This window comes from Mesoplodon mirus (genome assembly GCF_964341445.2).
Source record: "Mesoplodon mirus genome assembly, chromosome: 1".
In the NCBI taxonomy this organism is placed as follows: Eukaryota; Metazoa; Chordata; class Mammalia; order Artiodactyla; family Ziphiidae; genus Mesoplodon; species Mesoplodon mirus.
Genome location: NC_138976.1, coordinates 6,536,306 through 6,674,813, shown reverse-complemented (window position 1 = coordinate 6,674,813; position 138,508 = coordinate 6,536,306). Strand labels below are relative to the sequence as shown.

Here is a 138,508-nt window from a genome sequence, read left to right as displayed (position 1 = left end):
CCCTGGGTGCCCCTCTGTGCCTCGGCTGGACTAACAACAGCCACGTCAAGGGTCTGGCTCCCAGCATCATGTTCAGTCCCTCAGTTCCCCTAAGGCCAGATGAGGGATCGGAGACCAGGACCCACCCAGGGTCCCACGGCCAGGAGGCTGTGCCTGACCCAGAGCCCTGTCCGCCTGTCCTGAGTCTGGGAGGAATGATTGCCTATCAGGAAGGATTTGAGGATCCCAGGCAAAAACCAGGCTACAGCGTTCAGAGTCCCCTTGTCCTGTCCCTCAACTGGTGGCTTTGGCTGCCAGTCATCTCAGAAAGGGCCTGTGTGGGTCAGCCTAGCAGCTGCCCCTTTGCCCACACCCAATGGTGGCTGATGCCCTGGGAGGCCATCCAGGGCAACTTCAGCCTCCACAGTGAGACCAAACCTCACTTTTCAGAGAGATGTATATTCAGTGTGTCCCATCTCTCAGAACACCATGACAGATGACATCCAAGGCCTTACAGAATTCTTGATCTGGAGACATGGGATCCTGTCCCCCTGGGCCTTGGACCAAGGGCCCTACTTTATGGCAAAGAAAGAGCACAGTGGGTGTGCAAGCACAGTAGCCACTGGTCTGACCCTGGAGCAATGGGCCTGACGGAACGCTGGGGCAGCCAGCTCGTGTGACACCCTGTGTCCAGAACCCACAGCTAATCAGTGGTGCTGTGACCCCCAAAACTAGGACACACGGTCCAGGAACAAGCTGTGAAAATAGGATTGTGCCCGCCTCCATCACTCCAGTGCCTCACTTGTAGATTTGTACTTCTCCTCTCTGCAGCCTGAGATTTTGTCAGAGAAGAGGTACCGGTTCCCTGGGACTGGGTGGGGGTGAGGGGGGAGAGCTGGAGGGAGGGAACAGGAAGTGGAGCAAGGGAACAGGAAGTGGAGGGAGGGAACAGGAAGTAGAGGGAGGGAACAGGAGGTGGAGGGAGGGAACAGGAAGTGGAGGGAGGGCTCCACCGGGCACAGAATGGATCCCACTGAACTCAAAGCTGTGACTGCCATCTGACCACTTTGGAGGCCCCATGCCAGGGACCAGCAGGCCGAGAAAGGAGTTACTGTTCAGGGGTGGGTCATCTACCCCAGATCCAGCTGCGGGGGCAATAGTTTGCTTCAGTAACAGGCTTGTGTCAAGTCTTTGCAGGGACTGTAGATGGCCAGCTCCTTTAAGGGGACTCTAATGGGCCGGGGCCCAGTGCAGGGCAGGGGCGGAGCTGAGTCCTGCAATGGGTGGACTGTACTGAATACCTTTCCTGCGCTACTTCCAGCGTCTTGGCTTTGCCTCTTAATCCAGGCCCAGTGGCGGTGAATAAACAGCCCCTGCAGGGTCTGGCCAGGCAACTGCAGGCCAACAGTGCCTCACCCTGAGTTGCATCTCTCTTCCTGCCCTGGGAGTTCACTGATGCCCCATATGGGATGTCCATCTCCCCATCAGGAACCCACTCAGAGATCAGCTGTAACACCATTCAGGCCAGCCCTTGATCCAAGGGAGACGGAGCTATGGGGTGCCTCCCCTTTCTTCCCCCAGGCAGATCGTCCCAAGATGCATTTCATAAGGAATCTCGGACAATCCTGGGGGCCTGGGCACCCAGGTTGCCTTAATGGTGAACTCAGGAATGCACATTTGTATTGGTTCTCCTTCCTCTCCTGTTTCCCTCTCCCCTCTCCCCGTCCCTCACTCTTGCCCCTGCAACTGTACTCCCCCAAAAACTACGTGTATCTTAGCCTTTATTTTAGCCTGCTTTCAGGGAGCCCAGACCAAACAGGTGTTATGGGCAGAATTATGTCCCTAACCCCTCCCCGCCAAATTAGTAGGTTGAAGTCCTAACCCCCAGTACCTTAGATGTGAATATATTTGGACACAGGGTCTTTCAAGAGGTGATTAAGTTAAAATGAGGTCATCAGGATGGGCCCTAATCCAATATGACTGGTGTCCTTCTAAGAAGAGGAGATTGGGACACAGACACGCACAGAGGAAGGATCACATGAAGACACAGCAAGAAGATGGCCGTCTACAAGCCAAGGAGGGAGGCCTCAGGAGAAACCAACTCTGCCTATACCTTGATCATGGGTTTCCAGTCTCCAGGCTGGAAGAAACTAAATTTCTGTTGTTTAAGCCATCCGGTCTGTGGCACTTTGTTAGGTCAGCCCTGGGAAACCAATACACAGGTATATTCTATTATCGTCCCATTTTACAACCAAAGAAACAGAGGCTTTGAGAGGCAAAGGACTCGCCCAGGGTCACACAGCTAGTTAGTAGCAGAGTCCAAATGCAAACAGGGGTCTTTGGGCGGCAGAGTGCAAGCCCTCCACACTAGGGTTACTAGGAACCCAGTAAGTCTTCAAATCGCCCCCCGCCCCCCGCCCCCGCCCAGTCTCCCCTCCCACGTCTGGGAAGCCCCTCCCTCTATCCAGGCCCACCCCTCCTTCTCCAGCCTTGACTGCACTGGCCTTGGGAAGCTCCCTCCAGCTGCCCGCCTCTGGGCCTCTGGCTCTGCTGTTGCTGCAGCGCTAAGCTTTGCCAGCTCATTCCCTCCCGCCTTTCCTCTGAAGTCTGTTCTCCAGCAGTGTTACACACACACACACACACACACACACACACTCACACTCACACTCTCCTGCGCGCTCTGCGCTCACCTCAGCACTCAGGCTCTTTCTACCACCTTCCCTAATGCCTGCTGCAGACCAGCCACAGAGTGGGTTTGGGGGTGCCCCCTGAAGACCACACCTCCCTTGCTCCCTGTGTCCCAGTTCCCCAGTGAGGACCCTCCTGTCCCAGCTGGGCACTGTGCACAGAGCACCTCACTAACTCCTACCCCCTGCAGCAGGGACTAGTATTGTCTCCATTTTCTATATGAGGAACTGGGGCCCAGAGAGGGATAGGGCTCTGCCTAAGGATGCACAGCAATGACAGGTGGGGCTGGGATTCATCCCAAGTGTCAGGACCGAGCTCTCTCCAGCAGAGGCCAAACTCAAAGAATGGGATTAATTCCAAAATGTTGTGGCTATGACACGGGACTTTCCCTGCGAGCAGGTTAGGATGCAGGGCAGAGGGCAGGGACTGGGCACGTGCACCCGGAGGTCATGCCCCTCCCTGCCACTGCCCTGATCCTACCCCTGTGGGTGTTCCACTCCCCCAAGGACAAGCATGAACCTCCACCCTGCTCACACTCATTATCATGTGGCCGCCTGACGCTCGGCCATGAGGGTGCTATGCAGAGACCCTCAGAGACTCCCACTTGGGGGGTGGAAGGGGATGCTGGCGGTGGCCAACTGTTATCAAGCACCTCCTGTGTGCCAGGCTCTTTGCTGTGTTGTAGCAATGGAAGGGAGAGGCAGACCAGGGCTGACCTCCAAGAGCACGTGGTCTAGTGGGGGAAACACACACAATGAACTTTCTGATCACAACAGATGCTGGGAGAGAAAGGCAGTCAGGAATGGGGTGGTTTGACCCAGTCTCAGGAGAGGTTAGGGAGGGCTTCCCAGAGGGCGGGGCCCTGGAGTGGAGATCTGAAGACTGAGTGGCAGTCACCTAGCTAAAGAGGGAGGGAACGGCATGGCAGCTTGAGGGAACAGCATGTGTTGTTCAAAGGGCCTGTGCAGGGAGGGCCGCAGGGAGGGCCACGGGGAGAAGGGGCAGAGAGAAGGCCTGTGGAGTGGAGCTGGTGGAGGCTTCAGATGAGGCTGGAAAGACTCCCAAGGGCTAGGACATGGGGGGCCCTGTGAGCACGTTAGACTCTTGTTTTTCTCTGGAAGACATTTGTGTTTTGAGACCCCTGCACCAGTTCTCCATGATGGAGAATGGGGTCAAGGCAGGTCGGCAGTGTGTCCAGGGCAGAGGGCCTGGCTGGGGATGTGTTAGCTGGCACGAATATTAAAAAAAAAAAAAAAAAAGACGCAAAACTCAGCACAGCAGCGACAATAATACCCAGTCCTCACCTGAAACTGACACAACATTGTAAATGAACTATACCCCAATAAAAATTAAAAAAAAAATCCAGTCCTGATTTCAAACTGGAAGGGACCCCAGAGATTCTTAGTTTGTGGACACACAGTTTTACACACGAGGATACTGAGGCCTGGAGAGAGGAAGTGCTTTAAATCCACATGAGTCTGCTGGTTCATTCATTTAACATACATTTTTTTGAGCAACTGCTAGGTGCCAGACACTGTGCAAGAGGCTGGGGACATAAAGAAGAGCAAGACAGAGCTGTCTTACTGTCCCAGGGTGCGCTGAGGCCAAACCTGCGTGGTTCTCAGGGCAGGATGGCTACTGGGGGGGAGGGAGGGGGATAACGATATTGACAAAATTATACTCACAGCATTGTCCATCCCCAGACACTGTGTCAAACCTTCTGTAAACATGATCTCATTAATTGCTACAACACTGCAAGGGAGTGCTGTGGTGCCATTTTACAGATGACAGGATTAAAAGTCAGAGAGGTGGCATGACCTGCCTCACCCACGGATGAGGGAGGGACCAGGCAGGCTGTCTGGGCTAAGGGGCCACCCCTCACCCGGCCACCGCACCCCAGCTTGCCCTCCTCCTGGCCTGATCAGGTCCTCCGCAGGACCCAGGACCCCGGCCAGAGCTGGGGGGATGCGGGGGCGGGGCGGGGGGATGCGGGGGCGGGGGGCTGCCTGGAGAAGTAGTGCCTGAGGTACTGGGAGGTCTCTGCTCCTTCCCCCATTCAGCGGAGGAGCCCAGGCTGGGGGCTGGAGGTCATGGGGAGGTCAGGGAGGAAGCAAGGAGCGGAATGTGTCAGCGCTGAAGGCTGCAGGCAGCCTCCTTCCTTCTCCCACTCTCTCCTCCCCCTCCAACAGTAAAGCAGCCTCCCTGAGTCTACGGTCTGTGCAGGGGCGAGGGGACCAGAGTGGGGAGTGGAGCGCTCTGGCCTCCCCCTGCTCCAGCCGCCCTCCGGGGCACAGTCTTGGCTCCACCACTGTCCCCCATCACTACCTGCAGGAACATACGGGCTGCACACCCCTCCTGCATCGAGCAAGCAGGCATGTGCACACGCGTGTGATCGCAGCCTCCTCGCTCATGTATCCACACCTGTGCATTCACTCGTTCATTCATTCATTCCACAAAGTTCTGAGCACCTGCTCTGGGCTAGACCTCATGCTGGGTGCTGGTGACAGGGGAGAACAAGGCAGTCTAGGTTTCTCTCTCAGAACAGGACCTCAGAAGGAAGAAGGATGCTCACAAGCGATTATCCTACCCTGTGGTTAGTGCTGAGACCAGGGGATCACATGGGAGGGAGTTGCTGTGAGGTCAAAGGGTAATCATCCCAGTGGGGGTAGCAGTCAGGGAAGGCTACCTGGAGGAGGTAACCTTTCCAAGACCTAAAGACTGAGTAGGAGTTAGTCAGTGAGGAGGAGAAGGGAAAAGTGTTCCAGACAGAGGGAACAGCATGGGCGAAGGCCTGGACTCCCACGGGAACGTGACCTACCCAAGGAACGGAGTGGAAGCAGGCAGGCCTGGATCTTAGGGTGCAAGCTGGGGAGCTGGGGAGGTGGAGAGGCTGCAGGTGCTAGACGGTGCTGGGTCCTGGAGGCCATGGTGAAGTGGTGAACTTCTCCCTGGGCCAACAGGCGGCTGTGAGCCGGGGAGTGACAGGTCAAAGGTGAATTTCAGAATGCTCATGTACCTGCACACAGGTCCTGGCCCACGCAGACCTGCACATGCACACCTGTTCACAAGTACCTGTACACACATGCTTCCCACCCGGACACACGCAGGGATACACCTGTGTGCCTGGTCCTGTGCTGAGCTCTTCACACACATGGCATCCAGTTGGGCCCTACAGCTAAGTCCTACCAATTCTCTGCATTTTACCGAAGAGAAAACTGAGGCTCAGAGAGGTGGGGGGACCTGTCCAGAGACTGATGTGACAGCTCAGCACAGCGGAGAAGCAGCGCCCGGGCTCCGGTCTCCAGGCTAAGCTTGTGACCCCTGGGCTCTGAGACCTCCTGGTGAAGAGAGGCAGCGGCGGACAGCAGCCCAGAGGGGCGCCACAGCTCTGCTTTGGAAGCACATTCTCCTGTTTCTCCTGCTCACCTCTCAGGCCCACCCCCCAGCAACCCCAGGCTCTGAAGTCAAACGGGCTAGTTTTGTTTCCTGGAGAAAATACAGATGGAAAGTCCCAGACAAGGACTCCTCTGTGACCCCATGACCTCAGAAAGCTCCCACCTCTGCCTCTTAATCCTTTGCAAAGCAGCATCACTGCATATTACTTCTTTCCTTTCTGGAACAGCAGGGCTGGCTAAGACCTGGGAGAAGAGCTGGTGCAACACCCCCGTATGGGTTTGCTGTAGCTGCTGCAACAAATAACCACAAATTTAGTGGCTTAACCCAAATGTATTCTCTTATGGTCTGGGGGTCAGAAGCCCAAAGTCCAGGTGTCAGCAGGGCTCTGTTCCTTCTGTGGGTCTAGGGGAGAATCTTGCTTCTTCCAGCTTCTAGACGCTGCCCACTTTCCTTGGCTGTGGCCCCACCCTCCTTCAAAGCCAGCAGCACAGCACCTTCCAATCTCTCTTTCTGATTCTGAGCTTCTTGCCTCTCTTGTGATTACAATGGGCCCACCCCCCTAGCCTGACTGTAAGCCCCTGGAGGGCTCAGCAGTGCTTCTCCCACCTCCCCCAGCCTTTACACACTGCCCAGGATAGGCATGGGGTCCACCACTGCTGCCTAGAAGACAGGGAACCCCATCCAGGCTTCCTGGGAAGGAGTCAAGATGCTCCTGAGGTCTTCGGCTCTCTGGCTCCAAACTTGAGACCTGCCTCTCCCTTGCCAGAGGTAAGAGCTGGCCAAGGAGGAGTTGAAGTTTGAGCTGGTGGGGACCCGTAAGTCCTGCATGAATTCCCCTAGGCCTGATTGGTATCTCCCACTTTGGGGGAACAATGCCAGCAGCCAGTTAGCTGGGCCCCACCAGGCTCTGGACCTCTCCTGGGGGCAAAGGGGAGGGGGAGCTCCAGGACCTGGAACCAAGGGCACTCCAGGGAGCTTGGGGCAGGGAGTCCCTACTCTGCCATGTCCCTGCTGGGCCACCCATGGGGAGTCTCACCCCCTCTCTGAGCCCCAGGGGCCCATTGGGAAGATGGAGATAATCGTGGAGCCCTCTTCCTGGGTTGTGTGGGGATTCAGGGCAACTGGTTGAGCACGTACTGTGTAGTAAGAACAGTTCAAACCTGCGAAACAGGCAGACATGGGCCTTCGTGGGGCCCTGGCTTACCATGAAAACAGCTATGTTTCCACCTGGATCCTGGAGAGAAGGTGACACACAGCGGAGCTGCCGCCCTCCTGCGCTCAGCTGACCTCTGCTGTGAGCAAGTAAGAGCTTTGCGGAATCTGGCAGGGGGTCCAGCAGATGGGTGACTGGTATCCCGGTGGGACTGGGTGGAGAGAGAATGGGGCCCTCTGGTCGTCTGGGCCTCTCTCCCTGAGGGATGGAGTCTCAAGGCTGGAGACTGGCCTTTCCAGGCCTCCTCTCTCTGCACCACACCCAGATGAATTAAGTAGGAAGATGTCCCCAGGAAGAGCTCCTTGGCAAGACACCCCATGGGGAGGCAGCCACCACCCAGGGGAGACGTTGGAGAAACGCTGGTGAGACAACATCCCTGGGCTCCTACCCACCCCCAGGCTCACCTGCGTGCTCCCCCAGGATCAGGACACCCCAGGAGCCAGAAGCTGGGGCAGGGCCACCCCAGCTTCCACACTGCCCTGGAAAGATCTTTTCACACTGATTCAGTCCCAGTTTTTGAAGGAGGCCAGAGGTTGCCTCCACGTCGCCCCTCCCCCTTGGTTCTCTGGAACCCTCCATCACAGCTGCCCTGCCCCTCCGTCCCCTCCAAGTGGTAAACCCCCCTGCCCTGTCCAGGAGCTGGCCTCACTGAGTCCCCTTGCATCAGGCCAGGCTCAGTCCTGGAGGCCACAGCCCAGACTCTGAGCCAGCCCAAGGGGGGAACCCACACTGAGGGGGTGCCCAGTGCATTTATGGGGCACATGGAGATGAGCAAATTCAGTCAGGTCAGTAGTTCATTGTGCAGCAATTTATCAGGCACTGCAGAGAAGTAGAGACATATCAGCTCTAGAGCTAGAAGGCCCTAGGTTCACATCCCAGCTCCACCACTTACCAGCCAGGTGGCCTTGGACAGGTGATTTGACTGATATTGTTTCTCAGTTTCCCTACCTTGAGAGTTATTGTGAGGATTAAATGAACGACTGCAAAGTAACGTAATAAATACACGTCAGCTATTATTATTATTATCATTATTATTATTGTTATAAGCCAGGAGATGAGAACTGTTGACACAGGCTGCTAGATCTCTTTTCAACCATAAGAATAACACCCCCGGGCTTCCCTGGTGGCGCAGTAGTTAAGAATCCGCCTGCCAATGCAGGGGACACGGGTTCGAGCCCTGGTCTGGGAAGATCCCACATGCCGCGGAGCAACTAAGCCCGTGCGCCACAACTACTGAGCCTACGCTCTAGAGCCGCAAGCCACAACTACTGAGCCTGCGTGCCACAACTACTGAAGCCCGGGCCCCTAGAGCCCATGCTCCGCAACAAGAGAAGCCACTGCAATGAGGAGCCCGCGCACTGCGACAAAGGGTAGCTCCTGCTCGCGGCAACTAGAGAAAGCTCGTGCGCAACAACGAAGACCCAACGCAGCCAAAAATAAAATAAATTAAAAAAACGAACAAACAAACAAAAACGAATAGCACCCCCCATTCTTAGCTAGGCATAGAACTGCCTGGCCTAGAGACTACATTTCCCACCTTCCCTTGCAGCTAGATGTGGCCATGTGACCAAGTTCTGACCAATGGGATGTTGGCAGAAGTGCTGGGGTTCACTCCCTGAGAGTCTCCTTAAAGGACAGGGAGGACACCTTCTCCCTTTTTTCCCCTTTCTGGGATTAGAATGTGAGCATGGAGGCTGGAGCTGGAGCAGCCATTGTGCACTGCGAGGTTGCAGCTGTGTGTCGAGGACGGCAGGGCAACAAGACAGTAGGAGCCCGGGTCCCCAATGGCCATGGACTCTCATACCAGCCCTGACTGCCTGTATTTATTTCAGCAAAGAATAGAAACTTTTCTTGCTTAAACCACTAATATTTGAAGTCTGCCCTGTGTGAAACACAACCAAATCCTTTTTAACACAGAGATGCAGGCAGTTCCCTGCCTCGTGGGGACTTCAGTTGACTTGAGAGTTGTGGAGGATCCATAACCATGTAAACAAAGAAGGAAATAATTGCAGTTGTGAAAAGAGTTATGAAGGAAATAAAACGAGGGAATGGAGAACAATATGGGAGGTGGAAGAGGCATTGACTGACTCTGGGAGGACAGTCCACGGAGGGCCTCGGGAGGAGGGAACAGCCGAGCTGAGATCTGAGGTGGGAGGAGAGGAGAGGTAAAGGAAGGAAGAGGGACCCCACCCTTCCAGGAGCACAAGCCTGGGGTGGAGCCTGGTGGTCCTGGGCCCCTAGCCTGGTCCTGCCTCTTCCCAGCTGTGGCACCCAGGCGAGCTATTTCTCTCTCTGAGTCAAAGCGTTCAGCAAGTACCTGACACATAGTAGGGGTCCAATGAAAGATGGCTGTTTTAGAACACACGGGTGAACCGTGCATGAAATCATAGAGAGGACAGAGGCAGAGGGTGGAGCTGTGTTCTGGAAGTCTTCACGGTAGAGGGAACATTTAGATTGGGTCCTGAGGGGGACTGCCCTGGTGGTCCAGTGGTAAAGAATCCGCCTTCCAATGCAGGGGACTCGGAGTCGATCCTTGGTTGGGGGACTAAGACCCCATGTGCCGCGGGGCAACTAAGCCCGCATGCCACAACTACTGAGCTTGTGCGCCACAGCTGCTGAGCTTGCGCCCGTCAACCAGACAGCCCGCAGGCCTCAACCAGAGAGCCTGCAGGCAGCAAACTAAAGAGCCGGCAGGCCGCAGACTAAAGAGCCCACACGCCACACCACGAAGAGCCCACGTGCCTAGGGGAAGAAAAGGTCTTCTAGGAGCGTGGATCACACCCCCTTTCTACTTGCCATGCACTTTGGAGCCAGCCCCACCCATCATACCTCCTCGGACCCTAGCTTCTGGTTTCTCCATTGGCCAGTCCATTCTAGGTGGGGTCTGACATACAGGCTGGGATTGTCTTCTAACCCCAATTTAATCCCTCCTGCTTCTTTTGGTCACACCCATTGCGTTCCCTCAACCACCGGGCAGTGGGGGACCTTCTGGGCTGGATTCTGTGGGTTCCCAGGTCTAGCAAGGCCCTGCTGAACCAGGACCCTGCCCAGACCCCTTGCTGTCCCCTGGCCTCTGCCACACCACCCTGCTCTTCCCTCCTGCCGTGAGTCCCCTCTCTCACACTCACAAAATCCAGCCCACCCACTGTGCGCTCGGCCATTGCCACCACTTACTCTCACCTGCCCTGGCCTTTGCTTTCAATTCATCCATGCCACTTCCTGCAGGAAGCCTTCCTGATGTCTGGAGTAAAGCCTTTTCTCTGAACTGTCTGTAGTCCCACCATCATGGCCTGTATTTATGGATCTATTTGATTCGTGTCTGTCCCCCTCCCCCACTAAATGATGAATCAATCCTGTCCACAGAGGCATCCACAGCACTTAGCACAGGGCTGGCACAGAGTAAGTGCTCAGCAAACACTTATTAAAGGGAGGAAGTAGGAGAATTAGTCCAAACTTCCAGGAAAGATGAGAAAACAGGCTGAGAGGCTTGGCCCAGGCGGGAGTCAGGTCTCCTGCCCCCGGAGTGAGCCCTCCATTCTCTCTCCCTTCTCCCCTCTGCCAGCTTAACCCAGGAGAGAGCAGACCGTGGGGCGGGGGTGGGAGCAGCAGGAGGGGTGGGAAGGAGCTGCAGACAGAACACCCAGTCCCCTGGGGAGGCAGCAAGCTGGAGCTGGAGGGGAGGCTGAAGCTCGCATCTGGTTTGGCCCACCTAGGCCTCACATCCACCTCTGCACCCCGCCTAACCACGCCCCACCCTCCCCCTCCTGAGGAAGCACCGGAGGGCCCTTTCAGAGCTGCCCTTGGATTTGTGTGCACATACAGCCAGTTATATGGTGCCGTGCATGCATCTAAACATCAGTTCCTGACACAGAACACTGAAACCTGTCTTGAGGCTTGCGGCCAATTTGTTCCTGTATTTAGTATATGAAAGCCCCACCCCCCCTCCACAAAAGGATGGTGCCTGGACCCAGGAGGCCTTGGTTGAATGGAGTCCTAGGTTTGAATCTAGACTGAGGGGCTCCCTCTCCTTCCTGAGGCCTAGCACTGCCAGTCCTGTTCCCCGAGCTCTGGGACCTGACCCTTTTGCGAGCCTTAGGGTCCCCATCTGCAACTTGGAACTAGAACTCTGTCCCCAGCCTGCCACTCTGGGGTGCTGGGACAGGCGCGGGAAGTCAGCTGGGCGGGCAGAGGAGAGGGTTCAAGGAGGCATCATGGGACACTGGGGCAGGGAGTCAGGAGGCTGGGGCTTTCTGGAAGCTGTCCGTGGTTGAGCCCCTCTGCGGTGAGGGCAAGGCCCGGGCTGGAGGTGGGGAGAGAGGCCACCCAGCTTTGTAATTGGAGGAATCAGTGTACCGGGAACCTGGAATTCTCTCAGCGCCCTCCACCTCCCCCCACCCGACTGGCTGCCCCTAAGGCTTATTATTATGGCTGCTGTTATCGAAAGATTCCTTTTCCCTGTTTCCCAAGCGCGAACCCACAGCTGATCAGGATGCAGTCGTGGAGTCCTCACAGCCAGAGGCCTGTGTGTTGGGGGGGGGGGGGGTTAGCAGAGCGTGGGCTGCCACAGGGGGCGCTGCGGCAGCGGACCAGGAGGAGGGCACCTGGCAGGGGTGGGGAGCGGTTCCGAGGAAGGCCCACAAGAAGAGATAAAGCTCCAACCCAAGAGCTGACCGTGAGGCCTGGAAGGAAAAGATGGGAAGGGCTTTTCAGGCAGGAGGAACAGCATATGCTAGGGCCCGAGATAGGGCAATACTGGGAACCACAGTTGTCGTCTGGCCCAGGGGCTGAGTGGGGGCATCACGACCGGTGCTGCTGGCATGGTGCCCGCCGGCGGGGCCTTGAACGCCGAGGACAACCCTCTTCTTAGCTCCATGGGCAGGGCTTGGACGTTCCACACCCCCTCCCCCGCCTCCTCCCCTCCTCCGGGAGGTCCGGGAAGGCTGGACCCGCCGCTGCCCTTTCAAGTCGGCCTCCCGGAGGCTCCGAGCTGGCCGGGCGCAGGGGCCGCTGCTACTCCGCCGACATCAAAGCCCGCCGCCCCGGCCTGATCCGGGTGCGGGAGTGGCGGGCGAGCCGGGAGGGAGGCAGGTTTGGGCGGATTCCCCTTTCATCCCGCGGCTCGGCCGGCGCGCCCTCCGGGAGGCCCAGCACGTCCCTGCAGGGCATGTCCCTACAGGGCCTGGCAGTCGGGGAAGGTAGGGGCTGCGGGGACCGCGAGGCTGCGCTGCTGGGCCCAGCGGGGACAGAGCCTCCATCCTGGTCGGGCTGTGTGACCTCGGGCCTGTCGCTGCCTTCTCTGTGCTTCGGCTTCCACAGCTACCCTCCTCCCTGCCCAGGAAGCCCTAGCACCGGGAAGATTCTGGGCAGATTCCCTAATGTCTGGATTACTGAGCTCCGAGCAGGGAGCTAGGGCTCCCCTTGGTCGGCAGCCACCCTAAGAGGCAGCTATACTTATCACCCCCATTTTACAGATGGGAAAACCTTGGCATTAGGAGGTCACACACCTGGCTAAGTAGCAGAGCTGGGTATTGACCTGGGTTTGTTTGTTTGTTTGTTGTGTGGTTTTGTTTTTTTCTCCAGAGACTTGAAGCTTAGCTGCCGCCTCCGGGATGAGAAGGGCAGGACTCCCCAGAGCCCAGGCGGGGAACCATCTCAGTCAACACCAGAACCCCAGTTGGAGCTACTGTTATTATGCCCATTGTACAGCTAAGGGACTGAGGCACAGAGGAGTGAAGGGTGGGCCTCAGTCTCACGGGAAATGACCAAGTCAAAATTTGAACCCACACTGAGCCGCGGTGCCTGGTTTGATAGCTTTGGCCCCAGAGAGCAGTGGTGTCCCCGCCACCATCCCCCACCTTACGGGCCAAACACACACAGTTACAGAGCCTGGAAGTGCTTCTCTGTGCAGGGCCTTATCTGCCAAGAGAGGGCGGTTTTAATGGGCCTCCCCAGGATGTCAGGTGCACTCAGTCTGGGGGGATGGATGGGTGCCCGGGTATCAGGCAGATGCCATCCCAACCCAGGGATTTAGAATTCCTCCCTGGAAAATCAGATAATCAAGGAAGTCACATACCGTGAAATGAGTATGATCCTTGCCAGAAACCCACAGGGAGCACCAGAGAATCATCACACGGCACCTTACAGGCAGGGAAACTGAGGCGCAGAACACAGCAGGGAGCCCCCTCGCCCAGCATTTACTGAGGGCCTCCTGTGTGGTAGGGTCTGGGCTGGGGACCTGTTCAGTCCCTGTGCTCCCGGAACTCAGGGTCTGCTGAGAGTGGTCCTCTGTGCACCAGTCATGTAACCATTGTTCAGTTCTGATCCAGGAGGGCTTCCCTGAGGAGGAGATATCTAAGCTGAGACCTGATGTTTAACAGAAGTCAGTGAAGCCAGTGGGAAGAGCATGTCAGGCAGGGGGGAAAGCAGGTGCAAAGGCCCTGGGGGCGTGAAGGAGTCTGGCCTGCTGCAGAAGAGGGGAGAAGCCAAGGAGAAAGCAGAGGGGCAGGACCTCGGGGCTTGGAAAAGCCTGCGTGGGCCAGGTCAGTGCCTGGTGGCAGGAGAAGAGGCAAGGTGGGGGGAGGGGAGAGTGAAGCCTGGCAACCACGTCGGTGACACCCCGGGACTTCAGGTCTCCTTGGGAGATCCCCGGCTGGGAGCAGGATTGAGGTGGGAGCTGTCTCCAGCCCTGTTCTAAACCCAACTCTGTTGAGCTACTAAAGGAAGAAGGAAGGAGATCAAAAGGGAAAATTCGCAAGTTAGATTTACCCGCAATTCTATTAAACCACCAAAAGCTGTTGGAAAATAGTATTAGGGTCTTAACTCCACAAACGCTGAAAATCCCAGCCTGGAAGGCCCATGGAGGCCCGGCGCTGTCCACCCTGCACTGGGGCAGGAGGGAGGGCCGACTGGATTGAGCAGCCTGGCCTGGTCTGAGGGCTCAGCCAACATGCAAACCGGGTAGATCTGGTGGCTCCCCAAGACGGGGTCTGGGCTTCTCAGAAGTGTGCTGTGTACAGGGTAGAGCTGTTTCCACCCTGGTCTTTGCCTTGTTTGTGGAGCGGGGAGGGGGTCTATGGGAGAGGGAGGGAGAGGAGGAGACTGCCTTGTGCTGGATGGCAGTCTTCGAGGGGTGTCTGCCCTGTGGGATACCCACTCTGGTTCCTTCCCTCAAAATAATGTCAGCTCCCGGGATGGTGGAGCCCAGACGCTGGCCCTGAGTCTGGGGGATCTCCAGGTGGGTCTCATCTGATCCTCACAAGGACTGGACCCCAGTCATGAAGCTTGGCCAGACTCCCAAGCCTGGGTGCTTGACCTGGGGCTCCCCACGCAGACTCTCCCTGGGGCTAACCCACAGGTATACTGAGGCACTGTGTGTGTGTATGTGTGTGTGTCTGTACCCTCACGCACACGTGTATGTACCTGCGCGCACATGTGTATATGTTAAGGGTAGGTTAAGAGTACAGACTGGCTGGACTGGCTGGGCTTAGATCCTGGCTTAGCCCCTTACCAGCTGTGTGACCTTGGGTGAGTGACCCTCAATCATGGGGCATATGTGAGTTAATCTGAGGAACCCTGCGGTACAACCCTTGAAACAGAGTAACTGCTCAGTTTTGGCTATTATGATTATTATTCCTTATTATTCCAAAAAGGCTGACTGTGGGATTCCTTTAGGAACACGTTCTAAGGAGGGAGGGGGTCTGTGGATGGGCCTCAGGAAGTCCTAGAAGCTCCTGGAATTGACTGCAAAGCTTTGTGTGTGGGTACATTTTTCTGGACAGATAAGGTCCTTAGCTTTCGTCAAAAGGTTTCATGACCCGCCCCCCAAAGTGGCACCTTCCTTTGCCAGCGTTGATGGCACCCCCAATGCTTGGAGGGCCCAACTTCTGGGGCTGCCTGTTGCCTGGGGTGGCTCGGCAGGGCAGGTGGATGCTGGGCTGTCCTGCTGACGCACCACTGGCACCCACACTTGGGGAGCCATGTGTGCCCAGGGATAATGAGACCCCGACTCACGGGGAATTACGTTTTAAGGTTGAGACAACGCGGCGCGTTGTATCTAAACCAGCTCCCTTCTCCGGGATGGGGGAGGCTCGAAACCAGATTTCAAAGGCGAGCTTTGAATAAACAAAACACAATAAAAATAACCCTTAGAACCCAAATGCTGAACGGCAGCTCCAGGCATATTCAACCAGCTGATGCCAGCCCTCTCGACAGGCACAGCCCACCAAGGGGCGCCTGCCAGGAGCCTCCACGCATCTGGGGCCTAGGGGACAGGCACCGACACCTGCCCCCCTCCCCCAGCAGGCCACCTGGCTCAGCCCCACCCTTCAGGCCTTGCTGGGACTCCTGCCAGCTCCATCCTGGTGGCTCTGTCAGGCTGGAAGGGTTCTTGCCCAATTTTCACCTGCTGAAGTCAGGGGCCTCCCCATCTGGCATCAGGGAAGTTGTGAGTATATGGCAAGGGGCAGTGCCCCCCCCCAGTCCCCCAGGGAAATGTGAAGCTGCTCCTGGGAGGTAGTGCAGCTTTGCAGGTTCCAACCTTGGTTCAGCTGTGTGACCCCAAGACGGTGGCCACACCTCTCTGAGCCTCATGTAGAAATGCAGATCATCACAGTACCTCCTTCACGGGATGGAGCTTTGGCTCCCTCCACGGTAGTCCTTGAAATTAGGACAGGAGAGAGGCTGTCAGGGAGACCTGGGCATATATGAGCACGTGGAAGGACCAGGAGATCAGTATGCCAAGGCCAGGAGCCACGCCTGGGCCACCAGAACACCCACACTTGCTGTGACACTCTGGGTCTCAGTTTCTCCATCTCTACAATTAAATGACCTTGAAAGAGCCTTCTCCGATTTCCCAGTTAGACTGACAAGTGGGAACACTATGGGCAGAAAGTGTGTGCAATACAGAATGTATATAAAATCGACACCGCACCAAAAAAAAAAAAATCAGTATCACAATACAAAAATACACGAGTGTAAGCATTTCCTTATATGATGCAGAATAACTCGGGAAGGTGCCCAGGAAACGTTGCTACCTAGTGGGAGGGACCAGGACCTCGTGGGGGACGGCTGAGCAGGGCTTTCTTCTCTCTGGTTTCTGGCCTCTGCCTACCGATGCTGGGCATGCGTTATTTAGTCGATACAGACATGCAGGGGTATTTTTAAAGTCCCTTTGGAGCTTTGCTGGTCCTGACCTCCTGCCTGATGCTGACCCAGCTCCCAGGGAGCTGCCCTGAGGGAACTGGGGACCCGTGAAAGGATTTGGGGTCAGGACAAAGCCCACTCCTAAGCCGATCTGTTACTGCCCCTCCAACAAACCTCGTGGACCCTCCTGCCAGCCCTCCCTGTAGCCCCAGCCCAGCATTCACCACAGTGTAATGTCTGTGTCCAGGACCAGCTATACAATTTGCAAGGGCCCAAGGCAAAGTGAAAATGTAGGGCTCCTTGTTCAAAATTGATTAAGCATCTCAAGATGACGGCTTTAAACTCAGTGGAGGGCCCTTTTAGGCAAGCCCCTGTGTGGCTGACGGCAGGGGTCACACACTGCGTGACCAGCCCCGTCTGTATCTGCCTGGCCACCACGATGTGGGCTCCCTGAGGCAGGAGTGTGTCTGTCTTGTTCACAGAGCCTTGTACACAGTAGATACCCAATAAATGTGTTCTGTGAATGAATACGGGAGAAGGAACAGAACTGAAGTGTGGGCAGAGTTTACCATTGATAGGCAGCCTGTGTATGCTGGCTACAGTCCTGCCCTCCTGGGCCTTTCCCTCTGGGCCAGAGGAAATCTGGGGCTAGTTTTTCTGGAGGAGGAAACCCTCACCTCAGAGGAGGCAGCTGCCCTGTGCTCTCCTGCACACCTGCCTGTACATCCCTCATCACAGCACTTCTCACTGACTTCTTATCTGGAGCTCAGCTGTGTGACCCTGGGAAAATGACTTAACCTCTCTGTGACCCGGTTTTTTCATCTGTAATATGGAGCTAAGGGTGTGCCTACTTCACAGAGCTGCGCCCTCCTTCATGGATCAGTAAGCTCTGAAGCATGGCAGTCTTTGGACCAATGTCTGTACAAGGACCTGCTCGATAGCCTTTGTCGCTGTGCCTCTGTGATCTCCGGCGAACTCTGAGCTCCATGAGGGCAGGGCCCAGGTCTGTCTTGCTCACGTGGATTCTTGGTTAACATTATGGAATGGCTGTGGGCTGTATGAAGTTACTCAGAAGCCATCCTGGGGAGGCATCGTCCCCTGGAGAATGCACACTGGGGATCTGGGCTGCCTGGGCCAGCAGGTTCCTGGAAGAAGATTCTTTGGGGTTTGCTGTGCCCTGCAGCTGGGGGAGCTGGAAGCCAGCCCAGAGCCCAGATGGGGGCTCCCTGCGAGCTTGCGGGTGTCACCGCAATCCCCAGGGCTGCCAGGTGCAGACAATAAATCCGGAAACCCTGGCGGGTGAGTCATTAAGGGTCCCCAAGGCCTCATGATGGGAGATGGCAGATGAGCTGCCCCCGGCTCTTTGGGTCCAAGTGCCACCATTCAAGAGGGTTCCAGAACCCAGTGATGGGTCCAGTCTCTGCTGCTGGCTCGGACTCCACCCAGCATCCGAAGCTGGCTCCGATGGGCCCAAACGGCACAGTGAGCATCACCAGTGTCACCCCCTTTCCTGAGGCTGTTTACAGGGGAATGTTGAGGCTGGTGGAGGTGGCAGCATGCATTGTCTCCATGGAGGGGTTTGATGGCCCTCAGCAGGAGCCCCTGGAAGCTGCAGACCATCTGTCACTTAGGGCATATTTGGGAGGGAAGGACAACAGGACCCCAAAAGGCAGAAATGTCAGGGAAAGGGAGGACATGGCAGGGCGGGGCGTCGGGGGGAGTTAGGATGAATGGCACAGACAAAGGCAGTAGGAATGAGCAGTGCGCAGCCCCACGTGGCCGGTGCAGTGGGGGGTGTGTACGTGTGCCTGTCTTGGCTAGGGGAACTCCAGCCCTTCCTCCTGCCTCATCAACAGCCCTCCTGGGCCCCTTGCCCTACCCTGACCCGTGCTAAGAATCGTGGCACCAGCCTCGCTGCAGGGCCTGTAGCAATCACCTCCCTTCCCATGCTCTTGGTCTGCTGTCTGGGTCTGACCATGCCTCCATCTCACTGTCATCAAAAGGCCCAGGTGTCCACCCCGTGCCCCAAACTGTGGGTTTGGTCCCCCCTCTGTGCCCCCAAAGCCCGGGCCTCCCCTCATGGCACTTGTCACTGTGTCCTGCAATCGCCCATTTGAGTCCATGTCCCCCACCAGACTGTAGCGTCCTGAGGGCAGGGCTGTGCCTTACGGTGCTCCCAGGGCCCAGCGTGTGTGTGGCACACAGTAGGTGCTCACCGAACTGCCGGCAGAATGAAAGTGAATGAGCCCCTGGGGCAGCTCATGTCCCCAGAGCCCACCGTGGGACCGGCTCTCTCGGGTTCCATGTCTCCCGTGGCACCTCATTGCTATCCGAGCTCGGGGTTGGTGGTGGGGCTCTCTGACCACGCCCCTGTCTGGAGGCAGCGCTGCCCTCCCACCTCCCCGCGGGTCCAGCCCCACCCTCTGGGCAATTCTTGAGGCTTGCGGCTCACAGGACCCTTTGCTCCTGTCCTTTCGCTTGCCAGTCTCCACAGCCTCCGCAAACACCACCTCCAAACACGACTCTCTCCCTCCCTGACCTTGCCCCGGTTCTCCCTGCCCCCAAGATGCCCTTCATGCAGGAGGAGGGACCCGGGGCAGGAAGGATCCTCCAGACCACCCTGCTTGCCCTGGGGCGAGGGAGCCCCAGGATTGTACATCGTCCGCATCTCTTCCTGCTGAATCTGAATCCTGACTCCAACCCTTCAAAACGAAGTGACCTTGAGAAAGAGATGAACCTTTCTGGGTCTCGGTTTCCCAGCGACAAATGGTTGTGAGAGGACACGGGTGTGGGTGGCTGAAGGCTGGGCACTGGCATAGGACACGCGTGGACCTGGTCCCAGCTCCGGCTCCTGCGCTTGGCATGGCCTGGGCAAACCCCCTAACTTCTCTGGGCCTTGGTTTCCTTATCTGCAAAGGAGCTAAGGAGATGCCCTTGCAGCCGGTGGAGAGGCCCCGTGAGGTGGGGACCGCTGGGAGAAAGGAGCAGAGATTTTCCTGCTTCTCCCATCACTTCCTTCTGCCCTGGGTTGGGAGTCATTCCTCCCTCCCCGTCACCCCCAAAACTAGACCAGCTCCCACTGCCCCCCAGCCTGGGTTGGCCCCAGTCTGCCCATGGTCCAGGGCCGGGGTGTGGGTGGCAGATGGAATGGGGTGCAGGCTGCTATTGCTCAGAGTGATAAGGGCAGACAGGAACTGGAAGAGACCAGTGGGGGGTACGCCTGCCTTGCCCACCCCCAGAGATTCAGGGGGGCTCTGAGCTTGTAGGCAGCAAGAGCTGGGGCACCAGCTCCAGCCACAGCCACTTCCCCAGCCTTCCTGCCGCACTGTTCCCAGGAGCCCAGGCAGGACTGGCCATCTGCCAGCCCTGAGTGGAAATGTACCAGCGAAAAGGACCCTGCTGGGGACCCTGGGGAGGGGTCCATCCCCTCCCTGCAGCACTCCCTCCCCTCCACTCCCCCTTCTTGGGCACCCCACATTCAAGTTCAAGCTCTGCCTGCAGAGGGGCAGGGGCATGTTGGAAAGGTCTACGCAGAGCTGGGGTGGAGGTTGCATCTGCGGCCTCCAAGGCAACAAGTGGACTCTGGAATGTCGGGGTGCAGTCGCTGGGAGACCCTAGCTGGGGAGGACGTGCACGTGTCCTCTGTGAGTATGTGGGGTTTCTAAGTGTCGTGGTGTGAGTCTTTGCATGGGTGTGGGTGTGGGTGTGGAGGTTTGTGGTGCCTATCTGTGTGCATGTGTGACGTGTGTGTGCGACGAGTGTGTGGTGTGCGCGTGGGGCGCGTCTCCGGGGGCCCGTCTGCGGCTGTCCCTGCGTGTCCCTGCGTTTCTGCTGGCAGTGGCGGGAGGGGAGGCTCGGGGCTGCCGCTGAAGGTCCTCTTGACACAGAATCCATGTTTGTCGAGGAGGGAAAGAGAGCGCGGAGGGAGGAGCGGGGAGGAGAACGGAGAGAGGGAAGGAAGAAATGGAGGGCTGGGGCGGGGGCGAGGCGGGCGGGCGGGGGAGGGGCGGGGAGCGGAGGGGTCCCCGAGAAACCGGGCTGCGGGACCCCGCGTGGCCGCCCGCCGGGTTCCCATCCCCAGCCCACCGGGCAGGTCCCCGCCGGGAGGCCGCTGTCCGGCCGCCCCGCTTTGGGAGCCCCGACGCCGCAGGGCCGCCCCCCGCCCCCGGCCCCTGTGCGCTGCACGCGGGACTCAATCTTCAGTGCTCGCGGCTGACGGCGCTGTTGCAAGCTTAGCAGTATTTTGGTTGAACAACGAAAAGCGAGAAAGAGAAGTTGGGGGTTGGGGAGCCTCCCCTCCCCGCCTCGCGGTCCGGCAGCGAACTCGGGCAGGTGGAAGGAGGCGGCGCGGCGCAGGGCCGGAGACGCGAGCGCCGCGCGAGGGGAAAAGTTTCCGACCCTTTAGCAAGAGGCTGAGAAGTTTCGGCCGCGCCGGGCGGTGCCAAAGCCAGGCCAACACTGCCCCCGCGTGGGCGCGGCGCGGCGCTGCAGCCGGTGGCCGGTTTGGGGTCCGCGGAAACTGAGGCTCGGAGAGGGCGAGGTGGGCTGTGCAAGGCCACGAGGAAAAGGTGCAGTAGAATCAGGCCCCCTCCGGGACCCGCAGGCTCTCCAGGAAATAGAAGTACTGGGGGGGGGCGTGGGGGAGGGGTGAAAGTCCAGAAAGGGGGGATGGAGGGGATAGGTCATCCCAGGAATCGAAATCCCACTACACTCCCCAGTGAAGGGGAATGGTAGCACTGCTCCATCCCATCCCCACAGGGTTGGTAGATCCGTGGCCTTTTCTGGAGCCAGGGCCCTCCTTCGAAACAGTTCTCCCCCATCCACAACCCGTCCTGGCCCTAAAATCCCCACGGCCGGTCCACCCCAAATCCCAGCCTTTGCTATTCAGCACTGCGTCTGGGTGTGGATTCCGTGGCTGTTTCTTCACTGGCCAGGAGGTGGCGATAAAGACCTCGATCCCGGCTTTGGCGAGGGGTTGGAGCCAAAGCGCTGCTTCTAGGAGACAGGGGAGGGGGCCAAACTTTGCCCAGCAGTGGGAACGCAGGTGTGTGGCAGGGCCAAACCTGGCAGACAGGCAAATGGGGGTGGCACTGCTGGGTCAGTGCAGCGGTCAGAAAAGCTCCAGGCAGTTCCTTGCGCCACCTTGTCTTGCGCCACCTCCTGTGTGACTCTGAACACTGCCCCCCTAAGTGGGAGAGAAACATCTGACCCCTGCCCACCCAGATGCTTGCCCTCCAGGGACCAGATGAGACCCTGGCCTGGGGAACACAGAAGACAAATGTTTGTCCCTTTGGCCACAGTCTGGATGCCCTCACCCCACAGGGGAGGTCCGCAAGCAGCCTTTGGTTCCCGTCAAAGATGGAGGCTGGGCTGGGGGAGGTTGGGGCAGGTGCCTGTTTCAGGTGTGGGCTGATCTAGGTTGACAGAGGCTTGGTCCCAGGTTTGAGGTGTGTGGCAGGGTCTCCCACCTCCCAGAAGAGGGGCTCACTTGGAACAAGCCTGACCCCTGAAGATGCCTTGCCCCCCATCTTCATCCCAGCTGTGACTCCACCCCAGCCCTCCCCCTGGCCCAGGACCCCCAAAGACCAGCAACCAGGAGAGGTTTGTAGGGTGAGCCCTGACAGCAGATACCAGCCACCGGGGATGTGCGTTTATTTGTGGGTCAGGGAAGGCCTCTCCTCACTGCTCACCCGTGTCCACACCTGGGCTTGGGCACCAGCAGCCATTCACCTCTGAGCGCGATGTGATGTTGACGGCAGGAGAAGCTGGTGCCCCTTAGGGCGGCCTTGTTTCAGGACTGTGTGTGCAACACCAAGCTGGGCAGGAAGGACTCCTAGAGCGAGAAGGAGGACCAGCTGGGCGTTTTGGGGGCCTCTGGGCAGGAGATGGGGTTCCCTGGGCCCAGGGGGATTCTACACCACAGCCCGAGGGGGCAGGCACTGTGGTCAGCCCCATTTTACAGATGCGGAAACTGACACGAAAAAGACCCCACCGATCGAAAGTTAGGAGCTTGCGATCTGAACCCAGGCAGCCTGGCCTGAGAGCCCACCCCTTAGCTGAGCACATACGGGGGTTTTACCCAGAGCCCTGGCCACCCCACTGGGCACCAACCCCCACCAGGCAGGGGGGCTCCAGGTGGCTGGCTGCCAGCAGTTGCTCACTAGCTTCTGGCTCCAGGAACAGGGCGATTTGCCCACCTGCTCCAGAAAGGTTTTGAGGTCCCCCCGCTGCCTCTGGGTGGTGGGCCTGGGGATGATGGGCAGGCTGCTGTTCATAGAGGTGTCCTCAGAGAGGTGGCCCTTCGGCTCCAGCGTGGACCTAAGGGGGACAGGAGCCCATGAACTGTGTGGACCCTGAGTCCCAGGTCTACCCATGGCTGGCAGAGCCCTCAAGGGCCCAGACCACAGCTGGACAGGGAGGTGTACAGGATGAGGAGATGCATGAATCCCATCCCCTTCCACAAAGCCTCACAGGCCAGGGAAGTCCCAGCCGATGAGTTGGCCGTGGTGTCCTCCTTGGCCCTGGGATACAGGGCTTTGGGCAAACTCTCCAGCCATCTCCCGACACACCTGTACACCTGCTCCGATGTTGCTGACCCGCTGGCTGTCCTGTTCTCGAGGATGCCCTGCTGGACTGGAGGAGAGAGAGCACGGGTGAGATCTCCACCCAGGCGGGGCACCTATACCCCCCTCTCTCCTCCTCCCTCTGGCAGGCAAGATCTGGCAGAGTCCTGTCTCCATGGCAACCCAAGGCTCCCAGTGCCTTCTGGCTGCCTCCAGGGAAGGCTCTGGTTTTAAAACTATCCTGCATGACTGTTTCTGCCTCTATTACCGAAGCTGTGCCCCCTACCCCCTCCCCACACCCCCACTCCTGCTTCAGCCCAAAATGGGCCCCATTTCCCACAGTGGGAAGGCCAGTCGTCCCATCATGTAAATCCAAGAGACGATGCTGAGAATCCTATGGGGATGGAGAGTGTTTCCTGTCCAACAGCTGCCCCTCCGGCTGGTCAGGAACCCCGAATTCCTCAGGATGGAAAGGGCTGGGAAGCAGCCGCTGAGCTCCACTCTGGTGTTCTGGGGTATGACTACAGCCCAGTGGCTGACAAGGAAGCGTCTCCCATGCCAGCCAACTGCCATTCCCAAGAAACTTTCTCCAGGTGCTCCCTTTCCTTGGATTCCCAGGGGTGGCCAGGGGGCACTCTGGCTTCTCTTTTCAGCTGCTGTGTCATCTGCCCTCAGGGCCTTGGCTGCCCGATCAAACAACCAGAAGTTGGGCAGAATTGCAGATTCCACCTCCAACTTCCTGTGACCCTGAGGGGGATGGGTCGGGTTCCTTCTGAATCAGCCAAGGTCCTGGATTTTGAGGGCTTTGCCCCCAGCGAGGCTTTGGGGCAGCCGTTCCCTGAAAGCGCACACAGTGGGTGCTTAATAAATAGATGAGGCTGTTGGACTGCTGGATCCTGAGAAGAGAAGGGGCTGGGCAGATGGGGAAAGCAGGCCTTAGGAAGGATCATACCAGAGCAAAGACGTGTATTCTTCCCGCCTCTTGACACCCACTTCAGAAAACACTGGAAACTGTGCCAACATGAACAAAGCTCTGCCTAGGAACCTGGGCCTGGTGGTTGGTTCCTAGCTTCTTTGCTGGACCAGGCAGTGCCAGCCTTCTGTGGAGGTGTGACCTTCTAGAACTTTCTGGGCACCCCCCAAGCCAGGCCTCCGAGGTCTGCCTTCAGGGATATGGGAAAAAGATGCTTCAGGTGCCTTTGTTCCTACCTTCTCCAGCCCCTGGAGGCCACGTGTGAGGTCTGCAGGCTGAGGTTGTGGGTTCCAAGGTGGGCAGATACAGCATGTGGGAACCCTTGGCAGTGAGAAATCCTTCCGTGGTAGCCAGGCCTGGACAGCCACTGTTTCCTGGGCCACAGCTGCAGCCTTGGGACACCTCTGCTGGGCCTCAGACCCTCTACTTGGTCCTTGAAGTTCACCCCAACAGCCTCCAGAGAGGCCCATTCAAGGGCCTCCTCCACCGGATCAATGGCCTCTTGGACTTTTTGGCTGGCCCCTAATTCCCAGGACCCAGGGCCACAGCCTCTGCTCTTCAGGTTTCAGGCTGGAACTTTCTGGAGTCCTGGAGCTCCTCTTCCTGTCTGCTCACCTGCACAGCTGCGTTCCCAGTAGCGGAGCGCTGTGTCCCGTAGCATCTCATCCGCAAACCGCACGCGGAAAGGGCAACACCACCTGCGGTGCCCTGAGCCTTCCCCTGAGGAGTTGTGGGTGAGCACGGCCTTGAGCCTGGGGGCCTGTGTAGCGTGGGGCCTGGTGAGAGAGATGAGAAGGGCCTGAGCCCCCAGCCCCCCATGCCACCCTGACAACACACATCCACCAGGCCGGAGCTCCCTGTGGGATCCTGACAATCACAGCTGGCCTCTCCTGAGCACTTCCTGCCCTTCAAGCAATGGCTTGTAACAGGCATCAGCCCACCAAACCCACACAACTCTGTGAAACACGATCATTATTCCCATTTTACAGATGAGGAAACTGAGGCACAGAGGGTTTTTGTTTTTCGTTTTTTGCAACTTGCCCAAGACCGCACAGCTGGTTAGGGGTGGAGCCGAGATCTGAATTCTGGTTCCAGAGCCGGCTCTTATATCAAGCAATTCAGCAGAGACAATAAGGATATGAACTCCGGAGTCAGGCAGTCCTGGGTTTCAATTCTGACTCTGTTGAGCCTGAGTTTCTTTGTCTGTAAAATGGGGATCATTGTGCCCACCATACAGGGTTGTGAAGAGATGATAAGCACCGTCCCCTGCACCACCACCCAGGCCAGGGTCTGCAGGGCCAAGGGTAAGCATCTCTAACTGAGAACTGTTCTTTTTTTTTTTTAGGCTCCGGACACACAGGCTCCGCGGCCATGGCTCGCGGGCCCAGCCGCTCCGCGGCATGTGGGATCTTCCGGGATCGGGGCACGAACCCGTGTCCCCTGCATCGGCAGGCGGACTCTCAACCACTGCGCCACCAGGGAAGCCCGAGAACTGTTCTTATAATCGTCAATTATGCCCCTTCCCAGTCTTGCGACATGGGGCAGACTGCCCTCAAGTCTCCATTTTACAGTTTTCCCTTTTAAATTATGTACTATGTATTGTAGGCACGATAATAATATCCTTATAAGAGTCTGGTGAGTATCAGATAACTTACGTGAGGCATCTGGTACAGGACCTGGCAAGGAAGGGGCCTGTGCTCAATAAAGGGGATCTGTTATGGTTACATTTATTAATTTCAGCCTCCAGAGCAAGGCTGCAGGAGGGCTTGCTTGATTCTTCCACAGCTCTGTTATTCAGAAATGCCACATTTGACCTTACGTACAATGCTTATTGATATATCTGACTCCATTTATCTGACCACATCTTTATGTCTGTTTGGACACAGAGGGGACGCTTTTCATAAGCCCATTGAAGAGCCAGGCATCCAGGAGATGGCCAAGACAGTGTTGGCTACAGGCATTGGGACCTAGTTATGCAACAGCTGTTTGCTTATCCATGCCTGCTTGGTGCTGGCCTCAGGACCAGCCAAAGGCTTGCCCCAGCTGTGCCCACTGGTCTGAAATCTCAGCTTCTCCTCTCAAATGCTGCTGGAGCATGTTCTAATGCACCCAGCTGTCCTCAGCAGGGCCTACTAGGGAACCCCACACACCTTAAGGTGCTCAAGAATTAGCTCCTGAATGTGAAACACTGTGAAGATATCCATCCTTGTTGTTGCTTACATTCAAGATAATGAGTTCCATACTCTTATTTATTATATCTTATGAGAAGTAGTGTGTTTATTTGGTCTGATTGATTTAAAGTTCCTGGGTTGGCAAATGTGTTTCATTTCTGGCACCTACACTGATCCACTGGTGGTGTCTGCCTGGAGCACTGTGTCAGGAAGGGTTCTGAGGCTCAGTGGGCGAAAAGTGCTGTGATCAGTTAGTACTGTCTGCCATGGGTCCAGGAGGAGAAGGAATGGCATGTCTAGTGTATTTCCTCTCCCTGGTCTTTAAACTCATGGGCAATGCTCTTCACCTTTCATCCATGTTTAAGCCTGTTTAAGCAGGAGGAATTATTTCTGCATTCTTTTCCCCCTCCATTAGAGCTACAGTATCTAGGTCCAGTTAAGCTCTAATGCCCAGGCTCTTCCTACCCCCACCCCTTATTTTACTTCCCCCGATATTTGACATATAGTAAAAGCTAATAAAGGTTAGAGGAAGAAATGGATGAATGAATGGTGGGGTTGTGTGAAAGGATGGAAGACTGGGTAGCTGAGTAGGTGGGTGGACAGATAGATGAATTAATGAAAAGGTCTTTTTTTTTTTTTTTGACCACACCGCATGGCTTGCAGGATCTTAGTTCCTGGACCAGGGATTGAACCTGGGCCACAGCAGTGAAAGCACCGAGTCCTAACCACTGGACCGCCAGGGAATTCCTGAAAAGGTCTTAATACAAGGATTGGATCTTAGGAGGATGGGCACATGTATGGATGCATAGGTGGGTGAATGATTATGTAGATGAGTGTGTAGACTTGTACATGGCTTCAAGACTAAAAATGGATAGCATCCTGGATTTACAAGTGGATGGAAGGATTGGTAGATGATCAATCCCTGGATTCATGGGTAGATGGATAGAATTGTGGGAATTTGGGAATAGCTGGATGACTGGCTGGCTGGCTGGCTGGATACGTGGATTAATGGATCAACAGGAGACCTGATTCATGGGTGGATGGATGGATGGAGAGATTCATGAATAGGTTTTTAAAAGACCTGGTTCACAGATAAGGTGTATTCACGGGTGAATGGGTGAATGGGAGAATGAATATATGAATGGATTCATCGATGAATTATGAAGGTGTTGGTAGAAGACCTGATTAATGGGTGGATGAATTCATAGATGTTGATGGATGATCCTTGAACAGGTTGGGAGAAGACCTGATTCATGGATGGACACACAGATGGATGAATAGGTGGACAGATGGATACATTCATGGGTGAAAGGCAGAGGAAAGAAAGGAAGGAAAGAAACGCTCTTTCTCCCCACTCCCCTACCCCATCCTCCCATAACGCACTGATTGGTCTTCTCGACCGTGGTGAATTGTGAGTGATCTCTCCTGAAGGGCCCCAGGGCAGGTATCTGATGGAGCAAAATCTTCTTAAGACTATTCTTGAAGTACAATGACTGGCCCCTTGAAGACAAATAGGCCACACCTGCCATGAGTGATCAGGGTCCCCCACAGTCAGAGCATTGATGACAACCCTGTCCCCACCAGCTGGTCACTGACACTTACCCCAGGTCTGGGAGGAAGGAGTAGCGGGGACACTGAGGAGGACTTCCAGAGTGTTCTGACACACCCCTTTGATGTTGTGATGCTGAGTTTGCTGGGAGCCAGGAGGAGGTGGAAATAGTTCTGAGTCTTCTCTTGGGGACAATCCTTACCAGGCTCTTCCTGGTTGCATGGCCTTGGGCCTCAGTTTACTCATCTGTACAATAGGGGCAGTGGTAGACCCGCCCTCAAGGGGTGGTTGCCATCGCCAGGACTCTGCCAGGCATACTCTGCTAACACTGCCATTATTCTATGCCAGGTGGTGGGACCCCCACCGGAAATGACTCAGCTCCCCCGTGGGGGCCGTAGGGGCCTCCCTCCGTGGTTGCGGCTGCTTCGCAGACTCAGCCCTGAGCTGGCATCGGAACTGCCAGGACCGTCCGGGGAGGAACTCTCCTAGGAGGTCGCCCAAAGAGTCGGGGTTCTCCCTGGCCGAGCCCGTGCGGGGGTCCTCGCACTGTCCAGGCCCGGGTCCCGGGTCCCGGGTCTCGCCGGCCAAGAGCATGGGCGGCAGCAGCAGCGACCTCAGCCCTGTCCGGTTCCGGGCCGCCCGCTGGGCCACGGTGGGCAGGACGGGCAGGCGCGACCGGGGGCGCCTGACGCCCACCCCGGGATCCGAGGGCGAGGACTCACACGCGGGGGCCTCCCACCACTCGGCACCGCCCTCCGAAGCCCTGGAGCCCCCGGAGGCCCACGCGCCAGAGGCTGCTCGGAGCTCGGGCAGCAGCAGCCTCGGCAGCAGCGGGTCTCTCCGTCTACGATCGCCACCGCCGGGGAGCCCCTCGGGCGCCACCTGCTGGGCACAGGAGCTGGGCCGACGCCGGGGCATGTCTGGCCCTGCGCTCAGCTCAGGGCATCCTCAAGCCAGTGGGGGCGGTGCCGTGTGAAGTGGAGAGGAGGGCGTAGACCAGCCTCCAGGCCGTAGCGCCCGGAGCGGGGCAGCGTGGTTCGGGGCTACTACCACTGGCTCGCCAGACAGTAAGTGGCTTCAGGCTAGAGCGTCCGATCCTGTTTCCTCACCTGAAAAACGGTGACGGTGAGAGTACCCACTTTTTTTTTTTTAGTATCACAAATGAGGTCTTTTATTTGTCACCATTAAAAGTTTGATTTTTAAACAGATTCCTGGACTGGTGGTTCATATCCATCAGCTCGTTCAACTTTAGCACCTGTCTCGTCCCCAGTAGCTTTTCCAGAACTACCACCTTCACCATGTAGCTCCATGAGTTTTCCCAATTCAAACTTGGGCTTCTTCAGCATTTTTACTTTTCTAACAGAGACATCATGGAGTGGATAAATAGACTGGCAGGCCTTTTCTATGTGTTTTCCAATGCTGTCTGGAATCAATTTATTGACCACCTCTTTCAAGTCATTTGTCTGCACCTCTCGGGTCATGACTTCCATCATCTTCTTACGGATCTGGCGGACCTGCTGGTGCCGGGCATAAGAGGTCTTCCGAATCTGATTGTTGCGTTTTTTAGTAAAACCCACACAGAAGAGACGAAGCAAATAACCATCGGTAGTCTTGACATCAACGTGAGCTTCAATCATGGTCTGCCATTTTTTGACCGTGGAGCACATTTTGTCACGGGTAAGATCCATGCCATGGAAGTTAGTCAGGCTTTGCCCTGAACATCCTCAGTAATAAGCTTGAATTTTCTAAATGCAACTTCATCATTCAGCAGATCAGCAAGGCTCACTTCAAACACACGACCCTTGAGGCCATCAGATGCAATTTTGGTTCCTTGAGTTCTCGTGACTAGTGTTTTCCCAATATTTCTTATATTGAACATAGCTGGTGCTTTCACATCATACCAATCTTTCTTAGAAAATGGGTCAACCACTTTCTTCTTGGCTCCCTTTTTACCGCCTTTCGTAAGGCGCTTGTTCTTTCCGACCGCCATGGTGCTGCTCTGAGAGCCAAAAGGCAGTACCCACTTTCTGAGTTACTGTGACTTTAAATGAGCGAGCACATGTAAATGGCTTAGAATAATGACAGGCACGTTGTACGTGCTCAACGAAGCCTAGCTGCTGTTGTTATTATATTTTAAAATTATTATTTAGGATTTAGTCTCAGTTCCACTACTTATTAGCTGTACCCTTGGGCAAGCCAATTAATGAACTGATCTCAGTGCCCTCATCTGCAGAATGGGGATAACCCAGCGCCTGCTCCTTTGTGAGAATGAAACAGCACCACATGGTAGAGAGCACTTAGCACCTGGAGTGTTCAAGGTGCTGTTACTGTTGTTGACACTGAGGTGGGCATTGGGAAACCTGGAACCAGCTTGAAAGGGTGACCTGCCCTGCAGCTGCCCATTCCTTCTGGAGCCCCAGAGTCCCTTGGGTGGGAGCTTAGTGAAAATACAGAGGCCCCAGATTCCGATTCGGAGGTCTGGGGTGGGGCAAGACGTTTTTTTTTTTTTTTTTTTTTTTTCTTCTTTTTGCGGTATGCGGGCCTCTCACTGCTGTGGCCTCCCCCGTTGCGGAGCACAGGCTCCGGACGCGCAGGCCCAGCGGCCATGGCTCACGGGCCCAGCCGCTCCGCGGCATATGGGATCCTCCCAGACCGGGGCACGAACCCGTATCCCCTGCATCGGCAGGCGGACTCTCAACCACTGCGCCACCAGGGAGGCCCTAGGGCAAGACGTTTTTAACAAACTCCCCCTTTGGGAGACGGAGCCCCAGCCCCGCCCCCCCATTTCTGACACTGGCGTCTCAGAGCCTGCTTCCTCCCTGCCACACCCCACTCCCAGATTGTTGTCAGCTCTGAGCTGGTTTCTAGTGTCACACTCATCCTAGTGGGGCTTTGGGGCGGGGCCGGAGACGGTCCCCTGAAGTTAGAGGCCCCTACCAGGTGGGCTGCTCCTTGGAAGAGCCCGTCTTCCCGGCTTGGTCCTTCTGCTGGCCCCTCCCTTCTGCCTCCATGGCCTCTTCAGGGTCATTATGATCCACCCCTCACCCAAGGTGAAGTGGGCACTGAGGCTGGGGGGCAGAGGGCAGGGCTGTTGTGCTCAGGATGCCAAGCCTGCAGTCACAATGGAGCGTGGGACTCCTGGCCAGGACAGCCAGGCCCAAGCCAGGGATGGAGGGCCCTGGGTTCAGCTACCCTCTCTGGATCTGGGAGGCTCAGGTGGGTCATGTTTGGGCTGGGTGGCTTTGGAGGTGGAACTTCCACTAGAAGTCTGGGTAGTAAGAATGTGGTGGGCCTGGAAACTACGAGGAACCAGTTGTGAGTCCATGCTGTGTTCCTGCTTGCTGTGTGGTGCTGGATAAATCTCTCCTTTCTCAGGGCTCCGTGGTAAAATGGACTGTTGGGCTCCACCTGTGACTCTTGGCTGGGAGGGGGCAGGGAAAAAGCTTGTATTGTAAAACTTGAGTGGGGGATGAGTGTAGTTTGGACCAGTAATTTCACTGGCCTGGTAGGATTTTACAATTTGAAAATGAAAAAAATGACTTTGGAATTCAAATGACAAGATGTCTGCCTGGAGGAGGCATCCCAGACAATGTAATATATTTCTGAAAATACTCCTCAGCCAGGGATGGAAGGGCATACCTCCTTGGGAAGACAGAATATTGAGTGGGGAAGGTGAGGAATTTTTATATTTATTCTAAGGATATGTGAGTTTTTAAAAAATGGATGAGGAACACCAGACTACCTAGATGATTTCTAAGGAGGCCTCCAGCCCTTACATGCTGCAAACATTTATTGAGCATCTACTGTGTGCGAGGCTTGGGAATTCAGAGATGCAAGAGGCTTTGAGGTTAGTGGACTGGCCAGACCTGGAAAGGCCTTGGAGTCCAGGTGTAGGGAAGGGAGTTTGTCTTCCATTGACAGGAAAAAAAAGGTAGGGGTGGATTTTTAGGCACCCCTAAAAAAGCTAGGCTCAGAGCTGCCCCCCAAAGATTATAGAAACCTCCAGATTGAGATTGCCCAAGATTTATCCCCTTGCCATAGGGACATGGAAAATGAAGCTTGGGAGAGGAGCCCAGGCCAGGGGAACCAAGTCTGACCTGCGGTGCCCTAGCGAGGATGCCACATAATATGGACAGATTTGGGGGACTCAAAAGCAGGTGGGGCTTTTCAGGGCAGCCCCCCCCCATAGCTTTCACTTCATTAGAGCAAACACACTTTAAGCCCCTCCTTTGTGCAACGCCCAGAGGAAGGCACTGTAAATTTAAGCCAGGATGTCAGTTTAGGAAAAAAGAACTTATGATGGGCTGAAATCTTGACGCATAATATCCCACAAATTCAATCCTCAGAGCATTCCATCTCTCTGGCAGAAGTGGAGACTGAGGCTTGGAAAGGTTCACAAGGTCTACCTACAGCAAACTCTCATTTCCATCAAGGCTGCTTCAGGGACCGCTCAGAAATTCTGTGTATGGCAGGAGCCTAGGGGAGGGCAACCTTTTGGGAACAGAAATTTCATGGATTTGCTCTGCTTATTTGGAGTGGCAACCCCTTGGCACTGTCAAGGGTATTTTTCTTCCTTTTTTTTTTTTCTTTTTGATCTGTATAGTTTAAGATGTTAATTGTTATGGGTGGGATTAAGGCTTGCATAAGACTCCCCCTCCCCTTTTTACCCAGTGGAAATTCCACAGAACGCTCGTTTTTAAAAGTCCAGCCTTGCCGCCTCCAAATGAGCTGCAAGCTGGAGGCGGGACAGGGTCGGCGCTGCGGCTTTTTAGAGCTGGGAAGCTCTTCCCGGGACAGTACTCGAGTTAGGTCCGGAGCCCACGGGGCGGATCCCGATGCGGCTCCGCCCCCGGGAGCCCGGAAGTGACGTAAGCGGGCAAAGGCAGCGCGCGCCGCGAGGTGTCGCGTCTGGTAGAGGTTAGGCGGAGCTGCTTGGGGGCTGGTGGGGGTCTTCGCCGCCGCCGCCGCCGCCGCCGCCGCCGCCGCCGCCGCCGCCTCCGCCCTCCCTTCCATTTTCCCGTCCTCTTCTCCCGGGTCCTAGGAGCCCCCGCGTGGGGTGAGTAGCGCGAGGCGGAGCGGGGGACGGCGGCCGCCGGGAAAGGGGAGGCCCCGGCCCCCAGCTGCCTCGGCGCCCTGAGGCCCCAGCTCCTCACGTGACCCGGGCGCGAGCCGGCAGGGCCCCACGTGCGCGCTCCGGGGAGGTTCGCCGTTAGGCCGGCCGGCCGGCCCTGGGCCCCGGGCCCCAGGTGGGGTGGGAGGAGGAAGGCCGAGGCCCCCCAAGCCTGATCAGGGCACTCCCCCACGCCGGCTCCCGCCGCAGCAAGTTCCTTTCCCTCTCTGAACCTCAGTTTCCCCTGTGAGATACGGGTAAGGAGAGCACCCACTAGGAGGGTGGGTGTGAGGATTCAGTAAAATGGTCAGATCAGAGTCGGGCACAGGGTAGTGCCCGCTTACATAGGCGTTGCTATCATATTTCACCTTGGACCCGACCCCAGTTAGGGGTCAACATAGGTGCCGCTCAAAAGACAGCCCGCCGCGAGGAGCCCTTGGAGCCAAGGTCAGCCTGTTGGCAGAGAGGCTGCCATATCAGAAGGCCCAGGCTTTGCTGCCCATCAACTGTGTGATCTCACTCTGGACCGTGGTTTCTCTGTACAATAAGGGATAGAACCAGCTGGTGTCAGAGGCCTTGCGGGTGGGGCTGGGCAGTATTGCACATGGTCTGGATGTATGGAATCTGCCCAGTGAGATGGGATGAACCCCTGGGAGAACTAGGGCCTTGACCCAGTAAGAAGTCTGGATTCCGTCCTTATTCTCTTCCTGGTTTTCTGTGTGTGTGCATCACTCCATGAGTGGAATGGTTTTTCTCTCTGTGAACTAGGGACTGTGGCAGGGTTGAAGTACATGTGGAATGCTTTGGTGGAGACTAGAAGCCGTAGAATCACAAAGATAGAGTCACCAAAACCAGCAGGGTTTCCATGCTTCCATGGATGGGAAGCTCACTCCCCTCTGCGGATCGGCAGAGCTGAGTCACTGGAATGACCACCCAGCAGTAACAGTAATAATCCCTTAGGTGTAGCCAACACTCTGGTTTATAGGGCCTTTCAGCACATTTTCTCATTAGAGCTTCACACTTGGCAGAGAGAATTGATGAGAATCTCATCTGACAGAGATTTTTGAGATTAATGCATGCCCAGCAGTGTATGGATCACTTTATGCTTTTATATCCACGTTTAATCATCACAGCCTTCCTATAAAGTCAGTGTTGCTGTTCCCATTTTATAGATAAAGACACTTAACTGAGGTTGTGTCTTATCTGAGCTTACACAGCCAGTGAGAAGCGGAGCCAGGATTCAGACGTGGTTCATTCAACTCCATCAGAGCCTTTGTTTTTAAATCCCCCCCCCTTTTCTTTTGGTCTTCTTTACTCCCTCCCTCCCTTGCTTTTTCATAGAACACCCTGCCTTTCTCAGAAGTCCAACGGCCGTCCACACAGAGCCAGGGAGAACAGGCCCTGTCCGCGAGGCTGTGGGAAGGAAGAGGTGACATCAGGCAGGCTCTTGCCTCCCGAGGCTTCCAGGCTTTTCCTTAGAGGCTGGTAAATGAGGAGGATGAGCTGAGCCTGCAGAGCCTGATGGTGGCAGTTCCAACGCCATTCTCTTCCATGGATCCTGGGAGGAGAGTAGTAGCTGGGGCGGCTGGCCGGGGTGGCCCTAAACACCTTGGAGGGGGCGTGGGTAGGTGGCCAGGTGATCATGAAGGATTCCCAGACACATTTCACTTGCTGAGGAGCAGAGATCCCTGTGAGCAAAGGGTCCCACTTCCCCTCCGAGGGCACGAAGCCAGACCGCCCAGGCCCCTCCCCTGTCCCTGCGGCCACGTGGCTCCTTCCTCGCTGTGATCCGGGCAGAGTGCAGGAGGACTTCCTGCGGGTTGACTGACAGCCCGCCGTTCCCTTTGACTCCTAAGGACCTCCTGCCCTCCTCAATCTGGACGCTGGGAGGCAGAGTGTAGACAGGGCCCCAGAAGTCGCGTTTACTAATGAATCTAAAGCTGTTAGAACAAATGTCAGGGTTACACTTGCCATTTCCCGGCCTAGACGTGCCTCCCCTGGCTTGTTCCTAGAATCTACCCGTAAGTGGAGTTCTGGTAAATTGGGTTATTCGGGGGACCTTGACATTTAAAGGAATCATGTTGTAAGGCTTTTGGTAAAGCAAAAAATCGTATCGTCAGTAAAGGGCTTCCGTGATAATCAGGTTTGAATGATGCAATTTTTGTCTGTAGGATTTTCTTCAAAGTGCAGAAGGACTAGCCGCACAAAGGTCCTTCTAGGATTCATTCAGCAACCAGTTAGGAAACGCCCACCTCGTAGCAGGTGTTAGGCTAATGGTGTATGACGTAGCGTCCCTGGGCCTCGGAAGCTTGCCTCCTGGGAGGGAAGGCAGACAGATAGGCAGAGAGAGTACAGCCAGGGAAGCGTCTGGCCCCGGATTTATTCTGTTCATTTGATGGGAAGGGAACTTTGTTGAATACCTATGAGCTACATGAGACGCAAGAGAAATACAGCGATGCATCTCAGGGTGTCGCCACTGCTTTGTAAGGAGTTCCCAGTCCAGTGGGGAGATAGACACAACTACAAAACCAGAAGTTTGTGTGAGGCGGACAGGGCCGAACGCGCCGAGCTCGTCCGAGCGGGAGCACTGCTGTGTGGCCGGCTGTGGTGCTGTCCTTCCTGGGTGACGGCGGAGGGGCTGGGAAGGAGTTGCTGTGCTGCCTGTCGGCAGGGGCTGGGGAGCCCACCTGGCCTTTCAGACCGCATCCACACAAGCAGCCCCCAAGCCCAGCAAAGTGAACGGGAACGTTCAGGCTGGCGGCTCCCTTTCCTGTCAGTTCTCAGGGAGCTCCGGTGACACTTACTCTGCCACAGCTAACATTCTTGGGGACTGGCAGCTCTCCACGTGCTTTTGCTTGTCACGTTCTTCGAGGCTGGAACAAGAGTTCAGTCTCACAAGCAGCGTGCCACTTCCTCCTCGTGGGCTGGGGGTAGCTTCGGGGGCTGAGACACGGGTGCGGGACACTGCCGTGAGCCAGGGGTGGGCGGCAGCCTTTAGAACTGAGGCCCCCCCCAGCCTGTTACCCCAAAGGGCTCTTGGGTTGGTGCCGTAACTGGAACCGTCCTCATTGGAGTCCCAAGCCCTGTACCTGAACGGGGAAGGGAGGGGATCCGCCTGAGAGCTGATTCAGGAACCTGAAGAGGGGGTGCAGCCAGGGGTCTCTGGGGGCACAGTGGAGGGGGTCTACGGAGGGCGGAAACCCAGGTCTAAGGGCGACCCTGCTGGGGCATGTGGATGCTGTCGGCTCCCCCCTGTTGCTCAGAAGGCCCGCGTGTGACCCCTGTTCCTGGGGAACGCCCGGGTCCACAGAAGGAGCCGGGGCCGGGGACGAGGGGGAGGCCGCCTTCCCATCTGTTCCCAGCAGCCAGGCCAGGCCCTCCCCTGGTGCCCCCACTGGCTGGCTGGCATCTCCAGAAAGGGCTGGCCGTGGCAGAAGTGGAATTGCATCAGGGAGCAGCATTTCTGAGTTGCTTGGCTGGGGTGGGCCTGCTGCTTCTGGAAGGTTCCTTGTCTTCCAGCACAAGTTCAGAGTGCAGGTGTATGTTGGAGGCTAACTACAGACGTGGCAGTGAAGATCTTCAGCGTTTCTCATGTTTTGTTCCCCTTCGCTTCTTCTAGTCTCTAAGTTACGTGTCGAAGGCCCGTGCTTGTCCTCAGGGCACACTTCTGTTACGTCTCTTGAAGCTCTTAAAGCACTTCTCGGTCTTACGGGGTTTTCAGCTGGTTTTGAGGACCGTACCGGGAGGTCAGTGACTTAACTACAGCCCCGTGGAGCACTGTAAAGGGGGCGGAGTGAGCCCCCAGGAGCACAGACGTGCACAGCTTTCCTGGGGGACTGGGGGGCTTTCACTCCCTCACTGAGGGACTCCTGTGGCTCGGTGCCGGGACGCAGTGGTGAAAAGGCAAGGTCCTACCATTCTAGTGGAGGCCAGACGGTCAGTAAACAGTGTCATTTCAGGTAGAAAAACGCACTCTGAAGGCAGCAACCACGGAGATTGGGTAAGCGTGTTGGAGGAAGGCACCTTAGACTGGTCAGGGAAGGCCTCTTTGAGGTGACACTTAAGTGAAACGCTGTGTTGAAAATCAGCTGCCCACGTGGGAAGGCCCAGGGCTCGGCAAACGCACGGGCCCCTTGACCTTGGGTAGGATGCCACCGTGGGCATCGCCTCCCTCTACACGGGGCTCGTGGGGTGCCTGGGTCGCGGTGAGTCGTGAGGGTCCAGTGGCCAGCGAAGAGTGCTCAACACGTGTGGGCAGAGGAGGGGTGGCTGCTAACCCCCGTTCTGTCTTCTGGCACGGCCCTGCCGTTCCTGCACCGTCGCCACGCAGCCCCCGCAGGCTGGGTCCCCGCACACCCCTGCCCTTCAGAAACTCAGCTGATCAGTTTCCCATTGTTGACAGACGGGACCCGTGGCCCCAGGCTGCACTCCGGGCGCTGTACTCCAGGCCCCGTCCGCCAGGCCGGGCTCACCTCCCACACTCTTTTCTCTGTCCACACTGCAGCCAGCCCGGCCGTCCCCCGCCCTCTGTGTGGCACGCGTACCATGCCACCTCTGCTCTGTCGCTGTCCCCTTCCAGAGCACTCCTTGTCCTCCGGGCCCGGCCTTCTCCTGGCTGCCGCCCTGCCTGCCATTCGGAAGGGACTCCTCTATCCCTCGAGTCTCCAGAGCGCTTCTTGGCTCAACGAGAGTCCTCGTTTCTGCCCCGTGTTCTCGTTGGTTCCATTTCTTCCCTGTCTCCCCTGCTGTAAGCCTCTGGGTGTCGCACTTTATCTGGACGAGCCTCACAGCGGCTGGAGCAGCCCTGCGCACAGTGAGCATCTGTGGATGAGCACGGTGCCTCGGGAGAGGTGTGACCCTCCACCCCCTATGTGGTGTGGCCCAGCTGGCTGAATGTGGCGCTCGCGGTGGGCCTCCGCTCTGCCATCAGGGCCCGGCCGTCTGCTTTCACTCTCCCCTGTAGCCCACGCGGCTGCCAACACAGCCTTCCAGAAGCACACACGTCAGGCCACTCCCTGCTTAACCTAGAGTAGTTCCAGCTCGCTGCTCTTTGGTGTGAAGTCTGAACTAGTAAATATGACCCTTAGGACCCGAGTTTCCCGTTGGAAGGGCAACGCACGCTCCTATGTTCCTGGAACAGTCTTCTTGGTAGCTGAGCGAACGCTTCCTCATCCTTGATGTTAGCTGGTGTGTCGCTTCTCCTGACACCTGTGCTCTGCCAGCACCTTGTACCTCTCCGCAGCCCTCACACACGCGTGATCGTGTGTATCCGCCTGTCTCCCTGTTCACAGACAGCACCTGGCACAGAGTCAGACTCACGGGTAACCGTGGACTGGACCCCGCAGTGAGCTTGTTTCTGTGCTCGCGACAGAGGAAGGGAGGCGTGGGGCTCCTTGGGCCCTGCTGGGATCAGCCGGAATGTCCGCTGTAGGAGGCTTGGGTTCCTTGCTTTGTTTTCCTTTCTCTTAAGTGTAGATCGGGGTTCTCTGTACCCTGGGTTCAGAAGCCACTGAGTCAGGTGTCATGTAGGGTAAGGAAAGAACTAGAAGCCAGGACTCTGGGTGTCCTGCTCTGACATGAAGATAGCTTTGCAAAATGACTTGAATGCAAGAGACGGGAGGCAATGCCCTCTAATGGGTAGAAGCAGGTTGGGGGACACTGGCCACTCCTCTGCATCAGGCAGGATCGTGTGACCAGCAGAAGCATGCGGGGGGCCCAGGGCCCTCAACCTGGCTGCTTCCCTCCTTTTTTTATTCAGGGACACGGCTGCTGAGTCTGGTGCCTGAGCCAAGACGTGGCTGGTGACAGCATGACGAGCGAGGTGATAGAGGACGAGAAACAATTCTATTCCAAGGCCAAGACGTACTGGAAGGAGGTCCCGGCCACCGTGGACGGCATGCTCGGGGGGTATGGCCACATCTCCAGCATCGACATCAGCAGCTCCCGGAAGTTCCTGCAGAGGTTTCTGAGGGTAGGCAGGGCTGCTGTGCTCTCCAGGAGGAGAGGCTGTAGCGCTGGTGGCACGCCTGCCCTGCGTGGGGCGCCACCTCCCCGCTCGCCGCCACAGGGTCACCCCGTCGTGTCCACGGCCCAGGCCTTGAAGAGCGGGTGGGGCGGGGAGATTCACAGGCTCTGCCCCGAGGTCACCCGACAGGCGGCGGCTGTTACGCTGGGGCCTCTGGGTGCCGGAGCGGAGCCGTCTTCTCACAGACTGTTCCGTTTTTCCAGAGGCAAACCCTTTGCTCTCCTGCCGTGTTTGCAAGCATCTGGGCTGTGGGTGTTGGCCGTCCGGCCAGCACAGGCTTCTAGTTCCTTGCCCCGCCACCCTCCTCTGTGCCAGGCTGGCATCGCCGTGGCCAGAGCCTCCCTGCCTGTCCCTCGGCAAACACTGAGGCTGCTGCTTGCCCCCTGCGCCACCCACGTTCCATCTTCCCAGATTTGTTCACTGAGTGCCCTCTTCCATCCCTTCACTGCTTGACTTCTTTATTCTCTCTCTGCTGCTGTCCTTTAATGGGGTTTCAGGAGTGACAGGAGATGAACGCACCTATTTGATTTAACACCTTTAAGTGGGGGTTGGCTTTCATGTTAGAAACACGTGGCCCAGAAAAAGGCTGTGCTGTGCTTATGCCCACTGCTGGCCCCACCAGTGCCAGCTGCCGGCCCGTGCCCAGTCCTGATCTGAGTAGTTGCAGGGGCTCATGAGGAAAGGCCCCTTCACAGTGACAGGGTCCCTCTGGCTTTCTAACCCTTCCGTATAGTCCGTGCCCTCTCTGCTTTTTCAGGAAGGCCCGAACAAGACGGGAACCTCGTGTGCCCTGGACTGCGGGGCCGGCATCGGGAGGATCACCAAGAGGCTGCTCCTGCCTCTCTTCGGAGCGGTGGACATGGTGGACGTGACGGAGGACTTCCTGGTCAAGGCTAAGACCTACCTGGGCGAGGAAGGCAAGAGGGTGCGGAACTTCTTCTGCTGCGGCCTCCAGGACTTCAGCCCGGAGCCTCACTCTTACGACGTTATCTGGATCCAGTGGGTGATAGGTGAGCATCCCGCGCCCCTTCTCCGCCCGCCTGCGCATCTCTCAGCGCAGAGGCCGGGCTTCCCGAGGCCTTGGGAGCTGAGGCTCCGGCGCTGCTGCAGAGGGCGGCCAGCGGGGATTCCTCGAACCCTCCCTGCACTGCCCAGGACCCCACCTAGAAGGTTCATTTGCTTCCATGTTTTGTTCCAACTCAATACCTGCTGTGACCCATTTGGGGACAGATTTTGTTGTTGAGAAGTTTGACTTATCAATAACTTACCGCATTCAGAGAATGTGGAAATGAGTTTTCTTAAGAAGGGTTTTCAGTAAGAGGAAGAGTTGAAGCCCTGCTGCCCGTCTGCTGTTCGCGGTGAGCGAGCCCTGTTTTACCATCCGGTCCTGCACCCACTTGGCCTGACGGCGTACCCAGGGTGCTCTCCTCAGGCTGCCGACCTAGCAGGCGGCCACCTCCTCCAGGTGGGCGGCCCAGGCCTGCTGGGAACACGCTGGATTCGCCCTGTATTTCGTGGCCCTCAAAAGCCTGTTAGGAGTTGTAACGTAGGGAAGGAACTCTGTTTGGTACACTCCGCCGATCCAGGCCTAGGAGGGGCGGGTGGAGTGTAGGTGCTGGGCCCGGCCTGGAAGTCACCCAGTCAGGGTGAAATCCCAGCAGCATACTTTGTGAGTGCCCTTGGGTAGGTGACTTCTGAGCCCGTTTCCTCTTAAAATGGGGATTGGTAAACCCCTGTGGGCTGTTGAAAGCCAGCGGCCCTGCGTGTTCAGCACCGAGTAAGTGCTCAGCAAGTGGACACGCAGTGGCGCGGAGGGGCTGGCATCCTTCCCTCGTGACGGCCTCTGCCTCTCCCAGGCCACCTGACCGATCAGCACCTGGCCGAGTTCCTGCGGCGCTGCAAGCGGGGCCTCCGCCCCAACGGCATCATCGTCATCAAAGACAACATGGCCCAGGAGGGCGTGATCCTGGACGATGTGGACAGCAGCGTGTGCCGGGACCTCGACGTGGTCCACAGGATCGTCCGCAGCGCGGGCCTCAGCCTCCTGGCCCAGGAGCGGCAGGAGAACCTTCCGGACGAGATCTACCATGTGTACAGCTTAGCCCTGAGATGAGTGGGGCTGGCAGGAGAGAGGGACCAGTGTGGGGTTGTGGGGGGGACTGGCAGCCACGCGAGGTCCACAGGCTCAACCTCGACGGTTCGGGGGTGCTGAGCGGGGCTGCGAAATATACCTGTCTGCCGGCCACTCACTATACAGACTCTTATTAAAAAGGCATAAGGGGACCCAGTCGGGAGGGGTGCCGCTGAAGGGGGCAGTGAGGCTGGAGCGAGCAGCGGGGACTGGGCCCCTGGTGCTCGCCCCGTGGGAACCCGGCGATCCCATCCGAAGTGAGACACCCTGCTTTCCGGTACCACCACCTGGCCTCCCTGCCACAGGCCTGGCTGGCTTCAGAGGAAGAGAGTAGCCATTAAAACGGCTGCTGAGGACTTTATACCTCCAAAGGGGAGGGGAGCAGGGCCCGTGGAGCCTGCGGCTCTCCGCACCCTCCTGCCTGCGCTGAGCCTACGCGGTGCCTGCCGAGTCGTGCGGTTGATGCGACGTCCACGCTCCGAGTGCTGTTTGGAGATGGGCCCGTAACGTGAGCGTCACCACAGCCTGCAGGGAGGGGAGAGGCCTGGGGCTTCCCTCTGGCTGTGCCTTGTGGCTCCTCCTTAGGGGGCATTTTCAGTCAAAAATAAAAGGGTGAACCCCTGTACCGGAAAGGCCTTTGCCAGTCTGGAGTGGTGCTTTTCTTTACTGGGACAACAGGGTTGTGCTGCTTGGAAACCGCTCTCCTAAGCTGGGCCTCTCATGCCTGCCAACTCTGCTTCCCTGAACTCGGGAAAGGGCGGTGGGGGGGCAGGGGGACGCGGGGGCGAAATGTTACACAAGGACCTTTAAGGCCAAGGGAAATCGGTTTAATTTTATAATATATCATTTGGTTGTCTCAGCTCATCTCCCAGGCATTTACACAATTCACAGTGACCACCCTGTGTGACTTGCAGACAGCCTGGTGAGGGCTCAGCACAGGGCGGAGGTTGGCTTTCAGTCTCGGTGGCTTTCTCCGTCAGATGAACCCTCACAAAGCGAGACATTTTGGAAAGACGGCGCCTGGTCATGCATGACTGCTTTTTAGAAAGCATGGTCCCCAAAACCCCAGGTTTGGCACAAACAGAGCTGCCACCAGAGCAGAGCCCTGCACCTCGGTGGGCAACCGGGGCCCAGAGCTGCAGATGCCACAGGGGTCAGCTCAGCTTCCTCCCTGCCTGCCCAAAAGCACTTACTTTCTGACAGACTCTGGAGTGAAGAGGCGCGTGGTAAAGGGTCTCGGCTGGGCTGCACCCCACGGGCCCCTCCCGCCTGCTCCGGCCTCAGCCACATCTCCACGCAGGGCAGGCCAGCTTCCTGCAGCCCGCAGGAGGGCCCGGTCTCGGAGCTACCCTGCTTCTCTAAATGGCTGGCGCTTCCCTCAGGTTAAGAGGGTACAAACGTGTCCCAAATCTAAACCCTGTCCCTTGTTCCACTGTGGGGTGAGACTTGGGGGTGCTGCCAGAGGGAAGTGGGGGCGGTCTCCCTGGAAGACAGAAGCCTCTCCCCACTGGAGCTCTTGCAGCTGCCGGGTCCCACCTGGCTTTCCCTGTCCTCAGTAAGGATCCAGTCTCGCCTCCAACATGCACCTTCTGACAGACGGGGCTGAAGGTTCCCTAAGGCCGCCACGGGTACTTAAATCCACCAACAGGTTGAGCTGCCCAGACCCTGTTCCCTGCAGTCGCAGCTGTCAGATGTCGTCTTCGACGGTGCCACTGTGCTCACTGAGGAGGTACCACTTGAGCCTGTCAGGCAGAGGTAGGGCCTTGACCTTCGCGTCCACAGGCCACGGCTGAAGGTAGAGCCGGATGTAAACGCGGCACAGGTGCTTGAGGGGTGGGGGGTAGCTCTCCAGCTGCCTCAAGGAGAAGTGAAGGGCCTGGATCTTGTCTGCCAGGCTGCCCACGGGATGGATATCGAAGTTTTCGGGCAGCTGGAGTTTGTGGGAGTTAGTCACCATGAGATCCAGGACGGTCTCGGCTTTGCGCAGCAGGTCCACGTGACTCTCGTCCTCCGCGCAGCCGGGGTGGGAGCACAGCCTCTCGAAGATGATGTGGAAGCCGGACCAGCAGGAGGCGCCGTGGAGGGAACAGTTGTAGGCGGCCCCGGACTCCAGCAGGAAGCGCAGGAGAGGGAAGTGCAGCTTAAAGCTCTTGAGGCAGATGTGCGTGAGGGACTCGTGGGCCGGGCACTCGCTGGGGTCGGCGCCGTGAGCCAGCAGCAGCTGCGTTACTTGGAAGCAGAAGCGGTTGATCAACTGGGCCTCCTCTTTGTCACCTCCCACCGTCTCGCCCAGCAGAAAGATGATGCAGGTGAACACGGTGTCCCCGTCTTTGGTGGTAGCCTTGACATCCGCCCCTAGAAGAACCAGGAGGGGGAAGAGACGGTTGGAGGAGGCCTTACACGCTGGCAAAGCAACGCTTCGTGTTCCGGGGGGCAGCGTGGAAGGACAGGGCTCACCTCCTTCCAGCAAGAGGCGGATGTTCTCAGTGTTGTGTATCTGCACGCCGTCACTGCTGGCCAGGGCGTGGAGCAGGGCGGTCTTTCCTGGGGAGGGAGAGTGAGTGGGGGGCAGTGGGGGGCAGTGGGAGGCCGAGGTCAGGCCAACCCCAGAGGTGGAAGGGAAATACAGACCTCGGGATCAGAAAACGAACTTCAGAGATGACTGACCTCTCTCAGCTAGGGCTGAGGGTGACAGGTTTCTTTCTTTTGAATTTTTTTGAATTTTTTATTCTTTGAATTTGTTTACTTTTTATATAGCAGGTTCCCACTAGCTATCTGTTTTACACATGGTAGTGTATATATGTCAATCCCCATCTCCCAATTCATCCCACCACCAGCCCCCCTGCCACTTTCCCCCCTTGGTGTCCATACGTTTGTTCTCTACATCTGTGTCTCTATTTCTGCCCGGAGGATGACAGGTTTCTCTGGCCATTCTTCCTCCACTCACACAAAAATGGGAACAGAAGGGCCAGGGAACGTAGGACTTTTCTAGACTCTGAGATGCTACCTGAGACTCAGGCTGGGTCTCTCCCGACAGGGAGCCCCGTCCCTCAGAAGCTGAGCGCACAGGTACCCCACTTCCTCCTACAGATGCCCTCACAGGGCCGATGACGCACTGGCTCTCAAGCCTCGGCGAGTCAGCAAAATGCACCAGTGTGCGCTCGGCCGTGCTGTGCCATCAGAGGGGCTGCCTCCAGCCTGCCTGCCAAGCCATCGCCCCGGGTTACCCTGGGTAACCTCACAAGGCAATTCGGCCCAGGCCCACCCTGCTTCTCTACAGGAGGCACCCACCATGCTTGTCGGCCGCGTTGACATCTGCTCCAAGGTCCAGGAGGCGCTGCAGGCAGGGCAGGCGCTCCGGCTCCTCGCTGGCCAGGTCCAAGGGGCTGCTCTCATGGATCTGAGTCGAGAAAGCACAGCCGCGTCGGCCCGGGGGCCTGTGAGCTGCTCAGGGCCCCGACCACATCCCCCCTTCAGAGCAGGCCGGACCTGGCTCTTACCCGGTCCCTGCGGTTAATGTCGGCCCCGTGGCGCACCAGCAACCCCACCGTGTCAGGCTGGTTTCGCAGGACGGCGATGTGCAGGGCTGTGTAGTAGGTGACCGGGTCTGAGGGCACAGACACAGCTTCGTCAGCCCTGCTTGTCGGCACATTCTCGCAGGGTCCCAGGACCATGCTGGCAGCCCAGCCCCAGTGCTCCGACCTTAGGGCTCCCAGCACCACGAGGGGTCAGGACACAGCTGTCTTCGTCGGACAGTGCACGGAGGCAGGCCTAGGTTTGGGTCCTGGGGGTGTTCTAATTAATGGACATGGTACTTAATCTGGGTTTTGGTTCCTTCTGTAAAATGGGACCTAAAGAGGGCTGTTGGGAGGAATACCCAGAATGACAGCTCCCTAAGTCTCACATAAAAGCCAAATTCTCAAGGCTGGGTCTCCCAGTGGCTGACTTCAGAATGCCTCCCCCACCTCTCTCAGCTCCTTGACCCTCCAGGAGCCCAGAAGCCTCTGAGCCTGTCCTCAAATGGGGAGGGGAGACACGCCTGGCCACACCCTGTGTCAGCACAAAACCCCCAGGTCGGCCACAGGTCAGCCCTGCATGTCTCCTGGCCGACTCTGCCTGCCCTCCCAGGGTGAGAGCGAAGAGGGAAGGAAAATGGCTCCATCACCATCCCCCAGCACACAAGCTAGAAGCCAACGCCATCATGCTGTCATTTATGCCCAGTGTGTCTTATCTGTTTTCCCCTCTCCCTGTGGCAGGAACAAGAATGCAAGGTGGCTCAGAATGAGTGGCAGAGAATTACATTCCCTGAGCTCTGGGCACAGCGCCAGCAGCCACATTTTCACATTAATGGAAGCAGGGATTTAGCGGGGAGCTGGGGGAAAGTTTGCTAAAGCATCACATGGTAGAAGCAGGGACAAACTCGCTCTTGATCAGAGGTGGTTAAGGGCCATTTGAAAGCCCGCAGGGGGATAGGAGGCCACCCAACGTGGGTTTCCTTAGTCATCATCCATGACATAAATGAGGGAAGTATCTCCCAAGAGAACAGTAAAAGCAGAGCCTGAAGGCTTGGCCGCCCACCCAAAGCAGGGCCACACTTAAGCCACCTACCCACCCCGGCCCCTCTGGGCTCCAGCTGACCTTCGAAGTTGAGGTTGGCCCCATTCCGCAGGAGCACGTCAGCTGCACGCGTCAGTCCCAGCTCGGCCATCTTCAGCAGGGCGTTGCTCACGCCTTCCTGGTAAAATGGAGAGTGGGCTTTTCTCTCCAGCAGCTCAGTGAGCACAAGGATCCGGCTCTCCTCGCTGGCGACATAACTGGGCCTGGGGCAGGAGAGAGGCAGACGAGTTGAGGGTGGGAAGAGCGGTGGGACCAGCTGGCTGGGTACCCTGTGGGCGGGTGGCCTTTAGTCTCCTGATGTCACACACAGGCAGGGCCCTGGCTCCGTGGGGCTGAAAGTCTCTTCAGAAGAGGTTGGTGGTAGAGAGGGCCCAGCTGGATCTGCTCACTGGAGCAGACTCCTTGGGTTTGCTGAGAAAGGACTGGGGCTGTCTTCAGCCTCCCTCCAAGCGGCCTAGAGAATCTAGCCCCTGGCTTGGGTACAAAGCCTCATACACCTGGGCTGTTGGCACTGAAGGGAACTCTTGTGGCCAAGATCAAGAACCAGACACTGACCTCCCCCCACCCCACCGCAGACAGTGACTGTCCCTGAGCTGCAGAGTATGCCAGACCAGCCCAGGCAACCCCACAGCCAAGGCAGTCAGCAGACCTCCTCCCTCGCTCACACCCAGAGACATTTGGTGTTCTGACGGCTGAGTGCACACAAATTCCCAACCCACCTACCTCCCTCGCCAATTCCAACTGATCCCCAGAACGCACACCTGAGCCCCCTTTCCTCTGCTCTTTTCTCCGTTCCACCTAATACACTATTAAGTTTACTTATGACTGTCGGTCTCTCTCCTTTGCAGCACAAGCATCATGAAGGCTGGGGGGTTTAGCTCACTGACGTATCCCTGAACGATGCGCTTTCTAACACCGTTCCCACCGGTTCACGGATAGGCCCACGCCCGTGCAAACTCGGCTACGGAAAGCACATTTCGCACTGCTCACAGATTCCACCCTGCTCCTCTGCAACTCCAGGTGGAGGGCACGGGACAGGCAGGGCGCAGGGTGGGGCCCTGTGGCGGAGGCCCTACCGACACCCCACCCTCCGGCCCTGCCTGCGCTAGCTGGGAGCCCTCACCACCGCCGTCTGTCTTATCTGTCAGGTGGGACACCGCCCGCCCCGCCCCGCCATGTCTGTAGTGACAATGAAAGGGATGCAGCTCCGGGTCGGAGGCGGGAAGGGAGCGACTTACCCGTCCAGGGGCTCCTGCCGCTCGGGGTCCTGGATCCCCAAGGAGCCCAGAATCGCATCCACTAGCGGCTGGTACTCGAAGATAATCCTCCGGAAGCCGTGCAGGAACGGCATTGCGGCGGCCGCACCTTCCGCCGAGGCCGAGACGCCGATTGGGCACGTTCCGGGGGCCGCGGTCTCGGCCAGGTTTGACCACTGCTGCTCCAGTCCCCTCGCCGGCCCACTACACCGCCCAACCAGCTGCTCCACGCCGGAAGTAACTCTGGCACTTCCGGCCCGCTCCAGCCCGGGAAAGAGAGCGGGGGACGACAGCGCCCTCTGCGGGCTGGGAGGACCGCGGCGCGACTGGGCGCGCCAGCTGAGGGTGTCTTGGGGGGCGGCCCTGGGGGACTGGAGGGCGCGGACCTGCAGCCCAGCCGGATCCCAGCTCTTGGAGGGCCCGTCCCTTGCCTGCCCTGCCCGGCTCCGCCCTGCGATCCCGCCCGCGGCCGCTGGGCGCCGTCCGAGCTCCGCCCATTGAGCGAGCACACCGGCTTGACCCCTGTCCAACTCCCTCCCGTGGTGGAGGTGACTAGAACCCCCCCGGCGCCCGCGAGACGCCCTGGATTCGGGTCGGACCACGGCTGGGCCTGGCTCTCGCCTTGCCCCACGCTGACTGGACCGCACTCAACCCGACGGGCGATGGGGATGATTCCTGAGTCTCTGTCCCCTGGAGCTCCTGGCCCCGCAGGCTGCTGGCTCCTTCCACTTTCTGCCTTGATGGACTCAATGAACTTCAGTTTCTTCATCTGTATAATGGGGATAATCAAACGCACGCGAGAACCTGGATCAAGAGCTCTGTCACTGTGCGTGGAAGTGGAGTCTAGCAGGAAGGAGCCCAAGCCTGGGGCCACTTTTCTGGGGTGAAGGCATCCAGCCCTGGGCCTCGCATTTGAACCTCCACAACCTTGAGGCCCACAGTGGAGCCCTGATGTCTTCGTGATTCTGGAAAGTCCGTTATGAAGGTGTGTGCCAGTCCCAGCTGTGCCCGTGGCAGCCCTGGTCCCCCATCTACCCCTACTTCCACCACATGGGCATGGGAGCTCTCCTGCCTGGCACCTGTCAGAGGCAAGCGTTGTTGAGTGAAGTAGAAAACGTTTAGAGATGAATTTAAAGACAACCCCGTGTGCCTATGATTAAATGTAAAAAGATAGATAGAATAAGGCTCCCCTGCCAAGAGCAAAATCAGTCTTAGCAAGAAAACCCAGTCCAAGGTATTCCAGGTCCAGCTATGGCGACCCAGCAGTGTGGAGTACACAGCAGGGGCTGGATAATTGCTCACTGTTATTATCGTTCAGTTTACAAGGTTGCTGTGCATACCAAGCGATGAGTTACTAAAATCCCCATCAGGCCTCAGAAGGCCTCATTTTGCCTGCCCCTTCGTTGCCTAAAGGAGCAAGAAAGAGGGGTGGGGTTTAAGCCCTGTTAGGACAGGCCAGCTTAGGGTTGCCAGAAGGGGCTCCAGACCATAGGGTCCCTGGTTCCCAGCACACATCTGCCTTGGTTCTCACTCCAGGAAGAAGTATCTTCTCCTTAAGTGAAATTGGGACATTTTTTTTGCTCACACAGCAATGGAGATTTCCAGCTTGTCTGGTAAAATCAGAAGATTGGGCACCTGGGCCCAAATTCCCATCTGGCAACAAGGCGCATCTGGATGGGGGTTTGCTCTGAAGTGCCTCAGTCTCCCCAGGCGTTACCCTGGGGGTTTGGGAATGTCTGCCCCTGTCTGAAGGATCCACACTCCACCCCTCAATTGATCCCCAGGCCCTGAATGGTGCAGCAGCCCCCAGGTTTCACAGCCCTATTTGATCCCGGGTCACTTGCTCCATGGCGCAGGTGAGAGCCCTGAGGGGCCTGGAGAAGGCTAGAGCACGTGGAGGTAACTGGAGGAGGCCCACCTAGAATGGGGTCCAGGGCAGAACTGGGAGTGGTGGGCACAGCCCGGTCTGAGGCCAGCTTCTGCCCTGGCTTCATAAGGCCGTGGTAACAAAGCACCGCACACTGGGTGGCTTCAAACAACAGAAATGTATTCTCTCCCAGTTCTGGGGGCCAGAAATCTGACGTCAAAGTGTAGGCAGGGCCATGCTCCCTCTGAAGACCCTGGGGAAGGTTCTGGCAGCCCCGGGCATGGCTTGGCTTGTGTCAGCATCACCCCAATCTCTGCCTACCTTTGTCTTCACGTGGCCTTCTTCCCTGTGTCTGTCTCTCTGTCCAAATCTCCCTGTGCTTTCTAAATGGCACCAGTCACTGGATTTATGGCCCACCCTAATCCAATATGAATTCATTTTAACTTGATCACCTTTGCAGAAACCTTATTTCCAAATAGGATCACTGCAATAGTTTCCACAGGGTTAGGACTTGGAAATATCTCTTTGGAGGACACAATTAAAGCTGCTCCAATGGATGACCCCAAGCATGGCCCTTCTGGTCTCTGGGCCTCCGTTTCCCTACCTGTAACCTGAAGGCCCTTCAGCTCTGACAGTGTTGGAGCCAATGAAGAGGTCCTTGATGTCACCAATGGGCTCTACCACCAAGATAACTATAACTGTCTTGTGATTAGGATAGTGACAATCCTGAGTTAACTTTTTTTTTTTTTTTTTTTTTTTTGCGGTACGCGGGCCTCTCACTGCTGTGGCCTCTCCCGTTGCGGAGCACAAGCTCCGGACACGCAGGCTCAGTGGCCATGGCTCACGGGCCCAGCCACTCTGCGGCACGTGGGATCTTCCCGGACCAGGGCACGAACCTGTGTCCCCTACATCGACAGGCAGACTCTCAACCACTGCGCCACCAGGGAAGCGAAGCCTGAGTTAACTTTCTTTTTTTTTTTTTTTTGGCTGCGTTGGGTCTTTGTTGCTGCACATGGACTTTCTCTAGTTGCAGTGAGTGGGGTCTACTCTTCGTTGCGGTGCACAGGCTTCTCATTGCGGTGGCTTCTCTTGTTGTGGAGCACAAGGCTCTAGGCGCGTGGGCTTCAGTAGTTGCAGCACATGGGCTCAGTAGTTGTGGCACATGGGCTTAGTTGCTCTGCGGCATGTGGGATCTTCCCTGACCAGGGATCAAACCTGTGTTCCCTGCATTGGCAGGCGGATTCTTAACCACTGCGCCCCCAGGGAAACCCCAATCACAAGTTAACTTTTATTTACTGAGCCCTTTTGATGTGCCAGGCACTGTGCTAAACACTTGACATACTAATCTAATCTTAATACACACCCCCTAAGTAGGGGATGGTATTACACCCGTTTTCAACAAGGAAACTGAGGCTCAGAGAGGTTTGCGTGCTTGCCCGATGTCACACAGCTAGGTTGGGACTTTAACCCAAGTTTGGGGGGGCTCTTCCATATACCTGGCCTCAGGTGCCCTGCAGTTCCTCTGGTTCTGGGCCTGAGAGGGTCTGGATATGCTGAAGGGAGGGGCTGAGCCCTGCTCTGTCACAGTCCTTGGGCACCACACCATGGAACAGGCCCTGTTGCCTGCCTGTCTCCCAGGCTCTCATCTTTAGAAAGCTCCGTGACCCATGACCTCCTTCCTATCAGCAAGGGCAACCCTGTTTCCTCCATCTGCCTCCTATTAAGGCTCTGTCGCTCAGAGCCTCTCATTTCAGCTCTGAACCTTCTCTTTTTTCCCTGCCACTGCCTCTCACTGCCCTGTCAGCCCAACCGCTTCCTGATGCCCAACTCCAAGGTTCTTAGCAGGCTGCGGGGGGGCTGGGTCCAAGCACCCAGTGCTCAGACCCTGGCAGCGTCTGTCCCTGCCTCTTTCTCCTGGGGCAGTTTGGGAGTCACTCTGACTATCCAATGCACAGAGGGGGATAACCTTCATATATAAAGAACTGTTAAAAACCAACAAGAAGAAGGCAAAAACACTAAGAGAAAAATGGGCAAAGGACATACACAGGCAAGTCAGAAAGGATGAAAAACTACGGTCAACAAACAAGGAGAGAAGTTTGGCCTCTCTAGCCCAACACCAACAGTGATAATGGCTGACATATAAGACTTACCACGTGCTTGACTCTCCCCTATAGCAGCTCAGCAAAGCAAGTTACAGAATAGTAGGTACCCTCTGATCCCATTTAGGAAAAAGTGGGTGTGTGTGTGTGTTTGCGTGTGTGTGTGTGTGTGTTTGCGTGTGTGTGTGTGTATGCATTTGCTCGTGGGCAGGAGTAATTCTTGATGACCCTGTGCTGAGACATGGGTGGTGGTTGTTTCTGGGTGCTGGGATCTGGAGAACTTTGATCTTCTTTGTGCTTCTCTGTGTCTTCTACCTTCTTACCAATGAATGTGTCTTACCTGAGACTAAATCAGCCAGAGGCAGGGGATCAGGCCCTGCACACTGTTATACCTGGGGTTGAAGGTAAGGCCGTGAACACCAGGGCAAGGTCCTTCCACAAAACCTTTTCTCCTCCCAACTCCACCTAGTGACATCCTTCCCAGCACACAGGGCTTCCTGAATCCCCAGCCCCTGGGCACCCCCCCCACTGCCCTCCCCAGTCCTTGGGTACCTCAGGGCCCAGCCTGATCATATGAATGGTACGTTGATGACAGCAACGGCCTTTGGTGGAGTGAGTCCTGCGCCTTGTGAATCAGATTAGAAGCTCAGCACAGATGTCTCAACAACTCGTCATAACGCTCCAGCAAGAAGTGACGGCAGGATTCCCGTGTCATAGTCTGGGGGACCGAGGCTCAGAGAGAGAACTGACCAGCTCCAGGGCGGCTGGCTAGCGAGGGGCCTCCGGGACTCGATCCCGAGCCTAGCCCTTAAGGGCTCCCTGGACCCCAGCTCAGGACACCTGGCCCTGCCCAGCCACGGTCCCCTGCACTCTCTCCTGCTTCCCTCCCTCACACACTCCTGCTCACCGGTTCACACACTCACACACATTCTCACACACAGGCGCCCTCACACACCCACATGTGCTTGTGACACCGCATTCACACTCACAAGACATTCTCACATGCAAACACTCACTTGCTCAGACACACAATCAGGCACACTCATTCATACACACACAAACACGCGCTCAGGGCAGGGGCTGCAGGAGGGGTGGTGTCACAGCCCCGGCCCAGCACCCCACCTTCCTGGTGCCCCCTGTCCAGGAGGGGCAGTCGGCAGCAAGGTCTGCCCCTTATAAGGCCCTGGAGAGAGAAATTGGGTAAGAGGCCCCCTTTTATTTCTCTCTCTCTTTTTTTTTTGATTTGGCAGAGTTTCCATAAAGTGAGATATTTGGAAAACGCAGCAATCTGCCACAAGGAATATGCTTCCCCCTCTCCTTGGTGGAGCCTCCAGCTTCAGACCTGGCAGCAGGGAGCAGCAGGCGGCCTGGGTGGACTCCTCCAGTGCCATCTTGGGGCCACTGCCCTGGGCTTCCTTCTGCCTGAACCCCTCCTCCTCGGGCCCGGCTTCCCTCCCTCTCCTTTCCCCTCCCCCACACCTGACCCCGCCCTGACCCCTGACCCTCAAGACCCCAGGAGGCCTGGCCTGCTTGGCCCTGTTTGGCCACCGTCCCCATGCTGAAGGGCCTGGCCCTCTGTGGGCTCAGGGAGGAGCTGAGGGACCAGGGGACCGGGATCAGGAGTGGGTGGCAGGGCCTCAGCTGGGCCAGGGAAAGACTTTCTTGTCCCCTCCCTCATTCCATTTGCTCTCCAGCACCCAGGAGCATTTTGTGACCCTGACACCCAGGGACATCTCTGCCCCCAGTGGCCTGCCCTGCTCCTCCCCTGCCACCTGCGCCCTCCAGGAAATCCGGCACTGCTGGCCAGAGTCCCCTGCTCCAAGGGCAGCCTCCTCCCTGACTTATCCCCCCACCCCATTCCACACCCAGACACTGCCACGTGGTCCCGATGCTTGGCCAGGTGTGGGGCCTGTGAGAGCCAGTTATGGGTTGGGTCAGGCCCTGGTGAAGCCCCAGGTGGGCATCCCAGAGCCTCAGAGGGGAAGATGAGGGATCCTCCCTTTCTCTGCCATCCTTGTGTGCCCACATCAGAGGCCCCACCTGACCCCCAGCCTCTTCCAGATGAGGTGGATCCTTAGGGATTCACCCAGGAGAACAGGGTGAGAAGGTGCTTACAGCCTGTCTTAGTCAGCTCGGGCTGCCATACAAAGTACTGTAGGTTAGGTGGCTTCAACAACAGATATTTATTTCTCACAGTTCTGGAGGCTGGGAAATTCAAGATCAAGATGCCAGCAAGGTAGGTTTCATTCCAAACCTCTTCTCTGGGCTTGCAGGTGGCCACCATCTCCCCATGCACTCACATGACCACATCCTGGTCTTATAAGGGCACTAATCCCATCACGGGTGCTCCACCCTCATGACCTCATCTAACCTAACTCCTTCCAGTGGGCCCACCTCCTAATACCATCACATCGGAGGTTAGGGCTTCAACATATGAATTTGCAGGTTGGGGAACGCAAACATTCAATTCACACAGAGACCCTCAGGCCCCTCGCCTCAAGACAGGAGGGAGTCTGGGGCCTGGGCTTTGGCCTGGCCCTCTCTCAGCCTCACTGCCTCACTGGCACAAGAAGATGGTGGTTGCAAGGCTCACCTAGATTCCTTCCCACTCCAGAAGTCAGGGAGGGGTCCTACTGAGAGTGACCCTTAGCTTCACGTGGGGGAACCATCCCAGGTCTCTCCCTGGCACAGCCTCTCCACCTAAATGCTGATCAGCCTGCCTCTGCCTTTCCCATCCCTGGCAAGCAGGTATGTGTGATCTTGGCCCTGGTCTTACCCTCTCTGAGTTTTGGTCTATCTCACTGCCAGATGGGTTCGGAAGGGTGCCCGGGAGGTCCGAGCCTGCCCCATCTCTGGCTGGTCTGTGAGCCCAGTGTACTGATCCCAGACTCCCCATCTGACCCCTGCTGGCACCCACGTGGCATCAGTCCCCAGCAGGCCAGCCCAGAGGCAGAGATCATGGGAGGGGACCACTGGGTCCCCTCCAGCCACTGCAGCTTGGCCCAGGCAGGCTGTGCCAAGGATAGGCTCGGGGGTGGGGGCGGGGGGGCAAGGCTCAGAGCCCTTGGGGATGGAGGGGGGCAGGGGTGGGCACAGGACGGGTCCTTTGTGCTCTGGGGAAGCCCCCTATTCCACCCCCACTGGCCCTGCTTGGCAAAGCTGACGGCAGGAAGAATCCCGTCGGCCATCCGTCAGGGAGACGGAGTGGGCCCGTTCAAGGAGGGGGGCCGGGAAATTTGATCATTAAGAAACCCTCCTGGCTGTCTGGGGGAATTTAATTAAATTGGTGGAGAGGGCTGTGAGAGAGAGCCACATCTGGAACCAATATGTAGGCTTTGATTTTTTTTCCCTCCTCTCTCTCTCTCTCTCTCTTTCTCTCTCATTCCCTCCCTCCCTCTTCCCATCTCACCGCTGTAAAAGGGAACACAGGAGAGCCCTAGAGTACTTGTTCCTCTGGGACACAATTCCTGGCAGACAGAGACAGAGGGAAACCAAAGGCAGTGAAACCATGGTGGAGGCCCAGACAGAGGCAGGAGAAGAGCTGGCTGAACAGAGACAGAGGCAGGGACGGGAGAGCCAGGAAAGAAGAGGTGGGGTGGGTGGCCGGGCGGTGCCCTGGGATTTGGCCTCAGAGGTGTCAGCAGTGACAGGAGGTAAAGGTCTACGTCACAGACCAAGACAGTAAGTCCCAGAAAATCCCAGAAAACAACATGCCAGGCCAAGGGTCCCTCAGGTAGCCAGCATTTACCAAGCCCCTGCCCTGCTTGAAACACATTGTGGCTGAATCCTCCCGACACCCCTGAGGTGTAGCTATAGATGAGAGGGAAGTGACTTGCCCAAGGTCACAGAGCACACGAGTGGCAGTGCCGTGGTTTGATCCCAGGCCTGTCTGATACTGTCTAGATGTGCTGCCTGGGTCACTGTGATGGTAATCGCTTCGCTGGGCAGTCAGTGCTGGGCCCAGGTCTAGGCTGTGGGGAGAAACAGTCTCTCCGGGCCAGAGTTGGCTAAGAGAGGAGGTGTAGACAGAGGCCTCGGGGTCTCTCTCTCTTGCCCCTGTGGAACAGGACCCTCCAGGTCCCAGGCTGCAGCCCGAAGCTGGGTCAGAGCGGGTGCTCATGGGCACGGGGACAGGTGGGCGGCTTCCCAGCCTTGAGCCCCGTGGCTGAGCCATCTGACACTGGCCTGGTCCCCTTTAAGCCAGACTCCTGCATGTTAGCAATCCTGCCCCTGGTCTCCAAGCTTACCGCCCCCACCCCCAGGTCCCAGAATCCCCAGGCCCCAAAAGGCCCCCAAGGCTCCTGCCAGCCAGGGCTGTAGGGGAGGAACAGGGTGTCCACTCTGGGGTGACCACTTCTGGACTAATTCCCTTCCTCCCCTAAAACCCAACACCTGCCCTGCAGCCTGTGCAGCCTGGGGGCCCTTCTCTGATCCCTCTTCCCCCAGCGCCGCCCCCCGCCACAGCCCAGGATGGCTGAAGTTTAGCCCCGAGTTCCGTATCCATCTTCACTCTTCCTCTGTAGGGCAGGAGCCAGCTCCAACGTGGTCCGCAGATTAACCCCAGGTCCAGCCCAGAGCAGGCAGAGGAAGGAGCATGGTACCTATTTGTGGAATGGATATCTCATGACCTTGGTACCTGCGGAGCAGTTGAAAAATGTAATTCAAGTTCTTGGCTTGGAGAGGAAAGTGAGACACAGCAGGAGCAAAAAGGATGCTTGGAACAGGTAAGGTTGGAGGCTCTGGGCATCCTTTGCACATGCTGGGTCTCCGGCCTGGCTACCCCTAGACTCTGTCTCCTGTCACCTGCTAAATCCTGCTCAAGCTTGAAGAGTCAGTTTAATGCCCCTTCCTTAGGGAAGCCCTCCCCGATGCCCCTCCCCCAGCCCTCTCCCCCGTGGAGCCCGGATCTGCTTACTTCTCTGTTGAGATTGGCTTATTGACTTCTCTGCAGGACTGGGCTGTCTGGGTCACCACTCTATCCCCAGTGCCCCAGCCGGCTCCCAGCACTGGAAGGCATTCAATTAAAAAACGTGTTGAGGGCTTCCCTGGTGGCGCAGTGGTTGAGAGTCCGCCTGCCGATGCAGGGGATGCGGGTTCGTGCCCCGGTCCGGGAGGATCCCACATGCCGCGGAGCGGCTGGGCCCGTGAGCCATGGCCGCGGAGCCTGCGTGTCCGGAGCCTGTGCTCCGCAACGGGAGAGGCTGCAATAGTGAGAGGTCCGCGTACCGCAAAAACAAAACAAAACAAAACAAAACAAAAACGTGTTAATAGAGGTACTAAGCCCTGCGTTTGGGTGCACCAGCCTGTGAGCTGGGGTGGGCTGGGGGAGGGGGGACAGTCCGGGTCCTGCCCTCAGGCTCTGCTCTAGGTTTGGGGGAGCAGTAATGGTGGTGACAGTGGCTCCTGCTCTAAGTGGATGTGCTCTGCAGGCTGGACGCCGGGCAGATGCTAGGGAGGCCCAGCAGCACCTCCTTGCAGCCCCCAGATGTGCATGTAATTCTTGTTATCCTCTCATTGAACAGATAAGTAAATGAAGCCTTAGGGAAACTGGGGAGATGGGGGAGGTTGGAAAGTGACCAAGTTGGGACTAGAGCTCGGTTCTGTCTGGGGCGGTCATGTCCGTTCTGTCACTGGCATTACCACAGAGCCATATTTCCTCGTGGGGCAGGGGACAAAGGACCCCGAGGGGCCAGCACTGAGCAGCAGAGGCAGCTGGGGTGGAGGCGGGACGGGAAAGCCAAGGACCGAGGACCAGAGGCCAAAGGGCTGTACTAAGATCTGGGTGATCAGACGGGGTGAGGGCGCGGGCACACAATGCAGCGGTCAAGGCCCTGCTCAGGGAGGCAGCGGGAAGAGACGGTGGCCGCCAAAGCAGCCGGACTGCAGGGCCATCCACAAGCCCCGCTAATCCGAAACAAACCAAGAGGGAGACTCGGCGTCCCACTTGGAGGCCCTGACAGGGTGATGATGTACAGAGTTTTAAATAAATGTATCTCATTAGGGACGCGTTGTCTGGCAAGAGAAAAATGATGCTCTTCCCCCCCACCGCCTCCCGTCCCTCCCCCCCATAAGAAAAAAAGGAGAAAAAGGAAAAAAAAATCCAACGCTATAGCTAAAAAGGAAATTGCATTAATACAGATTGTTTTATTTAAAAAACCTTGACCTCCACTTCAAAAAAAGTCATTAGACATTCTCCTTCTCAAAGGCCGCCGGAGCGATTACAGGGAGGCCTGTTCATTTCTCAATGACTTACTGTTCCTGGCTGCTTGGGGAAATGTGTGAGGAATGGGGAGTTATTTAAGGCTCCCTGCAGAAAGGTGTGTAAATCTTTGCATGTCTAAAGAAACTTTACCAGACCGCTAAGTCAGAGGAAAAGAAAACTGGAAGAGTCCCCCACCACCCCTCCTTTTTTTCCGTTTCTTTCCTTTGGAACTCTGATCTCTTTGATCGTAAAAATGGTCATATTTCACCCCCAAAATATCAGCAATCAGCGAACTAAGGAAGTGGGGGCCCTTGGAGAGTTTCACCGCCGATTAGGCCCTTGGTTTAATTATTTAACGCCTGCCTGGATTGTGCAGGCTGTGAACACACTCTCCTGGCGAGGGTTCAGGAGCGAGTTATAAATAATAATAACGATTAGATCCCCAATTAAGCTGGTGAGCGGAAAGCCTCAGCCCTGTCCTTCAGCCCTGCCTTGTCCTCGGCCACCACGGGGGCCCCATCGTGCACAGGCCCTCACCCCCATGCTGAGTGCCAAGAAGAGCCTCGTGCAGCTCCGCTCCGCTCTCTGCAGAATAATCACAGCAAGATGTTTCAGGGCCCGTGAGGGAGTGAGGGCAGGGCCCAAGGGCTCCGGAAGCCTTTGTGAAGGCTGGGGGCTGCCCTAGGCCTAGGCCTGTGCCCCTTGCCCTGCATCCTTCCCTTGACTCCTGGGGAAGGCAGGGCGGGAGAGGGTAGGGGCAGTTCACCAAAAGAGAATTCTGGAGAGCTCTGGGGTGGGGTGTGTCCCAAGTTTGGTCCTTTCCCCCTCTGAGCCTCAGTTTGTCCACCTGTAACAGAAAAGAATTCTCCAACAAGGGCCAGCCTGGGAGTCACGTTGGTTCCAAGAGCCCAAAGCTCATGACTTGGAAGATGTCTTTGTTGGAACAGAGTGCCCGGCCCACCGGAGTTGAGCCTGTGGTGCTCCGGCTGCCGAGGTTGGACAGCAGCATGTCCTCGGAGAGTCCCACTAGGTCTATGGCCTGGTGCTCACCCAACATGCCTCAGTATATAGTAGGTGCTCAATAAATCACTGTGGAATGCGTTGTTCAGGACTGTTTCCCATTGGTCCATCTCCCTGTGACGCCTACAGCAACCCCCCCACCCAGGGCAGCAGAGGGATTGTAGTGGGTCCAGAGTGTAAGTCACATGGGCACCATGCCGTACCATACACTGGGAGCCCTGCACACAGTAGGTCCTTAATAGGAGCTTGTCTTTGGCTCCAGACCCAGATCCAGGCCTGTCCCAGCCCTGGGGGGTCCTCGGGCCCCCAAAACCACCTGAATGCCATTGTGGCACTGGCCCAGGCATAGTGCACCATGCCAGCCAGGTGTGTCCTGGGCTATAGGGAATCTGACCACCAGCCATTCAAACAGCCATTCACTTTTGAAATAACCATATATGGAGGCCTACTGTGTGCTGGGTCAGGGCCTGCATCACTTCTCCTTTCTTCTCCTTTGTGGGCTCTGGGGACACAACGGTGAAAAGGATAAAGCAAGCAGTTTACAGACGGGAAGCTGAGGCTCAGAGAGGGAAGTACATGACCCAGAGTCACACAGCAGGTCCACAGCAGGCCGGCCTTGTATCCAGCCAAGTCTTCCCATTTAGGAGAGGTTCTCTCTGCTCTCTTGACTTTATCAAAGCCTTTTCTCACGCTCATAGGTGCTGTTTATTGAATATTTTCCACATGCCGGCTCATGCTGGGATTTTTATTTACACAGATCATTTCATTTGATTCTCACAACAGCCCTGTGAGATGGGTGTCATTGTTACCTCCAATTTACAGATGAGGAAACTAAAACCTGAGAGGTTAAGTGAGCTGATCAATGTCTGGAAAATGTCCAACACAGGGCCACCGCATCAAAAAGATTTAAAACAAAACAGGAAAATGAAAAAGTCACGTGAAAGGAGAGGAAACGAGAAGTTAATACACTGACTTGCCACCTGGACAGATAGAGTTCTTGTGATTATGTCTTAACATTAGCCCTGGGGTTCCTGGTGGCCAAGGCAGAAAGGGAAATGCAATGGGCTGTCCAAATCTCATTATTTGGTCTTTTTTTTTTTTTTAGGAGAGACCATAATTCTTCAGGAGAAACAAAAGACTTCCTAGCCCTAAATTCTCATGGGATAACTTGTGATGGTTAGGAGCCTGACGAACTTACCAGGAGACAGCTTAAGCTCTCTCAGTCTCGGTTTCCCCCTCCTCTCACGGTAGTTGTAAGGATGCTACAAAACAATATGGTTCGGTACGTCACCTGGTTTACAGTAAGGCTCATTGAACATGAGCCCCCGCTATTATGGAGCACATCTTTATCTTTGGATTTGCAGGTAGAGCAGAAACATTTTTCAAAGGGGTATAATATTTCAACCCTTGCCAAGAGCTGAGACCCAGTCACTTCAGCAGGATATCCTGGCTAGGAGGTCCTCAGGAAGGAAACTGAGGCTGGGAAAAGTTTGGGCAGTGAGCTGAGGGAGAGAACCAGATGTTCTGCCCCGTTGGGCTTGACTCCACTTCCCACAGGGTGGACCGGGGTCTGGGGTGAGCAGGGAGCCCTGCTGTGATAGCAGCCTGACACAATATTTACAGAACCCTGTGATCTGTCACGGTCACGCCTGGTCACATCTGAGTCACATCGTCCTGCAGTGTTTATGATTCCGCAGACGTGCAGCAGTGAACAGAGTTTGGCCTGTGAGCCTCTGTGTGCTGTCCCGGCTAAACCATCTCCTTCAGAAGAGACTCTTGGGTTTGGGGCTAAGGGGGCTGATCAGGTGAACAGAAGAGCGGCAGGATGCCATGTCATCCTTGGTCTTTGTTTTCCCATCCACGAAATGGGCTTGGTCCTTTAGTGACTGACAGTCAAGTGTCTTGCAGAGGTTGTTACAGTGAAAGAATGGCCCGATTATAACTCCATAAGAAACAGAACCATTCCACTAGAAAAATGGGTAGTGACTATAAATAGACATTTTGCAAATAAGAAACACTAGGAGCCATCAAAGTAATAACCTATATGGGAAAAGAATCTGAAAAAGAATGGATATGTACACGTATAACTGAATCACTTTGCTGTACACCTGAAACTGACATAACAGTGTAAATCAACTATACTCCAATATAAAATAAAAATTAAATTTTAAAAACTTAAAAATAAGTAAGCATTAAATATTCCCATTCAGTGATTCATTCAAGGTATGCAGATTAAAAGAGGGAAATTCCTTTAGAAATTTAAAATAAGTTATTATTATTAACCCTCTTCCTCTGTCTGAGGGCGGTATGATGCTAAGGAGAAAATGGGCAGAAACCCAGAGATATTGACAACAGGATACAGAGCAGATTAAAGGGCCTGTCCTTTTTTTTTTTTTTTTTTTTTTGCGGTATGCGGGCCTCTCACTGTTGTGGCTTCTCCCGTTGCGGAGCACAGGCTCCGGACGCACAGGCTCAATGGCCATGGCTAACGGGCCCAGCCACTCTGTGGCATGTGGGATCTTCCCGGACCGGGACACGAACCCATGTCCCCTGCATCGGCAGGCGGGCTCTCAACCACTGTGCCACCAGGGAAGCCCCATGGGCCTGTTTTTGATGCCCAGCAGTGGTTATGGGAGCAGCAAGGAAATGAGTACATGCTACCCAGTGGCTTCCTGAAGTTCCTGGTCCACAGCATCAAGGAGCTGGAAGTAACAGTGTTGCTGATGTGCAACAGATCTGACTGGGCTGAGAGTGTTCAGTGTTTCCTCCAACCACTACAAAGCTGTCCTGGAAGAGCAGCCAGCTGGCCATCAGAGTCACCCATCCCAGCATGAGGCTGTGCAGCAAAGAAAGTGAATAGACAGCTCACGTGCACATTTTTTCATGTTAAATAAAACCATAAAGACTGTGCCATCAATAAAGAAAATTAATAAAATAGCTCATGCTCTTCAGGGGTAGAAATTGATACAACTTTTTTAGCAATATTATCAAAAGTCTTAAATCTTCTGCAGTATCTTTGACTCAGTCCATTAGTTGTCTATTTGCTGCTGTAACAAATGATCACAAACGTAGTGTTTATAACAATACAAAGGCATTATCTTACCTTTGTGGAGGACAGAAGTCCTGGGCTAAAATCAAGATTCGGCAGGGCTGCATTTCTTTCTGGAGGCTCTAGGGAAGAATCTGTTTTCTTGTCTTTTCCAACGTCTAGAGGCTACACACATTCCTTAGTTCATGGCTGCTTTCCTCCACTTTCAAAGACAGCACTGCCCAGTCAAGTCTCTTATATTGCATTACTCCAGCACTGACTTTCCCATCTCTCTCTTCCAATTTGAAGAACCCTTGTGATTACATTGGGTCACTCAGATAATCTAAAATGTTCTCCCTGGGACTTCCCTGGTGGTCCAGTGGTAAAGAATCCGCCTCCCAATGCAGGGGACTCAGGTTGGATCTCTGGTCGGGGAACTAAGATCCCACATGCCTGGGGGCAACTAAGCCCAGGCGCCACAACTACTGAGCTCACGCGCCTAAACCAGAGAGCCCTAGCACCGCAAACTACAGAGCCCACATACTCTGGACCCTCGCGCCACAACTAGAGAGAAGCCTGTGGGCAGCAACGAAGACTCGACGGAGCCAAAACTAATAAATAAAATAAGTATCTAAAAAAATGTTCTCCCTATTTTAAGGTCACCTGATAGGTAACTTTAATTCCATCTGCTACCTTAATTCCACTTTGCCATATCCACAAGTTCCAGGGATTATAATATGAACATCTTTGGGAGGTTATTTTCTGCCTACCACATCCAGATACCCTACTTCTACGTATTTATTATCAAGAAAATAACTATGGGGAATTCCCTGGCAGGCCAGTGGTTAGGACTTGGTGCTTTCACTGCCGGTGCCTGGGTTCAATCCCCGGTTGGGGAACTAAGATCCCACAAGCTGTGTGGCATGGCTGGAAAAAAAAAAAAGAAAAGAAAGAAAAGAAAATGACTATGGATATATATTAATGGGGAATAATGTATCCCTAGGCTTTCACTAAAAATAGTGGTGGACAAGGCTAATGACACAGTGTGCAAGTTATTAAAAAGTTAGTACAACATAGTTTGACTTTTATAACATATATAACTATCTCTCTCCATCTAGAATATAGATAAAAGCTAGAGAGATATACTCTAAATTTATTTTTAGCTCACTCCTTTTTCTTGTCTTATTGCTTCTTCTAGGTCTTCAATTCAATATTGAATAAATAGGTTGATTATCATCAATCTCTTTCATTAAACCAACATATATATATAATACCTACTGTGTCTCATAAATCTCTGGGAGTGGGATATATGTGTTTTTATTTTCTTAATTTTATTTATGTTTTCTAAAGTCTCCTAAGAATATTACTTCTGTAATAAGGGAAGTTAACTTTTTTTTTTCTTTTAAGCATGCAAGTTTTTGAGACTGGGGCAAATATGCAGTTTTACTCGTGGTCAGAGCCAGGATCCAACCTCCAACTGAGGCACCAATTAAGGATCAGCTACTTCCTCATGGACTCCTCTTTGGAGAGCAGGGGCCCTCTCTGTTCCCTTCCCTTCCTCCCCATCCCCGCTGCCTAGAGCAGGGCCTGGCTCAATAACCACTCATTGAACAGAGAAGTTCCAAGGGATCCTATGCTCCCTTCATTCGTTGCTCTGGGTTAGCATCGCAGGATTTATCTAAATCACCATGGAAGTTATTTATCGTTTAGCTGTATCCCTTTCGGGTAATGAGTTCCATCCTTCCCAGGTTAACTGGAGTTTCCTTGGGTGCGTTTCCAGGCTGCGTCAGTCCTGGAGCTCTTGCTCAAGGGCTGAGCTTTGGAAGAGCAGTCTATGCCTCTTGCCCCACTCTGCCATCCCCGTGCCACCCCGGCCACCAGCCCCAGGACTGGCAAGGGTAGTAACAACCTGACAACAACAGCATTGATAATGCCAAGTTCACAAGGATCCTTTCGAACTGGTCCTTCGATTACACAGATGATGGATCGGACTCAGAGAGGACCAGCAAGTGACCTCCTCAAGGCCACACAGCTAGTAAATGGCAGTGAACAGATTCAAATTCATGTGTCCCCCTCCCGACTCCCCCAGCTCTAGAGTCTGAGTTTGCCATCACTGTCCTCCACTGCTTCTTGGAATAAATGTTTTAAAAATGGTAACTGGTAACACCAGTTGAGTGCTTGCCAGGTATCAGGTGCCCCCCATATATCAACCTACATAATCCTCCTAAGAGCCCATTTTACAGTTGAGGCAACTGAGAGGCAAGTAGATTGCTAAGGTCCACAGCGAGGAAGTGCAGGGTCTGCATTTGAACCCAGATGATGTCCAGGCCCTTTCCAGCTCTGCAAGCTGATGCTTACAGTGTTCTGTGTTCTAGGCCACAGGCCCAGGATTTCACCTGTGATGGAATCCCCATAGTGCCCAGGAGGTAGGTACTTCATTAGACCCCTTCTACAAGGGAGGAGCTGGGGCTCAGAAAGGGAAGGTGACAGGTTTGAGGTCACACAGCAGTGTATGGCAGACTGGGCCTGGCACATGGTCTTTGACACCATTGCTGTTCTGAACGCTGGGCTGTGTTTTTCCTGGGATAAGTGCCCCCACCCTTGGCTTGCTGGGTGCTCCAGCACGGGGGAGGCCCTTCTAGACAGTTCCTAGAGCCCAGTCACTGCCCCACCTTGCTCAGTCCCTTAGAAAGTCATTCAGCCACTTATATTGTGGGCAGTGCTGGGAACCCCCTGGTGCCACCTCTTTTGCCAGTCTTTCTCACTGGACCCTCGTTGGGGCAACTTTCCAAAGAAGAAAAATCTCATCATCTCATCACCTCCAAATCCTCAACCTACCCGCGCATGTGCCTCTCTGGATGGCGGTGGCTAATGCCACCTTGGGGGACACTCAGCCTCATCTTGGGGGCTATTCCTTTCTGGGAAGAACTCTCACTCATGCAGAGCTTGGGCTGCTGGGCTGCAGGTTTTCAGGGGGTGTGTGCAGCGTGGGTTTTCTGTGCGTGAGTGGGGAAAGGAGATTCTGAAGGCCTTCTCCCTGTGGGCTTATCTTTGTTTCTATAACATTATGGCTCTACAATGGTGGCAGGGACCACAGAGGGCCAGGCCTCCAAGCAGCCTTCCTGGGGAAAGAACTGTAGCATCTGGAGGGCTTACAGTCTCAGCTTCACCACCGGGGGCATCTTTTCTGTGCTTTCCTTGCAAAACAAAAACAAGAGCAGAGACTCAGCCTGTCCTCTCTCTTTCCCTGTCACCCATCTGTCAGTCTGGCTGTCAGTCTGGCTGTCTATCTACCCTCTGTGTGTAAACTAGGAATTCTGGGGGGAAACCCTTTCCTCCCGGTTTGGTTTTCCTTGGGGAGGGCCTGGAGCATCCTGGAGGTGGGCTCCGAGGTGTATGTGTTGGTGGGGGGGGGATGCATACACCCCAGAAGCTTGAGGATGTGCTGCTTTCTGGGGGAGAGTACCTGGGGCCAGGCGGAGTGAACAAGGCGGAACCAGGACTCTCCTCCGTCAGGTCAGGGACAGCGTTGGGGTGCATGGGGGGTGAGAATGGAGTTGGGAGTTCCAGATCTTCCCTGGCAACTGTCTCAGAGTCGCTCCCCCCTCCTCTGCGGAGGAATTTGTAAATGGAAGCGGGGCTGCTAATCCTTCCACTATCATGTCCCCAGACACTTGTTGGGGGATTAAAAAAAAAAAAAAAAAAGACACACACACCCAAACACTGAACTTTCCCATTTCTCAAAATGTGGGTGGGGAGGGTGAAAGGAGGACACCCCTTGTTCTCCCCCTCCCCGCCGCCAGCCTCCAGCCAGACTCAGGCGGGACCCCCTCCCTCCCCGCAGCCGGAGCGATGGGGGCGGGCGAGGCGAGGAGGAGGGGGAGGAGGAGAGGCAGGGGGCGAGGTTTGCTTCAAGAAGGGGCGTGTGGCCGGAGGAGCTCCCGTTTGAGCAACTTGGGAGCGAGCGAGGCGGCAGAGAAGGGGAGGGAAGAAAGTTGGTTTCCCCCGACGTCAGCGCCGGGCGGGCCGCGGCGGCCGCGGAGCCAGGAGGCGGCCGGGAGCGGGGCCGAGCGCGGGGCGGCCGGGGCGCGCTCGCTCCGACCCGCGCCTGCCACCCCCGCCTCGGACCCGCGCCCGCCACCGCCGCCGGCGACCCCGGGGCGGCCCGCGGGTATGGACAGCGCGGCCGGCGCCGCCTTCGCCCCGGACAAGCCGGCGCTGGGCCCGGGGCCACCGCCGCCGCCGCCGCCGCCGCCAGCGCTGGGGCCCGGCGACTGCGCCCAGGCGCGCAAGAACTTCACGGTCAGCCACCTCCTCGACCTGGAGGAGGTGGCGGCGGCCGGGCGGCTAGCGCCGCGCCCCGCGGCCAGGGCAGAGGCGCGGGAGGGCGCGGCGCGCGAGCCGTCCGGGGGCAGCAGCGGCAGCGAGGCGGCGCCGCAGGACGGTGAGTGCGCGGGGCCGGGCCGAGGGTTCGGGCGGGGCTGCCAAGGGCCGTGGGAACTGAAATACGGGGGTGCGGGGGCTGGAGGGGTGCGAGGCCAGAGGTTCGTGGGTCCGAAGGGGCGAGCACGGGTCAGGCGACGGATGCGGGGCGCTGGCTCAGTCGCACCCCAGCCTGGGAAGGAGGCGCCGCGGCAGGACCTCCGGGGGTGCGGGCGCCGGGCACTGCAGCCCGAGTGATGGCTTGGCCCGCCGCCGCCGCAGCCCTCGTTGAGGCTGTATGTCGCGATGGGGCGGGCTGCGGGACGGGAGCTCTCGACTGGCGGAGGGCACTGCCTTTTGGCCAGAGCCACCTCCAGTCGTTGGAAGCACGGGGAGCTGTGTGCTGTGTGCCGTACCCCGGAGGCAGCCCTGGAGGCCCCACTCCCAAAGAGCCTGAGACGATTACTCCTGGGGAAACTGAGGCTTCCGAGGGGCAAAGTGACCCGGTCGCACAGCTGAGTTTCAAACTCTGCCCCCTTCTCTAGCTCCAGGATACCAATCGAGCGACTACTAGGCTTTTGTAAGATGGATTTCCTGGCTGGGGTACCGATGCCTGCCCCCCGACCTGCCCCACTAGCAGCTCCCTAGGGGGAATGGCCCAGCCCTGAAGAGCCAGCTAGGCCTCTCTTCCCCTGCTGAGGTTAAAGGTCATCAGGAAAGGGCTTTAAAAACAAACAACCCACCCAAGTGGCTTTTTTCAAAAAGTCACAGAGGATTGCTGGGCCCTGAGCCCTTGTTAGGAAGGGGGGTGTGGCTAGGGCAGGAGAAGATGAAGATAAAGCAAAGATCCCGGGCCCTGGAGAGTTTCCTGGAGGGAGGGGGAGGACTGGAGTCCCCATAGCTCACCCAAGCCCTGAAAAGGAGGTGGGGTCGTCTGAGACCACTGCCCGCTTGCCCCCCTAGCTCTGGGGAGCAGGCTGCCCTGCTGGAGGCTCTGGGCCCCTAAGAGTCACCCACCTGATTCCAGCAGCCTTCCCACCTGTCACCAGGGGCACCCCCCCCCCACTTCTCGCACCAGCCCCTGGGTCTCAGGGAAGCTCTGGATGGCTGCGTGCCCCGCTTTTCAGATGAGAGGAGGTGCAGGGAAAATGGAGGTGACGGCAGCCTCATCGGAAACCTTGTCCGGGAGCCTGTGCGGTCGTGCGGGACACCTGACACACACCTGACTTTCATAGTGCACGTCGGAGAGCACCCAGCTGGTGCCACCTTTCCCAGTGGCATCCGCCTCCTGCCAGCCACAGCGGCTGGCATCTGTTCACCCGCCCAGGTGATCAGGAAGTGGGTAGACCCACTTCTGGGAGTTGGGGTTTCCCTAGTGGAAAAGTGGAAGGAAGGTGTCTGGTTTGGGCCAAGGGTAAAGTGGGGTGCCCTCTGGTGAGTGGGCGGGGCCGGCCAACCTGAGTCGTGTGAGCACCTCGGGACTCTGCTGGCTCTGAACTGGCCTCCCCGCAGGGCAGAGGAGAGGTCTTTGGTTTTGCCCTGATGAATGGGGGGCCCTGAGGGATGGGGAGAGAAGGAAGGAGGCAGGGCGTTTTGTACTCAAGTGCCGGCCGCGGTGGGTGCCTGCTCCGGTCCTAGCACCTGGCCGTGGGAACGGACCGGGGGAGGTCTTGCTTCTCCTGGACACAGCATAGAAGGGCTCTGAATGGCAGGTTCTCCTGGGGAGTCCCAGAACAGCTGGGGTCACAAGTACCTGGACAGGGCCACTGGCAGCCCCCAGACAGCTGGGTGGGCAGCAGGCCTCTGCAGCAGCCCCCTGGGGTCAGGCCACCCTCACTGAGAGCCCAGGAGCCCTTTCTCTGAGGAGGGGCTTCTGCACACGGGGAATTCCCAGGTACCGGGGACGGAGGACACGCTGGGTATGGCATCAGGTGGGACGGGGTTGGGGGCCCCTGATGCCCTCAGTTGGTCTGCTTCCAGAGGTGGGGATCGCCTTTCTCATCTGTGAGGGACAAGGGGCCGCAGGCAGAGTTGGGGCCGGGCTCAAGGGACCCCCCCAACCCCAAGCTCCGTCCTTCTGGCCCTCAGCCCTTGGGGCGATTTGCTCCAGGCCTCTGCAAATGGAAAGCAACGTGGACAATATGGAAAGTTCCTGAAGCTCTAAAATCCAGCTTAAAGGTGTCTCTTGTTTGGGGTTATATCTTTCCTACTCATTTTTGGTGTTAAAACACCCTTTCTTTTATGAAATAGGGATAATAACTGGAGATTGTTTTATTTTAATGTCCTTACTTGGCAGAATTAAAAGGAGGTAACCCTATACTCATTCCTCAGACTGAAAACAAATCACTAGGCCATGAAATCCAAATGTTTTATGTCGAGTCAAGCAGCTCCCCAAGGCCAACTGGGCTCATTCCAGGGGTGCCCGCTGCCAGGCGGTGGGGGGCAGGGGTGGGGGCACTCTGAGGCAGCCCCTGTGCCTGGGAGAATCCCTTGGCTTGCTTGCTGGGTCTCGGCCTGCAGACAGAAAGTGGATGGAGGAGAGGCCTGTGGCCCACTCTCCTTCCTCCCTTCCTTCCTTCCTTCCTTCCCTCCTTCCTCCCTCAAGCAGGTCCCCCCACCACTGCCGCTGGACTCCCAAGTCCTGAAGTCTCCAAAGCTGGGGGAGAGGGGACCTTTCGTCCCTGCATCCTGGTGAACCCAGCCTGCATCACTGGACCCCTTTACAAAGCAGGCAACCAAACCTCGGGATGCTGGGACTCTGGACCCCAGGCTGGCAGGCTTGGGTCCTGGGCTGTGGCTTCGTCCTCCAGTCCTGGACCCACAGGGAACCCTGGCCCCTCAGTGAAGATTTGGACCTACTCAGAAGTGGGTTTTCCTGTGGCTTCTGGAGCTGTTCCCAGGTCCAAAGAAAGCGACTGACACCAAACAGAGATGGGGTGCGCCTTATTAGAAAAATGAAGGTTAATGGGGAAACTGATGAGTTGGAAAATTGATATATTTTCAACCTGCCAGGTTAGCAGTCTCAAAGTTTTTTGAATATATTTTTCCATCTTTTGTTTTCACCAAGTCATCAGTAGACGTAGCCTATTTTTGCCAATGATTCCCCAGGACCAGGCTCCCCCTGGAACTGACCGGGAAGGCTGTGGCTTCACCGGTGACTCAGAGCGAATCGGGGTCTCGGGTTCCTCCCAAATCAAACGCTGAGGTCTGGGCCGGGGCACTGAGGTATGCCAAGCACGTTAGGAAAATAAACTCTCATTTGCTGCCTTTGCACTGACTTACAACAAAAGAAACCACATTAATAACTGAGATTTTCTTTAAAGCATTCCCTCCTGTGGGCAGGGCAGAAACAGGGATGTGGACACACTGAAAATAAACGAAACCCCTGGAACCAGGCAGGGGTGAGGCCCCCAGCCTGGGGAGGCTGCCTGGCCCGGTGGGGCTGGGACGTGTTACAGAAAATGCCAGGACCAAGTGGGTCCACTTCCCGGAGATTCAGGACAGTGGGGCACTTGGAGGCTGAGAGCACAGGCTGAGCCGGAGTGGGCTGGGACCCTGGCCAGGGGATTTGCGCTCCCCTTGCGGAGCTGGTCCCTGAGACACACCTGTTGATGGGTGACAGGAAGCCAAGGATGAGCCTGGTTTGTGTGGGGACCTCTACCTCCCCCTTGCCAGTGGTGGAAGGCAGGGCTGAGTGTCTGAGTGGGGAGCCTGAACGGACCACTGAGTTTGAGAGACTGGCCGAACGGCCTTCAATTTTTGGATTTTTCCTGTGGTCAAATACCCCTAACATATGATTTACCATTTTAACCATTTTGTAAGTGTACAGTTCAGTGGCGTTAAGTACATTCACATCATTGTATGACCATCCCCACCATCCATCTCCAAAATTTTTTCATCTTCCCCAACTGAAACTTTGCCCCCATGAAACACTAACTCCCTGTTTTCCCTCCCCCAGCCCTTGGCAGTCACCATTCTATTGTCTGTCTCTATGAATCTGACTCCTCTAGGGACCTCATATACATGGAATCATACGGTACTTAATCCTTCTGTGTCTTAGCATAATGTTCTCAAGATTCGCCCATGTCATAGAAGGTGTTAGAATTTCCTTCCTCTTTAAGGTTGAGTAATATTCCACTGTATTGAATAATATTCCACATTTTCTTTACCCGTTCATCTGTCGGTGGACACTTGGGTTGCTTCTGCCATTTGGTTGTTGTGGATAATGCTGCTAGGGGCATGGGTGTGCAAATATCTCTTCAAGTCCCTGCTTTCAGTTCTTTGGGGCATATACACAGGAGTGGAATTGCTGGGTCGCGTGGTGATTCTACGTTGAATTTTTTGAGAACTGCCATACTGTTTTCTGTATCTGACTTTAAAAAAAAATTGTTGTTTATTTATTCGGCTGCGTCAGGTCTTAGCTGCTGCACACGAGATCTTTGTTGCGGCATGAGGGGTCTTTTGTTGCAGCGTGCAGGCTTCTCTCTAGTTGTGGTATGAGGGCTCCAGAGCGCGCGGCTCAGTAGTTGCGGTGCACGGGCTTAGTTGCCCCGCATCATGTAGGATTTTAGGTCCCCGACCAGGGATTGAACCCGTATCCCCTGCATTGGAAGGCAGATTCTTAAACACTGGACCACCAGGGAAGTCCCTCATATCTGACTTTTTAACCGGCCTCCTTCTAACTGGCTCTGAAAGGTGGCAGCCGCAGCCTCTGGGGCCTTGGAGGAAGGAGACGGAGGGGGCTGGCCTGTGAAACAGGAGCAGGGCTGGTGAGGCATAAAGACAAAAGGGTTTCTTCAGAACCCGGCCTCTTAAAGATAAGCCTGCTTTCCTCCCCTCCTCCCTTCTCCCCTCCCCTCCTTTCCCTCCATCCATTTCCTTGGGGGAGGGGTGGCGAGGGGGGGCAGAGCCATCTGCTGTGAATGAGCCTTGGATGGGGGGGTCAGGACACCCAGCATCGGGTCCTGGCTTTTGCTGCCATCTCCGTGTGTGACCTCGGGCCTGTCACATCCCTTCTCCAGGCCTCGGTGCCCCACCTGAACAATGGGAGGTGGCACACAGATGTCTGTGGGGCTGCTCCTGTCTCTCACCATGATGTGATTCGGGCTGAGAAATTGCCCTGTAATGGGCCTGTCTCCCCAGGAAGGTGGAGTCTCTGAGGACTGGGTCCTGGCTGGGTCTGGACCCCCAGACAGGTGAGGGCATCCCACAGCACATGCCCAGGAGCAGGGAGACAGGAGTGGTGAGAGCTGAGGAACCAGGCCTAGAAGCTGAGAGCCCAGGGGGTTCAGTCTGAGAACGGCTGGGTTTGCCAGGGTGGCTGGTGGGAGTGGGGGCCATGGTCTACATCTCTGGCTTTTTGTCAGAGGGAGGGCTCTTGCTATTTCGTTCATTGTCTGTGGTTGCAGGGTGGTCTTGCTCCTCTATAGATCATCTAGGTGGCGCTTGGGGGCCTGGCACAGGGGTCTCAGACCAGCTGGCACCCCCATGAGGGCCCTTCCCTGTGAGCAGGAGCTCAACAGGGCAGGAGCTGTCACTGTTCCCTTCCAGAAGACTCCAGAAAAGTGACTTTGGAGCAGAAGAAATCATGCCTGCTGGCACGCCACCCTTGAGGCCTAGAAAGTACCCTGAGGCTCAGTGTTGCCATCTGTGAAATGGGAGTGCTGGACAGCAATGTCCCTTACAGGGTGGACCCTCAGTGGCTGTGGGAGACCATGCCTGCTGGCGCATAGTAGGTGCTAAATAAAGGGCCTCCGTTACAGCTCATGGAGATGCTCACAGCAGCCCTGTGAGTCAGGCAGGGCTAGTGATTGCCATTCCTATTTTGGGGAGGCCCAGAGAGGCAAATCAACCTGCCTAAGGTCTCCCACCTGGGAACTGAGGGGTGGGATTTGTTTTTGGATTGCAAGTCCAAGCTTCTCTCTCCTGCAGAGCTCAGCATTTGGGCTGGAGAAATGGGAGGGGGCAGCCCCATCTAGCTGCTGGGGAGACGCAGGCTAAGGTTTGTTTGGGAATCTAATGGGGGCAGGGAGGCCTTGAGGGGTGGCACAGAGTGGGGCTATTGGGATGGACTCAGTGCCGTGTTAGGTTTCTAAGTGGATAGAGACAGGAAGGAAGGGTTTTCAGTGGCTTGTCCTGGGCGGGGATGCGAGGTCAAGCTGGACGAGGCAAAACTTGGGAGGCCTTCCTGGTTTGCCAGACCCAAAGGGCAGTGGCTAACCCCAGGCGGAAGAGAACCTTGGGAGTGATTTAAGGGGGAGCCAGTGCGTCCCTGAACACAGCCTCCAAATGGGGTATCAGTGTTGGAACCCAACCAGGGTGCTGCCCTGGGGTTAGAGGCCATAGGAGTGGAGTTGAAGGGATGAGCCCTTGATGGGACGTGGTGAGAGTGACCAGTTGCTTCCTCTTTGCTGGCCGGGGCCCCATATCCCTTACGCCTCATTGTCTTCACACCAGCTGTGGAAGTGGGTCCTTTTATCATCCCCATCTTATGGAGAGGGAAAGTGAGGCTCAGAGAAGCTGAGCAGTTGCCAAGTTCACACAAATGAATACAGGCTTCCAGCCCAGGCCTGTCCCGAAGCCCCTGCCCTCTACCGCTGGCTGAAGCCATCCCCGGAGCCCCAGAATGCTGGGTGGTTTGGCCAGGGATGCCCACTCCCAGGCTGGTGTGGGCTGCATGCGGGGGGCCGTGAGGCAGCCAAGGCAGCCACGTCCTCAGCAGCCTGGCCTGGGTCACAGGTATATGGGAGACGGGTCAGGCCTGGCAGCGTGGGGACTGTCTGGCTTGGGAGGTTTGGGAAGGAGTGAGAACAAGTGGAGGTCTTCTACCCGCTCCTGCCTAGAAACGTCCAGAGTGGCCTCCTGGACACGGGAGAGCTGTGGAGGGTCCCTGACTCTGAGGAACAGCCATAGGACAGGCCTCCTTTCCCAGTCCACCCCTAGCTTCCATATTCATTCATTCATTCATTCATTCATTTATTCACTCATTCATTCAACAGTCATTTTCTGAGCACCAACTATGTGTCAGGACTTGACCTCCAACCACCTACCCAGACTTTCAGATTTCAAGCTCCAGTGAAAATTTCCAGGCACTTCGAAGAACTGGCATAGAGTGGGCAGTTTTAAAAGTTGCCAAGAAAAGCCATTTACTCACGACAACGACCATCTTGTTGCCCCTATCCGTTTATCCAAGAAAGAACCTTTCAGCATCTTTTTTTTCTTTCATCTTTTTAAAAAAATACACTTGTTTAATTTATGTATTATTTTTGGCTGCGTTGGATCTTCGTTGCTGTGCACGGGCTTTCTCTAGTTGCAGCAAGCGGGGCTTCTCTAGTTGCGGAGCATGGGGTCTAGGCATGCAGGCTTCAGTAGTTGTGGCACGCGTGCTCAGTAGTTGTGGTGCACAGGCTTACTTGTTGCAAGGCATGTGGGATCTTCCCGGACCAGCACTCGAACCCGTGTCCCCTGCATTGGCATGCGGATTCTTAACCACTGCACCACCAGGGAAGCCCAAAAGAACGTTTCAGCATCTTAATCTCGGAGTAAAGAATGTTCCTCGGGCTTCCCTGGTGGCACAGTGGTTGAGAGTCCGCCTGCCGATGCAGGGGACACCGGTTCGTGCCCCTGTCTGGGAAGATCCCACATGCCGCGGAGCGGCTAGGCCCGTGAGCCATGGCCGCTGAGCCTGCGCGTCCGGAGCCTGTGCTCTGCAACGGGAGAGGCCACAACAGTGAGAGGCCCGTGTACCTCAAAAAAAAAAGAATGATCCTCAAAACGGACTTAATTTGGCTTAACAAAAAAACTTGCGAATTGCTCCTATTTTTCTCATTTTGCGGTAGGTCGGTGAAAACTCTGTCATGGGCTGGCATTTGGGAACCACATGGTGGACTGGCTTTCCCAGGCTCACAGACACGGAGACATGCACAAACCCCCCATCCCCCCCACCCCACCCCCAATACACACGATCCCCCCCCCACCGTACACAAAGCTGCTCACTCACACACACACCTACCCTCACACCCCGGCCTGAGGGCTCCAGCCTGGCCCAAATGATCAGGTCCAGGCTGTTAATGGCCAGCGTGGCCTCAGGCCGCTGGTGGATAGATGAGCGGCCTGATCGCGCCGGGATGGGCCAAGGGTTAAGTGCCTTTTGCGAGGTGCTGAGTAGGAAAGCGCCGTGGGAGCTTCCTGTTTAGACAGAGTTGGGGAAAGTTATCTGGGCAAGCGCCCATGCTGAGCCGGCACAGGGAGGCAGGGTGCCGGGCAGCCCCCAGGGGCCCGAGGCATGTGGCAGGGCACTCCCCGCCCGGAGGGAACAGAGCGGAGGCCGCGCCTCCCTGGGCTTCGGGGTGTCTCCAGATGTCCTGGGAAGGAAGGTCGCTACCTCAATGACCCTGATGCTCGCGCTGCCCCCTGCCAGTCAGGCCCCCTCGCCCTGTGTCCCTTCCACATCTGGGAAGCTGCTTGCTCCCAGCCTGGCTCCAAGGGGCCACCGTGATGACAGGATGCTGTCCACATGGGGCCCTTTACGGCTAATGATATCTTTTATTGCGTCCTAAAAATGAAGCAGGCTCTGGAAGACATTACTTTTGGTCCTTCTTTGTGATCCCTTCTGCTTTCCTGTGCATGGGAGGGGCAGCCGGGACCTTCTGGTTTGGGGGGCAGTGGAGACCTTAGAAGGACACTGGGGTGACGAGGTATAGAGAAGCCAAGAGGCTGGGACCTGGTGGCCCGAGAGGTGGATGGGGGCTGCTGGAGGGATTGTGGTCTTTGGAGAAGGTCCTGGGGTGGGGGGCAGTGAGATCCAGAGGCCCAGAGGCCGCAAGACCTGGAAGCTTCTACAGAGGCCTTTCCTCCCAGAGCGGAGCAAGCACCTCTGTGCTTAAGAACTGACAAGGGAAGATGTGTCACCTCCTGTGACGTCGCTGCCCAGGAGGCACTAGGGCCCTGGACAAGGAATTAGGACACTGGGGCTTGTCCAGCCCTACAACTCGGGACACACCCTGACCCTGGTCTGTGCCTCAGTGTCCCCATCTGAGGGGGTCGGACCATCTGTTTGTCAACAAACAGTGGTCCCAGGAATCACTGCATTCGAATCACCCTGGGAGCCGGTTAAATGCGTGTTCCCAGGACCCAGCCCATGGAATGACACCCTCTGGAGCCCGGGCCTGGACCTCTGCATTTAGCAGGGCCCCGAGTGATTTTTATGTGCGTTAAAAGGTGAGCCCTGCCGCGCTCTCAGGGGCTCCTTCCAGGGCTAACGCTGCTCCTCTGTCGTCTTCCTCAGTTTGCCTGAGTGGAAAATGGTCCTCTTGTGGGAGGATGGAGAGGCCGGGTGGAGCTGCCAGGGAAGCCGGGCATCATCTGGAAGCACCTGGAAGGGTCCAGTATGTGGCGGGAGGGTGCTGCTCCCCAGAGACCTGACTGCGCTGGAAGCCGCACTTGCTGGGTCTAGGAGAGCACAGTCACTGTTGGCCGTCTGCCAGCACTCACTGGGCACGTACTGGGTACCAGCCCAAGGCCACCCAAAGATCTGGCATTGCCACGGGGGAAGATCTGTCTGTCTCTCTCTCAAGCATCCTGACTCCCTCTAGCTGCCAGGGTGACAGGGTGAGGTGGGGTGGTCAGAAGCCTCACTGCTGAGCTGGGGGTCTCTGTCACTCATCACTGGAAAAGCCCCCTCCCATTGTCCTGCCCGCCTGCTTCTCTTTCCTCTTCTCCACTCACCCTGCCTCTCACAACCCTGCAGGCTCCCCTAGCAGTGGTCCCCTGGGGTAGGACATCCACAGCCCCAGGAGGGCGGCCACCTTGCCCCAGGTTTTGTCCACAGTCCCCGATCCCGACTCCCTGCCTGTCCTCCCCGACCAGTGGCCTCCCGCTCCTGGCCGCCCCTGTTGCCCCGGGCGCAGCCGTTTACACACCAGAGATGGCGTTATTAAAAATGACATTTAACCAGAGCTGGAATTACCACGCGGATGGCTGCAAACCTCGGAATCAAAGCCGGAGCCGCCAGGCGCGCCTGGCAGGGGCCTCGCGGCCTCCTTTCGCCGCCAGAGCTCTGCGCCGGCCTCCCATATAAAGCCCCTGCAGAATGCCGAGGTCTTGAAAGCCCGTGCACCTCCTTTCATTAGACTAACAAATAACACGTAACAGAAAACATCTGTGAACAGCAGCCCCTAATGCTCTCAAGATGGTGCCACGGGCAGCCGGTCCAGCCAGCGGGCAGCCGGGCCGCCCGGGGCTCAGGTTCTGGCTGCCCCCACCCGAGACGGTGAGGACCCTCGGGAGAGCCTGGCACCCCTCCCCTTCTCTCCTGCACCTCCCCCTGGCACTCTGTGGACCCGGGGGCCTCCTTCTCCACCTCTCCATCTTCCTCCAGCTCAGTCTTCAGCCCTCTCTTCTTGCGGATGAGAACCAGTAATCCGAGGGTCTGTTTGCATGGGGACAGTGCCCTGGACAGGGCATCACAGCCCTCCACTCAAGGAGTGGGGGGCCTTGACCAGTCGTGTGACCTTGGCAAGTGTCTTCCTTTTTCTGAGCACCTCGTTTGTCATATGAGGAGAAGAATCATGCCTCCTTGCAGGGTGGTTTTAAGAATTTAGGGGGGCTTCCCTGGTGGTGCAGTGGTTGAGAGTCCGCCTGCTGATGCAGGGGGCACGGGTTCGTGCCCCGGTCCAGGAAGATCCCACATGCCGCGGAGCGGCTAGGCCTGTGAGCCATGGCCGCTGAGACTGCGCGTCCGGAGCCTGTGCTCTGCAACGGGAGAGGCCACAACAGTGAGAGGCCCGTGTACTGTAAAAAAAAAAAAAAAAAAAAAAAAGAATTTAGGGGAGAGACTTCCCTGGTGGCACAGTGGTTAAGAGTCCCCCTGCCAATGCAGGGGACACGGGTTCGATCCATGGTCTTGGAGGATCCCACATACTGCAGAGCAGCTAGGCCTGTACGCCACAACTACTGAGCCTGTGCTCTAGAGCCTGCGAGCCACAACTACTGAGCCCGTGAACCACAACTACTGAAGCCTGAGCGCCTAGAGCCCGTGCTCCGCAACAAGAGAAGCTACCGCAGTGAGAAGCCCGCGCACCAGCAACAAAGAGCAGCCCCCGTTCGCCGCAACTAGAGAAAGCCGGCGCGCAGCAACGAAAACCCAACGCAGCCAAAAAATAAAGTAAAAACAAAGAAAACTCCAAAACAAACAAACAAAAAGAACTTAGGGGAGTGATGGAAGCTGAGTAGCTAATCACATAAGAAGCTCAGAAAAGGTGTCTGTTATTACTATTACAGCTGGGAAACTGAGGCTCAGAGCAGTTACGTGACCCGCCCACGGTTCCACAGTGGGTGGAGAAGCGAGGTTTGGAGCCTCGGAGTTTACACCCTTTTCACGACCCCGAGAAACACGGAGTGAGGAGCCAGTTGTTGTGCTGAGTGAGGCAGATGTTCAGAAATGCACCTGCCACGGCCCCTGCCCTCAGGGGATGTCCAGTCGGCAGCTGATGGCAGAGGATGAACTCCCCTTTGAGAGAGAGCAGGTTGGCCCTGCCCTGAGGCCAGGTGCCCCCCCACCAGCACTCCCGCCACTAATCCCGTGGGCTAGGAAGCCACAGGGGCCTCCAGATGTGACATCCTCCCCGTGTGGCAAGAGACCGGATGCCTCCCCAGGATCTAAAGCACCATCCCCACAGCTCAAACCGGGAGGAGGAAGGACTGCATCCCAGACTAGGGAGGAAAATCCAGGAAAACATCCCAGAAGTGGGAGAAGAGACAAATTGGCCCTTTGTTCCCTGTTTCCCTCATGAAGAAGCTAGAGAAAACAGGCCTTTTTCCCTTCCCCCAAGAGACTGTATGTGAAACACCATGCCTCCCTGTCCCCCTCCAAGAGAGGCCTTGCTACTTGGTTCCATTCATTAATTCACTCGCCCATTCATTCATTCACCCATTCATCCATTCATTCATTTGGTGCACATGCGTGCTGTGTGAGGCATCAGTGGACAGGCAAGACGTGGTCCCTAAGCAGGAAGCAGAGCATGGAGGCAGCTCCCTGACGCCCAGCTCTTCACCTCTGTCCGGCTCCGAGCTCAGTGCTTCACAAGCAGCCTCACGCTAAGTCCTCTCAGCAGCCTTTTGAGGCAGGTGCAGTATTATCCCCATCTTACGGATGAGGAAACTGAGGCTCAGAAAGGCAAAGTGGGGCTTCCCTGGTGGTGCTGTGGTTAAGAATCTGCCTGCCAATGCAGGGGACACAGGTTCGAGCCCTGGTCCGGGAAGATCCCACATGCCACGGAGCAACTAAGCCCGTGTGCCACAACTACTGAGCCTGCACTCTAGAGCCCGCAAGCCACAACTACTGAGCCCGCGTGCCACAACTACTGAAGCCCACACACCTAGAGCCCTTGCTCCGCAACAAGAGAAGCCACCGCAATGAGAAGCCCGCGCACCGCAATGAAGAGTAGCCCCTGCTCGTCGCAACTAGAGAAAGCCCGTGCGCAGCAACGAAGACCCAATGCAGACAAAAATAAATAAATAAATTTAAAAAGAAAGGCAAAGTGACTTGCCCAAGGTCACCCAGAAAATACGCTATGATCCCCAGAGCCCAGGTACAGCACTGGCCACCCCATACTGGGCTCCCAGATGGCCAAGCAGCCACAGCGTCCTCTTGCTGGAAGCATCCCAGGCCCTGCCAAGGAGGGACTGTGCTACCCATCTCCTTGGTTCTCACCCCAAACCTCCACAGTGCCTGAGCAAGGTGCCACTTTTCCAGGGACACCACTGTGCAGAGCCTGACCCATAGCTCACCCAGGCCGGAGGGCTCTGGACTGTGCTGTGACTGGGGGGCTGGGGCTGGGGAGGGACCCCAGCCTTTGGGAATCTCGTATTTCCGAGAGACGTCGTATTCTTATTGGAAGGCCAGCCTCTCCTGCAGAGCTGGCTGCCCTGCCACCTTACCCCGAGGCGAGGAGAGTGTCAGGGCTCGAAGTGGGCAATTGCTGGAGACAAGAAGTAAAAACGAACTACTCTGGTTTCACTGGGAAGGAAAAAAGAAAAGGCAAAGATCTAAAGTGGCTGAAAGTGGGATCGTTATTTGAAGAAAATTATTGCTGTTGCAGTGGATTCAAGTTGGGGGCAGATCAGAGCTCCGAGGGGGGAATATGGGGGAGGCTTCCCACAAATATTTGTTGAGCATCTACTCTGTACCAGACCGAGGGCTGGATCCGGGGGTCCCATCAGGAAATAAGGGGGTGTGGTCTCCCTGCTATGAAGGAGGTAAGAACAGATAATGGAGCCCCCTACCTGGCCTGGAGGTTCAGGGGAGGCTTCCTGGAGGAAGGGGATTTTCAGAAGGGACCTAAAGGGATGAGTGAAGTTAGCCAGAAGAAGAGGTTGGTAAGGATGCTCCAGGTGGAGGGAACAGCAGACTCAGAGGCTCAGAGGTGAGGAGATGGGCTGTTCCAGGAGCAGAGGGGGTGGGAGGGAGCCCGGTGGAGAGGGCCAACGAGCAAGGCCTACTTCAAGATTTGCAATTTTTGTGTTAGGAGGGGTGGGAGTGCTTTCTGTGTGCCTGTGGGCGTTTGGAGTGTCCAGAGCTCCCAGGCCCTCCCCGGTAGCACTCCTGCTGAGTGGGTGTTCTGTGTCCTGTGGGAAGTGAATGGCTGGCTTGAGAACAGCTCTTGCGTCCTGGCTGCTCAGAGCCTCCTGGGTGCCCATCTCCAAAGGGGCAGATCACAAGCCCTAACTGTCTGCTCCGGCCCAGCTGCTGTGAGACCTGACATCCCAAGTCAGAGAGGGGTGGGTCCAGGAGCCGTGCAGAACCCGAGGCAGGGCGGGTCCCCATGCCCAACATGCGGCTCGCCGATCCGTCTGTGGGATGGCTCTACCCAAGACATGGACCCAACGCGAACTAGGGCTTTGTGCCATAGGTGCACAACGACTCTGAGATGGCAGTTTCCTTAGCAGACCCGTTAGCAAGATGAAGAAGGTCGCCCCGGCTGTCTGACTGCAAATCCTGCCTCCCAGGGGGAGTGGAGGGAGTTTGGGGTGCTTGTGGCTGAGTGGAGGGCTGGGTGACCAGGGTGTGCTGAGTGGCATTGGAGTGTGTTCATCTTTGTCACCGTCATCATCCCCAAGATCCCAACAGTCAGGACCATTTATTGTGCGCCGACGATGTGCTCAGCCCTCTGTGTAAATCATCTCATTAATTCCTCCCAGATACTCTAGGAGGTAGGCAGTCTTATGGCCCCATTTTCCAGATGAGGAAGCTGAGGCCCAGAAAGGTGGGCTATGTATGGAGGACACGGGGGCTCCAGGCCTTAGGCCCTTGTTTTTGGCGTGTTCCCCACCCCTGCTGGCCCGGAGCCCCTGGCTGTGCTCACTCTGACCTCGCCCAGCCTCTCCGGGTTTGTTTAGAAAGGGATGGGTGAGAGAGGTGATAACGCGGGGCACAGGTTTGCTGGACAGAAACCAGAGCTGCTCCTCAACCCAGGCAGGCAGGCCAGGACCCTGGGACAGGGACGGCCCCCATTGTTCCCATGCAGCTTGATGGTGACACAGGCATAGAAGTGGAGAGCTGGTTCCAGAGTCCCAGTGGGTCCCCTGCCTTCTCAGGGGCAGGATGTGCTGCCGGTGGGGACCCAGCTTAGCTGTGGGATTCCAGCTCCATCCTCACCCCCACGTCCTGGATGATCTTGAGAAAGTGTCTCGTTTCTCTGAGCCTCAAATTCCTCATCTGCAAAATGGGCACATCGCTAGTACCTGAGGCCTGGGTTGTTCAGAGGAATTGACAAAGTCAAGCAGGTAGGGGCTCAGCTCTAGGCCCACCTGGCCTCAGGTGGGTGCACAGTAAACGCCAATTTGTTTTCTCTTTCACTCTCCCTGACACTTGGGAGGAGGATACAGATGCACAGTTTAGGACTGTCAAGCCCCTTTCACAGATGGAAAAACCAAGGAGGGAACAGTTTCCCATGGTCCCACAGGAAGAGGAGCTGAGATTAGGAACAGAGTTCTTGGCCCCAGAAGCTGACCCCAGTGGCCTTTGCTGGTTCCTAACTATGCTTTCCAAAAAGGAGACAAGTTATCCAACACACACACAGGACCAAGACCCCTCTGCCCCTGACCAGCCCTGCCTGGTGACCTAGGGTGCCCTCTGTGGAAGGATGGTGAGTTTGCTGAAGCCCCAGCCTGGCTGGAACTGACCCCTGCTCCCGTGTGGCATGAGCATCTTGCTTTATTTTCCACGGCATAAATTATAACCATGTATAATTTCATGACAAATACCGTCTATAAAACACAACACAACTATTTTTATAATGTGGCGTTTGAGGTTAAAAATTCAAATTAGAGATTAATGGCAACTTCTAGAAGGTTTGCGGATAAGATGGCTTGGGGAGGAAGGCTGAGATACTCAGATATGCTCCCTCAGGCAGATGGGTTTTCATCACATGTCTAGAACATGCACACACACACACACACACACGCACGCTTGCACTCAACTGATCTCTGGCTTTAGTAAAGCTGGTTTAGACACGGTGTTTGCACTCGTAGGAAAGCTGATCTCGATGCTGGCTTCTTTCTCGGCCCAGGACTCTGATGTCCCAAGTGTCCATCAGAAGCAGGTTACATGATAATCAAACAGCCCTGGGGTTTGTGGAGGCGGATGGCAGGGGGAAATTCACAGAACTTGGGGCGCCAAGAAAAGAAGCGAATGTATCGGGTTAACCTCCATTGGGTGCCAGCTCTCAGATTCTCCCTAAGCCCTCCCCTGCCTCCACCCCGTAAAACCAAAACCAGATGGAAATCTAAGTGAATAGTGGGTCTGCGGACAGGGCAGACAGCGTGGGATGGAGCCCTGATCAGAGAGGAGGGAGACAAGCTGGGTGAGCCCCATTCCAAGGAGGCCAGGGGCAGGGTGTGTCCCCTTTGGCACCCACGGGCCAGATCTCAGCCTGCACAGAAGAACGCCGGGGCTCTGGAGAGCTCCGAGGCAGCTTCTTGGGCTCTGTGGGGATGGTGGCAAATGTTCGCTGCTTTCTTAAAACCAGAACAACAGCAGAGGTTGGGAGAGGGGGGCTGCCCTCTTCACTGCAGGTTTTCCTCTCCCCACCTTCCCATGGGTCCTGGCAGAAAGGCAGCAGCTCCAGGGAGTCAGTAGCCAAGGGTGGGGGTCCAGTGGCCCCTTAATGCTCCCAAGGGCCCCGGGGGGGGGCAGAGTGAGGCCAGCGAGTCCAACCGACCCCAGCTGGCTCCCTGGGGCCAGGGGCTTCCCCCTTCTGAGCCTCAGTTTCTTCATCTGTAAAGTGGGGATAATGGCGACTGAATTGTGAGGGTGCAGATAGGCAGCAGTACTTTCGCGTAGTAGTGGCACAGGGCCAGCCGCTGCTGATATCATTACTACCATTGTTATTAGCAACTCACAGGCAGGTCCCTGCGAGAGGGCAGGCCGAGGACCCAGGCACATCCCTGGCAGCTGCTGGTCCCCAGGGTCCCTCATCTCCCCAGCATGAGGATGGGAACTGTCCCAACCCAAACTAGCTCCATATTAAGGCAACAGCTCTCCTTCTGCCTCCACCCCCAGCCCCACCCTGGGGTGGGCAGTGTGAGTGGGGCTTGTTTATTCCCGTTGTCTGTTCCCATGTTCAGGGTGAGATGGAGGGGAGGGGTGCAGACAGTGTCTCCACCCCTCTCTCGGCAGCAGCTGTGTCCATCCTGAAGGACTGCTCAGGTGTCTTCAGCGCTACCGAGTCTTGGGCACAGCAGACAAAGAGAAGCCTCTCTCACTAGAGCAGGGTCAGGAACAGCCCAGGGGAGGGGCTTCCAACTCCGTCGTGGAGACCTCAGACCATTGCCTCCATCCCTCCCCCCATGCCACCTTTAATGTCACTTCTTTGGTTGAAGTCACTGTCCACAGGGAGCCCTTGCCGGGACCCCCTTCATAGCAGTAACACATCATTTCACTGAAGAGGCCCCCACTAATCCCAGGGTGTACATGCTAACCCCTCATCTTTACAAAAGGCTATCATAATGTCCATTTGGGGGACTTCCCTGGCAGTCCAGTAGTTAAGACTCCCCACTTCCCCCTGCAGGGGGCACAGGTTTGATCCCTGGTCGGGGAACTAGGATCCTGCATGCCACGTGATGGGACCAAAAAAAAAAAAAAAAAAATCCACCTTACGGGTGAGAAACAGAGGCTCCTCCACTCAACGTGTATTTCCTGAGCTCATACTATGTGCGGGCACTGGGCAGACATCCACCCATCACCCCTTAGGAGCTTCCAAATAACAGGAGACAGGCAATTAACTGGCCATTGCAGTACTGGTACATTCCAAGTTGAGAAGCACAGGACCTCTGGGGCTCAGATTCAGGAGTCACCATCCCAAGGCTGCACAGCCGTCAGCACCTGGCAGAGGTGAGATCAGACCCCAGAGCCCTTCCATCCTAACTGTCCCCACGGCACAACGCTGTGGCTAATGGGAGCCCCTCTGAACAGGCTGCAAAGACCTTCATCCCAAATCATTTGAATAACAAGGAGGGGTCCCTTCACACGATAGTGAAGCAGCTGGCGGGGGGGGGGGGCGGCAGATGAGCCCCTGAAAGTACTCTAGTCATTCATTCATTCGTCCAGTGTTTACTGAGCACCTACCTTGTGCCGGGCACCACTGTCAACACAGAGAACCCTGGAGAGGGATGGAGGGAAACAGGCTGGTGCGGTCCAAGTGAGTTTAGTTCATGATAGTGAAGCAGCTGGGGGGCACAGATGAGCCCCTGAGCCTTTCTGGGGCTGTGAGGGGAGAGTTCCTACAGGGTGTGGTGCCTAAGGTGAGAGGTGAAGCGTAGGCTGGGCTTCATGACAAGGTGGGAAAAGTATTCCAGCCAGAGGGAACCGCACGTGCAAAGACGGAAATGACAGAGTGCGGCTGGTGGGACATTTGTGGTAGGGTAGGGGACCCAGCCGAGCCCAGGGGAGGGGCGGTGGATCCTAAGTCTGGGATCTAGACTCCAGTCCAGCCTGTTGGCTCTTCTCTGGGTCAGGACTAGGGTGAGGGGGATGAGGCACCAAGGGTGCAAGCTGTAAGGAAGTGCTCACGGCTGGGGCCGTGCAGGTGCTGGGGGGCACCTGAGACAGCGCCTCCCTCCCTTTGGCCCTCTCGGTGGCAGGGCCAGCTCAGAAAGCGGTCTCTGCTCTTCAGGAGCCTTGGAATTTGTCTTCACAATCAGCCGCCCCTCCTCCACCCTGGGCCCCCTCCCCTCCTCTCTGAAAAAACTCCACCATCCTGATTTTTTAAGTAGGGGGATTGGTGGGTCTGGTTGGGGGCCAGGGGTGGGGGGGCCTGGGCAGAATGCTAATGAAATCAGAGGCACCCAGGTGGGGGCCAGGCCCCGGGTAGGGGAGAATTAAGCAAATACACCCAGCCTGCTGCAGGCTCTTTACCATATTTGATTGGTGCTGGCTGAGGGACAGCCCCCTGCCGTGCAGCACCGCCCCCCCGTAGAGGGGGATGGGGGGATATAATGGGGAGTGGGGGAGGGGTTGCTCCTTCAGTCCTCGGAGCCTGAGACGTGGGCTACATTTGGCCTTCAGGGATGCTTCCTGGAAGGGAAGGGTCAAAGATGACTGGCAGGAGCTTGGCCTGTACAGCCCGTCCCCTCCCGCTAGGCGAGGTGTACAGAGGCCGAACGAGTGCATGTGAGCCACAGCGACACTTGTGGGTTCTCTGTCTTGACCACTTTCCAGGTATTACCCCGTGGAATCCCCACACAATCCATGAGTGAAGTGCTCTACAGACAGGGAAACTGAGGCACGAAGCAGCGCAATGACTTGCCAGGGTCACAGAACCAGCAGCCTGACTCGCAGCCCCTTTTGGTCACTGTACCTGAGTCCACGCAGTCATGACAAGAAGCCGGTGGGGATGGCTACTCTCATTATATCCACATGAGATTTGGGGAGCAGAAAGGTAGCGTGGCCCAGGAAGTAAGAGCAGATAGACACACTCTAGCTCAGATCCCAGCTGGGCAAGCTTGGGCAAGGACACCAAACCCTCTGCCCCTGTTTCTCCTTCTGTAAAGCAAGTTAATGACAGAATCCCCTCTGGGTGGATGAGAAAGGCTTTGAGGACTGGAAGCGTCCCAAGATGTGAAAGGGGGTTGTCTGAAGAGCCACCCTGTACCCAGACTTTGTGGTATCGGCACTGACCATGAGCTGCCCACCTCAGTGTCTGCCCCTGTCTCTGGAGCTTCCTCCCCCCTCCCCAAACACGTTTAATAGCACGTCCATCTCACATTTTCTCCAAGAAGCACCATCAATGTCAGGACAAGGTCTATTTGATTCTGAAGGAGAAAGGCCAGGAGGATTCCCTGGGTCCACATCTCTGTCACTCTTTCTACTTCTGTTCAATTATACTACGTCCAGAGAGGCACCTGGGAGCTCACAGCCTAGTAGGGCTTGAGATAGAGGACCAAGCCCAGAAGCCAGTGTGAAGAGGTGGAATGAGACATGTGCACAAGGGGTTCTGGGCATCAGGGGAGGGCTTTTCAAGTGGGGTTTTGTAGGATGAGTAGGGGTCCGTTGTTTACCAGCTCATGCCACACCACCCCACTGCCTGTGTGACTTTGGGCCTAGCATCCCTACCTTCTCATTCATAGGATGGAATGGAAAGTGCCTACTGCGCTAAGACTTCCCATGAGTTATGGGTAAGTAGGGTTGCAGAGGAAAGAGGTGAAGTATGCATGAGGCCAGGAATGCTCCATGTGTTGGTTTTTAAGATGCCCCTGGCTTAGGGGTGCTGGTCCCATGGCACAAGGAGACACTCCTTAACACGCTCCCATCTCCTTTCCAAAGCCCTCCTCTTTCCAGCTGTCCTGCCATCTCCACCCCCACCCCCCCCACCCCCACCCCGCCACTCTTCTCTGAGCACCCAAGGCACTAACGTCCTGAGTAATGAGCCTGCCCCCCAGCTTGCTGGAGGAGCTCGGGCAAGTCCTCCTTCTCCCTGACGCTTGGCTCCTTTTCTGTAAAAGAGGAGTAAATAGGAGTGCTTATTCCCGGGCTGATGCATTTGGCTGAGTGCCCTGCACACAGGCATCACTCAGCACGTGTTTGCAGGATCCATCATTATTTCCCGTTCTCCCTCCGTGTACAATTCACCGTGCTTGGTTACCTGAGTTATCACCTATGACAACCCTGGAGGTAGATCTCCATTTTGCAGATGAAGAAACTCATTTTGGCTAAGTGGCCTGTTGCTGGGACTTGACTCTAGGCCTGTCTAATAAACAACTATCACACACTAGGCATTGTCAGTGGTTCTCAACCCTGACTACAGGGCAGCATGACCTGGAGAGCGGTCAGTGAATGCGATGTCCAGGCCCCACCCAAAACCTGTTGAGTCAGACTCTGGAACATAGAAGGGTGGAGCTTGGCATTCTTTTTTTTTTTTTTTTTTTGCAGTACGCGGGCCTCTCACGGTTGTGGCCTCTCCCATTGCGGAGCACAGGCTCCAGATGCACAGGCTCAGCGGCCATGGCTCACGGGCCCAGCCGCTCCGCGGCATGTGGGATCCTCCCAGACTGGGGCACGAACCCGTGTCCTCTGCATCGGCAGGTGGACTCTCAACCACTGCGCCACCAGGAAAGCCCAGCATTCTATTTTTAAAAGCTCCACCTACCCCACCCCACCCCCCACCCAGTGATTGCACCGAGCAGCTAGGGCTGAGGACCCCGCTTCCACCTTGCCACCTCCATCCCTCCCACCTTACTCCCCATCCTCGGGGGGTGGGAGGTGAGGCAGGGGGGTGCTGCTAATGGCCATCACCATCACTACAATACTGGTTTCCAGATCCAAAACAGGCTGTACACCATGATGCCAGCTCTGACAAAATACGCCTGCACATGGTTAAGGATGGGAGGAAATAGGCAAAACTGAGACCACTTCTGAGAACTTCCTGGTGGTCCAGTGGTTAGGACTCGGCACTTTCACGGAAGGGTCCTGGGTTCAATCCCTGGTTGGGGAACTAAGATCCCGCAAGCTGGGCTTCCCTGGTGTCGCAGTGGTTAAGAATCTGCCTGCCAATGCAGGGGACACGGGTTCGAGCCCTGGTCCGGGAAGATCCCACATGCTGAGGAGCAACTAAGCCCGTGGGCCACAACTACTGAAGCCTGCGTGCCTAGAGCCCATGCTCCGCAACAAGAGAAGCCACCGCAATGAGAAGCCTGCGCACCAATTAGAGAAAGACCGTGTGCAGCAACAAAGACCCAACGCAGCCAAGAATAAATAAAATAAATTAATTTAAAAAAAAGAAGATCCCATAAGCTGTGTGGCACGGCCAAAAAAAACAAAAACAAAACAAGCAAACAAAACCACAAATAACAAAAACAGACCATTTCCCTTAGATGGGCTAGAAATCATAGTAGTGTTCTAGCACCGGCTGGTGCTGGGCTCATGAGAACCAACTGTTAAATTTCCAGAATTAAAAAAAAAAAATTATTTATTTTTGGCTGCGTTGTCTTCGTCGCTGCATGCGGGCTTTCTCTAGTTGTGGTGAGTGGGGGCTACTCTTTGTTGCAGTGTGCGAGCTTCTCATTGCGGTGGCTTCTCTTGTTGTGGAGCACGGGCTTCAATAGTTGTGGCACGAGGGCTTAGTTGCTCTGCGGCATGTGGAATCTTCCCGGACAAGGGCTCGAACCCATGTCCCCTGCACTGGCAGGCGGATTCTTAACCACTGCGCCACTAGGGAAGCCCTAAATTTCCAGAATTTTGGAAGCTGGTTGTCAAATACAGATGCTAGCAAAGTTAAATTATATAAACTTACAATTACACAAATTATATTTAAAACAAAGGCAATATATACTCCAAACTTACCTCTCTCTAGTAATTTTACTACATTTTGCTATTATTTATGTTCTTGGGATTATTTGTATCTGGATAGTGGAAACACTATATACTGGTGTGCCTCTGCACACCCTAACTGATGTCACAGTGTAGCTAGAAATTGGCCATGGTGGAAGTATCTATACCCCAGAAACTGACAAACACTATAAATTAAGGGTCCCCTTTCCCAGAAGTCCAGTTGTTAAAACATTTACTAGAACACCATAGGCTATATTTTAATTTTTTATTTTCTCTTTTTCCCTTTTAAGTAGATTTTATTTTTAAGGGCAATTTCAAGTTCGTACAATATTGAGCAGGAAGTACAGAGAGTTTCCACATACCTCTTGCCCCCATCATACATACACACCCTCCCCACTATCAACATTCCCCCACCAGAGTGGTATGTTTGTTACAATCCATGAACCTAAATTGACACGTCATTATCACCCAAAATCCATAGGGTTTGGACAAATATATAATGACAGGTATTCACCATTATAGTATCACGCAGAAAAGTTTCACTGCCCTAATAATCTTCTGCACTCTATCGATTCATCCCTCCCCACCCCCCGTGCCCCCAACTCCTGGCAACCACTTATCTTTTCACTGTCTGCATAGTTTTGCCTTTTCCACAATCATACCGTACGGAGCCTTCGGAGACTGGCTTCTTTCACTTAGTAATATGCATTTAACCTTCCTTCATATCTTCTCATGGCTTTATAGGTCATTTCTTTTTATCGTTGAATAACATTCCATCGTCTGGATGTACACTGTTTACTTATCCGTTCCCCTATTGAAGGTGAATGGTTGCTTCCAAGTTTTGGCAATTATGAATAAAGCTGCTGTAAACGTCTATGTGTAGCCTTTTGTGTGGACGTAAGTTTTCAACTGCTTTAGGCAAATACCAAGAAGTATGCTTGCTGGATTGTATGGGAAGAGTTGGTTTCATTTTGTAAGAAACCGCCGAACTGTTTTTTTACAGTGTACGTATCGTTTTGCATTCCCACCAGCAACGAATAAGAGTTCCTGTTGCTCCACGTCCTCGCCAGCAGTAGATATTGTCAGTCTTCTAGATTTTGGCTATTCTGGTAGGTGTGTAATGGTATCTCACTGTTGTTTTCATTTGCATTTTCCCTAATGACCTATCATGTGGAGCATCTTTTCATCTGCTTATTTGCCGTCTGTATATCTTCTTTGGTGAGGTGTCTGTTAAGATCTCTAGCCAATTTTTTAATCGGGTTGTTTATAATTTAATTTTGTAAAAGAGCTTTGTCACGGTAGATAGTCTTTCAAAAAATGTTCCCTTGTGGCAAAACCTAGCAATGTGGTATTTCTGTGCAGGAGGTAGAATATTGTCCCTATTTTTTCCTTCTAGTTTTATTGAGATATAATTGACATACAGCACTGCATAAGTTTAAGGTGTACAGCATAATGATTTGACTTCCATACACCATGAAATGATTATCACAATAAGTTTAATGAACATCCATCATCTCACATAGAGGCAAAATTAAAGAAATGGAAAAATAATTTTTTCTTGTGATGAGAACTCTTAGAATTTACTCTCTCAACTTTCATATATAACATACAGCAGTGTTTTTAAATGTTGAAGGAGGCTGAATAATTCTTCCTGCACCACCAAGTCCCTGGACAAGGGTTTGCCTCTTGGCAACACCAGATTGCTACTCATTAATTTCCTTAAAGAGGCAGAACTAACTTAGCTCTCTTCAAATGTACTCCCGTGACCTATGTGGAACTTCCCAAAATGAACATGTTGGGGGCAAGGGGTGGTGAGATGGTGGCACATGTGACGCTGTTTGCTGTGTCCCTTAAGGTGGAAAGAGCCCTGATCAGTGAGTGAAGCCCACGTCCCCTACCTGGCTCTAGCCAGAACTCTCTCTGTGCCGTTGAACAAGTCATGCCTCCTCTCTGGGCTCCATCTTCCAGATCTGTAGAATGAGCACATCGGAACCAGGGGCAGGATTGGCAAATAGTTGCCTCCTTGTCAGAATCCCCTTCCTGAGCCCTGGCAGACAATACTAATCAACCGGAATCCTCCTTAACACAGTGTTCCAAGCAGCTATTACCAGGCTATTATTCTGAGTGATGGGCTGGTGGGGGGGGGGGAGAAATGATGCTGTGAGCCAGCCGTGGTCTAAGCACTCTCTAAATTCCCTTGCGACTCTGACCCTGTACTGGATGCTGCCTGGGAGGAGGTGAGCACAGACTTACCCATGCTTGGCAGAGAACTTCCCGACAGGAGGTAGTATGTTTCCGTAGTTAGGAGCTCAGGGGCTGCAATCTGGTGCATCCGGGTGTGGGTGAGTCCCAGTTCTTCCGCCAGTAGGCTGTGTGACCTTAAAGAAGTTACTAGACCTCTCAGATCCTGTGTCGTCCTCTGTCTCATGGGTTGATGATACCTGCTTCCTAAGGTTGCAGGTGTGAGGATTCCACAAAGTCACGTGTGTATAGTGCCCAGCCCATAGGGGGCTCCGTGGAGGGCAGCTGCGGGAGCCCCTTTCAGATCTTGATAACCCTTGTGGTGTCTGCACGCGGCTGTGATGGTCAAGCAAAGGCCTCGGGGCTGGGCCAAGCCTTTGGCCTGGAAGCTTCAGTGTCTCATGGGCCTCATGGAGATCAGGGCTGCTCTGGGAGTTCCAGGAGTCCCTCCCCCACCGCCAGCCCTGGAGTGTCGACAGAGTGCCTGCAATCAGCACTCCCTGCAGAAGTTTCTGACTCAGGGGGAGCGAGGGGGAAGGAGAGACAAGGAGACTGAGTTCTGTGACCAGAAATTGCCACAAGCCCTCTCTAGGAACAGAAGAAACTGCCTTTGTAGGGAGAAGGGATGCAGAAGTGACAGCTGCCTTGTAGAATTGGCTTCCCTCCAAATTCAGTCACTTGCTCCAGGCTCCACTTGAGCAGTGTGCTGCTTTGGTTTAGTTTTCACACATCAGAGCCAGTGTCAGTCCTGGCCAGTGGCCTGGCCTTCACCCCATCCCGAGCCCGCTGGGGAAGGGGCCAGTCTCACCATGATCGGGGGCTGAGAGCTGGGAGCTGGGTCAGGAGCCCCCAGTTTGCTTGAGCCTCCCCTTCCTGCACCGTGCTGCTCTTCCCCAGACCCCCACCTCCCAGTCGGCAACCTTTACTGTGCGACTTGGCTGGTAAGTAAAAATATTCCTTTCCCCATTGGTTTCCAGTGCCTGGGCATGTCCGTAGAGGCCATTACAGAGCTTATTACCTTCGGCCTGGGAATTTTAAAAGTGTGGTTTTGTTCTAAAACCCAGAATTTCTGACAGCCCAAGTTAATAAGCCCCCCAAGTGAATTCAGAGGGTGTGAATGGGAAAGTTCTGAACAGGATTCCTCTGCTGTAACGTAAGCATCTCAGAAGAAGCCTCTTCTTCTGGTTTAAGGCTGAGTGTGGCACTTTGATGTGGGCCCCTGTCCTTATAAAGTCCCCTCCAAGGAGGGGTAGGCTAAAACTTAACCTGGACCCAACACAGTACTTGCAATTTGCAAGTACACATGCTTAGCCCTTAGGGGCTAAAGGCCGTGGTTAAAATAAACAAACAAAGAAAGAAAGTAACAAAAAAAAAAACAAAACAAAAAAGAAAGAAAGAAAGAAAGTAACAAGAAAGACAAAACCCACCTGGGCTCACCGACCCACTTTAGCTCACTCAGACCAATAACCTTTATTCTGGTATGCGGACTGTCCCTAAAGATCATGGCCCCCTTTAGAAGTAGAACACATCATATAGCCTTGAATAATAAAAAGGAGCTTCTACCACAGAGCAGCTTTCTCGGGATCAACAGTAGGCCTGGGGGCTTCCCTGGTGGCGCAGTGGTTGAGAGTCCGCCTGCCGACGCAGGGGACACGGGTTCATGCCCCGGTCCGGGAAGATCCCACATGCCGCGGAGTGGCTGGGCCAGTGAGCCATGGCCGCTGGGCCTGCGCGTCCGGAGCCTGTGCTCCGCGACGGGAGAGACCACAGCGGTGAGAGGCCCGTGTACCGCAAAAAAAAAAAAAAAAAAAAAGAGTAGGCCTGGAGTTTACCCTCCAAATTCAGGGTTTCATGTGGGGTGCGATTGGGAATAAGCAGCCATCTTGGAACCTTTTGAAGGGAAAGCATCCACCCAGATTCCTGGGAGTCCCTGGGAAGCCTCACTGCCCCCAAGTGCTTGGGTCAGAGGACCTCAGCTAAGGGACCAGGGGTGCAGATAAGGAGAGGTTCTCCGAGAAAGGGAGGGGAGGGGCGCCCTGTCAGCTTTGGGAGGCCTTGGGTCCCAGGTGTGTGGATCTGCCAGGGGGCTGGAGTCCAACAGTGCAGCCGAACGCCAGCTCTGTTGCCTTCTCGCTGTGCGATCTTGGGCGAGTGACCTCTGCAGCCTCAGTTTCCCCGAGTGTGAAATGGGAACCGGAGATGGTAGCAGCCATCGCATAGGGTACCTGTCGCATAGGGTTATTATGCGAAGACGCGCCGGGCAGTGCCCAGCCCAGCCCTGAGCCAGTGGTACGCGCCGGGTAAACAGGAACTGCCTCTGTTACTAACTGGCGTTGGATTTCCTAGAACTTGGTTTCCCAGGATGGGAAAGGCCAGTGCTAGCTCCAGCCCGGGACCTAGCGGAGCCTGGGGGAGGGGTGGGCTGGGGAAGGAGGCAGCTGGAAGGGGGAATGGAGGGTGGGCACTGCGCCCCCGCCTGCACCCGCCGCGCGCCCACCCCTCCGACCGCGCCCACCCTCCCGCGCGGGCGGCCGCCTCTCACTCGCGCTGAGCGGCTTGGCGGCGGCGGGCGCGGGCCGCGCGGGGCTGGGCGCGCCGATCTATTAACGTCTGTGTGTCTGGGCCGCGGGTCTGCGGCGAGGCAGGCGCCAGAGGCTCGCCTGGAACCAGATGTGCCGCGGCGCCGCTCTGGCCGCCACCGGCGCGGCGCGCTCGCACGCACGGGCTGGAGCGCACATGGCCAGGCGGGGCGGGCGGCGGCTGGCGCGCCGGGCCGGGCACCCCCGGGGTTCCGGGGCCGACCCCAGACCCGCGGGTGCGGAAAAGCGCCCACCCCCGCCCACTAGCCAGCGCCGACAGTGCCCCGCCAGTATGGGAAAGTGGCCCCGGCACGCTGGGCTCCCGCGGGTGGGGTCCACCGCGCCCGCCGGCCTTGTCCCCCGAGGGCAAGATCCCTCTCGGAAAGCCCAGCCCCTCCACGCCCCCTACAAGGGCCGGGGACTCTTCCAGCCTCGCCCCCAAGTTTGTTTTCTTAAGTTTGTGTGTAAGATTTTTTAAAGTTCTGAGTCAGAGCTTCCCCTAAGATGAGGAGCTTGGGCCATACCGAGAAATGCCAAAATGGGGGGAGGGGAGCAGGAAATAGGGCAAAGGAAATGTAGGGGTTGGCGGCTTTTTAACGCCTGGGTTCGGAAGGGGGCTTTTCACCCACGGCGGGTGAAATACAAGGATTTCATTGAGGCCCGTCCCAGCTTGGCCCCAGATCTGCGTCAACCACAGGATGGTCCCCAGCCCTGGTTGCGGGGCAGCAGCTTGCCCCGCCTCACGCCGCGGCAGCCTTGGGATGCTCTGCTTTCCCCTCTGGGCCTCCTCCGGGGTCCTGTAAAGGGAGCAACGGGAGCTGGGCCCCCAGAGCTCCCCGGTCTCAGTGCCTGGGCTCCCAGGCTCTGGCAGCAACCGCTCCCAGCAGGAGAGGTTAGGAGAGCAGAAAGAAGGCAGAGGGCAGGCACGGCGGTGCTGTCAGGCTGGGCCAGCCCTTTCTGGCTGCAGCGGAGGGGGCCTCACGCAGGGCCTTTGCGTTGGGGGCGGTTCCCTCGGTTTGCAGCTCTGCCCCGTGTCTTCTAGAAGAGTGTCTCATAGAAAACCTCTGAAGATTTGTGGAAAGACTGGGTTTTCCCAGCCCTGCCAGCCTTCCTTGTTCTGGAAATGAGGAGCTGAGATGCTGAGTCGGGGGAGGGGAGGTCAGCCCCGTAAACATCAGACACTGAAAGACTAGTCTCCCCTAGATGCCTGCGCAATCCCCAGGGGCTCAGGACGGAGAGGGCTCAGCCCTGGGCAGCCAGAGCTCTGGCCGTTTGTCAGTGCTGCGGTGGATGCTCCCTCTGACATCTCTGGCATCCTGTGGGGACCATCACGTGCCCTCTTGAGGAGGAAACTGAGGCCCAGAGAGGAGCAGTGACAGGCTCGAGGTCACAGGGCTGGCAAGTGGAGGAGGTGGGATTCCAACCCAGGCTGTTGGGCTCTGGAGACAAAACTGGGCTTGGGATCAAATTCCCTCAGCGTTCGGGGGCTCTAGGAAGAGGGAGGGTGGTGGCCCCAGTTGGAGAGGGGATCAGGGTAGCCTGGCGCCTGCCCCTCCAGTCCAGCCCAGCCATCCCTTTCCTTCCAAGCAGGCTCAGCGGTTGTGGCTCCAGCCCAGGCCCCTCCCCCTCCCCCTCCCCCCCCCCCCCCCCCCGCCCAGGGGTAGAATGATGCCCCCATCCCTCTGGCCTTGAGCACCAGGCTGAAGCCTTTCCCTTCCGGAGGGGATTTCTCTGGCTCATGTTCTGACCCCTAAATTTAAAAAAAATAAGTAAATATATTTCTGCAGCTAAGAGGGTCAGGGAAGTGGGAAAGCTTGTAACAGTTCACCCAGTCTATAGTGCACGGAAGTCTTCACACGTTTGGATGGACAGAGAATTGAAATTACCTCCCCATTGGGACCCAAGTTCCGTTCAGTCAATCATATATGTATTTGTTCAGTATTTATTGAGCACCTACTATGTGCCAGGCACTGATAATAAAGAGGCGAGTTCGGCCTGTGACTGTGGCAGGGCTTCCTGCCTAATCCAGCCCAGCTTCTTCAGAAGCATCCGGGAAGGATGGATTCCTCGGGCACATTTGGGACAGCTCTGGGGAAAAAGTGTCCTACAAGCTGTTGTTTAGGAGCAAAGCTTCAGTGCATCCTTGATCCTCTTAACAGTCAGAGTGTCCGCTCAACAGATACAAACATGAGGTTTAGAGAGGTTAAGGAACTTGCCAGTAGGTGGCACAGCCACTATATGGCAAGTCTGGGGCTCAAACCTAGACCCATCTGACTCCAAGTAAATGTACCAGTGGCTAAGGTGGTTCAACGCTTACCCTGTCCCAGGCACTGTTTTAAGAACCTTGCCTATGGTAACTCATTTTATCCCCACAAAAACCCTATAAGGGAGGTGTCATTAGCTCCATTTTCTAGATGGGAAAACAGAAGCACAGAAAAGGAGTAACTTTCTCAGGATCACACAACAGTGAAGCTGGGATATGAACCCGGGAAAGCTAACTCTGGAGTCTGGTTTGTAACACTGTGCTGGGTGAATAACCTTTTATGCTTTTGTTGGGGAGCCTGTTCTGACTGACTTGGTGGTGAGAAAGAACCCAGAAAGTCCTGGCACAGGGGAGGGTGTGGCTGTAAGACCTTCCCCTGAAGCAGCTGGGGTTTGGGTGGAGGTTAAGTGAACATCCACCACACGCTCAGCCCTGGTCCATGCCACCCACAGCAAGAAACACTTTATCTGAACTGTCACATTGAGCCTGCTCCGTGAAATGGTGAGGTAATACCGGTCACCCACATAATAGCTAATGTTACTTGAGCGCTTACTAGGTGCCAGACATCGTCTAAGCACTTTAGGCACTGCCAACCCCATTTACAGTGAGGAAACCCAGTCTCGGAAAGGTGAAGCCACTTGTCCAGAGAGCTCATGTAGCTGGTGTGTGGTGAAGCCAGGACTGGAATGCGGCTATTTCCAGGAAAGAGAGGTACGGTTGAGCGGGTTATCCACTGCATAGCTATAGGGGGCACTAGCCACACTGTCGTCTCTAGGGATGCTGCCATGGAATTGTGCAGTGCACTACCTGCTCAACTCATGTGTGAGCTGCATACATGTGGACACGGGTCCAAAAGTCTGCCAAAAATTTAATAGATATGCTGGCATGGTGGGGTTTAGGGATGATTTTTCTCCTTTCAAATGTCCTTCAGTAAGTCAGAAAGAGAAAAACAAAGATCGTATATTAACGCGTAGATGTGGAATCTAGAAAAATGGTACAGATGAACCGGTTTGCAAGGCAGAAATAGAGATGCAGTTGTAGCTGCATGGACCAGTGTAGAGCTAGCGGGTGGATCGGCACTTTTCATGTCGAGTCATGACATTCTCTGTTTGCTGCACTGAAGCCCGTGGTTCCTAACCTTGCAGGTGAGGGCGACTGGGCTGCAGACTCTCAGCTGGCCCTGGGCCTGCTGGATCAGAATCCCTGGAGAAGGGATGGGAACGTCCCTTTTCTTTCTTTCTTTTTTTTTTTTTTGTGGCCGCGCGCTGCGTGGGATGTGGGATCTTAGTCCCTGACCAGGGATCGAACCCGCGCCCCCTGCAGTGGAAGTACGGAGTACTAACCACTGGACCGCCAGGAAAGTCCCACAATGCCCCTTTTTAATGAACTTCCCCGGGAGTCTTGAAGCAAATGGTCAGTGGTCACCCTTTGAGAAATCTGGAAGATCTGGTATCAGCCCCTCCCCTGGAGGCCACTGGAGTGGCGAGGGGGCAGGGCAGGCTCCCAGAATCACAGGAGACGCATTGGAAAAGCTGCCTTCAAATGTTAGCAAGGTGGCCCTGGGGAAGAGTCCCCTGTGCTGTCCCTCGCTTGAAGCATAAACTGGGGGACCCACAGGGAAAGGGATTCTGACTCACTGCAATAGAGAATTTTCTAGAGTCAGGGTTGACTGTGATCTGAGGGTGTGACTGGGACCAGTTAGAGATGTCACAGATGGCTCTGTGCCCAAGCTCTGAGTGCACCCTGCCGGTGAGGCTGGTGGAGGCCGGGAACACAGACAGGCGCCCGCCCCGCTGACACACAACAGGGGATAGTCAGCCTTGAGGGCACCAGGGCCTATGAGCCTGTGGTGGGGGTGGAGTGTGGGCAGAGCCCTCAGATTTGCTCAAGTAGAACAGAGGGGCCAGCTAAGCCACAGGAAATTGGAGTGGTCTCTGCACCCAGCCACCAGCCCTCGTCCTGCCTCCCAGCAGGCGCTGGTTGTGGGCTGTGAGAGGTCCGGAGCTCTTAAGTGGAAGAAAAAAAACCCACAGTGGGTCCTTAGCAGCAACTTCACCCTGGTCTGGAAATGGTTAATGAGGGCAGCTTCCACTGCCAGATGCCAGCCACTTAGGGGACAGACAGACTGGACATAAGCTCCCGCTTCATCACTGCCCGGCTGTGTGACCTGGGTCAGCTACTTCACCTCTGAACCTCACTGGCCCCGACTGAGAACAAGGCTTAGTTACAGCGCCTTCTGCATTGGAGAAGGCAGGGCTTCGTAACCCAGCGCCAGGCACACAATAAAAGTTCAGTAATGGGCTTCCCTGGTGGCGCAGTGGTTGAGAGTCCGCCTGCCGATGCAGGGGATACGGGTTCGTGCCCCGGTCCGGGAAGATCCCACATGCTGCGGAGCGGCTGGGCCCGTGAGCCATGGCCGCTTGGCCTGCGCGTCTGGAGCCTGTGCTCCGCAACGGGAGAGCCCGCAACAGTGAGAGGCCCGCACACCGCAAAAAAAAAAAAAAAAAGTTCAGTAAATGGAAGCCAAAAAAAAAGGGTAGGAAGTGAGAGTCCTGTCCTCACCACAGGCCCGCACTGTGCTGAGCAGGGCAGCAGAAACACTCAAGACAGCCTGGAGCTTCTCTGAGCTGAACCTCAAACTCACATTTTCCAGCGTGCCTGGAACTCACAGATGGGTCATAAAAACCTGCAGTGATACTTTAAATGTCAGCCTCTCTGGGAGTACAGCATCGACCCAGAGCTGGGGTCAGGGGAGGTCCCGCCAACCTTGGAAGAGGGGCCGATGGGCACTGCCTTTATCTCAACTGCTATCTGTGGGGACCTGTGCAAGGGACCCCAAGGTGAAACGGGGCAAAGGGACAGGTTCTCCTGGGGCACAAAAGCTGACTCTCCATCAAGCTGACTTTTTAGCGTGGCGGTCTGTGCACACGATTCAGAAAGTCTATGAACCACCCCCCCCCAACAAAGTTACATGCAAACTTCTGTGTGCACCTGTGTTTTTCTGGGGAAGGGTCCATAGCATTCCTCAGATTCCTCAAGGGGTTCATGACTGAAATGGAGGAAGAACCAATGAGCCACGGCCTAGGTTTCATTTTGGAAAAGTAATAGTGAGGGGACTTCCCTGGCGGTCCAGTGGTTAAGACTCCACACTTCCACTGCAAGGGGCACGGGCTTGATCCCTGGTCGGGGAACTAAGATCCCGCATGCCGTGCAGCGCGGCCACAAAAAAAAAGGAAAGAAAAGCAATAGTGAGGGTAGTGGGCATCTGTGCAGCCCACTGCGTTTAGCGTGTTCTTGGGAAAGCCCTGGACTGTTCCATCCTCTCTGTGTCAGCTTGAGAGGGAGGCATAGATACTGTTCTTGCCCCAGTGCACAGATGGTGAAACCGAGGGCCCAAGAAGGGAACTCTCTTGACTAAGGACACACAGGGTAACGTTTTCCTCAAGCTCAGATGCTCGGGAGAGGCAACCATTGGCTCTCTTGCTGGGCTGCTGGTTTGCCCCACCCCCTGCCAACCGTGCCCAATTGCTGGGTCAGGGATGCGCTCCCGCATGCCCCTCCCCAGGGAACCCAGAAACAGAGAGAGAGCAGGAAGGAGGAAAATGGGTGTTCTCAGGGGGTTGGACGTCAGTGGTCAGAACTTGGGGTCCCACTGCCTTGCTGGGAGCCCTTGGCTAAGTCGCTGCCCCTCCTCATGGCTCAGTTTCCCCATCGGCAAAAATGAGGGGCTTTGGGGACTTCCCTGGTGGTCCAGTGGTTAAGACTCTGCACTTCCACTGCAGGGGGCACGGCTCGATCCTTGGTTGGGGAAGTAAGATCCCCGCATGCCACTCAGCGTTGCCAAAAATAATAATAATAATAATAAATAAATTTTTTTTTTTAATGAGAGGCTTTGACAGACAATCTGTAAGGATCCTTCAGGACTGAGTCCTGGGAAGACAAGTGTAACAGGCTTGAGATCCCCAGAGCCATTTGCAGCTTTGTTTTAGGAACAAGCCACACGAAATCGGACCTTCTCTGCGCCCGACCCCCAGCCCTCGCCCTGACTCCCAGCAGGTGCTGGCTGTGGGCTTTGAGAGGCCCAGGAGCTCAGAGCTGGGAGAGGAAACCCCACACTGGGCCCTGAGCAGCAGCTTCACCCTGGTCTGGAAATGGTTAATGAGCTTTCCTCCAGATACCAGCCCCTTATTAAAATGTAGGTTTTACAATATATCTGGCATTTGGCCACCAACCTTAGATTAAAACCAGACGGGACAGACGCTAGCCCCCTTCTTAGGCCAAATTTTAAGCAAAGGGCTGCTCTTCCTCCCGATTGGTTCCCGGGCTCCCAATCCCCCTGTACCCCCATTCCAGCCATGTGCCCCCACTTTCTGGAGCTTGGTTTGGGGGTGTCGGGAACAGAGAAGACAGGGCTGACCACAGATGTGAACTTCTGGGTCCTGGAATGCTGAGGTGAGAGGTGATCTGGCCCTGGACCCAGAGGTTTTGGGGGCAGCAGAGGAGGTTCCAGGGACCCCAGAGCCTTTGAGATGGTCAGGGGTATCTGGCTTTTGACCTCCCACCTTTCTCTGTGCCTAAGAATAGGACACACATGTTCTCTGCCTGGTAGCTTCATCCCTTTTTCCCTACTTGGGCCCAATGATCACATTTTTCAAAGGCTCCTGGGTCTCTGAAGAAGTTTTGGCCTCACGCATCCCCTTGTGGCGGCCCCCACGTGGAGACATTCTGTCCGGAGAACCACGCCCCCCTTGTGGCAGCTGTCTTACTGAGCATTTCCCCAAAGACCCTGACCCAGAGTGGCTCTGGGGCTTCCCAGGCAGCACTGAGCCACTATCTGGGCCTTAGAGACTCTGTTCTCCCCACTCCCGGTCACATCCCCGCCAAGCGTTCAGGGGATCTCCTTTCCTTGCTATTCTCAGCCAATCCCAGTTTTTCTCTCTACCCCCTCCCTTTTTTCTGTGTTCTTCTTCTTTTTTTTTTTTTTTTTTTGCGGTACGCGGGCCTCTCACTGTTGTGGGCTCTCCCATTGCGGAGCACAGGCTCCGGACGCACAGCGGCCATGGCTCACGGGCCCAGCCGCTCTGCGGCATGTGGGATCTTCCCGGACCGGGGCACGAACCCGTGTCCCCTGCATTTGCAGGTGAACTCTCAACCACTGCGCCACCAGGGAAGCCCTGTGTTCTTGTATGATGACTTTATTGAGATTTAATTCACAGAACATACAATTCACCCATTTAAAGCATACAATCCAGTGATTTTTAGTCTGTTCAGTTGTACGACCATCACCACAATCGATTTTAGAACATTTTCATCACCCCAGAAGCAAACCCTGCACCCTTTAGTCCTCACCCACTCACCCCACCCCCATCACCCTCCCTCGGTCCCTGGCAACCACTAATCTACTTTCTGTCTCTATAGATTTGCCTATTCTGGACAGCTCATATGAGTGGAATTGTACATCATGTGCCCTTTTGTTAATGGCACCGTCTTCTCTCACTCAGCGTAATGTTTTCAGGGGTCATCCGTGGTGTGGCATGGATTAGTACTTCGTTCCTTTTTACAGTCGAATAATATTCCATTGTATGGATGTTTGGGGTACCCACTCATCAGCTGATGGGCATTTGGGTTGTTTCGACTTCTGGGCTCTTATGAGTATTGCTGCTATGAGCATTCATTCGTATCCAAGTTTCTGTGTGGACATATGGTTTCATTTCTCTTGGGTATACAACTGGGAGTGGAATTGCTGGGTCATATGCTAACTCTATTTTTAGCATTTTGAGGAACTGCCAGGCTGTTTTCCAAAGTGGCTGCATCACTTTTCATTCCTATCAGCAGTGCCTGGGGGTTCTGATTTCTCCACAGTCTTTCCACCACTTGTTATTACTTGCCTTTTGATTCTAGACATCCTAGTAGGTGTGACGTGGTATCTCACTGTGATTTTGCTTTGCATTTCCCTGATGGCTAATAATGTTGAGCATCTTTCCATGTGCTTATTGGTCATTTGTGCATCTTCTTTGGAGAAATGTCTATGCAGATCATTTGCTTATTTTTAAATTGGACTATTTGTCTTTTTATTGTTGAGTTACAAGAGTTCTTGATATTTTCTAAATACAAGTCTCTTATCAAATATATGATTTGTAAATAGTTTTCCCATTCTGTGGGTTGTCTTTTTACTTTCTTTTTTTTTTTTTTTTTTTTTTTTTTTTGCGGTACGCGGGCCTCTCACTGTTGTGGCCTCTCCCGTTGCGGAGCACAGGCTCCGGACGCGCAGGCTCAGCGGCCATGGCTCACGGGCCCAGCCGCTCCGCGGCACGTGGGATCTTCCCGGACCGGGGCATGAACCCGTGTCCCCTGCATCGGCAGGCGGACTCCCAACCACTGCACCACCAGGGAAGCCCTCTTTTTACTTTCTTGATCGTGTTCACAAAAGTTTTAAATTTGAAGAAGTCCGATTTCTCTTTTTTTTTAATTTAATTGCTTGTGCTTTTTCTGTCATATCTAAGAAACCATTGTCTGGCCCTTTTGAGGGCAAAGGGAACTGGCTTTGGAAGTTGAGACTTTCATCCCTTTTTTGGAATGAGGGCTTCCTTCATCTACATAATCATTCATTCAGAAATATTTCTGAAACCAAACGACTTGCCCAGTCCTGGGGATACAGCAGTGACAAGGCAAACCCAGCCCCCACCTTCCTAGAGCTTAGGATGGAATGGAAGAGACAAGCATGAAGCAGAAAACCAAAACAGAAGAATGACTTAATTACAGATGTACTGGAGAGGGAAGAGGGCCCAGGAGCCTGTAACAAGGAGATCTGTCCTGGTCTGAGGGCTGGGAAAGACCCCCCAGGACAGGGCATTTAGTCTGAGATTAAAGGCCGGGAAACATTAGCCAGGCAAAAGGGGTGCAGTGCTCTAGGCCAGGAACAGCATGTGCAAAGGCCCTGAGGTGGCAGGAACTCTTGCTGTCCGGTAAGGCAAATCACCTTGGCGCACTGGCGCCTCCACTGAGGTCTCTTGGGGGGGTCCAGTGGCCTGATGGAAGTGTGTGCAGCATGCCATGTCCTTAGTGTGTGTACGGAAGAGGTTCTAGACCCCAGAGAGACCCAGATGCATTGCAGCTGCCTCCAGGACCCTGATGAGGATTCGAGAGGACATGCAGGGGCCTCCCCCGGCCTCCTCCAGACTCCAGGGTTAGCCCAAGCCTGCAGATGCCTCCTCATAGCCATACTAGTTACTGGCCTCGGGCTGGGAGGCGGTGGGGGGTGCAGCAGTCCCAGGCTGAGGTGGCCCATGATGCTGGGTTCTTACATGCTGTCTGAGGCCTGTGAGATCATGGGGACATGGATAGGGCCCCAGGGGACCTCTCTGACTCCCTGGGCCCAGCTGTGTCTTCCTTCCTCACCTTCCTTCCTGAGATATTTTCTCCTTCTCTAGACTGGTAGCTATAAAAATGTATCAGCACCTTGGGTTTTTGTTCAAAATGAGTGAGATGAAACATCCTTGGAGGGGCAGCTGGACAGTGGGTGTCGGTGGCTGACTCCCCTCCCCCACTGCCCCAAGCCCCTCCCTCCTGCCCTGTGACACATGCGGTCATGACTCAGCCCTGGCCAGGTCTCTATGGCTCCATATGGAAGAACCTGGACCCTGGAGACAGGCCGGGACGGGGGCAGACTCTGAAGTCTTCCCACGCTCTTCCAGGGCCTCCTCATTTGTCTGTTCATCTCTTCATTCACTCACTCAACACTCAACGAATATTTGTGGAGAGTTTACCCTGGGCCAGGCCCTGTGACAGGTCCCAGAGAGACAGAAAACAGCAAGTTCCAGTCCCTGCCAGACAAATGACCCTGCATATACGCTGCAACATGACAGAGCTATGATGGGGGGTCTGGGATGGCTTCCTGGAGGAAGTGGCATTCTGCTGAGACCTGAAGGTGAGCCAGGGAGGCAGAGAGAAGTCACAAGCCCACGAATGGAGTGGGCAGAGGTCCTCAGGGGAGAGGATGTGCATGTCCAATGTAAATCCTGACCTCAGGGAGGCTGCGAACCTGGGACAGCAGCGCTGAGACCACCCCAGCCCCCCTGACCTGCCACGGCCCACCCAGGGCAGAGCCCAGAAACCCTCAAGACAAAGGCCCCATCCTTCTGTCATGTTCACCGTCAGTTTGTCCAGGGCTGGGCTGGAGGCTGGGGCCAGCTCCTCCCTCGGTTCACCCTGCCAAGTGGCTACCAGGGGAGAAAAGAAAGGACCTGGGGCTGGCAGGGGGAGGACTCTCACTCGCTGTGTGACCCTGGGTAGGTCCTAGCCCCTCTCTGGGCCTCTCTCCCTCTTCTCCTCCATGAGGCAGAAGCATCCCTGCCTCCCATCTTGAGGTTGCTGGGGGCCTCCAGGGAGGTGATGCTGGGAAGTCCGCCCGTGTGATCTCACCCCCCTTTGTGCCTTAGCCCTGGTCCCTGAGTGTCCTGGACTGAGGCCGGCCCGTCCAAAAATGAAAGCAGCTCTTAGCTCCTTGTTTGGATTCTGGCTGGGGCAGAGCTGGCCTCCTGGGGAAGCCCCCGGAAGCCCAGGCGCCCTTCTCCAGATGGCTGCAGGCTCCATGCTTCTTCTCCTTCCTCCTCCCTCCTGTCCATCCTTCCTTTCTTCCTTCCAACGTGGGTGACACACTTGGTGCCAGGCGTGACCCTGGCTCTGCCCTCACAGGTCTCACATGCCCCACCCCCTCGAAGCTACCCCACGCTGCATGCTGTTGACAGCCCCCCTGCCCTGTGTGCCGGGGACTCCAGCACAGATCCCAGCTCTAGAGATGCTCCTGTTGCCTTCAGCCCCCCTCTTCTTGGCTGACCCATTCACCCTAAGCCCCTGGGGAGAGACCCCCAGGATCCTGCCGCATGAAGACCTGGGGGTACTCTTAGGGCCGGCCGCCCATGCCAGACTGGTTAAAAGCCTGGGCTCCGTGCCAATCCTCAGGTTTAAGTCCCAGCTCCAGCCTTGACTGGCCACATGGATTTGGCAGGTTTCTTAACCCCGTGCCTCAGTTTCCTCATCTGTAAAATCAGGCTAAGAGCACACAGGTCTGACGGTTGTGAGGGTTCGATTAGGTGGCTCCTGTTACTTCCATTTCTCAGTGCAATTCCTGAGGCTGGTACAGAATAAAGGCTTCATCCACCGCCACGCTGCTGGTGCGCCAGGGCCAACCTGAGGTCCTAAACCAGGACCCCGGCTCCTTTACCGCCTGTCCTGCCTCTCACTTCCTAATTGAGGAGGTGAGATTCTCCCTCAAGTCTCTCCTGGTGGCATTTGAGCCAGGGATGCTGCCTTACAGAAGCTAGGGACACCGTTTCCAGAATTCCTGTCGGAGCCCTTCTCCCAGGGGTCTTTCAAAGGAACCCAAGTCTCTACCAAGAGACCTGGGTGTTTGAGGGGGGCAGCCTCTCTGTGCCCCCCACCTCCACTTCCTTCCTCAGACTTCTCTGGCTGTAAATATTTCTGCAGCTTCGAAGCTCCTTTGACCAAGGCCCAGTGTTAATTTGTTAAATCCACGTCAAGGTCCTGGGGACGCGTTGTTTATTTTTGTGAACGTGTTGGCAGAGATCACATTTGGGGTGGGGGGAGGCTGCTTATTCGGTCAGAATAAATGCTAATTAATAAAAGTTATTTATTTGGGTTGGAGCTTGCCATGGCCCCAGGGTCAGGCACAAACTGACTATTTGAAGCAAAAACAAACAGAGAGTGTCTCTCAACGGCTTGGGAAAGGCAGAAACGAAGAGGCCGGATTTATTTGTCTTAGGAAGAATTTGCAGTTAATTCCCTCCAGACTATTTAGACCCTTAAATTACACGGAATAAGAAAAACCATGGGTGCAGGAGAGGGAGCCAGGAACACTTGATCATTTGGCCGAGAGCAGAGTTTTTAAATGTCTTTGGCCTGAAGTCAGCCAAATAAATTGTACGTGTGAAATAATTTAATGGCAGAAAACTGTGCGCCAGTCACTTCTTTTTCATTGTAATGTAATAAGGGAGGGAGAGCATGGCTGGCCTCCCCTATGTGAGGCTGTTTTTCTCTTCCCTGATCCCGCCCCTCACAATAGCCCCTAAACAGCCCACGTAAATGGAGGTGGTTTCAGGCTTTATTTTCAATCCCAGAGGAAAGCAGAACTTTTACGGAACAAAAGGAAACTTTGGGCACAGCCCTGACTTGGACGGAGCTGGTCCCAGTGCTCGCTGGCCTGAGGCTTCAAGAGTATTTATTTTCCAAATGCTTTAAGCTCAAGCGTGGAACCCCCAGAGGACACACGCCTACCACAATCCACTTCTCAGGGGGTTATTCAGGAACTCATGGTAACAAATATCCAGCACATCTGCTGGGAAGCGGAGTCCAGCCCGAGAGCCCTGGCTGAGTCCAAAGCTGTGGGTTCAAGTCCTGGGTCACCTCCAAGACGCTGCGTGAATCTTCCTGAACCTCGGCTGCCTCTCCTCAGCCTCTGCCCACAGCAGGGATTGGAACCATCCTTCTACTGTGGGCGGGGCGGAGGGAGAAAGATCTTTGTCTTCAGGCGGGAAGAGGGTTGCACACAAGGAAGAAGGCCAAGAGCAGCGAACATATATCAAGCGATTACTATGCTCTTGGCACTGAGTTAAATTCAGCTCCTCCAGGAACTTTGTGTGACCTTGGGCAAGCCGCTGGCCCTCAAGGCTCCCAGAGGTGAGGTCTTCCTCCCGGAGGCTATAGGATGGAGACTCGGGGGCATTTCTGCACCAGTGAGATGACATGATCCATGGTGTCTCCCAGAGCTGGGGCGTAGAGTGTGACAGACCCCCGCATCACCTTCCCCGGGAACCGCGGGAGGCGGCCCCCTCGGAGACAGGCTCACAAACCGGGCCGCCTGAGCCTTCCCACAGACACAGATTCCAGTCCCCGCTGTGTGATCTTGGGTGAACCTCTCAGAGCCTCAGTTTCCCAGTGTGTGAAATGGGCCAGTGCCTCATAGGGCAGATGCCAGGATTCAGTGGATGGAAGCAGACAGAGCGCTTGGCATCCCTCCTGCCCACACCAACTTTTTTTTTTAAAGATTTAATTTTAATTTTAATTTTTGGCTGCATTGGGTCTTCATTGCTACGCACGGGCCTTCTCTAGTCGAGCGGGGGCTTCTCCTGTTGCGGAGCAATAGGCTCCAGGCATGCGGGCTCAGTAGTTGTGGCACGCGGGCTCAGCAGTTGTGGCACACAGCCTATAGAGCGCAGGCTCAGCAGTTGTGGCACATGGTCCCAGTTTCTCCTTGGCACGTGGGATCTTCCCGGACCAGGGATCGAACCCGTGTCCCCTGCATTGGCAGGCAGACTCCTATCCACTGTGCCACCAGGGAAGCCCCCAAACCAACTTTTGTTGAGCGCATCCCATCATAGCTGCCTTGATGGGAACCCCCAGGGAGATGTGACTCCAGACCAGTGGAGACCAGCTGGTATCAGGGGTGGGGAGAGTCTCAGGTTGTTGGGAAGGGTGTTAAGCGCCCTTGTGTGAGGGTTTCAGCTCCAAGGCACCACGCAGTTTGGCCAAAGAGCAGAGTTGTTTCTTCCGGCGCCCACTTGGAGGGGGCCGAGGCTGCAAAATGATTTTCATTTCAACACCCTCAGTTTTGAACTGCTAAATTTCCTGAAAAATTCTCCTTTTTTGGCTGAAATACCTCCTGCGTTGGGTTTGTGCCCAAGAAGCGTTGCCTGAAGGGGGGCGGAAATCGGCTCGCGATGGCTGGTGTTCCAGAAGCTTCTGTCCGCTCTCAGGCTCTTGATCACACAGGTTTTCAGCGCTCAGCCCTTGTTATTTCAGTTTAAGGTTTCTTCCAGCTCAAGGGGGTGGGGAGCGGGGGGTGGAGAGACATTCACCGGCACCAGACATTCTCATCCATCTTCACCTTTTCTTGGAGGAAAGGGGTGAGGAGTGAAGACTGAAGCGGGTCCAGGAGAAGAGGCCAGCTCGCCCAGGGCCACTCCGTGTTCCCTGCCATTGCCTACCCCACCCCCAGATGCGTCCCACGTTTGCAGTACTTCCCAAAGGGGAAACGTACTGGCCCTCAACTCCTGACCCTCCCTGCAAACCAGGGCCTCTCTCTCTCAGCTCTATGGACACGGTGAATCAGAGAATTCCCTGACGCGGGGCCTGCCTTGTGCATCGAAGTGTACTCAGCAGCATCCCCAGCCTCTGCCTCGACCCTAGGAGCACCCCCTCTCCCAGTCCTGACCATTAGAAATGTCTCCGGACATTGCCAGATGTCCCCTGGAGGCTACATTGCCCTCTGTTGAGAACCACTGGTCCAAACCAAGTAGGGTCATCTTTTTCCCGGCATCCTACCTGATTCCTGCCTGACAACCCCCCACCCTACCCCCGATGCAATGACTTACCAGGCTCATGGAACAATTTAGCCTCCGAACAAATCAGCTGGTTGCTTAAGAGTCAGTAAACCCTGCTAACCTGGGAGCTCATTCAAAACCCAGGATTGAGTGGTATCCGTGGCTGGGCCTGGAATGTTCTAGATGCTCAGCTGAACAACTTCTCAGCATCGTGGGAAGCACATAGCACGTATAAAGGGAATGTGTAACTGGGGAAGCAAAAATACAAGGTGTGGCCCCAAATCCAAAAGGTTCACAATGCATTCTGTTGGCCCAACTGTGGGCAAAACTGACCTTCCTCTCCACCGCTGCTGGGAAGCGTTATGGGGAATTTGGCCACATCTAGCATTTTACTCACTGGCCAAGCAATCCCACTTCTAGGAATCTGTCCCAAATATTCACTGGCAAAAATAGAAAATCATGTTTGCACAAGGTTATTCATTGTGGCATTCTTTAATTGCAAAAGATTGGAAACACACTACGTGCCCATCCATAGGGCTCTGGTTTCAGTTGACTAAACCACGGTACATTCGCACAACCGAGTGGTACAGAGCTGTGAGAAGGTACATGCAGGAGTTCTCTGCACTGGATGGAGGAATCCCTGGGATGTATTGCTCAGTGGGAAAAAAGGGAGATGCATAACAGGACGTGGTCTGCTATCTTTCAATATAAGAGGGGGAGAAAATATTATACTTGAAAAAAAAATTTGCAAAAAGCAATGCTGGGGACTTCCCTCGTGGTCCAGTGAGTAAGACTCCACGCTCCCAATGCTGGGGGCCTGGGTTCGATCCCTGCTCTGGGAACTAGATCCCGCATGCATGCCACAGCTACGAGTCCACATGCCGCAACCTAGAAGTCCACATGCCATGACCAAAGATCCCGCATGCAGCAGCTAAGACCCGGCACAGCCAATATAAATAATAAATAAATAAATTAATTAATTATATATTTTTCTAAAAAGCAATGCTGGAAGGATAGGGCAAAGGCTAATTTAAAAATTGTTCTGATATGTGGAGGGAGGGAACAAGAGGGAAAATATAATATGGAAAATAATGCAAATAAAGAGGGCTGGGTTTGTTGGGCTAGGTGGAGTGATCTCTGGAGCAAATTAGATAGGAAGAGGCGAGCTTCAGTTTTGGGACTTCCCTGGTGGTCCAGTGGGTAAGAATGCGAGCTCCCAATGCAGGGAGCCTGGGTTCAATCCCTGGTCGGGGAACTAGATCCCGCATGCATGCCGCAACTAAGACCTGGTGCAGCCTAAATAAGTAAATAAATATTAAAAAAAAAAAGAGAGAGACAGAGAGAGACAAGTTGCAGCACCAATGTGTTCAGCGTGATCTCATGCTTGTAAATTTTTTTAAATACACATTTGTAATTTTGTAAATCTTGGGGAGCAGAGGCGGGAGAAGGGAGTAGTTTGTTTCACTTTGTGCCTTTCTGTGCTGCTTGAATCTGTCACTGCGACAAGCAGTGACATTATTTGGTTATTAAAATGTACTTTTTTTTTCCTTACATGAAATCTCCAGATTTTTTAAAAATTAAATTTAATATTTATTTATGTTTCTCTCTTACTTTTGAATTTTGAGGTAAAGTTTGCATACAATAGTGTAGAAATCTTAAGTGGACCCTTCACTGAGGTTTTGTTTTTCTTCTTCTTTTTTTTTTTAATACAGCAGGTTCTTATTAGTTATCTATTTTATACCTATTAGTGTATACATGTCAGTCCCAATTTCCCAATTCATCCTGCCATCCCCCACCCCACTTTCCCCTCTTGGTGTCTATACGTTTGTTCTCTACATCTGTGTCTCTATTTCTACCCTGCAAACCGGTTCATCTGTACCATTTTTCTAGGTTCCACATATATGCGTTAATATACGATACTTGTTTTTCTCTTTCTGACTTACTTTACTCTGTAGGACAGTCTCTAGATCCATCCACGTCTCTACAAATGACCCAATTTAGTTCCTTTTTATGGCTGAGTAATATTCCATTGTATATATGTTCCACATCTTCTTTATCCATTCATCTGTCGATGGACACTTAGGTTGCTTCCATGACCTGGCTATTGTAAATAGTGCTGCAATGAACATTGGGGTGCATGTGTCTTTCTGAATTATGGTTTTCTCTTGGTATATGCCCAGTAGTGGGGTTGCTGGGTCATATGGTAATTTTATTTTTAGTTTTTTAAGGAACCTCCATACTGTTTTCCATAGTGGCTGTATCAATTTACATTCCCACCAACAGTGCAAGAGGGTTTCCTTTTCTCCACACCCTCTCCAGCCTTTGTTGTTTGTAGATTTTCTGATGATGCCCATTCTAACTGGTGTGAGGTGATACCTCATTGTAGTTTTGATTTGCATTTCTCTAATAATTAGTGATGTTGAGCAGCTTTCATGTGCCTCTTGGTCTTCTTTGGAGAGATGCCTATTTAGGTTTTCTGCCCATTTTTTGATTGTGTTGTTTGTTTTTTTAATATTGAGCTGCATGAGCTGTTTATATATTTTGGAGATTAATACTTTGTCCGTTGATTCATTTGCAAATATTTTCTCCCATTCGGAAACAACAAACAAGTCTTTTCGTCTTTTTTGTAGTTTGCTTTGCAAAAGCTTTTAAGTTTCATTAGGTCCCATTTGTTTATTTTTGTTTTTATTTCCATTACTCTAGGAGGTGGATCAAAAAAGATCTTGCTGTGATTTATGTCAAAGAGTGTTCTTCCTATGTTTTTCTCTAAGAGTTTTATAGTGTCTGGTCTTACATTTAAGTCTTTAATCCATTTTGAGTTTATTTTTGTGTATGGTGTTAGGCAGTGTTCTAATTTCATTCTTTTACACGTAGCTGTCCAGTTTTCCCATCACCACTTATTGAAGAGACTGTCGTTTCTCCATTGTATATCCTTGCCTCCTTTGTCATAGATTAGTTGACCATAGGTAAGTGGGTTTATCTCTGGGCTTTCTATCCTGTTCCATTGATCTATATTTCTGTTTTTGTGCCAGTACCATATTGTCTTGATTATTGTAGCTTTGTATTATAATCTGAAGTCAGGGAGTCTGATTCCTCCAGCTCCATTTTTTTCCCTCAAGACTGCTTTGGCTATTCAGGGTCTTTTGTGTCTCCACACAAATTTTAAGGATCCAGATTTTTTAATGTTTGATTAAATATTCTTTTTTTTTTGAAGTATAGTTGATTTACAGTGTTGTGTTAATTTCTGGTGCACAGCAAAGTGATTCAGTTAAATATATATAATCTTTTTTATATTCTTTTCCATTATTGTTTATTACAAGATACTGAATATAGTTCCCTGTGCTATATAGTAAGACCTTGCTATTTATCCATAAAATATACATTTTTTTTTTTTTTTTTTTTTTTGCGGTACGCGGGCCTCTCACTGTTGTGGCCTCTCCCGTTGCGGAGCACAGGCTCTGGACGCGCAGGCTCAGCGGCCATGGCTCACGGGCCCAGCCACTCCGCGGCATGTGGGATCTTCCCGGACTGGGTCACGAACCCGTGTCCCCTGCATCGGCAGGCGGACTCTCAACCACTGCGCCACCAGGGAAGCCCCCATAAAATATACATTTTTTATTAAGGTACACCAGACCCTGAACGGGACGGGGTTGGTTCTAAGTGCTGGGTGAGTGCAGTGGAGGAGAGGGGATTCCATATGGACTCAGGTGGTCAGGGAGGGCTCCCTGGAGGAGGGAATAATGAGCTGGGCCCTGCAGGAGGAAGGGTCAGCAGTTCAGCCCTTGGGTCAAATTGAAATGTGGAAATAAATAGTAGCTGAACATCCCCCCTCTCTTCTCCCTCTGTAAATGGGGCATGAAGAGCACCTGTCTATAGGATTCCTGTGAGCATCCATTGAGCTGTGGGTGCCTGAAGTCGACCCTTGACACTGTGACTCTCACTGCTCTTTCTTAATATATTAATATAATTCAACAACAAATACCCATGGAGGGTTTACCGTGCCCCAGAGCCTGAGCTAGGAGCCGAGGACACGTAGATGTCTCCAGTTGCCCCGCCCCCCCCACACCAGGTCAGTTGTCCCTCATGGCAGTGGGTGCTTGTCCCTGGGCTCCACAGGATGGGGACCTGGCTGCTTTTGTTCACCATTATGTCCCCAGGGCCCTAGCCCTGTGCCCGCCACCCAGTAGGTGCTCAGTAAATGTGTTGCAGAATGGATGGATGGATGGATGGATGGATGAAGGAATGGATGAATTGAGTGAATTAAAGGGAGGTGCTCCTGCTCTCGGGCTGCACCGTCCATCAGCAGAGGGAGACACAGGTAAAAGGCTCAGAGCACATTGCTGAGCTGGTGCCTGAGTCGTGATCATCTCGGCAGCTCCGGGCTGGGGGCCCTGCGGGCACCCACTGCGCGCTGTCCGCTGCCCCGCTGACCCTCGGGCCCCTCCCTCCGCAGGTGAGTGTCCCAGCCCCGGGCGCGGCGGCGCCGCCAAGCGGAAGAAGAAGCAGCGGCGGAACCGCACCACGTTCAACAGCAGCCAGCTGCAGGCGCTGGAGCGCGTGTTCGAGCGCACGCACTACCCCGACGCCTTCGTGCGGGAGGAGCTAGCCCGGCGCGTCAACCTCAGCGAGGCGCGTGTCCAGGTGAGTGCTGCCCATCCGTGGGCTCCCCGGGGGAGCGTGCAGCCACCACTCACCCAGGGTTAAGGAGTTGCCAAGGTGAGGTGTTTAAGAGCAGGACCAGCTGAGGCCAGGAGGCCTGAGGTTCAAATCCAAGCCCTGCCACTGACCCGCTGTGTGACCTTGAGCAAGTTACTCAGCCTCTCCGTGCTTTAGGTACCTCCCTGTAAAATGAGGATCACGTGGGTCTGTTTTATAGGGTTCTTACGAGAATGAAAGAAGTTGATATCTTTGTAGCTTAGAGCAGTGCCTGGCACATGGGGTTTGGATAAATAAAAGTCGTTTTAAAGTGTTCAGTGCTTGTTCCGTGCCAGCCCTGAGCTGAGTGCCCAGCATGCACCTCTCTCATTACAACCTCACAGCAGCTAAATGCTCATCTATTCATTCTTTCATTCATCCACTTGCACATTCTCCAACACATACTTACCCAGCGGCAGGCACCACTTATCACCCCCATTTTACAGATGAGAAAATTGAGGCTCAGAGAGGTGAAGCTGCCAGTGCAGGGTGGGTGGCAGAGCAGGCACACACTGGGTCCAAAAGGACTTGGGTCCCCTCGGCAGCCCGCTCACCCCTCCTTCCCGCCCCCAGGTCTGGTTTCAGAACCGCCGGGCCAAGTTCCGCCGAAACGAGCGGGCCATGCTGGCCAACCGCTCAGCCTCGCTGCTCAAGTCCTACAGCCAGGAAGCCGCCATCGAGCAGCCCGTGGCTCCCCGGCCCACTGCCCTGAGCCCCGATTATCTCTCCTGGACGGCCTCATCCCCCTACAGGTGAGAGCGGGAACCCTTTTGGGTCGGGAGGATGCAAGCAACCAGGGGACCCCGTGGGGTGTTTTAGGGCCCAGACTCCTTTGAGGATCTGAAGAGAGCTGGGAAATGTGCCCAGGTGCCCTGTGGACCTGGGGTGCACCAAGGGGTCTGTGGGCAAGTGTGTGAGCGTGTGGAGGGGCGAGAAAATGAGGCCTGTTTGGAAGGAGTGGAGAACCCACATCATCCTGAGGAAGCTGAAAACCTGCAGATTTCTAGGCTGGCACGAGCACCCCAGCACCCTTCGTCAACCATCCCGGAGAGAGGCCGGGGAGCCAAGGGAGTGGTTCCCTGTCCCAGGGGCCTGGCTGGGACCCAGAGTCAAAGTCTGGGGCAGTTTTGTCCCGGTCAAAGCTGGGGAAAGGTGGCAAGGCAGGAAGGGAGAGGAAGGAGATGCTGGCGAGTTGGGTTTCTGCACCCCACGACTCCAGGGACTGCCGTCCACCCCTTAGTCTGTGCGAGCAGCTCTGCTGGAGCCATGGTCTCGTGAGAGGCAGGAGCCGGTGGGTCGTGGGATCTGAGTCCTAGTGATGCCCACGCTAGCCTCACAGCTCTCCCAGCTCCCTCCCTGCCCTGCTCTTACCTGGGGCAGGAGAACCTCCAAGAGGCTTCCTTCCATACAGGTGTGTGTTCATCCCAGCCCCATCCTGCTGTGTGCCAGGCCCAGGGCAGGCGCTGGGGGTGAACAGGACACAGGGCCCGCTCTCAGGAAGCTCCTGGTCCAGCGAGGAAGGACCACAAGCCTACGGGGGTGGCTCCATGTCCCAGGGCTGACTGTGGGCACTTCTGCCTCTTACCCCCAGTCTTGGAAGGCTTCCCGGCCGAGTGAGCTGAGGAAGGGAGACAGGAGGACCAGAGGCTGGGGTCCAAGACTGGCCGCCAGAGGTGGCCAGCCCTTGTGGTCTGCCAGCCACAGCAATATGTCCTTGTGTCTTATGTCACCCCCAGCACGGTGCCGCCGTACAGCCCAGGAGGCTCAGGTCCTGCGACCCCGGGGGTCAACATGGCCAACAGCATCGCCAGCCTCCGTCTCAAGGCCAAGGAGTTCAGCCTGCATCATAGCCAGGTGCCCACGGTGAACTGACAGCCAGCCCCACCAGGACCCCGTTGCCTCCCTGGTCTCACGACAGCAGAAAAGAGGGCAGACACGCAGGAAGGTGACCTTCTCCTGTCCCCTGTCTCCAGGACAGGCTGGGTGGGCTCTCCTGGCCCCTCTCTTCAGCCCGGACTTCTGGGCCCAAGAGGCTGCTGAGGTGCCCAGAGCCTGGCTCAGCCCCCCATCCACGGCCGCTGGAGACTGCGGTCCCTGACCCTGGAGGTGTTGGGCTGGAAGGTTGGAGCAGCGGCTCCCCAAGGACCTCACTTACTTTGTGTATTAAAGCCAAAAAGCTGTTGTCTTTAAGAAATAAAAAAAAAAAATTTTAAGCCCCGAAAGATTGCGGGAGGGCGGACAAAGGCAGCAAGCCAATGAAGGGACGGCCTTCTGGGGCCAGCTGCCCTCGTCTGTGTGCCTCTTTCTGCAGGAAGTCCTCCATCACCCTGTAGAGCCCCAGGGGTGGGGAGCGGGGTAGGAAGACACAGACCTGCCCTGGAACCCCTGACACCCGGGTGTTTGGGAGAAACCCCGATGTGTGACCCTGGCCAGGACCCGAACCCTCTCTGTGCAGGGAGTGTCTCCCCTGCCCTATGGCAGGAGCAAAGGGTGTGTGGAGGCAGATGCTAAAATTAAATCCCTTGCTGCTGGGCATCAGAAGCTGGGGGTCCCCTGGGCATTTGACTGTGGGGGACCCGGGTAGATGGCCCAGAATGTCGGGGTGCAGAGTGGAGGTCCCAGGTGGGCTCACAGGACAGACGGGTGGTCCTAACAGACAGGGCCACCAGAGACCTTCTTCCAAGTCCTCCAACCTACCGTTTCAGAGATGGTCTCTGGGGGTCACAGAGGACACATATGCCACCAGGCACTGACATCACTTATGAGGAGTGTGCAGAAAACTGTGGGGTGAGGGGAATGGTCTGAAGCCAGCCCTCTCCACCTGGCCCCATGCCACGCCTGCTGATGGGCACACCCTCCAGGGAAGTTAAGAGATAATTTCTGGGAATTCCCTGGTGATCCATCCGGTGGTTAGGACTCGCTGCTTTCACTGCCAGGGCCCAGATTCCATCCCTGGTCGGGGAACTAAGATCCCAAAAGCCATGCGGCCGGAAAAAATAAAATATAATAAAGCGATCATTTCTGCAACCAGCCCCCAGGAAGTAAGACAACACTCCCCGACCCACAGAGGGCGCAAAGATGCTCAGCCCCTCCGGAGGGGCGGCCCTCACAGTGACACAGCCATCACACCTCTGGACTCCATGGATGGACCCCGTTTCTCTAGTCTGCCCCACCCACACCACATCAAAGCCCCCCCAAAGGGCCAGTGTCCCCCCCCCACCAGCCACAGGCTGCATCTTCTAGGTGACCTTGAATAGGTCAAAGCCACGTGACAATCCTAACACAAGGGATGGTCCCCATTTTTGTTTTAGAAGGTGTAACTAACCCCTGAGTGAGGTGAGGACCCTCCCCATCTCCCCCAGTTTACCCCCAGAGATTCTTCCCCATCCTCCATCAGGAATTCCACCATGAAAACACAGTTCTGGGCTTCCCTGGTGGCTCAGGTGTTAAGAATCCGCCCTCCAACGCAGGGGACACAGGTTCAAGCTCAGCTCCGGGAAGATCCCACGTGCCGCGGAGCAACTAAGCCCATGTGCCACAACTACTGAGCATGTGCTCTAGAGCCCGCGAGCCACAACTACTGAGCCCGTGTGCTGCAACTTCTGAAGCCTGTGCACCTAGAGTCCGCGCCCAGCAACAAGAGGAGCCACCACAATGAGAAGCTCGCGCACCACAACAAAGAGTAGCCCCCGCTCGCCGCAACTAGAGAAAGCCCGCGCGCAGCAACGAAGACCCAATAAACAAATAAATAAATAAGAAAACAAACAAAAAAGAAAACAAGGTTCTTGTGGGGTGAGCTTTGTCCCCTTCAGATGGGCCAACAGGCCCTGGGGACCATCGCCGTGTGACTTCCCTGTGGCTGGGCAGTTGGGACTCTGGTCCTTGGTGGGGGGAAAACGATGAGGGGGAGGCACAGGCTCCAGCTGAAGGCGTGGGGAGGGGGCATTCTGTTGATATATGGAGCTGGCTCTGCCGACCTGACTACGGCAGCCAGACCAAAGGGTTGACCTGTGCCCTGTACTGTGTGTGTGTATGGCGGGGGAAGGGGGTGCAGGGGGTACAGCCAGAGCTGTGTTTTCTTGCTCAGTTTGGCCTCTGCCTTGGGTAAGTGATTTCCGGGCTTCTATTTGCCATTCATTCACTGAACAAATATTATGAAATACTATATGTGTGCAGGGCTCTACGCTGGGCCCTGAGGAGAAAGCAGAGAGTTGACATGGGGTCCCTGGCTTCAGAGGCCACACCAAGCCCAAGGAGCCCCAAACCTAGTCTAAGGCATCCAGGCAGGCTTCCTGGAGGAAGTGTCCTGGAAGGATGAAGAGTCCACCAGACAAAGAGGGGAGTGAGAACAGTGTTTCTGGCTAAGGGAACAGCATGTGTAAAGGCCCTGGGGTAGGCCAGAAGCTGCCTCTTTGGGCCAGTGGGGATAGTTCTGGGCCTGGATCTCCTGCAGGATGAAGATGGAGAGAAGCAGGGACAGCTCACATGGGGCTTGTGTGTCCAGATCTAAAGTCTGGATGTCGGGACTTCCCTGGTGGTCCAGTGGTTAGGACTCTGTGCTTCCACTGCAGGGGACATGGGTTCGATCCCTGGTCGGGGAACTAAGATTCCACATGCTGCGTGGCACAGCCAAAAAAATTGTTTTTTAAATAAAAAATTAAAGTTTGGATGTCACCCTGGCAGTGAGGATCCATGGAGGGGATTTGCTCGGTGGAGGGACCCGCCCCTTGGACCCTGTTGGAAACAGAGAGACCCCTGCAGAGGCTGGGCTGGATGTCCAGGCAGGAGAAGTGGCAGCCTGGACCAGATGGGGACAGAGTGGGCAATCTGGGAGGTGTCCCAGACACAGCAGGGACAGGGGTTGATGACTAGATGTTGGGCTGGGGAACAAGGGGGAGCCCAGGGGGCCAGGACTTGGCTTAAGCACGTGGATGCCTGGGAGGAAGAGACCCTGGCAATAGGACCCACCTGGTAGAGGGGTCGGGAAGATGCTGGCCTGCCCTTCCACCCAGACAAGCGCTGGGGCCGTCCTGGTCTGAGCAGGGTCCTCCCTCACAAGGAGCTGACACCCACCCCAAGGATTTGCACCAGCGAAGGGCCGGCCCACAGGGCCCAGAGCTGTGCCCTGACGGGCAGCCCTGATGGCCTTTTTGTGAGCACGTGGACGAGCCCACCCAGGCCCTGGGCAGTGCCCCAGAACTCAGATGGAGGTGCATCTGGTCTTTCTATTTTCAGTCCAGAGGGAGGGGCCATGAAGAATCGCCAGGTTGGGGCTGCCTGCAGCAGAGATGGGGGCCACACTGGCGGGGAGCTCCCACTAGGGCCTGGAAGATGGGTCCCAAGAACACCAGCTTCAGAAAAAGCCATGGGCCCGGTTCCCCCAGAGGCGCTGGCCCCGCCATCGGGCCACAAGGATGTCAATGTCACTTCCTCTCAAGCGCTCAAGAAAAAACAGATCGGCCTAATCGTTTACACATGCTGCTCTGGGGAGCTGAGGGAGGGGCCACAGCAGCCCTCCTTGCGAAAGAAAATATATTCCAACATTGCTGTCACTATTGTAGCCGTAATTGCAGGGCTGTGTGGGCAGCTTCCCGGGCACCCGTCCCGGGATATAATTTTCCATGAGGATAAGGTACCCGAGGCCCCATCCCGGAATGGGAGAACTTGGAATCCTTCTCCCTCTGATTGCCTTTCCCCTTTTGGCCAAACAAGCTTGGGACAGGGCATTGAATGTATCTGCTTCTGTTTTTTTGTTTGAAATAAAGAAACTTGAGTTGAGAGAAAGAGAGAGAAATTGAAGGAAAGGCAGTCTGGCTCTTGCAAAACCCAAAACCTGAGAAATTAAGACCAGAGTTTTACCTTGGGCAAGGCACTTCTCCGGGCCTCAGTTTCCTCCTCTATAACATGGGGTGATAACAGAAGCCACCTCACAGGGTTGTTGGCAGAGTTACCCTCCATAAATGAGCGCTGTGGTGTATACGGTGGAAAAACACAGACCAAGGGTGGAGTTTAGGGAAGTCAAAATAGTCCCTGTTCTGGGGTGAAATTGCACATTCCCTCCTCAGAGAACCTGGCTCTTCCCCTTGTCCCTTCCAAGCCCACATTCCTTGGGCACCAGCTGGGGACCAAAGCTCCTGCACCTCTGCTGCCTGCCACTGGAGGGCGCTGTGGGGTCCCCGCCAGGCACAGAGCCGGGAGAACAAGGGCCCTCTCCCGCACGGATCACCAGAGATGGCTGCAGGCTCCTGACCCAAAGACAAAGAAACAAGCAAATCCCAGATCACCAGCAGGGGTCACAGCATAAACATCAGCACAAGTCTTTTGGAGGATGTACCAACAGCCACGAAAATGTTTGCATGCTTTCACCCGGTAATTCTACCTCTGAGCCCCACTTCAAAAACTAATCCAAAATGGGGTGGGGGGTGGAAGCAACATGTGCCAAGATGTTTATCATATGTTTTCATAGATTCAGTGTAAAAAATCTGGGAAGGGGCTTCCCTGGTGGGAAGCAGTGGTTGACAGTCTGCCTGCCGATGCAGGGGACACGGGTTCGTGCCCTGGTCCGGGAAGATCCCACATGCCGCGGAGCAACTGGGCCCGTGAGCCATGGCCGCTGAGCTTGCGCGTCCGGAGCCTGTGCTCCGCAACGGGAGAGGCCACAACAGTGAGAGGCCCGCGTACCGCAAAAAAAAAAAAAAAAAAAAATCTGAGAAGACGCAAACCAAGTTGTAAATACTTTAAATTTGATAATGGCTCACAATCCACTTGTCTCTATGTTTTCTGTAATGAGACTAATAACCTCATAGGGAAACAGAACAAGCAGGCCAATGTGATCATCTCAACTGCATGAGAAGCTCTTTGCAATGAAAAAAACGTGCTTTCTTCCCTTTTATGTCCCCCTTGGTGCCTCAGTCAGAGCTGGACTTGCCTTTTCCATCCCTATTGGTAAGTGAGTGGCCCCCATCCAAAGCTCGCTTCTCTGCTCCCGTTATCCCACAATTAGTCCTTCAGGTCTTGAAGCTTCGTGGTCGTCAGGAATTCCCTTCTCTATTGCAAGTGCTGGAAAGGGCGTGTTTGAGAACTTCTTAAGCTCTTAGTTCACATCTTAGAAGAAGTGGGAATGGATCGAGCTTGGGGTATGAGGACTCAGGAGTGGGCACCTTGAAACTGGAAGGTGCACTTGATAAAGTGGTGTGGATGACATAATTCTAAGATGTTCCCATGACTCCCACCCCAGGGAGACACACACTTCGTAATCCCCTCTCCTTGGGTAGGGGTGGAACCTCTGACTTGCTTCTAACCAATAGAATATGGTGAAGATGAAGGGATGTAGCAGATGTGATTAAGGTCCCTAATCAGTCGACTTTGACTAATCCGAAGGGAGATTATCCTTGGTGGGCCTAACCTAACCAGGTGAAACCTTTAAAAGAGAGTCCAGGTCTTCCCTGAAAGAAGAGATTCAGAGCAGAGAGATGCGTTCCCACTAGCCTTGAGAAACAAACAGCTGTGCTGTGACCTGCCTGTGGAGGAGGTGGCCCCCAGCAGCCAAGGGCCTCATTCCTACCACCACAAGGAACCCAATCCTGCCTGCAATCTGAATGAGCTCAGAATAGGATACTGAGCTCCAGATGAGACATCAGCTGAGGACTCCTTGACTGCAGCCTGGGAGACCCTGAGCAGAGAACCCAGTTAAGCTGGGCCCAGACTCCTGACCTATAGAAACCGTAAGACCATACATGGGGGTTGTTTTCTCTCTTTCTTTTTTTTTTTTTTTTGGCTGCACTGAGCAGCTTGCAGGATCTTAGTTCCCTGACCAGGAAACCAGGGATGGAACCCATGCCCCCTGCTGTGGAAGCACAGAGTCCTAACCACTGGACCACCAGGGAATTCCCTGGGTGTTGTTTTCAGCTGTTACGTTTGTGGCAACTTGTTACCCAGTGTAGAAAACCAATGCAGATGGAGATGGAGCTTGGAAGTCCTCTTGAGCTTGGCCTCACTCTGCTCACAGCACACCCAAAGAACCCTGGGACCCATGACAGAGGAGACTTGACACCTCTGCTCAAATTATCTGCCATCTTATCACTTTCCAGGCCATTCTGCATAAGCCGACAGATTAGTTGCCCTAAAACACAGCTTTGGGACTTCCATGGTGGCGCTGTGGTTAAGAATCTGCCTGTCAATGCAGGGGACACAGGTTCGAGCCCTGGTCTGGGAAGATCCCACATGCTACAGAGCAACTAAGCCAGTGTGCCACAACTACTGAGCCTGCGCTCTAGAGCCTGTGAGCCACAACTACTGAGCCTGTGTGCCACAGCTATTGAAGCCCATGTGCCTAGAGCCCGTGCTCTGCAACAAGAAAAGCCACTGCAATGAGAAGCCCGCGCGCCACAACGAAGAGCAGCCCCCTCTCGCCACAACTGGAGAAAGCCCGTGCGCAGCAACGAAGACCCAAGGCAGCCAAAAATAAAAATAAATTAAAAAACAAACAAAAAAACACAGCCTTGATCATATCCCTCTCCTGCCTAAAGCCTTCTGGGGCTCCCCAAAGCCCTCCCATCAAAGTACCATCACCCAGGCCAGGTGTTTGAGGTCCTAGCATCCAGTCCTGCTCTCCCTGTCCGCCTTAAACCCGCCTTGTCCCCTACTCCAGATTATTCAGACAATCCTGACAACTCAGTCCCCTCCTCCTACTGTCCCCCTGCAGCAACATCCTGCCCACCCAGCCCCGCTCTGCCAGTGAAAATGTATTCTCCAGAGGGTTACAATGTAGTGTCAACTTTTTTTAAAAAGCAAGCTAAATTCTAGACAGAAGATGCATTGGCATGTCTGGGGAGATGTGTGTCGCTTGAAAAAGAATAATTAAATGTTGTAATTTTATATTTGGAAAATGAAAAGAAAAACCATATTATTTTCATAATTCAAACTTTAAAAAGTGAAGCTACTCAACATGCTCTTGGCAGGCACAGATACCAAGAGAAGCAACCACTGTCTCATGGGTGGCCACACGGCAGGATCTCCAGGGAGGAGAGGTAATATATAAAATATAAATATTATATATTTAATATGCATAGATATATACATATTATGTATATTGCATATAATTTGAATGTGTATTTAATATGCATAGTTTAAAAATCTGGAAAGTCATAAACCATAGGGTGAACAGTTGTTTTCTCAGGAACGTGGGATTGTGGGTGGTCTCTATTCTTTATACACACACTTGTAAATTTCCCTACTTGGGTTCTAAAAATTGACAAAACTTTTTAAAGGTGCCCATGAAAGCATTGCTTATGCTGATGCAGCGCGGAAAATTAATTATCCAACAATAAGGGCAGATTAAATAAATGATGAGGGTATCCGGGATGATGGAGTGCCAGGGAGCTGTTAAAATTCATGATATTGACCATCGAAAGCCCTGGGAGGAAGTGCAGATGCATTATTAGGGAAAATCTCAAGTGATGATAAAAAGGCCAGGCTGTGAGCCCCTGAGCACAGATGCCACCCACGTCTGTGACACACCGACGACATCTCCCCAAAGCCAAAAACCCTCGATCCATATTTTTTGTTGTGGAATTCCATCCTGGATAGAAACAGTTCGGAATCCCTATCTCTACACTATGTGTACACACACACACATTCATTTTACACATCATTCATTCACTTAATAGAAACGCCTTAGAAGCTAGGTGCTCTTCCAAGACCTGGGGACACAGGCACGGCAAGAATAACGCAGACCCAAATCCCCGACCCCCTGGAGTGCACGTTCTAGAGGGAGAGATGGACAGTGAAGAAGGTGGCAGGAAGATGGTGAGGGAAGATGGCGCGGGGCCTTGCCAGCCTCCTCTGGGTAGTGGGAAGCCACCGGAGGACTGGCACACAGAAGCCTCTGGTCCTGGGTGGGGAGTGGACGGTGGGGGCCAAGGGTGGATGGTGGATGCAGGTATCCAGTTGGGAGCTGTTGCAATGACCCGGAGCATGACCAGGACAACAACTGCGTGGTGAAAATACAGGAAGATTTTATTTTCTTCTTTGAGCTTTTCTGTAGTTTCTAAACCTCTGATAGTGACCATTACTTGTGAGTACCTGTAATTAACAGTTTAAAATCTCATCCACCTTTCAGCTTCCAACTCAAAGGATGCCTCTCCAGGGAATCCTGCCTGGATTCCCAGCCACCCGGACAGACACCCCTCTTCTGTGACTGCCCAAGGCCCAGCCCACCTGGAATAAGAAGGGGTCCGTCTTTCCGCCCTAGCCAGCCTGGAAGCCCATTCCTGAGGCCAATGGCCTCCCAGGGACACACACAGAAACCCCAGGAGCCCTTAATTCTGGGGGAATTAAGGGGGTCCCCAGGTTCTGTCCCCGCCTCCAGGACTAAAACCAGGCCCCTTTGTCCTCTCATCTTTGCCTGTTCCTCCAAGTCTGTCACGTACCAGGGAGGCTCTTGGAAGCCTGGAGCCAAGGAATCCATTAAACGAGGGAGCCCCAGTGGTTCCCCAGAGGGGCCCTCATAGGAGACTGGGAAGCCCAGGTGGATAGGGTACACCAGCCATCACCTGTCTTGGGCTTCCTCCTTAGAAGTGTGTGTACTCAGGACTTCCCTGGTGGTGCAGTGGTTAAGAATCCACCTGCCAATGCAGTGCACAGGGGTTCGAGCCCTGGTCCGGGAAGATCCCACGTGATGTGGAGCAACTAAGCCCGTGCGCCACAGCTACTGAGCCTGTGCTCTAGAGCCCATGCACCACAACTACTGAGCCCGCGTGCCACAACTACTGAAGCCCGCGCACCTCGAGCCCGTGCTCCGCAACAAGAGAAGCCACCGCAATGAGAAGCCCGTGCACGACAACAAAGAATAGCTCCCACTGGCCGCAACTAGAGAAAGCCTGCATGTAGCAACGAAGACCCAACGCAGCCATAAATAAATAGTTTATTAAAAAAAAAAAAAAAAAAAAGAAGTGTGTGTACCCGGGTGGGGGTGAAAGGTTCTATAGCATTAGGACCAAACTGGCAACATTTTGAGGAGAGGGCCCCTAACTCGCAGACCAGGGCCCTGACCCTGGGGTCTGTGTGACACCCCAGGCTGGCTCTGGGCTTTCCTGCCAGAGCCCAGGAGAAGTTGCCCCCAGCCACCAGGTCCCAGTCAGGGGCAGCTCCATTTTCCCAGGCCTGGGCTGGGCCCCAAAGTCCTTGCCTGCCCCCAGGGCTGTGGTTCCGGAGCCCCCAGGCTGCTGCTCAGCACTGCCCTGCCCCCCAGCACTGCCCACACTTCGCACCACCCCTAGCCCAGGGTCAGGTGGAGGCAGCCCAAGAGGGGGTCCGCATCTGGATGGGGTGCGATCGAGGTGAAGTCAGAGGAATTCACGGGCGCCCAGGATGGCCTGGGGCAGGGTGGGGGTGGGGCTTCCGGCCAGGCCAGCCCACCCGCATCCTCTCACCTGCTGTGCTCACTTTGCCGCTGCCCAAGAAAGGGGCGCTGTGGTTCAGCCACAGGGGCAGCTGCTCCGGGAAGCCGCCCCCAGCCCTTCCCCATCCTGGAGGGTTCCAGGTCTACCCTGGAAACACCGCCCGGCTCCTGCCGGCTGCCCTCCCTGCTCTCAGGCTGCGCCTGCCTCTCCCCGGCCCCTCGAGAACCTGGAGGGGAAGCTGGGCACTGTCCGTGTCAGTTGGGGAACAAGAGCCACTGCCCAGCTGTCACCTCACCATGCTGCCCTCCACGTGGCTTCTCGGAAATCCTCTTAGGACACAGACCCAGGTCACTAATCCCTCGCCCAATTGTCCTCACCCTGGCTCTGAACCCACCCGACAAGGCCCCAAGTCCTTGAATGAGCCCCTTTCCGCCCATCCCCCTTCCCCCACCCTCTCCCACACGCCCCCCTCCACTTCCCAGGCACAAGACCCCAGGGGGCTGAGCTCTGCTCGTCTTTCCTCAGCTTGATTGGACACCCCCCCAAAACCGGTCTGACTTACCCCCATGGCAGGCGAGCTGTCACCTCCCCTAGGAAGCCCCTCCCCAGCAGGGGTTAGAGGCCTTCCCTGTGCTCCCACTGCCCACCTACCCCCGTTAGGGCACTGAGCACTTGGAGTTGTCACTGTCTGATGTCCTGCCGTCCCCCCACCCTGTTGTGGCTCAGCATCGGAGGGGTCCCGGGGGACGGGGCAGGGAGTGACTGATGGGCCAGTGCACAAGGGGCTGCTGTCTCTGCAGTTCCGAGGAGCTGCCCCCTCCCTCGGTCCCAGGGCACATGGTCCCTGTGGGTATCGGATGCCCTCCTCACCCGGCTCTGAGCTGGGCACTTTGCCCTCTCAGTCCCTCTTTCCCCAGAAGGGAAAATACTAAAATACAAGCACACATACTGGGTCTGCTCCTCCTTTACCACATCCCAGCTCCGGGATGTTGGGCAAGTTACAGCTCCTTTCCGAGCCTTACTTTCCGCATCAAAAAGCAGAAATACCTCCTTCCTGGGATAGAGGATCAAGTGGAAAAAAAAATTGTAAACACCATGCTCAGCCGATGCTTAGCAAACAGCAGACACTGAATACAGGGATGTGCGCTTTCTGTTTCCAGATGTGCAGCTGCAGCCCCAGAACAGAGGCTCATCTCACCACCAGGAAGCAGTGTTACCCATCCCACCTCCTAGCACGGCCGGGCAGGGGGGCCGACTCGGATTTCTAGTGAGGCCTGGGGAACCCTGGGTCCCCAGTGAGGCCCCCACTAGGCAGACCCGTCAGTCCGCGGGGGCAGAAGCTCAGGGGCTGCAGGGCTCTGAGAGGAGGCCATGCCCAGGTACGAGGGGGGCTTCCCTAGATCCTGGAGGAAAGGGGCAGCACTGGGGAGGGGGTTTGGGAAAAGGCAGGACTGTACAATGGTTAGAGCAGTTTTGGAGAGCCAGACAGGCGGGGTTCAGAGCTGATCCCACACTGCAGGGAGTCCACCTTGAGCCTCGGTTTCCTCATCTGTAAAAATGGGGTTGACTGACCATCTTACTGGCCCACGGCAGGAGGTGGGAGGGTGTCGCCCAGCAGCCTGCTTGCTTTCTGCATGATTCAACACCCTCGTCTGGGTGGGTTTGTGTGTTTGCCAGAGACTGTGTCTTGTCAGTTTCGCCCCAGACACAGACCCGCAAAAGTGTCCGGCGAGCCGGATGCCCAGCCAGCCTGGGCGGTGGTGGATGCCAGGAACCAGCAGCCAAGGGGCCAAGCTGGTCAGACACTTCATTAATGACTAAAGCCATATGCTCTTAGAGCAAGATCCAGGAGAGACACATGATTCCCCGGCAGGGGTTGCACATTTGTGGTTTTCAAGCCTCCCAAATACCGAAGGAGTCAAAATTTCCTTTTAGCGGTTGGTCCTTCAAAGCCTTGTCCTTGAATGACAGCCCTTCGGAACAACTAAAGCCTCGGGAAGAGAAGGTCGACCTTACTGTGGGCCCTTCCCGTCGGCACCTGTGCCAAAGAGAGAAGGATCCAGCAAAGGAATGTGGCACAGGGAACTGTCAACAGGGCACAAAGGAACACAACCCTTCTCCCACCGTGAGAGAAACTCCTACCCTGCCGGTCCTGGGCCCTCCCCTAGAGGGAACTGCCAGTGGGCCCCAGGCTCCGCCATTGTTGGGGCTCACAGGAACTTTCTAAAAATGCAGACGCCCAGGCTCCCCTCTAGACCAGCTAAATCAGAATCTCTGGGGTGGAGGTGAGAAGTCCTTATTTATTACTGCCCTGGATTCAGAGGGTCGTTAGGTTCAGAAACCGGAACTGAGTCTCTGCTCGCCCTTCCCAGACTTGGGGAGGAAGAGGGAGGGATATTTTTCATGCTCTGTTCTTTAAGTGGAAGGATTTTCTATCATTCGTGACAACCGGTCTCTAAACAGTTCCAATCGGTGGCTTCACCCAGGAATCCAGCTGGTTGCCAGGAAACCAGGCTCCGGGGCCTATCACAATCTCAGAGGGGCACCTGGTCTCCCGGTGGCTCGTGGCCAGGGGTCTGGTGGCCGAGGAAGTGTCAGCGGCTGGTCACAGGTGGCGAGCTGCTTCCCAGACAATCTGCAGGGCCATGGAGGCGCAGGGGAGCTGGGCCAGGGTGTAGGCCAGAGAGCGGGTGGGCGCCCGCAGCTTCCCCAGGTAGGCCACGGTGTGCACCATGCGGCCCAGGAAGACGACCAGGAAGTGCATCCAGGCAACGAAGGGGTCAGGCCCCAAGAAGGAGTAGACGAAGCCCAGGAACAGGAAAGGGTAGATGGTCTCCATGTCATTCCGGTGGGCTCTGGGAAGGCAAGGGGGTGCAGTCAGCCAGGAGTCGGCTTTGAGAATGTCCTGGAAGCTGAGACCCTCCGCCCCGAAAGGCCCCACACCCCTGGGGACCATCTCGGGGGTGCCAGACTCACGTCCATCATTGCCAAGACAAGGAGATACCCCAGAGGCAGGGGCGACGGTGACTCCAAGCTTGTGCCTGTGAGCGGCTCAGAAAGTGAAGCCCTGTTAGCAGACCGGGAGCCACGCAGGGCTGCTGGTTGGTTTTCTTACCGACCCCAGGGCTCGCCAAGACGCAGCCTCTGCCATGGTCTCTCCTATCTTCCCCTCTGGCCTTGGACACCAGGCAGGAAACGTGGGGCTCAGTGGGGTTGAGTGAGAGCCGGGGTGGAGCCTAGGTCTGCCTCCAGCCCCTGCTCTTTTATTTATTTTTTTAATTTTGGCCACGCCGCATGGCTTGCAGGATCTCAGTTCCCTGACCAGGAATTGAACCCCGGCCACAGTAGTGAAAGCGCCAAATCCTAACCACTAGACCACCGGGAAACTCCCCGGCCCGTGCTCTTTACCACCAAGGCAGGGCTTTTCTGAGGCCGTCCTCCTTCCAAATGCAGGTTCCTGGGCTCTCCCCAGCGAGATGGGCTAAGAACATGCATCTGAAATCCACACCTGGCTCTGTCTTATTCTGCCCCTAAATCTAAGCAAACCCTTCCTCCTCTCAGGGATAATAAGAACGACTTGCACTCACTGGAGCCAGCCAATCGCCGGACAGCAGCGAAGCCCTGTTTTATCCGCGCTATCCTGCTTCTTTCTTTGTTTGAAATAATCAAGTGTGTGAGTATATGTGGTGGTGGTGGGGAGGGGCGGCTGTGTATAACCCTGCCATAAAAAAATGACCAACAAAGAAAACTCATCCACTTTTGCTAAGAGTTGGTTCACATTTTCCATGACTCTTGCTAATGGGCAGCTTCCTCTGTGGAGGGTGGGGAGGTCAAGTCCCATAAATTAGAGACTGAACAAATGACCAAAGCCAGAGATGGCGTGTTGGAGGCGCAAATAAACAGGAACGCGTTGCCTGGGCCGTGACCTCCCCCAAGGACAGGGCACATGTGTGAGGCATGAGGACGCTTCTAGAACTGAAGCCCCTTCTCCAAGCCTTCCAGCTGGAGTGCATTTCACCAACGCTGCACCAACGGGCCAAGCCCAGCCCAGCCCAGCAGCCCCTGTGTGGGGACCTGCCGCAGAGTCCTCCTCTTCCCTGCCACTTGCAAGGACCTCAGGCAAGGGCCAGGGTATGTGGATGCTAGGAATTGGGCAGGGCAGAGAGGAGGAGCACTTAGCAACCCAGGGCTGCAGGGGTCTCTGTGGCATGACTAGGGTGGGTGTAGTCAGGGAAGGAGACATTGTACTGAAGCCTGAATGATGAGGGGCCATCTGTGCAGGGGAAGAACTCTCCAGGGAGAAGGATGGGCATGTGCAAAGGCCCTGAGGTGGGAATGAGCATTGCGTGTTCGAGGCTCAGAAAAGTGACCCATGTGGCTGGAGTGTGGCACATAAGAGGGAGTGAGACCGGATAAGAGGGGGAAAGGGGCCTCATGAAGCAGGGTAAGGGGTCTGGAATTCAATCTGAGTGTACAAAAGCTCCCGTAAACCCAGCAGGGCCTGGATCTTAGGTCAAACTCAGGACACAGCAGTTGCTGTCTATGTCCCCATAACCTGGAGCCAACATGAGTCTTCCTTCTCCTTTATTCCCAAAGCTTGACCTTGGGACGCAGCCCCAGGGAAAGCAAGTCTACAGCAGGGCAGGTCTCACCAGCTGGGGGAAATACCGCCGGATGTCCATGTGAGAGAAGCAGGCCCTGGCCGGATCTTGGCTACAGGGCTGAACAGGGGGAACCTGAGGACTGGGGCCATTTCAATTCCTCAATCGAGCAAGTGTCTTACCTTACTGGGGAAGAGGCAGCCACTGTTGCTCTAAAATCACCCCATGCTATGGAGATAAATCTGTGTGCACCAGCATCCCCTAACGTGCTATGAGACAGACACCTTGGAAAACCTACGTTACGTTGTCAGTGTGTCCTAGAACGTGGTCTTCCTCCCACAGGTTGACTCATGAGACGGTGCCAGCTGGGAGTATTTTTGTCATGTTGTATATTTCTCGGAAAGTTTCAGAAAAAGGGTAACTAGCGTGTGAAACCCATTCAGTGAGACACTTCTCCTTAAAGTATGTATTTACGTTCTAAGAGTGAGTCACTTTTTAGAAAGCTGTTAAGAGGATCGTTGGCCAAACCCCAAAGCACAGGTGAGGGAAAGTAGTCGGGGGACACCAGGCAGAGAAGAGGAGTAAAGATGGGAGGGGCAGCCCTACCTCCTGCCTCCAGCAACTGGGACTAGAGGATTCAGAGGTCACCTTTGAGGGAGGAGAGGTGGCTGGGAGCTGAGAAAGCCCCTCAGCCCCTGGGGTGCCCAGTCCCCACCCCCAGTACATTGAAAACTGCAATGGGGCCCCCACGAAGCCACAAGTGGTGCCAAGGACAGGCATGATGCCAAGAAAACTCATTCCTCTCCTCCCCGCCATCCCAGGATCCGAATCAAGAGACATGGAGGGAGTCACATACCAGAGAGATGCTTGGGCAAAATGTGTCATTCCACTAATAAGCAGTTTTTTAAGGTAAAAGGCACTCAGAGCAAATTCCCGCTAGACTGGACTTGCATGGCTTCCTGCAGCATTAGGCCTGCCTCTCCCGTCAGCAGACACTGCAGCACCGGCTGCGTTTTACTGCATCAGGTGACAGGACTGCGGAGAGAGCCCTACAGTTCCCCCAGGCCTCCTGGGCAGGGACAGCTGCTGGCAGCCCCGCTAGCTCTCTCCTCTCCCCTCCCCAGGCTCTCCATCTGCACAGGTGATTTCCTTGAATTCAGGTTTGATATGAGATGAAGCCTGCTTAGTTTTAAAGGCAGGTTATAAAATAGAGTTAAACCACGTTCTTTTTTTTTTTTTTTTGGTACGTGGGCCTCTCACTGCTGTGGCCTCTCCCGTTGCGGAGCACAGGCTCCGGATGCGCAGGCTCAGCGGCCATGGATCACGGGCCCAGCCACTCCGCGGCATGTGGGATCCCCCTGGACCGGGGCACGAACCTGTGTCCCCTGCATCGGCAGGCGGACTCTCAACCACTGCGCCACCAGGGAAGCCCAAACCGCATTCTTGAAAGGAGAGCAGAGCCCATATCAGATGGCCTGGGCTCAATGGCAGCTTAGCCATCAGGAGCGATGTGGCCTTGGCAAACCTGCTTCTTCCTCTATAGATGCTAGTGGGGCTTCCCTGGTGGCGGAGTGGTTGAGAGTCCGCCTGCCGATGCAGGGGACATGGGTTCGTGCCCCGGTCCGGGAAGATCCCACATGCCGCGGAGTGGCTGGACCCGTGATCCATGGCCGCTGAGCCTGCGCGTCCGGAGCCTGTGCTCCGCAACGGGAGAGGCCACAACAGTAAGAGGCCCGCGTACCGCAAAAAAAAAAAAAAAAAAAAAAAGTATAGATGCTAGTGCCGGCCTTGGAAGCCTATATTGGGAGGCAGAGTGGGTTGGTTCCTATAAAGTGCTTAGAACACTGCCTGGCACGGGTTAGGTTTGCCCCAATTTAGCTGCTATCTTCTTTGTCATCATCACCATCACCATCAGCCCTGTCCTGGACATGATTGTTAAAGCTCATTTCAGCTCTTGGTTTTGCCAGACTCCCAGCGCCCTCAGATGCCCAGGCCAAATTAATGAACATTTTATGGTGCGAGGCTGCTAGCCTCGCACCTCCCCAAGGGTGCTCCTTAGACCCCTGGCCTCAGGCAAGTCTCTGTCTCTGGACCTCTGTTCACCATCCACAAAATAATGTGTTTGGATGGGGTCTTAAAAGACTTCTAGGGCTGAGATTTTGTGACCCAATCTCCTGACAAACCAGTTCGCTGAGATTAAGTCTCCACACCACATTCCAAATAATCAGAAATATCCCAAAGTTTGGGTCAAGTGTTTGTCTTCCTTCCTCGGGACCACTCAAAGACACACACCCCCACCGGCCCCACTGAAGTTGTATTCACATAAACTCAGAATCTGGCCCAAACATACATTGCCGGGAGACTTCGTTAGGTATCACTAAAAGGATGTGGCTGGGTTTCATCATTTTCCTTGAAACCTGGTTCCTGACCTCTCCCAGAGCTGGGCTCACATTTGGGTTCCAGCCTGTGCTAATCTGCAAGGCAGATCTGTGCTCCAAGAACTGAGACCAAAGTGCTTTCCTGTTTGTGCAGAAGGCAGCCCTGGTTGCACAAAAACCTCTGGTCTAATATTTAACTCACTTTTGCTTCCAGGGCATCTCCTGTCAGGTTCCAGCCAGTTCTCCGGTAGCGGATGGCAGGATGTTGATTCTCTGCACCCTCGAGGTTCCATGATGTTATGTAAAGTCAGCAGGAGCCCTGGGGCCCCAGGAACCCCCAGGTCTGGCATAGTAAGCCCCAGTAAATAACAGTACATGGCAGGTCACCAATAACACTCACTGAATGAATATAAGACATTATTACCTAAGAGGTGCTCAAAAAGTGTTGAATTGCGGGGCTTCCCTGGTGGTGCACTGGTTGAGAGTCTGCCTGCCGATGCAGGGGACACGGGTTCGTGCCCCGGTCCGGGAAGATCCCACATGCTGCGGAGTGGCTGGACCCGTGATCCATGGCTGCTGAGCCTGTGCGTCCGGAGCCTGTGCTCCGCAACGGGAGAGGCCACAACAGTGAGAGGCCCGTGTACCGCAAAAATACATAAATAAATAAATAATTTTTTTTTAAAGTGCCAGATTGGGCACTATTTACGATAGTCAGGTCATGGAAGCAACCTAAATGCCCATCAACGGACGAATGGATAAACAAGATGTGGTACATATATACAATGGAATATTACTCAGTCATAAAAAGGAATGAAATTGGGTCATTTGTAGATACGTGGATGGATCTAGAGACTGTCCTACAGAGTGAAGTAAGTCAGAAAGAGAAAAACAAATATCGTATATTAACGCATATATGTGGAACCTAGAAAAATGGTACAGATGAACCGGTTGGCAGGGCAGAAATAGAGACACAGATGTAGAGAACAAACGTATGGACGCCAAGGGGGGAAAGCGGCGGGGGTGGGTGGTGGTGGTGGATGAATTGGGAGATTGAGATTGACATGTATACACTAATATGTATAAAATGGATAACTAATAAGAACCTGCTGTATAAAAAATAAATAAAATAAAATTCAGGGATTTCCCTGGTGACGCAGTGGTTAAGAATCTGCCTACCAATGCAGGGGACACGGGTTCGAGCCCTGGTCCGGGAAGATCCCACATGCTGCGGAGCAGCTAAGCCCGTGCGCCACAACTACTGAGCCCGTGCACCTACAGCCCATGCTCCGCAACAAGAGAAGACACCGCAATGAGAAGCCCATGCACTGCATCAAAGAGTAGCCCCCGCTCGCTGCAACTAGAGAAAGCCCACGTGCAGCAATGAAGACCCAACGCAGCCATAAATAAATAAATAAATAGATAGATAGATAGAATCCGCCTGCCAATGCAGGGGACACAGGTTCGAGCCCTGGTCCAGGAAGATCCCACATGCCGTGGAGCAGCTAAGCCCATGCACCACAACTACTGAGCCTGTGCACCTAGAGCCCGTGCTCCACAACAAGAGAAGCCACCGCAATGAGAAGCCCGTGCACCACAACGAAGAGTAGCCCCCACTCACCGCAACTAGGGAAAGCCCACACGCAGCAACGAGGACCCAACACAGCCAAAAATAATAATAATAATTAATTAATTAATTAATTAAAAAAATAAAAGAAAAGTGTTGAATTGGGGAATTCCCTGGTGGTCCAGTGGTTAAGACTGGGGTGTTTTCATTGCCAGGGGGGCCCGGGTTTGATCCCTGGTTGGGGAACTAAGATCCCACAAGTTATGTGGTACAGCCAAAAAAAAAAAAAGTGCTGAAAATTGAATTTCAGTTATTTGAGTATCAGCACTGTAGATGACATGTCCTTTTGTTCAGAAATGAGAATTGTATCGGGTGGGTGTAGACATCTGGGCACCACACAGGTGTGTGGTCTCTCCCTGGCATGGTTGCAGCCAATAAAAACAAAGCGTTCATGACCCTATGTAACCACCCCTGTGCCACAAGTGACAGAAGTTTTGCTACACAGACCTCTCACCCCTTGGGAGAAGCCGCACACTCCTCTGGGTGGCTGCTCTGAGCTGGCTTAGCAACCGGCTGCCCTGCTACTCATCACATCCTTCTCCACTGGCCAGGAGAGTCATGCCAACCAGGTGGCATGAGGGTGAGGCTTTTGTTCACCAAAGTACAACGAGTGCTTAGCACAGTAGCTAGCGCATGGTCAGTGCTCGTTGAACATTGAATGAACGGATGGATGGATGGATGGATGGATGGACCTCGTAAGAAGGACTATATACTGTAGTTACATTAGAAAGGATGAAAGAGCAATGAATTTCACTTTCTACATTACACATTTCTGTCATTTTTAAAAACCACAAGTACGTGTTATGTTCAACGGCCAAGAAAAATAAAAGAATCTCTATTATTTATACTACTTGGTCCCACCCATTTCTGCCGGTGATTCACGGGAATGTGACAAGAACTAGGTGAGGGCTTGTGTCTTTCTCACTCCTATCCAGCTACCCATCCTCCCCAGACCCATCCCACGCCTGCTGACAACCCCCATCCCCTGGGAGCGCTTCCTCCTGGTTCTCCAGCCCATCGGTGTAAAACAGCAGAGAGGAAACTGCCGAAATACCCGCCACTGAGACTGGCTACGTGAAATTAACATTTAGTCTCTGATGGAACTTTACACAGCCTTTATTTATTTATTTATTTATTTATGGCCCCCACATGTGGCTTGTGGATCTCAGTTCCCTGATCAGGGATTGCACCTGGGCCACGTCAGTGAAAGCGTCGAGTCCCAACCACTGCACCGCCAGGGAACTCCCTCTGCATCCCTTTTTAAGAATCACTTTTAGAGTAGTCATTACTGACATGGAAAGTGCTTATGAAATAATTAACTGAAAAAAAATCAGAACGCCCAGTTGGGTGTACAATGCACACCCAGTATTACGAAAAATATTTAGACAGACGACAAAGAGGAGATAGATGAGCATGTTAACGGTGACTAGAATTGTGAGTGGTTTTCCCCTTTTTGCTCTATGTCTTTTCAATATTAACCAAATTGCTTGCAATGGATAGTTCTGAGTTTTATAATAAGAAAAATTGCTTTTGATTGACTGGGGGATGCTAAGCATATGAAAAAATGTTCAACTTCACTCAGAAATGCAAAGTAGGGAATTCCCTGCCAGTCCAGTGGTTTGGACTCCGTGCTCGCACTGCTGAGGGCCTGAGTTCAATCTCTGGTCAGGGAACTAAAATCCCATAAGCTGCACAGCACAGCCAAAAAAAAAAAAAAAGAAAGAAATGCAAAGTAAAACTGAAATGTGATGTACATTTTCACCCATCATGTTGGCAAGAGTCCACCCAAAAGTGGATACAGAGTTAGCAGGGTCGGAGACACATCTCACACACCAGTTGTGGGACTAGATTTGTGTACCATTTGACAGTATTTCTTACCATTTTATTGCAACCTGCCGTTTTGCTCACACTGACGCACAAAGGAAAGTGAAAGAAGTTTTGATGCACTCTGTTCATAACACAGAAAGACTTAGAACAGCCTAAATGCCATTGGAGGGTAAGTGGTTGGGTCAGCTACAGACCATCTATTTAATAGAGAAATGGTGTAAATACTACAGTGCCGATGTAATGAACGAGGCCCCTCTATGGGCTGATATAAAACAATTTCTGTTATGTGAAAAAAAAGGACAGTATAAATCAGTGGGTAAAGAGTGATCCTTTGGGGGTAAAAAGGAAAAAGCATAGCGTGTGTGTTGTAAATGCAGGAAAAGTGTCTCGGAGAAGATGCATAAGACATTGGTAACAGCACTGGCCTCTGGTGAGCAGATCTGGGCAGGACCTGCAGGTCAGAGGTGGGAGAGAGACCGAAATTGCACCGAATAGCCTTTTCTAAATTTGTCATCCTGAACCACAAGCACATATTACTTTTCCACGAGTAACTAGAAATTAAATTAATGAATAAATGAAAACAGTCTAAGAGGATCTGGAAAGCAGAAGACCTAGGCCCCCTGGGCATCCTCCAACCCCCCCGTGTTCAGAAGAGGACCCGAAAGGACAGGCTGTGATCAGGCTGAGGGCCAGTGGTACTTGCCTGAGACAACGTTCCACATCCGGGTCGCTCCGGCAATACTGGAGGCCGCCGTGTCTCTGAGCATCCTCAGGGTTGGCAAAAGCCTGGATGGAATACATCAGCTGAGAATTACTGTTCATGAGATGGACGGCCCAGTCGACTAGTCTGCGGCGATGCAGGCACATACGTGTCCATTCACCAGCATCCATGAACTCTTACTGTGTGCGAAGTGCTGGCACTCACCGTGAACAAGGCTGCTATGGATTAAATGTTTCTGTCCCTGCAAATTTCCTATGTTGAAGCCTAATCCCCAGTGTGATGCTTTGAAGGAGGCAGTTAGGTCATAAGGGTGGAGCTCTCTTGAATGAGATTAGCACTCTTATAAGAAGACCCCAGAGAGCTGCCTCGCCCCTTTGCCATGTGAGGACCCAGCAAGAACATAGCCATCTATGGACCAGAAAGTAGGCCCTCATCAGACACCACCTCTGCCGGTTCCTTGACCTTGGACTTCCCAGCTTCCAGAACTGTGAGAAATAAATTTTTGTTGCTGATAAGCCACCCAGTCTCTGGCATTTTGTTGTATAGCAGCCTGAAAAGACTAAGAAAAAGGCCCTCCTATCTCTGCTCTTGTGAAGCTCACAGTGTAATGAGGGAATTGCCAATGAACCAGGGAAGACCAGGCGGTGAGTGTTAAGAAACAGAAGACTGGGTTTGCTTTGAGAAAAGTTCACAGGAGACCCAACCAAGGCTGGGGATCAGAGAAGGCTTCGCTGAGGCAGTGACAGTAAAGCTGAGGCTTGAAGGATGCATCAACATTAACCAGAAGAAGGGAGGGTTATAACAATAGCATACGGAACAGCATGTGCAAAGGCCCTGGGGTCAGAAGAAGAGCATGTATGAAGAATGAAAAACCAGCATGGCTGGAGCATAGACAGCAAGGGACAGAGTTCCAAGATAAAGTTGCAGGGGTCAGCAGGGGTCCTGGAGGCAGGACCCTAAGAATTTAAACTTTGAACTAAGAGCAATAAGAGGGTCTTGACAGGTCCCGGTGAGAAACTCAGCTCCACACCGACTAACTGCAGGTTTCTGAACTTCCCTGGGTCTCAGCTTCCTCATCTGTGAATTCCAGATCAAATGAGGTTCATCTACCACACGAAGAGCAAAGGAGAGAAGTGGAGACGCCCCAGCACAGTGCCAGGAGGGCGCTCCCTCAGTGAATTGTCAGTGCAAAACAGGGACTTGAGGTCACACTCAGGTCATTGGAGGTCACACCCAACGCTCTTGTTGCCCTGTTCCCTGCGGGCATCCAGCCAGCCAGCCCCACCAACCCCACAGCAAACCTGAATCTCTGTAGTTTTCTAAATTGCAGATCCTGCTGTTTCTGATTCATGAGCCCTTGAGATATCTGTCCCCAAGTGCTGGTTTTTTTTTTTTTTTTTGCGGTATGCGGGCCTCTCACTTTTGTGGCCTCTCCTGTTGCGGAGCACAGGCTCCAGATGCGCAGGCTTAGCGGCCATGGCTCACGAGCCCAGACACTCCGCGGCATGTGGGATCTTCCCGGACCGGGGCACGAACCCGTGTCCCCTGCATCGGCAGACGGACTCTCAACCACTGCGCCACCAGGGAAGCCCGCTGGGGTTTTTTTTGTCCTGCCTGGTGGGTCTGCCCCTGCTCCAGTCCAGAGGTGAATGCAGCGCTTGTCACGATCAAGAATCCCCAACGCCCAGAATTCTTCTCTGCTGGCCCTTAAGTCATGGAATCACCAATTCTGATGGCCCTGCAGAGTCCGTGGGCCTGTGACACCTTTCACAGGGTCTCGGCATTCAGTGGGCAGCTGTCTTGGGTGTCCACAGTCCATGGGCTTGCTCACCCCTGAAGACAGCATGAATACAAGTTGGCCTGGCCAGGAGCCAGCGGCAGTGCAGATGGGATAAAGCCCCAGCGTCAGAAGCATAGGCCCTGCCTCTAGCCGGGGCCAGGGCCAGGACTCGGGATGCACTCCCACCAAGAGATCTATGGCCTGTCATGTCAATTCCAATTGTTAGTAAGTAATGAAGACTAACACTGGTGGGGCATTTGCTCCGTGCCAGGCGCTGTATTCTCCTGGCACTGCTGTGACCATCCTCAGTTTACAAACAAAGAAATCAAGCTCTCAGACTTGCCCGTGGTCCCGAGGCTAATGGGTGGAGGAGCCAGAGCCCGCATCCGTCACCTCCCCACGGTGTGGCTCCCCCAGCTCCTCCCCGACTGACTGAATGAGAGGGAAATTTCTAGTGTAGGGAGAACCTGAGACAGCCCAAGGGGAGGTTTCCTTCTGCCACTCCCTACTGACCCGGCAGACAGGCACCCCAACAGGTTTGCCTCTTCCTTCCCTAATTCCCATTAAAAGAAAAGCTCTGGGCCCTGCACGGCCCTGGTGAGAACCCCATCCCCACCATGGCAGGGTGTGGGTTTCAGAGCTGGGCACCTGGGCTCAAATCCTCTTGTGTGGCCTTCACAAGAGATGTCTCCTCTTTGAGTTCAGGTTCCTCAAGTGGATGACAAGCTGAATACGGCCCCACCCCGCGGTGATGGGGAGGTGGTGGGGATTAAACGCTCCATAGAAGGATTCAATGGGTGACCGCAGCTGTCCCCGCTGGGTGCCTGTATCTTGCCTCCCAGGATGCGCCAGGGCAGGGAGAAGTCAGCTTGATCCGTGTGCCTCTGCTTTGGGAGTTCTTTCACCTGGGGAGCTGCCCTGCCTTCAGTCCTGCCCGTACCTGCTGAGCCCTGCTGGTGAGCAACTTTCCTCTCCCCAGTGTCCACCCCCAGCATGGCACGACGTGGGAGCCGGCCTTGGCCTTGCCTTGGAACTGGACAAAGGGGCACGGTCGGAAACAAGTCTTCTCTGAAATACCTGGGGGGGATAATCAGCGGTACCCCTGGGCTTCCCTATGTCTAACAGGACGGCTGCTGCCGCTTTCCTGGCTCTGGCTGCCCCGCGGGCTAGCGGCCGCCCTGGAACAGGTCCACCCGCCCCCCTGCTCCCCCCTCCCCCCTCCCCCCGCCCGCCCCCACCGGCTCAGATCTTGGCGTCTTTATTGCTGTTTTGGCTCCAGGACTCGGACTGGCGGATCGGTGGGGGAAATTCCTCCCCGAGCACTTCAGCGAAGCCTGGCTGAGACCTGGCCTCTGGAGGGAGGCTGCGGTGGGTTTGGGAGCGACCTTGCCGGGCGAGCTGGGAATTTCCACTTAAAGGCTTCTCTGGGCTCCTGTTCTGCCGGTTCCCACCCCACCCAAACGTCAGATCTCCGGTGCGGGAAGCCGCCAGGTCGGACGGAGGCTGAAAGCTGCCTCACTCCACCCTCTGGGACCTGCTTCTCTCGGAGCCGCCGGCAGAGCTCAGTGGGACTCGTGGAGTCTTGCTGTGCCGAGAAAACTCACCTGGTGGCACAGCAAATGGTAAATGCTCTTAAAACAGAGGAAAAGGAGGTGCGGGCCCCGCTGAAACCAAGGGCCGCAGAGAAGCCATCCCAAAGGGCTGGGAGAGGCACCTGGTCCCGAGCCCGCTCGCTCAAACTCTGGCCCCGAAAACATCTGGGCCAAGGGTCCCGTCCCCAACCTTCCCGGCGGCGGGAGAAGGGAGCGCACGCAGGGCTGGGGTCCCCGAGGGCGGCGCGTACCTTCTTCCGAAGCCTCACTTGGCCCGTGATGATGGCCACCACGTACATCTTGATGACGAGCAGCGTGCTGCACAGCAGGAAGGCCGGGAGCACCCGGCCGCTCATCAGCTCCAGGCCGGGGGGAGGCATCTCGGCCGTGGCAGCAGCGGCGGCAGCTCCGGGAAAGACAGCGAGCGGCTGCGAGCTCGGGCGCGTGGCTCCGTCTCCGAGAGGAGGGAGGGGCGGGGAGAGCACACGGGAGGCTTGTCTGCACTCGGCACCCGCCCACCTCCCAGCAGCCGCAACTTCTGCCCCCAGATGCTGGGAGAAGCAGAGAGCCAGGGGGGGCCCCGATCGGGCCCCTGGCCCCGCCCCACCCCTCCCTGGCAAATCCTTAAACACTTTCTAATCAGTTTCCTCAATCTGTCAAGTCGGGGGTGCATGGCAGTGCCTGTCTTCAGGGCGTGCAACAAAGCCAGGAGCCTGGCAGGACTTCCACGGGTGGCAGAGTCACTGATCTGTGGCCACCGCCCTGAGGGTCAGGGTGTGAGAACCAAGCTATCTGTCCCCACATTCAGCCTGGACACTTGAGCCACAGCCAGACCTACATTGATGTGACTTTGCTGAATAGTGCTCCCCCCGCCACACCCCCAAAGATGTCTACATCCCAATCTCCAGAGCCTGTGAATATGTTACAGAACATGGCAAAGGGCCTTTGCAAGGACTTAGTAAATGTCTTAAAATGGAGAGATTATCCTGGATTCTCTGTGAATGCAGTTAAATCAGAAGGGTCCTCCTAAGACAGAGGCGGTAGAATTAGGGGGAGAAAAGATGTGAAGACAGCAGAGGTCAGAGAGGAGAGAAGATGCTACACTGCTAGCCTTGAAGGTGAAAGGAAGGTGCACCAGAAAACGCAGGTGGCCTCTAGGAGCTGGACAAGGCAAGGAGACAAATTCTCCCC

At 55.0% G+C, this 138,508-nt stretch overlaps 5 protein-coding genes and 1 pseudogene across 9 annotated transcripts; 2 read left to right on the top strand and 4 right to left on the bottom strand.

The window, feature by feature from the left end:
- Window positions 1–22,095: 22,095 nt before the first annotated feature.
- On the bottom strand, window positions 22,096–28,687 carry LOC309806644 (uncharacterized protein C9orf50). Its single transcript, XM_082625543.1, is given in 8 exon segments — window positions 22,096–22,221; window positions 22,224–22,250; window positions 22,579–22,735; window positions 22,889–23,050; window positions 23,933–23,991; window positions 24,531–24,729; window positions 27,727–27,905; window positions 28,019–28,687. Coding segments are annotated over 8 exon segments (1,434 nt in total). The 5' UTR covers window positions 28,592–28,687; the 3' UTR covers window positions 22,096–22,143.
- Window positions 28,688–28,810: 123 nt separating this feature from the next.
- LOC309805918 (small ribosomal subunit protein eS1-like) lies at window positions 28,811–29,668 on the bottom strand (annotated as a pseudogene). The gene has a single exon. The product of its transcript is annotated as a small ribosomal subunit protein eS1-like (transcript).
- A 2,880-nt stretch (window positions 29,669–32,548) lies between these two features.
- On the top strand, window positions 32,549–41,575 carry NTMT1 (N-terminal Xaa-Pro-Lys N-methyltransferase 1). Of its 3 annotated transcripts, none has more exons than XM_082624305.1 (4): window positions 32,549–32,729; window positions 38,542–38,754; window positions 39,566–39,818; window positions 40,665–41,575. In XM_082624305.1, the coding sequence occupies exons 2-4, from the start codon at window positions 38,593–38,595 to the stop codon at window positions 40,919–40,921; spliced, it is 672 nt and encodes a 223-aa protein (XP_082480431.1). In that variant the 5' UTR covers window positions 32,549–32,729; window positions 38,542–38,592; the 3' UTR covers window positions 40,922–41,575. The 3 variants fall into 3 exon arrangements, with proteins under 3 accessions (XP_082480431.1, XP_082480433.1, XP_082480432.1); XM_082624307.1 differs by having other exon boundaries at window positions 32,567–32,590; XM_082624306.1 differs by lacking the exon at window positions 32,549–32,729 and adding an exon at window positions 32,736–33,040.
- A 179-nt stretch (window positions 41,576–41,754) lies between these two features.
- Window positions 41,755–47,066, bottom strand: ASB6 (ankyrin repeat and SOCS box containing 6). 2 transcript variants are annotated; one of them, XM_082619328.1, is made up of 6 exons: window positions 46,795–47,066; window positions 45,578–45,759; window positions 44,440–44,546; window positions 44,231–44,339; window positions 43,397–43,483; window positions 41,755–43,294 (listed from the first exon to the last, which is right to left on the bottom strand). In XM_082619328.1, exons 1-6 carry the CDS (start codon window positions 46,905–46,907, stop codon window positions 42,627–42,629), a joined length of 1,266 nt encoding a protein of 421 aa, XP_082475454.1. In that variant the 5' UTR covers window positions 46,908–47,066; the 3' UTR covers window positions 41,755–42,626. The 2 variants fall into 2 exon arrangements, with proteins under 2 accessions (XP_082475454.1, XP_082475455.1); XM_082619329.1 differs by lacking the exon at window positions 44,231–44,339 and having other exon boundaries at window positions 43,055–43,294.
- An 18,106-nt stretch (window positions 47,067–65,172) lies between these two features.
- PRRX2 (paired related homeobox 2) lies at window positions 65,173–114,565 on the top strand. The gene is made up of 4 exons (XM_082623697.1): window positions 65,173–65,472; window positions 111,151–111,338; window positions 111,966–112,144; window positions 113,129–114,565. Exons 1-4 carry the CDS (start codon window positions 65,202–65,204, stop codon window positions 113,262–113,264), a joined length of 774 nt encoding a protein of 257 aa, XP_082479823.1. The 5' UTR covers window positions 65,173–65,201; the 3' UTR covers window positions 113,265–114,565.
- A 10,509-nt stretch (window positions 114,566–125,074) lies between these two features.
- On the bottom strand, window positions 125,075–137,861 carry PTGES (prostaglandin E synthase). Its single transcript, XM_082628756.1, has 3 exons — window positions 137,569–137,861; window positions 133,928–134,010; window positions 125,075–125,649 (listed from the first exon to the last, which is right to left on the bottom strand). Exons 1-3 carry the CDS (start codon window positions 137,695–137,697, stop codon window positions 125,400–125,402), a joined length of 462 nt encoding a protein of 153 aa, XP_082484882.1. The 5' UTR covers window positions 137,698–137,861; the 3' UTR covers window positions 125,075–125,399.
- Between the last annotated feature and the right edge of the window lie 647 nt (window positions 137,862–138,508).

What these genes read in the sequence shown, in the direction of transcription:
- NTMT1 (XM_082624305.1), top strand. Translation starts at nt 38,593, where the DNA reads ATGACGAGCGAGGTGATAGAGGACGAGAAACAATTCTATTCCAAGGCC. An exon ending in TCCTGCAGAGGTTTCTGAGG is followed by an intron (nt 38,755 to 39,565) that starts GTAGGCAGGGCT and finishes CTGCTTTTTCAG; the next exon opens with GAAGGCCCGAACAAGACGGG. An exon ending in CTGGATCCAGTGGGTGATAG is followed by an intron (nt 39,819 to 40,664) that starts GTGAGCATCCCG and finishes TGCCTCTCCCAG; the next exon opens with GCCACCTGACCGATCAGCAC.
- ASB6 (XM_082619328.1), bottom strand. Translation starts at nt 46,907, where the DNA reads ATGCCGTTCCTGCACGGCTTCCGGAGGATTATCTTCGAGTACCAGCCG. An exon ending in ACATTAACCGCAGGGACCGG is followed by an intron (nt 44,340 to 44,439) that starts GTAAGAGCCAGG and finishes TTCTCGACTCAG; the next exon opens with ATCCATGAGAGCAGCCCCTT. An exon ending in CCGCCTCTTGCTGGAAGGAG is followed by an intron (nt 43,295 to 43,396) that starts GTGAGCCCTGTC and finishes TGGTTCTTCTAG; the next exon opens with GGGCGGATGTCAAGGCTACC.
- PRRX2 (XM_082623697.1), top strand. Translation starts at nt 65,202, where the DNA reads ATGGACAGCGCGGCCGGCGCCGCCTTCGCCCCGGACAAGCCGGCGCTG. An exon ending in CGAGGCGGCGCCGCAGGACG is followed by an intron (nt 65,473 to 111,150) that starts GTGAGTGCGCGG and finishes CTCCCTCCGCAG; the next exon opens with GTGAGTGTCCCAGCCCCGGG. An exon ending in ACGGCCTCATCCCCCTACAG is followed by an intron (nt 112,145 to 113,128) that starts GTGAGAGCGGGA and finishes TGTCACCCCCAG; the next exon opens with CACGGTGCCGCCGTACAGCC.
- PTGES (XM_082628756.1), bottom strand. Translation starts at nt 137,697, where the DNA reads ATGCCTCCCCCCGGCCTGGAGCTGATGAGCGGCCGGGTGCTCCCGGCC. An exon ending in AAGTGAGGCTTCGGAAGAAG is followed by an intron (nt 134,011 to 137,568) that starts GTACGCGCCGCC and finishes TATTCCATCCAG; the next exon opens with GCTTTTGCCAACCCTGAGGA. An exon ending in GATGTGGAACGTTGTCTCAG is followed by an intron (nt 125,650 to 133,927) that starts GCAAGTACCACT and finishes TTGCCTTCCCAG; the next exon opens with AGCCCACCGGAATGACATGG.